General features: G+C 40.0%; 2 protein-coding genes and 1 long non-coding RNA gene across 5 annotated transcripts; all 3 read right to left on the reverse strand.

The window, feature by feature from the left end:
- Positions 1–3,597: 3,597 nt before the first annotated feature.
- On the reverse strand, positions 3,598–7,056 carry ZNF614 (zinc finger protein 614). The gene is made up of 2 exons (XM_082677178.1): positions 6,966–7,056; positions 3,598–6,657 (listed from the first exon to the last, which is right to left on the reverse strand). Exon 2 carries the CDS (start codon positions 6,158–6,160, stop codon positions 5,135–5,137), a length of 1,026 nt encoding a protein of 341 aa, XP_082533304.1. The 5' UTR covers positions 6,161–6,657; positions 6,966–7,056; the 3' UTR covers positions 3,598–5,134.
- Positions 7,057–7,358: 302 nt separating this feature from the next.
- LOC309837273 lies at positions 7,359–24,663 on the reverse strand. Its single transcript, XR_014298244.1, has 3 exons — positions 24,531–24,663; positions 10,877–11,104; positions 7,359–7,463 (listed from the first exon to the last, which is right to left on the reverse strand). It is a non-coding gene; the product is annotated as an uncharacterized lncRNA (long non-coding RNA).
- A 33,462-nt stretch (positions 24,664–58,125) lies between these two features.
- On the reverse strand, positions 58,126–118,009 carry ZNF613 (zinc finger protein 613). Of its 3 annotated transcripts, none has more exons than XM_082676250.1 (6): positions 117,957–118,009; positions 115,446–115,504; positions 70,066–70,266; positions 67,318–67,444; positions 66,946–67,038; positions 58,126–60,066 (listed from the first exon to the last, which is right to left on the reverse strand). In XM_082676250.1, the coding sequence occupies exons 3-6, from the start codon at positions 70,084–70,086 to the stop codon at positions 58,337–58,339; spliced, it is 1,971 nt and encodes a 656-aa protein (XP_082532376.1). In that variant the 5' UTR covers positions 70,087–70,266; positions 115,446–115,504; positions 117,957–118,009; the 3' UTR covers positions 58,126–58,336. The 3 variants fall into 3 exon arrangements, with proteins under 3 accessions (XP_082532376.1, XP_082532375.1, XP_082532377.1); XM_082676249.1 differs by lacking the exons at positions 115,446–115,504; positions 117,957–118,009 and adding exons at positions 71,790–71,903; positions 72,369–72,435; XM_082676251.1 differs by lacking the exons at positions 115,446–115,504; positions 117,957–118,009 and adding an exon at positions 74,746–74,805.
- Between the last annotated feature and the right edge of the window lie 26,170 nt (positions 118,010–144,179).

The following is a 144,179-nucleotide window of genomic DNA, read 5'->3' on the forward strand; positions in this document are numbered from 1 at the left end:
TCCACGGCTGAACTTCGCGGAACTTCGTCCCTTCCCTCATCACCGCGGTACGGTGGCCAACGAGGGTCTGAGACGTTTCTGCCGCAAAAAGACAACTGAATTTCCGACTTCTCTTCAGAGGTAACTTGGCCGCGCCCTCTAGCGTGGCCCAGTGGGCGCGGCCATGTTTGGGCATCGGGCGTCTGAAGAGCGAAGAGCCCCGTTTTAGCGCTCGTCCGCGGGGAAGACTGGGGAGACGGAAGGTCACCGAAACTGTCAATTTGGGGGCACCTGAACCCTTAATAAAAAAGGACATATGCGCATAAGCTCGAGCTTGCAGCAAACAAGAAAGGCATGGGGGTAAATCCCTTTCTGCGAGCTGGCAAGAAAATTTAAATGGCAGTGAGGTTGATCCACTTTGTACGGAAGTTAGGAAACGGCCCAGTGGGGGCAACCATCTTACAGGAAGTGGAGGAATCCGTACAGCACAACTCGCGTTTGGGAAAAGGTGAACCGTCCGGTAGAGGATATCTGGGCCAAGTTTCTAGAGAAATTGGCCTGAAGGGACTTTTGAAAGGCACAGGGCTTGGAGAAGCTCTGACGTTACAGGGATGGCGGCCATAGGTTAGGAAATAAAAACAGCTGGAACGTGCTAAAGCTGTTCGTATGTATGGGGGAAAGGCCACTGAAGGTGGGCCCAATGTGAAGGGCGGTACCTATGACAGAGGGGGGAAGCTTTCCCTTTGGGGTCCAAAGACAAAGGCAGGGCTCAGAAGACCAAGGGTCAAAAATTAGGGAAATATGACTTCAAGGAGAATAAAAGGTTGTGTAAAAAAAAGAGAGTAATCATGTTACACTACGTGAGTCAGTTGCAAATAGCATTACAAAGTCATAGTAATGTAACACCGTAACTGTGGTTCCAAATAAACCCGTTGGAAGAATGGAGGAAAAGGAAAGGAAATGCCGTGTGTGTGTGTGTGTGTGTGTGTGTGTGTGATAGATATGAGTGTATTGAAACAGAAATGTCTAAACTACTCCAGACTCAAGGGATAATTTTACGTTCCCACCATCGATATATGAGATCCACTTTCTCTGATTCCTCACTAGGATTTGTTATAAAGAGGTTTTAAAAGGAATAAGAAAAAGATGACCAACCTAAAATTTTTTTTAACTTTTTTAATATTTTTTAATTTTTGGCTGCGTTGGGTCTTCATTGCTGCGCGCAGGCTTCTACGAGTGGGGGCTGCTCTTCATTGCGGTGCGCTGGCTTCTCATTGCAGTGGCTCCTCTTGTTGCGAATCACAGGCTCTAGGCGTGCGGACTTCAGTAGTTGCCGCGCGTGGGCTTGGTAGCTGTGGCTGGCGGGCTCTAGAGCACAGGCTCAGTAGCTGTGGCGCATGGGCTTATCTGCTCTGCGGCATGTGGGATCTTCCAGGACCAGGGCTTGAACCCATGTTCCCTGCATTGGCAGGAGGATTTTTAACCACTGCGCCACTGGCCTGGGGAAGTCCAGGCCAACCTAAAAATTTTAATAGCTAAATAATATACTGGCCACTTATTTTTAAAAATCGCAATACTTAATTTTTATAATGCCAGTCTTACTAATATTCAAATCCATGAAGAGTGAATGATGAATAATATTCATTCTATTGGATTTCATCTCTCATCTGTACAGTAGATAAGAGGTGTCCACCACATACAGCTTTGAATGAATTGATGTTATTATCAATCTTGTCATAGTTCTAGTTCAAAAAATGCACACCAATAAATTTTAGGTGCTAGACGTTTGGTATGTTTTTAGGGGGGCAGGATTGAGTCTAGAGTATAAAAATTAATAAAATGTTTTTGGAGTACAACTTGCAATTACCCAATTTAAACTTTTGTCTTAGAGCCACCAATCAATTTTAAGAATTGAAATTCAGTCGAAATTATTTTTGTGAGAACAAACATGTACAAGGATATTCATGGCATCAATTTTGACAATTTTAAGGAAATAAATAATCTTGTGATTGTTACAAAAACTTATTATTGCATCTTGCATTCACACTTCTGGATAGTGCTTCTGCACAGTAACTGTGACCAATGTGTCCAATGGGATAATAGCAAGCTTGACACCGAGGATAAAAATAGACTTGCCCACTGAGGCATGTTCTGTTTGTCTCTTGGAGCTCTTCTGACACATTGTAATACAGCCCAGGTTAGCCTTGGGATGAGAGACTATGTGAAAAGTGGCCTCAACCATTCCAGGGGAGGCTCAGATACATCAAAAAAGCCACCTAGATCATGTAGCCCCCAGTCAGGACAGCGCACACCAGACAGTCCAACCATCAACCCACATAACAATTAATATTTATTATAATTAATGTTGGTTGTCTTTAGACATTAAGTTTTAGAGAGGTAGGTTTGTAATGCAGTCAAAGGTAACTAATACCAATATGACTGTACATTAGTAGGTGATGGGTTAAATAAATCATGGGATGTCTCTTCATAAACACTATGGAGACATAAAAAGAGTGAAGATTGTTATTGGTACAGCTACTATGAAAAACAGTATACAGGTTCCTCAAAAAATTAAAAATAGAAGTACCATATGATTCAGCAAGTCTACTCCTGGGTATATATATATCCAGAAAAAAAAGAAAACTCTAATTTTTTTTTGAAAACTCTAATTTTAAAAGATAACGTGCATCCCAAATGTTCACAGCAGCACTATTTACAATAGCCATGACATGGAAAGCCTAAATGTCTATTGACAGATGAATGGATAAAGAAAACGTGGTATTTATGCAATGGAATATTATCCAACCATAAAAAGAAGGAAATCTTGCCATTTGTGACATTGAGGGCATTTTGCTAAGTGAAATACATCAGGCCAAGAAAGACGAATATTGTATGATCTCTCTTATTTGTAGAATCCAGAACCCCCCAAACTTGTAGATAATAAAGAACAGATTGTGGTTGCCAGAGGCTGGAAGGGGGTGGGACGGTGGAAATTGTGAAGGTGGTCAAAAGGTACAAATTTCCAGTTATAAGTAAGTCCAAAAATGATGATGATAATGACAATAACAGGGTTGTTGTCCATGAGGGAAATGCAGGTTAAGCTCAAGATCAGATACGCCCACAAACCTAATAGAATGAGTAATGTAAGATAGGACAATACCAAGTGCTGGCGAGGATGAAGAGCAATTGAATCTTTCATCTATTGCTAGTAGAGTGGCTAAAATAAAACATACTGAAAATACCAAGTGCTGGAGAGGATGTGGAACAAGTGGATTTCATACACTGCTGGTGAGAATGTCGAATGGTATAGCCACTCTGGAAGAGAGTTTGGTAGTTCCTTTTAAAGCTAAACACAACTTACCATATGTCCTAATAAGCACACACCTGAATATTTATTATAGAGGAATGAAAATTTATGTTCACACAAAACCCCAGATGCCAATTTACAGCATCTTTCCCTATAACAGTTGAAACCAGGAAACAAAACAAACTTCTCTGAAGAGTGAATTGATAAACTAATACATCCAGTATGTATACTACTCACTAATAAAAATAAAACAATACAACTCAAATAAGTCTTAATGGCAATTTGCTGAGGGACAAAAAAAAAAAAAAAAAACCAAAAAGCTTACATGTTCCTCATTAATAAGAAATTGTAAATTTGTATAAATAAATATAACTTATTTATATAAAATCCAGTTATAAAAATTATTTTGATAACATTCATAAATGACAAAATTATATTGATGGAAAACAGACAAGTTGTTGCCAGAGGTAGGTTTGGATAGAGGATGTGAGCATAAAAAGGTAGCATGAGGGTGTCTGTGTTGATAAAACAGTTGTACGTCCTGGGGATGACGGTTACAATGAAATCTATATATGTAATAAAGCACCTTAGAATTACAAAAAAATGATTAAAAAATTCATGTAAAATCTAGTGAAATCTAAACTCCAAAGGTTAGGAGTTAACAGTATACTACCAATGTCATTTTTCTGGGTTCAATAATAAAATATGGTTATATAAAATGTTTTTACTGGAAGAAGTTGCAGAAAGGATACTAGGGAATTCTCTGGACTACTTTTGCATTTTCTTATAAGTTAAAATGATTTCAAATCATAAATTTTATAAAAATAACTTTGAAGGTGGTTTTGTAAACTATTTGGTCATATTTATAAACTTAGCTAAGCAAGTGCAAGTACATGTTCATATTCAGTTTCCTTTCAAAGAAGTTCAGTATGCTAAATTTACAATTATGTTTATAGCTGAAGAAAAGTAAGAGCTAATCACATATGAGGGTAGGCATAGAACACTCTTGCATCGTATATAACAATAAAAATCAGTGATGAGAAAAGCAGACTTCTTTTTAAAACTATGGAATTACTGACAAGGCCAGAAAGGATAGTCAGGTGCATTATCTGATATATGATGAGGTTAGATTTGTAACAAAAAGCACTCAAACATTTATCATTTTCACAGAACTTCATTCCTTTTTAAGTCCTCTAATATTTAACTAAAGATGCTCTATCTTTAGCATGTTCATAAAGGTTTTAATTCCTATATGATTTCCTGACAAATGATGAGGCAGAATGTATCACTGAAATCCTGCCATATATACTATCCTCTTAAAAGTTTTTCTCCAGTGTGAACTCTGACACTCATTGAGGTCTTCTTTCTGGGGGAAAGACATTCCCGTGGTCATCATATCTCCTTTTTTTTTTTTTTTTAAATCATATTTCTATGAACAATGAACTCACTGATGATCAATGGAGATCCCTGATAAGAAAGTCTGTCTTCCCACTGAAGACTTTCCTAGTCTCTGCATTCACAGAATTTGTCGGAGAATATAGAGTATATACTTTTCAGACATATAATGAAGTCAGAAAGTTTTGCCCAAGGCATCTCTGCACTGAATGTATCAGAGTTTTTCCAACATGTTTTCATTGACAGAAAATGTGAGGTAAGGATCACTAAAGGCACTACCACATTCACTATATTCACCAGGTTTATCTCCTGCGCAAATTCTTTCATCTCCTCAGGGCACACATCTGATAACAGGCAGTACTGTTCTGCTCTGCTAGAAACACTGGTGTTTAAACAAAGTCTTAGCTGCCACAGAAGGCATTTCCCCAGTCACTGCATTAATGGGGCTCTTGTTCAATCGTAAGTAATGAGCTGTGACTCTCTGTTAAAGGAATTTCCAACTTGACCGAATCTACTCATTTCTCTTATGTGCATTTTCTTATGTTTAACAAGGTTTGACAAGTGGGAGAAGGCTTTCTCACAATCACTGCATCCATATGGTCTTTCTCCTGTGTGAGTTCTTTGATGTACATTGAGTACTGACTTCGTGGTGAAGGCTTTTCCACATTCACTGCACTCATAGGGTTTCTCTCCTGTGTGAATTCTCTGATGGGTAATGAGACCATACTTGTGGGAATAGGATTTTCCACACTCAGTACATACAAAGGGCGTCTTTCCTGTATGACACCTCTCATGTTGTATGAGGCATATCTTCTGGCTGAAGGCTTTACCACACTCATTGCATTCATAGGGTTTCTCTCCCGTGTGAGTTCGCTGATGTATAACAAGAGTGCGCTTTGTGGTGAAGCCTTTCCCGCATTCATTACATAGGTAAGATTTCTCTCCCGTGTGAGTTCGCTGATGTATAATGAGAGTGCGTTTCACAGTGAAGCCTTTCCCACATTCACTGCATATGTAAGATTTCTCCCCTGTATGAGATCGCTGATGTACGATGAGATTACTCTTCACGGTGAAGCCTTTCCCACATTCACTGCACAAATATGGTTTCTCTCCAGTATGAGTTCGCTGGTGTACAACAAGATAGCGCTTCATGGTGAAGCCTTTCGCACACTCACTGCATACATAGGGTTTCTCCCCTGTGTGAGTGCGCTGATGCACAATGAGATTGCTCTTCACAGTGAAGCCTTTTCCACATTCACTGCACACATAAGGTTTCTCTCCACTGTGAGTTCGCTGATGTGCAATCAGATAGCGCCTCACTGTGAAGCCTTTTCCACACTCACTGCACATATAGGATTTCTCTCCTGTTTGGGTTTGCTGATGTACAGTGGGACTGCTCTTCACAGTAGAGACTTTTCTGCATCCACTGGTTAAATGGGGTTTGTCTCGTGTTTGAGGTTTCTGATGTTTAGTGAACATGACATTTCTGGAGAAGGATTTCTCACACAGATCACACTGATGGAGTTTGTCTCCTATATGAATGCTCTCCTGAGAAATAAGCTGAGATTTCCTGATGCATGTTTTCTCACTTCCAACGCAGGCCTGGGATTTCTCTATTTTGTGAGTCCTCTGATGCTTAAGGACTTGGAACTTAGCAATGATGTGTTTTATACTTTCAGGAAATTCAATTCCAGAATACAACTGTTCACGGTCATCATGTAGAAAGAATTTCTTATCTCCATTAAACTCCACAGGGTTCTTTATTTCATATCTTCTCTTCTGGTTAACTAAACATAAGCTTGATTTCCAAGCTTTTTTACATAAGTCAAACGTATGGTTTTGTGTTAGGGCTAAACGAGTTTTGCTCAGATGAACACTCTTTCTAAATGCATTCTGTTCACTGTATTGTTGCAGGCTCTTTGGAAATCTTTGGTCTTGAGAGTGCTCTGGCAGATGACTGTCAACTTTCCTGATTCCTAGGAAAAATGGAATGAAAGTGCTTAAAAGATGATATATAGTGGGGGGATTGGATCTTTATTGTCTACCATATGATCCCAGTACAAAATTATAAAGATGTAAGAGGAAATAAATATCAGATCCAAGAAGAGACAAGGAATATATTTAAAGCTAAATACCCACAAAGAAAGAGTGCTCATCTGGGGAGATGAATATATGGAGCAGCTGTTGTGGGGGCCTCAGTCACCCTCACAGCTGTGACTCCTTCTCTTAATGACTAGAATATGACCTCCCTGACCACTCCCCTTGCTGGTTCTCCCTCACTCACCTGGATGGGTTCTATTCTGGATTTTGTTTTCTATTATACATGGTTCTTTTCCATGTTCCAACTTGGAGAGTGATTCTGGTTTGGTAGCTTGATACCCTGTTCATGAGAAATGATAGAAGACTTAGATACAGGGACTGGGGTACAGTATGTCAAGATGGGAAAATACTGCATTTTAGAGACAAAATTTCTTGTATGCAAAGTAAGAGTTCTCCTTCAGCATACAGGAGATTTATACCCTTTTGTTTGGGGCCAGACAGGGGACTGAATATCTAACTCTTTGGAAGACCACAGTGACTGCAAAGCTTTCATCAGGTGATGGAGAAAAGGCCAGTGACTGGGCACCTCTAAGTGACACAGGGAGCTGTCCTTACCCAGTGACACCAAATTGTTAAAGTTCTCCAACATCACATCCCGGTATAGGTCTTTCTGGGCAGCATCCAGGAGCTGCCACTCCTCCCAGTTAAACTCCACAGCCACATCCTCCAGTGTCAGCAATTCCTGTAATAATAGAGTCCAGTTTAATATGATGGGAATTTTTTTTTATCAATATGGAAGAAGCATGAGAGAAGTTGTTCTAATTTTCACTGTATAGCCTGCATCTATATACTTTTCTCAAATACATTTCAGTAGAAGAAAAATCCTATCTTTCTATCTATATATTTTAGCACCTATTTCCATTTGCATACTAAAAATATGCAAATGATATCAGGACAAATAAAGTGTTCCTACATTACCATGAAACTTCACAGCCAATATGAGAATCAACCATGAACAGCCTCCACATCCAGAATTTACAAGAGTGTTTTTAATAAATGTAAAAAAAAAAAAAACCCAGAAACTATACAAGATACATCCACAGCAAAAAAAAAAAAAAAAAAAAGACCATTAAAGTTGATTAGGAAGATTTGAAAACAAAAACAAAGAGAAAATATAGTAATGGAGAAGCAGTATCCAAAGATCTAAAGGTGAAAATTTCAAGACTGATTAAACACTCTGAACTTCAGACTCAGGAATCCCAACAAATTCCAAGCATGAAGTCTATACATAGGCACATCAGACTAAAACTATAATACACAAAATATGAAGGGAAACTATAAAAGCATCCAGAGACAAAAGACAGATTACCTACAACAGAAACAATAGAACTCAGAAAAAAAAAGGAATATTATCTTCAAAGTTCTGATTTTTGTGCCAGAAAGGTCAGACATGAAGGCCACTTGGTATTGAAACACATGACTCTCATCATGGAGTCCTGGACAGCATTATCTTCTCCCAGCCACATTGTGTGACAGTCCTCAGGAGCACTGCGAATCAAGGAAGCTCGCCTGAACTTCAGTGTCCAGAGATTTTATTGAAGCTTCATTATATATGCATAATTTATTGAATCGCTGACCACACGGCTGAATGCAGGTCCTTCCCCCTTCCTGGAGGCTAGACTGGTTACATATGGCTGAAAGCCACAAGCCCTCTAATCACATGGTTGGTCTTTTTGGCACTGACAGTCCTCATCTTGAGTTATCTCATTAGCACAAATCATCTAGGGCCCACATGAGTCATCTCATAGCATAAACTATAAAGTGTGGTCCCAGCGGTCCAAGATGAAAAACAAAGACACTCTTATCACATGGGTAATTCCAAGGGTTTAGCAGTTACCTCCCAGGAATCAAAGATAAAAGTCAGCCAAATTCCTTATTACATACTAGGTATTCATGCCCCTGTGAGGTACCCTTCCCTTGAGCATGGGCTGAATTGTTTCTAAAAAAAAAAAAGAATAGAGCAAAAGTGATGAGATACCCCTTTTAAATTAGGCTATATATGATTTCCAGCTTGATAACAGAATCTGTCCTTTGATGACTTTGATGAAACAAGATGGCATGTTAGGGGGGCCCACGTGACAAGGAACTCAGTGGTCTTACATGAGCAGACAGGTAGAAACTGAGGATCTCATTTGAGTTCTGGAAATGACTTCTGCCAACAACCATGTAAGTGAGCTTAGAAGTGCATCTTCCCCACTTGAACCTTCAGATCAGACCCCATCCTAGGGCTTACAACTTGATTGCAGCCACACGATAGACTGTGAAACAAAGTACTCAGCAATGATATGATACAGAAATAAACATTTGGTCTTTGTCCCTGGTTCCTGGTACCCTAGCTCCTAAAACACTTAGAATCTCCACACCGATAAGGGTTTTTTGTATGCTAATGACATGACAGGTAGTGGGAGGGCACCCAGACAGCTTCGGGATGGGGGCTGGTTGCTACAGGAACAAACCATGTGATAAAACCTCCAGAGAGGGGAGAAGGGCTGGAGACTGAGTTCAATCACCAATGGCCAATGATTTAATCAATCATGCCTAAGTAATGAAACCTTAAAAAAAAAACCCAAAACTACAAGTTTGGCAAGTTTCCAAGTTGGTGAACACACTGAGGTACTGGAAGGGTGACATACCCCCATACCTTGCTCTATGCGTCTCTTCCATTTGACTGTTCCTGAGTTGTATCATGTAAATGTAAGTAAATAAATCTGTAAATTAAGAAAAGTGGTTTCCTGAGTTCTGTGAGTTTTTGAGCAAATTATCAAACCTGAGGAAGGGATTGTGGCCACTCTGAAGCAATACAGATACAATTTCACAAAAAGCCATTAACAAGAATGTTTAATGTCACATGGTTTGTAATAACAAGAATATTTAAATATTCATCGGCATGTGAATTATTAAATTATCACACATATATAATTTGGTGTTCATTGCATCACGTAAAAAAGAAGTAAGCTGGCCTATAGACACCAAAATGTAAAGAATTCCAGTACACTGAAAACAGGCTGGAGGATGTCATAAAAATGAAATGGTGGCTCACCCTGCAGAGGTGGTTCATATATGAGTGTAATTCATGGTCAAGGAGTATTGATCTGTTACCTGTGAAGCTTGAATTATTTCACACTGAATCTATTTCTTAAACTCAGAGTGAATCTCCACCACTGTTCCCCAAAACATAGGTTTGATTATGTTACTTCATCATTTCAAACGTCAAATATTTGATTTCTATCAAACTCTAATGTTTTTTTGTTCCAGTTTTATTGAGAAATAATTGACATATATCACTGTATAAGTTTTAGATATATAGCATGATGGTGTGATTTACATATATTGCAAAATGACTACCACAATAGGTTCAGCTAACATCCATCTTCTCTCATGTAGATACAATAAAAAGAAAAGAAAAAAAGGAAAAAGATTTTCCCCCTGTGCTGAGAACTCTTAGGATTTACTCTTAACAACTTTCCTATATATCATATAGCAGTGTTAGCTATAGTCACCATGTTGTACATTACATCCCTAGTACTTATTTATCTTGTAACTGGCTTTTTTGAGTATGACTATAAACTCATGGAATTTTATATAGCTATATAGGTGATGTTCTTCAGTCAGCTGCACTCATCTTTCTTTTAGATGCTCAACTGGTTCCAGGCCAGTGGTAGTCTGGCTAGTGGGGAGCCCCTAAGAGTTATCAATGTTGTTAGGAGTATCATACCATTCACCTAAGTGACATAAACCATTGAATCCCTCAAGAAGCTGGTCTGCTTTTTCCTCAGTCAACACATACCACGGAGCTTTTCGTGTTTCTCTGGTTGTGACGTCTGCCAGAGATAATGCAAAGTGACAGCTGATGTAACCCACAGGGCCCACCACAGTCACACATTATCTTCCAATATTAGTCACTTGATGTGACCCCTATGAACGATATATTCCTGAACCCACTTTGTCCTGATTTTGAATTCAGAGTCTAAGTTAATTTCTCCCCAGAACCCCATTATCCCCAATTTATACTTCTTTTAGTTGAACTGATTTTTTTTTCAGGTCACTACAAATCCATTAGACAACAAAAGAAAGATATAACAAACCAAAAATCACCTGGACCTTGATCATCTTCTTCTATGCTCAGGAAATAGTGAGTAACATGGCTTCTGTCTTTTGTTTCTTCTGCATCTGCATCTGCCATGTAATTCTTAGAGACAGAAATCTTGGTGTCCAGTTAAAGATGTCCTCAGAAATGATGATATCCAACTCCAAGAATCTCTTCTTTCTTCCCTCATTCCTTCACTTTATCACTCTTTCTCCTGGGGAGCCAGGACCTGTGTGCTGAAGAGCAAATTGACTTTGAGTGTACATTCCCTCTGGACTCAGATGCTGTCACTTATCCTTAAATAAGGGACCCCAATATTTCCAACTGTTCCTTTATTTGGTGCCCCAGAGGCGTTCATACTCTGGGGCAATAAAACAAGGTTTTGAATGTGTGAAATGTATGCCTTTCTTTTGTGAAGAGGAAATGGCATGACTATTAAAGGGAAGGCGGGAAAGTGGAATCAGCAGAACATGATGCCACGGGTGAAAGATCAAGCAGATCAAGTTTACAGAAGAGGCCACATGGAAGTTTCCAAGGATCTGGACATTGTGCCTTTAAAAAGTATGTGTGCCCAGGTACCAATTCAAAAGTATATGCTCAGTAGGTACACACACCGCAGTTTTTTTTCTTTAAGTATTATATTTAATAAAGTTTTTTATAATGTGGACCATTTTCTTTAAAGTCTTTATTGAATTTTTTACAATATTGTTTCTTCTTTTTTAACTAAATTTATTTATTTATTAATTTTTATCTGTGTTGGGCCTTTGTTGCTGTGCCAGGGCTTTCTCTAGTTGCGGCGAGCAGGGGCTACTCTTCCTTGCAGTGTGCGGGCTTCTCATTGCGGTGGCTCCTCTTGTTGCGGAGCACGGGCTCTGGGAGTGTGGGTTTCAGTAGTTGTGGCTCGCGGGCTCTAGAGCATAGGGTCACTGGTTGTGGCACACAGGCTTAGTTGCTCCGCAGCATGTAGGATCTTCCCAGACCAGGGATCGAACCCTTGTCCCCTGCGTTGGCAGGCAGATTCTTAAACACTGCACTACCGGGGAAACCCCTGCTTCCATTTTTATGTTTTGGTTTTTTGGCCACGAGGCATGTGGGATCCTAGCTCCCCAACCAGGGATCAAACCCGCACCCCCGTCATTGGAAGGTGAAGTCTCAACCACTGGACAGCCAGGGAAGTCCCCATACCTCACTTTGAAGACCACCGTACTAAGCAAATCATTAAGATTGTCTATTTCTCTTTGTATATGAAAAGATTAACCTTGCCCAACAGAGGTTTGGCTTTGCCCTCAGTTCCTGAGAGGGAACATATAAGCCCTTGGAATGCCCCACCCGATAAGAACGGCTTTGCTTACCTGGGAGGCTTGGGCCATACAAGATAGTCTATGCTAATGATGTAATTTATGGTGAGGGCCCTTGGACCACATGGTATCAGCTTGACCTCTAGAGGGGCTGGAGACTAAGTTCAGCCAATCATGTCTATGTTCACTGAGCCCCAGTAAAAACGCTGGACACTAAGAGTTAGGTGAGCTCTCCCTGGTTGGCAATAATGATAAAACAAAAACAAAACCAGCAAGGATATAGCAGACTTGAACAATATAATCAATCAACTTAAGTGACATTTATTTAACACTACACTCAACAGCAACAAAATATATATTTTTTCAAAAGTACATGGAACATTCCCCAGGAAAGACCATATACTAGGGTATAAAACTGTCAATAAATTCAAAATAAAGGTAGGTTACAAGGTATGCGACATGGGGAATATGGTCAATATTTTGTAATAACTGTAAATGGAGTGTAACCTTTAAAAATTGTATAAAATGGTGTGTGTGTGTGTGTGTGTGTGTGTGTGTGTGTGTGTGTATGTATATATGGCTTAGATGAAGTGGACAAATGCCTAGGAAGAAACAAAAATGAAATAAGATTTAAAAAAATTTTTTAATACCTATGTAACAAGTAAAGAAATTGAATTAGTAATTAAAAATCATCACACACAAAAAAAGCCTACTCTCAACTGGCTTCACTGTATAAAGCCAGGATTACTAAGATACCAAAGCAAGACAAAGACATCACAGAAAAAAAAAATCTATAGAGCAATCTTCTTCATGAATATAGGTGAAAAATTGTTAACAATGTATTAGCAAAGCACATGCAGCATAATATAAAAAGGATTATAGACAACAGCTAAGGGGGATTTATCCCAGGAATGCCAGGTTGGTTTATCATGGGAAGATAAAGTAATGTACTACTCCAAATTAATACAATAAAGGACAAAACCCACATGTTCTTCCCAAAGGATACAGAAAAGATATGTGACCACATTTAATACCCACTCATGATTAAAACTTTCAAAAAACTAGAAACAGAAAGGAAGTTACTCAAACTAATAAAGGGCAGCTATGAAAAACCAAAACCAACATCATACTTAATGATAAAATTCTGAATGTTTTTCTCCTAGAATTGAGAACAATGCAAGGATAGCTGCCTTAACCCATTTTATCCATTACTATACTAAAGGTTCCAGCTAGTTCAATAGGTAATAAACAAATAAATACATTTTAAAAACTTAAAGGTATCTGTATTGGAAATACAGAGTGCAACTGTTCTTATTCATAGACAATATGATTTTGTATATAGAAAATCCTAAGAAATACATGCAAAAAAAGTATTAGAACTAGTAAATAGGTTTAGCAAGGTTACAGGATACAGTAACAATATATTAAAGAAAATTGCATATCTCTATACTAGCAATGATCCAGCCAATAAGGAAATTAAGGAAGCAATTCCACACACAATAGCATCAAAAAGAAAAAAAATACTTAAGAATAAATTAAAACTAATGCAAGACTTGTATATTGAAAACTATAAAACACTTCTGAGACAAATTTAAGAGATATAAATAAATGGAGAGACACTCCAAGCCTGTAGATTGGAAGATTCAATATGGTGATGGCAATTCTCCCCAGATTCAGTGCAATCACTGTCAAAGGTACACCAGGAATTTTATAAATATGGAGAAGTTGATACTAAAATTTGCATTAAAAGATAAAGAATGTAGAATAGCTAGACCAATTGTAAAACAGAATTATAAAGTTGGTGAGTGCTTATACTAATCTATTTCAAAGTTTATTTTAAACCCATAGTAATAAAATAGGTACTGTATTGACATAATGATAGATACATAAGTCAGTGCAACAGAATTGAGAATTGAGAAATAAATGCAAGTATGGTCAGCTGATTTTCAACAAAGGTGCAAGACAAAGCAATGAGGAAACAGATGGTCTTTCCAACAAATATACTGGAACAACTGAATATCCATTTCCAATTAAATTAAAATGGCTAATAAATGTAATAGCTAAAAATATAAACTACCTCAAGAAATTGAGAAGACAAGGCACAGGCTGGGAGAAAATAATTGCAAAAGACATATCTGATAAAGGACTGTTATCCAAAATATACAAAGAACTCTTAAAAACTCAACAATAAGGAAACACAACCCAACTGAAAAATGGGCAAGACCTGAACTGACACCTTACCAAAGAAGATATACAGATAGCAAATAAGCAAATGAAAAGATGTGTAATTAGGAAATTACATCATATGTAATTAGGAAATAACAAATTAAAAAAACAATGAGATACCATCACCCACCTATTAGAATAACCAAAATTCAAAGCAATGACTACACCAAACGCTGAAGAGGATATGAAGCAACAGGAATTCTAATTTATTGCTGATGGGAAGGCAAAATGGTACAGCTACTCTGGAAGACAGTTTGGCAGTTTCTTAAAAAACTATATATACTCTTGGGACTTCCCTCGTGGCAGAGCGGTTAAAAATCCACCTGTCAATGCAGCAGACACAGGTTCGGTCCCTGGTCTGGGAAGATCCCTCATGCCATGGAGCAACTAATCTCGTGAGCCACAACTACTGAGCCTGTGCTCTAGAGCCCACTAGCCACAACTACTGAGCTAATGCACCACAACTACTGAAGCCTGTGCATTCTAGGGCCTGTGTACTGCAACAAGAGAAGCCAATGCAATGAGAAGCCTGTGCACCACAATGAAGAGTAGCCCCCGTTTGCTGCAACTAGAGAAAGCCCGCGTGCAGCAATGAAGACCCAACGCAGCCAATAAAAACCCCACCAAAAACTATATATACTCTTCACACATGATCCAAAATCACATTCCTTGCTATTGACCAAAGTCAGTTGAAAATTTATGTCCATACAGAAACCTGATCACAGGTATTTATAGCAGCTCCATCTATCCAGATAATGAATGAATACTATTCAGCACTAAAAAGAAATGAGCTCAGATCAGAAATAAATGAAAAAGAAATGAAGGAAACGATAGCAAAGATCAATAAAACTAAAAGCTGGTTCTTTGAGAAGATAAACAAAATTGATAAACCATTAGCCAGACTCATCAAGAAAAAAAGGGAGAAGACTCAAATCAATAGAATTATAAATGAAAAAGAAGAAGTAACAACTGACACTGCAGAAATACAAAAGATCATGAGAGATTACTACAAGCAACACTGTGCCAATAAAATGGACAACCTGGAAGAAATGGACAAATTCTTAGAAATGCACAACCTGCCAAAACTGAATCAGGAAGAAATAGAAAATATGAACAGACCAATCACAAGCAATGAAATTGAAACTGTGATTTAAAATCTTGCAACAAACAAAAGCCCAGGACCAGATGGCTTCACAGGCGAATTCTATCAAACACTTAGAGAAGAGCTAACACCTATCCTTCTCAAACTCTTCCAAAATATAGCAGAGGGATGAACACTCCCAAACTCATTCTATGAGGCCACCATCACACTGATACCAAAACCAGACAAGGATGTCACAAAGAAAGAAAACTACAGGCCAATATCACTGATGAACATAGATGCAAAAATCCTCAACAAAATACTAGCAAATAGAATCCAACAGCACATGAAAAGGATCATACACCATGACCAAGTGGGGTTTATTCCAGGAATGCAAGGATTCTTCAATATATGCAAATCAATCAACGTGCTACACCATATTAACAAGTTGAAGGAGAAAAACCATATGATCATCTCAACAGATGCAGAGAAAGCTTTCGACAAAATTCAACACCCATTTATGATAAAAACGCTGCAGAAAGTAGGCATAGAGGGAACTTTCCTCAACATAATTAAGGCCATATATGACAAACCCACAGCCAACATTGTCCTGAATGGTGAAAAACTGAAAGTATTTCCACTAAGATCAGGAACAAGACAAGGTTGCCAACTCTCACCACTCTTATTCAACATAGTTTTGGAAGTTTTAGCCACAGCAATCAGAGAAGAAAAGGAAATAAAAGGAATCCAAATCAGAAAACAAGAAGTAAATCTGTCACTGTTTGCAGATGACAGGATACTATACATAGAGAATCCTAAAGATGCTACCAGAAAACTACTAGAGCTAATCAATGAATTTGGTAAAGTAGCAGGATACAAAATTAAAGCACAGAAATCTCTGGCATTCCTATACACTAATGATGAAAAATCTGAAAGTGAAATCAAGAAAACACTCCCATTTACCACCGCAACAAAAAAGAATAAAATATCTAGGAGTAAACTTACCTAGGGAGAAAAAAGACCTGTATGCCAAAAATTATAAAACACTGATGAAAGAAATTAAAGATGATACAAATAGATGGAGAGATATACCATGTTCTTGGATTGGAAGAATCAACATTGTGAAAATGACTCTACTACCCAAAGCAATCTACAGATTCAATGCAATCCCTATCAAACTACCACTGGCATTTTTCACAGAACTAGAACAAAAAATTTCACAATTTGTATGGAAACACAAAAGACCACGAATAACAAAAGCAATCTTGAGAATGAAAAACGGAGCTGGAGGAATCAGGCTTCCTGACTTCAGACTATACTACAAAGCTACAGTAATCAAGACAGTATGGTACTGGCACAAAAACAGAAATATAGATCAATGGAACAGGATAGAAAGCCCAGAGATAAATCCATGTACATACTGTCACCTTATCTTTGATAAAGGAGGCATGAATGTACAGTGGAGAAAGGACAGCCTCTTCAATAAGTGGTGCTGGGAAAACTGGACAGGTACATGTAAAATTATGAGATTAGATCACTCCCTAACACCATACACAAAAATAAGCTCAAAATGGATTAAAGACCTAAATGTAAGGGCAGAAACTATTAAACTCTTAGAGGAAAACATAGGCAGAACACTCTATGACATAAATCACAGCAAGATCCTTTTAGACACACCTCCTACAGAAAGCGAAATAAAAACAAAAATAAACAAATGGGACCTAATGAAACTTCAAAGCTTTTGCACAGCAAAGGAAACCATAAACAAGACCAAAAGACAACCCTCAGAATGGGAGAAAATATTTGAAAATGAAGCAACTGACAAAGGATTAATCTCCAAAATTTATAAGCAGCCCATGCAGCTCAATAACAAAAAAACAAACAACCCAATCCAAAATTGGGCAGAAGACCTAAATAGACATTTCTCCAAAGAAGATATGCAGACTGCTAACAAACACATGAAAGAATGCTCAACATCATTAATCATTAGAGAAATGCAAATCAAAACTACAATGAGATATCATCTCACACCAGTCAGAATGGCAGTCATCAAAAAATCTAGAAACAATAAATGCTGGAGAGGGTGTGGAGAAAAGGGAACCCTCTTGCACTGTTGGTGGGAATGTAAATTGATATAGCCACTGTGGAGAGTATGGAGGTTCCTTAAAAAACTACAAATAGAGCTACCATATGACCCAGCAATCCCACTACTGGGCATATACCCTGAGAAAACCATAATTCAAAAAGAGTCATGTACCAAAATGTTCATTGCAGCTCTATTTACAATAGCCAGGACATGGAAGCAACCTAAGTGTCCATCATCAGATGAATGGATAAAGATGTGGCGCATATATACAATGGAATATTACTCAGCCATAAAAAGAAACGAAATTGAGCTATTTGTAATGAGGTGGATAGACCTAGAGTGTGTCATACAGAGTGAAGTCAGTCAGAAAGAGAAAGACAAATACCGTATGCTAACACATATATATGGAATTTAAGAAAAAAAAAATGTCATGGGCTTCCCTGGTGGCACAGTGGTTGAGAGTCCGCCTGCTGATGCAGGGGACACGGGTTCATGCCCCGGTCTGGGAAGATCCCACATGCCGCGGAGCGGCTGGGCCCGTGAGCCATGGCCGCTGAGCCTGCGCGTCCGGAGCCTGTGCTCCGCAACGGGAGAGGTCACAGCAGTGAAAGGCCTGCGTACTGAAAAAAAAAAAAAAAAAGTCATGAAGAACCTAGGGGTAAGAGAGGGAATAAAGACACAGACCTACTAGAGAATGGACTTGAGGATATGGGGAGGGGGAAGGGTAAGCTGTGACAAAGCGACAGAGAGGCATGGACATATATACACTACCAAACGTAAGGTAGATAGCTAGTGGGAAGCAGCCGCATAGCACAGGGAGATCAGATCGGTGCTTTGTGACTGCCTGGAGGGGTGGGATAGGGAGGGTGGGAGGGAGGGAAACGCAAGAGGGAAGAGATATGGGAACATATGTATATGTGTAACTGATTCACTTTGTTATAATGCAGAAACTAACACACCATTGTAAAGCAATTATACTTCAATAAAGATGTAAAAAAAAAAAAAAGAAATGAGCTATGAAACTATGAAAAGACAAGGAGGAACCTAAAATGCATATTATTAAGTGAAAGAAGCCCATCTAAGAAGACTATATACTATAAAATTCCAACTATATGACATTCTGAAAAAGGCAAAGCTAAGGAGACAGTAAAAGGATCCGAGGTTGCCAGGAGTTGGAGGGAGGGCAAGATGAATAGGCAGAATCCAGAGGATTTTTAGAGCAGTGCAACTGTTCTGTATGATACTAAATGGTGGATATATGTCATTTTTCATTTGTCAAGACCCAAAGAACATACAACACAAGAGTGAACCCTAATGCAAATTATTCACTTTGGTTAATAATGTGTCAATATGTAAACTGACTGTAACAAATTCAGCACTCTGGTGCAGGATGTTGACAGTGGGGAAAGGTTACACATGTCAGGGAACAGGGGTATATGGTATCTCTATGCAGTTCCCACTCAGTGTTGCTGTGAATCTAAAACTGCTTCTAAAAAAAATAAAGTCATATCCTTATCTATCTATATCTATACATGCACACATTATCTTTCAGAAAACATATAAGATATTTCTCATGACCTTGGGTTAGGCAGAGAAGACATATCACCAAACCAGCAAACCATAAAAGAAGAAAACTGGACTTGTATTACATTTTGCACATCAAAAAACACTATAAAGCTAAAGGAAAAGGTAAGCTACAAATTGGGAGAAAAATTTGCAGATCATATATCTGATAAAGTACTTCTATGCAGAATATATAAAGAACTCAAAAAGCTCAATTTGTTAAGAAGACAAAGAACCCATTTAGAAAATGGGAAAAGACTTGAATATCTATAAACACATGAAAAGATGATCAACATTATTTGTCATTAGGGAAATTAAGATGATGGTGAAATTCTAGTATACGGCAACTAGATATAATTAAAAAGACTAATAATTCCAAACGTTGATGAGAATGTGGAGAAACTGGAACTCTCATACAATAATAGTAAACTGGTACATGCACTTTTGAAACTTTGTAAAACACACACTTATCTTAGGAACCAGCCATTCCACTCAGAGGAATTTAACAAACAGAAATGAAAACATGTCCAATTTGCACCTGAATATATGTAGCAACATTATTCATCAAAGTCTCAAACTAGGATTTGACAAACAAAATTCACTATATACATCCAATGGATCATTCAGGAATAGAATTGAAGAGAAGAGAGTATTTCCCAATTCATTCTATGAGGCCATTTAGTTTTAAAAAATAAAATACTATCTATAATACAATTTTAAAAATGTGAAATACTTATGGGAAAAATTACAAAAAAATGTAAAAGACATTCTGAAAACTATATCACTGAGAAATCTGTAAAGACTTTAATAAATGGAGAGATGTAGCTTGTTAGAAAAAGAATTATTTTCTGAAATAAACCAAACAGACCAGTCTCCACAATTAGTCTATAGAGTCATAAAATCTCACTCATAATCCCAGGAAAGTTTTTCTGTAGCGACTTGATAGCCTGATCCTTAAATTCAGATAGCAATGCAAAAGGTCTAGAATAGCCAAAACAAATGTGGAAAAGAACAAAGTTGGTGGGTTGACACTACCTGATTCCAAGAATTTATATCAAGCTACAGTAATCAAGACAGAGTGGTATTCATGTCAACATAAACAAATTAATGGAACAGAATAGAGTCCAGAATAAGATTAAGACCCACATATACATACATATAGCCAACTGACATTTTACAAAGGCGCAAAGGCAATAGAGTGGAGAAAAGAAAGCCTTTTCAACAAATGTTGCTGGAACAAGTAGATATGAATATCAAAAGAAAAAAGAATTAAAACAAGAACTTGGATCCACACATTGCACCATATACATAATTCAAGTTGGATAATAAACCTAAATGAAAAACCTAAAAAGAAAAAATCTGAAACTTCTAGAAGAAAAAATTGGCAAAAATCCTCTGATCTTGTAGTTAGGCAAAGATTCTTAGGTACAACACCAAAAGGATTATTTGTTTAAAGAAAGTTCATACACTGGACTTCATAAAAACTAAATCCTTCTGCTCTTCAAAACATATTCTTAAGAGAATGTTGAAAGGCAAGTCAAAGACTGGGAGAAAATCTTTGTAAAGCATGTAACTGGTAAAGGAAGGGTTTGTAGCTAGAACATAAAACGAATTCTCAAAAATCAACAAGAAAACACAACAGAAAACTGCAAAAGACTTGAACAGATACTTCACCAAGGAAGATATATGGATGGCAACTAAGCACGTGAAAAGATGCTCAATATCATTAATCATCATTAGGTAAATACAAATTAAAACCGCAAGATACTGCTCCACACCTATTAGAATGCCTACAATTAAAAAGAAAGACGAGGGGCTTCCCTGGAGGTGCAGTGGTTGAGAGTCCGCCTGCTGATGCAGGGGACACAGGTTCATGCCCAGGTCCGGGAAGATCCCACATGCCGCGGAGCGGCTGGACCCGTGAGCCATGGCCACTGGGCCTGCGCTCCGCAACGGGAGAGGCCACAACAGTGAGAGGCCCGTGTACCACAAAAAAAAAAAAAAAAAAAAGAAAGACGAGGGCTTCCCTGGTGGCACAGTGGTTAAGAATCCGCCTGCCAATGCTGGGGACATGGGTTCGAGCCCTGGTCCAGGAAGATCCCACATGCCGCTGAGCAACTAAGCCCATGTGCCACAAATACTGACGCCCGCAGGCCTAGAGCCCATGCTCTGCAACAAGAGAAGCCACCGCAATGAGAAGCCCACGCATCGCAGTGAAGAGTGGCCCCCACTCAGCACAACTAGAGAAAGCCCGCGAGTAGCAATGAAGACACAACATAGCCATAAATAAATAAATTAATTAATTAATTAAAAAAGAAAGACGATACAAAATGTGGAGCCACCCAACAGCCATCCATCTGCTTCTCCTAGATATAAAGTACAACCACTTTGGAGAACAGTTTAGCAGTTTCTTTAAAAGTTAAACATACACCTACCACATGATTTAGCCATTCAAATACTGGTGATTTACACAGGAGAAAGAAAAACACATGTAACTGGAACATGAATGTTCACAGAAGCTTTATTCGTAAGAGCTAAAAACTGGAAACACAACTACCCACCAAGAGGTGAATTAGAGACTTCCCTGGTGGTCCAGTGGTTGAGATTCTGCACTCCCATTGCAGGAGGCCTGGGTCTGATCCCTGGTTGGGGAACTAGATCCCACATGCCGCAATTAAATACCTCGTATGCTGCAACAAAGATCCCGCATACGGCAACAAAGATACCGCATGCCACAACTAAGACCCGGCGCAGCCAAATAAATAAATAAATGATTTTTTTAAAAGGTGAATTGATAAACTCTATAGAATGAACTAATGTTCCTACAATGGAACACAAAGCAATAAAAAGAAACTATGGATACACAGAAGGATGAATCTCAAAATATTAATGTTGAGTGAAACAAGTCAGAATAAAAATGAGTGTACACTGTATGATTCCATTCACATAAAACTTTTAAAAACTATAAACCAACCTATAGTAATGAAAAAAAGATTTGTGGTTGCTTGGGGAGGTGTGGGGAATATAAGAAGGATGGATTAAAAAGGGACACAAAGAAACTTCTTAGGTGATGGGTATGTTCACTATCTTCATTGTGGTGATAGTTTCATGAGTATGTATGTCAAACTTACTAATCTGTACAATTTAAATATGTGCAGCTTATTGTCTATCAATTTTGTCTCAATAGATCACTTGGGGGAAAAAAAGGAAAACTTACTGATACTTATAATATATATAGACCTCAAATACATTATGTTAAATGAAAAAAAGACAGCCCAAGAAGACTACATATTTTATGATTCTGTTTCTATGAAATGTCCAGAAATTGCAAATCAATAGAGGCAGGAAGATGATCAGTGGTTGTGTGTGGCTCCGGGTAGGGGTGGAAACTGAGTGCACAGAGGAACAAGACAACTTTCTGGGGTGATGGAAATGTTTTAAAGTTGTATTGCGCTGACGGTTGCACAACCCTAGAAACTCAGTTAAAATTACTGAAATGTATGCTTATACTTGGTGAATTTTATAGTAAATAAAAATACAACAAAAAAGACTTCCTTTTCTGGACCTCCCTGGTGGCGCAGTGATTGGGGGTCAGCCTGCCAATGCAGGGGACATGGGTTCGAGCCCTGGTCCGGGAAGATCCCACATGTCGAGGAGCAACTAAGTCTGCGAGCCACAACTACTGAAGCCCACGCGCCTAGAGCCCGTGCTCTGCAACAGGAGAAGCCACCACAAGGAGAAGCCGGCGCACCTCAATGAAGAGTGGCCCCCACTCGCCACAACTAGAGAAAGCCCACGTGCAGCAACAAAGATCCAACACAGCCATAAATAAATAAATAAATAAAAATATTTCCTTTTCTACAGTACGAAAAAACAAAACAAAAAACCCCACCAACTGAAATTGCAAAAAAAAGGTCAAGCAAAAGAGTTTACCAAGAAATAAAGGTAGCCAGAAATCTCTGGGACAAAACAAAAAACGTACCATAAATTTTTAAGTGGAGTGGTAGAATCAGAAAGTAATCAGAAAGTCAAAATGGGTTACTGAAATTATAACTGAATACTTTTAAATACTGTATGTCAATACTACTTACATTAATGAATACATTTGATTCCAGACACCATACCACTGGTTCACCAACCTGTGTTGATACTATTGATACAATTTTTTTAAATTAATTAATTAATTAATTAATTTTTGGCTGTATTGGGTTTTCGTTGCAGCGCGGGCTCTCTCTAGTTGCAGCGAGCGGGGTGTGGTGCAAGGGCTTCTCATTGCAATGGTTCTCTTGTTGCAGAGTACGGGCTCTAGGCACCAGGGCTTCAGTAGTTGTGGCACGCAGGCTCAGTAGTTGCAGCTCTCTGGCTCTAGAGCACAGGCTCAGTAGTTGTGGCGCAGGGGGTTAGTTTCTCCGCGGCATATGGGATCTTCCCAGACCAGGGCTTGAACCCATGTTCCCTGCGTTGGCAGGCGGATTCTTAACCACTGCGCCACCAGGGAAGTCCCTGAAACTATTTTTAAAAAGTATAAATATCTCAAATGCAAATATGTTGAGATCGGAGAAATTAAGTGATACAATTAACTGTCCTTATGTTTATACAGATTATCCCAAATGTAAAAAAAACCCTAGCATTAAAAAAAAAGTTCTCACTGCGGAACATAATATAGGGTCAAGGAAATGCTTTTATTTGAGTAAGAATGACCCTAAATGCAAATATCCAAAAGAAGTATAGTAAACTTGGAGATAAGAAGAACGAAAACTACATTAAATTTCATTAAAAATAGTAAACTTAGCACTAGATCACTCCGAACCACATTGAATTTTGTGAGGACAGCGAGAAGAGTGGTGATGGGGGGAGACAAAGTTGTTAGTAAGGTCCGTGAGGATAGACTAGAAGGAGTGAACTGTGCTTGGATTAACTGGGGAAATGCAGCCTTCATGTCTGTTTCTGGCGTTCAAGGTTTGACCCTGAACGTCCTCAAATACTGAGAGCCCCCACCAGGCGTCTCTATGACTGAGTCCTATATTAAATATCAGTCTAAACTCCAAACATGCCCAAGAAACCAACAGGGACATCTCCCTAACCCGGGCCTCTCTAACACTGAGTCCCAGGTTAAATCGCGAACCCAGACGAGACACCGCGTTCACCGATACAAACTTTCCACCACAGCTCTCAACCCCTGAGTCCCACAAGCAGAGTGATCCAAGTGGACTCCAAACTCTGACAGAGTCGGACTTTCGGTCGATGATTTCTTCAGACCCTTAATCACTGACTGCCAAAAGCCCCATCACTAACGTCCAGACGTCTCTGGGAATGATTCTAAATAAAATCCCAACTAAGGTCCTTCACACGCGCTCACGTTTCACAGTCCCAAGAGGCCGTGAATCCAAGCCCACAACCCGACTCACCTGATCCCAAACCCCTCCAGACACCACTGGCAGCGACAAAAGGCTGAGCCCACCTGCTATTCGGATGCCCTCCTGAGCGGTCCCTAGGGACGCAGACCGGCTAGGACCAGGCAATCTGGCGAGGACCTTGGAGCGCTGCGGGATTTCCGAATTCCGGCCGCGCGCTCCGCTCTATGACGTAACATGGCCCCGCCCACCTCGGCGTTTCCATGGGGCGGGGGCCATAAAGGCTGTAGGAAGACATCGAAATCATTCCTGGCCCCCTCAATGCTTTTATCAATCCCTGCCGGTTGCGAGGGATGGTCAACAATGCTGTGCTAACTGCGTAAGATTTCAGAGACCGATGCCTATCCAAGGCCAACATGGCGCGTTCAGCCGGCTGAGGAACAAAGAAAGATGGCGGCGCCCTTCATGCACTTTAGAGCTGATTCGTTACTCTGGAGCGCCATGGGCGCGGCCATCTTAGAAGAAGGCAGGTGTCCCTATGACCGAAAAGGGCTTAGATCCGCGGTTGCTTGGGAAGATTAAAAAAGGTTGAAGTTGGGGCTTCCCTGGTGGCGCAGTGGTTGAGAGTCCGCTTGCCGATGCAGGGGACACGGGTTCGTGCCCCGGTCCGGGAAGATCCCACATGCCGCGGAGAAGCTAAGGCCCGTGAGCCATGGCCGTCGAGCCTGCGCGTCCGGAGCCTGTGCTCCGCAACGGGAGAGGCGAAAACAGTGAGGGGCCCGCGTACCGCAAAAAAAAAAAAAAAAAAAAAAAAAAGGTAGAAGTCGAGACATCGCTGGAGAGGCGGGGGCCACGGAATTGACAAAAGCAGTCGTCACTTAATATCTTAGGCTTGTGGAGAGAGCGGTTGTGTGTGGAGTGGGTAAGGCCTTTGTAGTTTAGAAGAAATAAAGACAGCCTTTGTATAGGCGTAGCCAATAAGGCAGAGTTCGATTAAAAATGCTGATACCTGCGTGGGATCGATACATAGCAACCTCTAGTGGGTAAGGGGATGAAGTGAAGGTGGAAATGAGTGAACTACATGTTTCCTTCCAAAAATAAATGGTGACAGTGGGACATTTGAGAATATAGAATTATGAGGTAATCAATTATCATACTTGGCATAGCTCACAAATTTAAAAAAAGAGCACACTTTAAAATGTTGTTTTTATGCAGGTGTGGGAGGTTTAATTGTAGAGGATTTAAGTTAAAGAGGACTATTAGAAGGCAACCTGGATCCAATTTAAATTTTTCATTCTATTTGACCCAGCAATTATATTCCACCCATTTATTTGGTGAAAGTTTTCTTAATATTAACCACAGAGGCTTTTGTAATAAAAAAGAAAAACCTAAATGTACAATGATAGATGAATACTTTGGTAAATTATGGAACATCCACTCAACATAACAGTATATAACAATGAAAGATTGTCAGTATAAATAAGGAAAGGTAAATATTCTTCAGAGGATAAGACGCATCTGCAGGATAGTACATATATTATGATCCTTTTATGGGAACAAACCATAAGTGTCTTTTTGAAAATTGCGATTAGTTAAATAAAATATTTAGCTTGGATTACTTTAGGGTTTTTACTTATGGGTAGAGCACATCAGAAGTTTTCACATTCCCAATTTTTGCAATTCTCCATTGTTAACATATCTTTGTATAATAATTATGTATTACTTTAGTATTATAAAAATATCGATTTTAGAAGAATACTAAATGATGTAGATGTTCATAATATAGTAACTATAAAGAGACTAGTCTCATTTTTCTTTTGTAAAAATATACTTACATGCATTTGAAATTTGGAGAATATATTGTTAACAGTATTTGGCTCTTAGGTACAATATGGGTGATTTAAAATTTCTGTATTGTTTATATATGTTTTCTAATTTCTATACATTAAGAATTGTTTTCATAATTTCTTAATAATATTACATTCCCTTCAGGGATTAAATTTTAGCCACATTCACCTGATATGTCAAGCTCTGAAAGTAGAGTTACACATGTGGTCCAGAAAACTCAGGGCAGCCTGGGCAGCCCATTCTGGGATCCTGACTGATCAGTTTCAGGAATGAGCTGCTCTGACCTTGCCATGGTAGCATATGTAGGTTCACAGAAGGACAAGATACTAGCATCTGAGGGCCTGGTTGCTGGGGCCCTCATGTCTAATTCTTTGCTGTAGAATATCTGCCCAGAATCCATCCTGTGACAGTGTGGGGTGGGGGTGGGAGCACTAACCCAGGAATTAGGGCAGAGATGTTCAAATTTAAATATAGATCAAGTAAATAAATAAATATAGATCAGAAAGCTCACTTTATAAACCCAGAGCCCTGGGTCCCAGTTCCACAGGTTCTGGCTTAGGTCGTGGTGTGAGGCAGGAAGCCCAGAGAAAACACTTGGAAACAGGTCTGGAGTGTTCTTGGCTCATAAATATTATGCTGGCTGGCTCCCCTCAGTACACTTAGGTATTGTTTCAAATTACATTTGTGCAGAATAGCCTTCCTTGGAAACCCTTTCTAAAATAGCTCCTCCATTACAGCCTATATACTAGGCTTAATATTTCTCCACAGCATTTAACAGAACTGAAATTCTGATGTGTATTTATTTTACTCAGTCGCTTTCACTAGACTGTATGTTCCATGAAGGCCATGGCTTTGCCTGTTTTGTTCACTGATGTGTCTCCAGTGACAAAAACAGTTCCTGGCACAGTCTAGATGCTCAAAAAATATTTTTAAAGGAATGAATTACTCAACATAGAATTGGTATAGTATTCAACATAGATTGAATACTGCCACAGTACTGTCTGACAGATGTCCTTTTTCTCCCCCCTCCCCAAAAGCAGGACTCACCATTTGTAAACTGAACTAAATATCCTTATTATATCAAAGAAATGACTCTGGATAGAGACAAGAGAAGAAGAGCCCTACTGCTAGGAAAACTAAGAATTTGTTGCCAGTAGACCTTCTCAAAAAGAATTGATAAAGGAGACTCTGACAAAAAAGAAATAACAGAAGGAAACATATGAAACATAAGACATCAGGAATGAAGAAAAAGGAATGGAAAGGGTGAATATATCATCAAATATAATAGGCTATTCTCCTTTTGAGTTTTAAAAATTATGTTGGATGGTTGAAAGCAAACACGACAAGTTTACCTGATATGGTTCTCAATTTGTATATAAGTGTCGAATATCATTTGCTGTTAGGGAATTGTAAAGTAAGCCCATCATTATATACTACCACATCCCTGATAGGATGGCTGGAATCAAATATGACTGTGCCAAGTGCTAGAAAAGACATGAAACAGCCAGAGCATTCATACACTGCTGGTGGGAATGTAAATTAGTACAGCCACTCTGGAAAAGTTGGCAGGTTCTTACAAAGTTAAACACAAGCGTAACATATACATATGACTCCCGGGTATTTATCCCAAGAAACAAATTCTTATGTTCACATAAAATTGGGTACACAGATGTTCATAGATATTTATTCAAAACAGTGAAACACCGGAAACAACCCAGACATCCGTCAACAGCGAACAGATAAACAAACCCATGGTACACCCATACAAAAGATTTCTAGTCAGTAACAAAAAGTAAAACTATTTATACACCCAACAAATTGGATGGATCTTAAGGACAATTTGCTGAGGGAAATAAAGCCTATATGAAAGGATACACACTGTATGATTCCACTTTAATAGCATTCTTAAAATAGCAAAGTTGGAGTGTTGGAGTGTGATCAGTGGTCAGCATGGGTCAGGGTTGGGGGAGAGTGTAGCAGGAGGATGTTGTGTTGGCACAATGCCACATCCCAATTGTGGTGGTGTTTACAGAAATCTATATCTGAGATAAAATTTCTTAGAACTCTATATATCAAAAAACAAAACAAAACAAAACTCATAAAAATTAGTGCATGCAAAAACTATTGAAATCCAAATAAGGTCTATAGTTTACTTAACAGTATTGTACCAATGTCATTTTATTGGTCTTGATGATGTATTATGGTTATGTAAGATAATATCACTGAAGAAGCTGAGTAAGGGTATTCTGGAACTTTGTATATTTTGCAATTTCTTGTAAGTCTAAAACTATTTCAAAACAAATTTTAGAAAAATCATTTTGAGGTGTTTTTGTAAACTACTTAATGCTACTTATAAACTTGGATAAATACATCCAAACATGTTGAATTACATATATGAATATATTCCTTTTCCTTTTGAAATACACAGACTGAAAGAGATGAATTTAGAGCCTAAGAAATGCAAGAGCGAATCATATAATGATATGAGGTGGGCACAGAACACTCCTGCATTGTATATAACATTAAAATTTAATGTATATAACATTAAAACCCTAAACACAAGGTGGGCTTGTGTTCAGAAGAGCCCACTTTAAAATTATGGAATTATTGATAATATGGTTCAAGGTATTGTGTCCCAAAATGGACATCAGGTGTACAATAAGTTTAGATTTCTGAGGGAAAACTCAAATATACGTCATTTTCATGAGGCTTTTTTCCTTCAGTATTCTCTGATATTTTGCTAAAGTTACTCCACATTTAGTGGGTTCATAAACTATTCTATTTCTGTATGAATTCATGAGAAGCGATGAGGCAGAATGTATCACCGAAATCCTGCCATGTTCATTGTCATCTGAAAATTTTTCTCCAGCATGCATATGAGGCAACTATTGAGGTTTTATTTCTACGATCATCATATTGCTACTATGAATGAGTTCACTGGTGATCTGTTATGATCACTGATGAGATAGGGTTTTTATTCCCACAGAAGGCTTTCCTAGTCTCTCCATTCATAAGATTTATCTTAGTATATACTTTTCAGACATATAATTACTTAGAAATGTTTCCTGAAGCCTTTTCTGCATTGTATGTATCAGAGCTTTTTCCTACATGTTAATTTAGACATATAGTGTGAGGTAACTTATCACTGAAGGCACTAGCACATTCTCTGCATTCATTAAATTTCACTCCTATGCAAATTCCATAGTTTCCCAAGGGTGAAATCTAGCAACAGTCTAATCTACACTGACCACAGTCAAGTAGAGCACACTGATGTTTAATGAGTTCACTGAACTATCATGGTTTGTACCCTGAACAAGTACACTTATATATAATGAGTTCAGAGTCACTGCAAAGGATTATGTACCTTGACCTATACGTTTCTCGTGTGTATTAACAAGGCTTAACAAATGAGAGAAAGGTTACCCCCAATTGCTGAATCCACAGAGTCTCTCTCTTTTATGAGCTCTCTGATGTACAATGGGTGCTGAATTTGTGTTGAAGGCTTTCTCACATTAATTGCATACATACAATTTGTCTCCTGTGTAAATTTTCTGGTGGGTAATGAGACCAATACCAATTATGAATAGGATTTTCCACAGTCAGTACATATAAAGGTAGTTTATCCTGCGTGAAACACTCTGATGTTGGACAAGGCATATTTTCTTCCTGTAGGTGTGACTATATTCATTGCTTTGTTAAGATTTGTTTCCATTATGAGTTCTCTGATGTACAATGAGATTCCTCTTTGAGGAGAAGCCTTTTCCACATTCACTGCATACAAAAGGTTTCTCTCCTGTATGAGTTCGCTGATGAACGACTAGACGGCTTTTCACAGTGAAGCCTCTGCCACATTCATTGCAGGCATAAGGTTTCTCTCCAGTATGAATTTGCTGATGTAAAATGAGTTCTGTTTCCATGACAAAACCTTTTCCACATTCACTGCATATATAGGACTTCTCTCCCATATGAATTTGCTGGTGTATGATGAGATAGCGTTTCATTGTGAAGGCTTTTCCACACTCATTGCATGTAAAGGGTTTCTCTCCAGTATGAGTTCGCTGATGTACCACAAGATTACTCTTAAAGGCAAACCCTTTTCCACATTTATTGCATATATAGGGTTTCTCTCCAGTGTGAGTTCGCTGATGTAACATCAGTCCGCTATTCACGATGAAGCCTTTCCCACATTCGCTGCATCTATAAGGTTTCTCACCCGTATGCGTTCGCTGATGCACAACAAGCCGACTCTTCAATGGGAAGCCTTTCCCACATTCACTGCAGATGTATGGTTTCTCTCCAGTGTGAGTTCGTTGATGTATGATGAGCATGCTCTTCACGGTGAAGCCTTTTCCACATTCACCACATACGTAGGATTTCTCTACTGTATGATTTCTCTGATGTACAATCAGATTATTCTTCCTGGGAAAGCCTTTTCCACATTCATTGCACACATATGGCTTTTCTCCTGTATGAGTTCGCTGATGTTCAATCAGACGACTCTTCATGGTGAAACCTTTCCCACATTCATTGCATATGTAGGGTTTCTCTCCTGTATGGTTTCGTTGGTGTATGATGACATAGTGCTTTGTGGTAAAGCCTTTCCCACATTCACTGCAGATGTAGGGTTTCTCTCCTGTATGAGTTCGCTGGTGTATAGTAAGCATGCTCTTCCCAGTGAAGCCTTTTCCGCATTCATTACATATGTAGCATTTCTCTCCAGTATGATTTCGCTGATGTACAATGAGGTTACGCTTCCCTGGGAAGCCTTTTCCACAGTCACTGCATATGTAAGGTTTCTCTCCAGTGTGAGTTCGCTGGTGTTCGATCAGACGGCTCTTCATGGTGAAGACTTTTCCACAATCACCGCATATAAAGGATTTCTCTCTCTTGTGAATTCTCTGATGTTCATTGAGCCTGGACTTTCGGGAGAATACTTTTGCACACATACTGCATCCATAAGGTTTCTCCCCTGTATGAACTCTCTGATGGTCAGTGAGCTGAGATTTCTTAACAAAGGCTTTCCCACATTCACTGCATATGTGGGCTTTCTCTGCATTGTGAGTTCCTTGGTGCTTAATGACTTGGGACTTACTACTGATGGATTTTGCACTTACAGGGCATTGAACTGGAGAATGAAATTCTTCAGGCTTACCATGCAGAAATGATTTCCCATCTCCATTACATTTAGTAGAGTTCTTAATTTCATAGCTTTGGCCCTGGCTGACTAAACTTAAATGTGATTTCAAAGTTTTTATATAGAACTCAAACATATCATGATTTTGCCTGAAAGAGAAATGACTTTTGCTTTGAGGAACAGGATTTCCAAATGCATTATGTTCCTGGTATTGTTCTATACCTTTCAGCATTCTTTGATTTTCCCAGTCACCCTGAAGATGATTACCAACGTTGCCAGTTTCTAGGAAAGAAGAGAACAATGAGCCCTTTTTATTATTGTTTGGAATAAAATTGTTTTAAAAATTCCTTGGTTTTTTAAAAAAATGGCACTTTAGTGGCAACCCTATGATAACAGTATAAAAGAAACACCATGTATAAATGTTCCTTATTTCTTACACATGGTAAAAACACAGTAATATAAACGAACCAAAAGGAAAAAAACAGTTAATGTACCAATAAGGTTAGGCAGTTGACAATCTATGTAGACTTGGCTGCTCTCTAAATAAGAAATTGCAAAACATGCAGAGGTAGTAAAATACATGCAAGTCTTTTTTGTTGTTGTTGTTTTTTGTTTGTTTGTTTGTTTTTTGGCCTCACTGTGTGGCTTGCAGGATCTTGGCTCCCTGAGTAGGGATTGAACCCAGGCCCACAGCAGTGAAAGCATGGAGTCTTAACCACTGGACCACCAGGGAACTGCCGAGCAAGTCACGGTTAGCGCAAACGAGAGGGTATGAAGGAACAGAACTTGAAAAGACACAAGACCACAGAGGTGCAAGAGACAACTGATCCAAAATGATGAGGCTTGCATTTGTTCACTCCAAAACTATTTGGAGTGAACAAAGGCACTGTGTTGGTGTTTGGGATATATAAAATACGCCTTACTTACTTTCACTTCTCATAATTCCTGTTAGGGAAATCCAAATGAAAAAGAAGAAAAGAAAAAAAGTAGGGAGTTGGAGATTGCTAAATGTGGTTTGAAGGAGCAAAGGAGATGGTGGCAAGCGGAGGAAATGAGGATATTTTGAATACTTGCATAAAGAAAAGGCAAGGTTGGGGCTTCCCCGACGGTCCAGTGGTTAAGACTCCAGACTTCCAGTGCTTCCACTGCAGGTGGTGTGGATTCCATCCCTGGTAGGGGAACTAAGATCCTGCATGGCACACAGCCAGAAAAAATTTTTAAATGTTAAAAAAAAGAAAGAAAGAAAAAGCAAGGTTAACTGATGGGGTCAGTGCAGAGAGTGGTCTTTGAAAGTGAGGAACCCAGGATTACTCTACTAACTGTATGGCTTGAGCCAATGGTTTGGTAAAAGCATCTCCAATTGTGATGAGGAAGATTACTGAAATCCACATGTAGGAAAAAAAAGTGTGCATTGTGGAACCTAAACTTTGAGATGATATTAGATGTGTAGTACAGAAATCAAGAAGCCAACTGGAAGTATAAGTGGAGGAAACAATGTGGAAATAATATGTGCATACTATTCAAGAAAAGAGGACTGGATGTGTTGGGAGGACATGTAGAATGAAAGATGATGATGGTACAGAACCAACGTCTTAAGACATTCCAACACTCAGGAGTTTGGGGATTCTTTAAGCCCACTTAGAGGATCCAAATTCTGACTACAGAAATCAGGGAACTATGCATACTAAGGTGTATAGAATAAACGTATTTGTAACCTGGCAATAACTGTAAAGGACTGTAAACTGAAATAATCTCTTGCATTGTAATCCTGTTCCTAAATTTGCTTCTGTAGACCACCATCAAACTAACTTTCCAAAAACATCAAACATATTAGTGGATAACTTGTATAATCAAAACTCTAACCTTTAGTCTATCTGTGTCACGTTATCCTATGTTCCATTCATAGTGAAACAGGGCAACAATGACTGTTAGGAAATTTTGTAACTGGCCGTGTACCATGTAGTCATCTTTGGAAGCTAATGGAATATGGAAACTGTCGCCTTTTTCAATCACTTTCTGCATTCAGTAGAGAGGTCGTATCCAAATTTTTCCCATGTCAACGTCCCTAATAAACTCTTCACTTGCCACCAGCAGCATCTATTTCAGTAATTCTACATTTGCATCTAGGTTGGCAACAGGTTGTACTAAAGGACCAACTTCCTCCTTTAAGACCAGGTTGTGTCAGCTTTACCTTCAGGTTTTTTTTAAGAACATCTGACTGTTCCTTATTATTGCTATCCTACTGCCACCCAGGTAAAAGGTAAGACAGGCTAGAGCTATAAAAATACAAAACCTACCAACCCTCCACTATGCTACCTCAATTACTCACATAGCAAATCCAAACAGTCATCCTGGCAAGAAAAGTGTACATCACCGTGAATATTCCATGTTTCCACTCCACTCCTCCTCCTGAAGAGACCTTCTAACACTGGCTTTCATTTGCCTGACTTCAGGCCACTCTTTTGATAGTCAATCCCATGGGCTTGCACATTTCTTATTTCATGCCTTCATTCCTAACTCATGGCATCATCTTCCTAATTCAAAATGTAGATAAACCTTGTACATATCATGCTGTCATTCCCACTCTGACTGTATTACTATAAGCTCTATTTCCTCTGTTTTTCTAAAGGAATCCCTTTATTGTTCATTTGTACAGTTACCTTCAGTGAAGACTGAACCTCACTCAAAGAGAGGTCTGGCCCTTGCCCTTGGCTACTGGGAGGTGATCTCTAGGCCCCTGGAATGTCCTGCCTGATAGGAGTGTCTTTGTTTGCCTGGTGGCTTTGGCCACCAGACACTCTAACAATGTGATTTATGACATGGGCTTTGGGCCACACCATATCAGTTACAACCTTTGGAGGAAATGGAGACTATAGGTATTAGCCTGACTTCTGGAGGGGCGAAAGACATATTTCCATGTGCGAAATGTGTGATTGAATCCCAATGAAAACTCTGGATACCAAAGGCTGAGCCTTTGGTTGGCAATACTCTGTGTATTATCACACATCATGGCTGGGAGGACATAATGCCGACCATGAGTCTGGAAGCACCACATATGGACCCTTCCAAGAGTCCATATGACCTAAGAATTCCACTCCTAGATATATACCAAAGAAAAATGAAAACATATGTTCACAAAAAAGTTGTACATGAATGTTCATAGCAGCATAATTCAAAAAAGCCAAAAAGTGGATACCACCCAAATGTCCATCAATAGATAAATGAGTAAATAAAATGTGGTATATCCATACAATGGAATATTATTTGGCAATAAAAAGGAATGAATTACAGATACATGTTAGAACTTCTATGGAAGAATTTCAAAAACATTATGATAAATGAAAGAAGTCTTTCACAATAGACCACATAGTTTATGACTCTATTTATATTAAATATGCAGAACAGGCAAATCTACAGAGATAGAAAGTAGATTAGTGCTCGCCTAGGGCTGAAGGCTTAGGAGGAAACTTTTATAAAGTGATGAAAATCTTCCAAAGTTGCTGTTGGTAATGGTTACATAACTCTCTTAATATACTACAAAACAATGAATTGTATGCTTTAAGTTGGCAAATTGTAGCATATGTGAATTATCTCAGTAAAGCTGTTAAAAAAAAACAAGAATATAATGGGAAAAACAAATGATTTAGGGAAATGAATACAGTGCTAACACCTAAGATGAGCCAAAGGAAAATCAGAAATAGCAAATGTATGAAGGAAGTAAACTGAAGGAGACATAAGCTGCGACTTAGGCAGAACTGATGTAGATGTAAAACAGTCTTTTCTAGTTAAAACAGTCAACAGCAGAGACCTCTAAGATGAGAACTCCATAGGCAGAGAATAACATTCAAGATAATACCAGCATGGACAGGGTAAGATATGCAATATTAAGAGAGAATCTAACATTAAAATAGGATGGTGGAAAGGGCTTTTTTTGTGGAGAGAAGATGATTCCTATGCCTCATACAGGAACTCAGAAATCTTAGGCCAGTAAAAGATCTAGAACATCTAGAACTCAAAGTATAGACAATATAGACAATAGTAAGGGAGATAGCAATTTGGAGTCTCAGCCAGAAAACAGATAGAGCTTAATTCATGAGACTGAAGGAAAATTTTGAGAAAATGGAAAGCAATACCTTTGAAGAACCTCAGAATGGTGGTGGGGGGCAGTGTGGTGGAGAAACTAAGGAGCTGGCTTGATGCACAGTCATAGACTAGGTTACTGTGAGGGCGCAAAATACAAGGTGCAGTTGGATGTCAGGAAGGGAAGTCTGTCTTTCTCAGTGGGGCAGGAGAGTGCGGTAGTCAGAAAACAGTGATGAATTCAAAGATCTCTCCTTGGAGCGAGTCCTGGAATTTCATAGCCAGGGAGGTGGAAGGGATTTGTGACAGGGTTCAAAGGAGAGGGTTACAGAATCCAAGGAAGACGAAAACGAGGCAAACAAACAAAAATCAAGATGTAAAATAAAATCAGCAAGGAACAGATCTCAGAAGAGAAAAAGGGGTATACTTACCTCTCAAGACCTAAAAGTTCTTTTATGGGGAAAGAGATACATGGAGGCACAGTATCCTCAGACACCCTCCCAGGCTTCTCGCACTGACTGACTATGATGTCTGCAGTTACCCAGCTGATCCTCACTCACCTGGACAGGTTTGACTGTGGATTTCATCTTCTATTGTCCACGGTTCTTCCCCTCGTTCCAACTTGGACATTGCATCTGGTTTGCTGACCCGATACCCTGTTCATGGGAAACGATAGAAGACTGAGACTCACTGAACTGGGCTGGGGTCTGTGGGGACGGGAGAATGTTACATCTGAGGGACCGTTTTTCACATCTGCCAAGCGGAGGTTTTTCACTCAGGAGAGACTCATGGGATATTGTGATATAATAATATATATTTGGTCTCCGCCCCCAGTTCCTGGCACAGAGCTTCTAAAGTCCTTGTGGGGACTTCCCTGGTGGTCCAGTGGTTAAGACTCTGTGCTTCCACTGCAGGGGGCGTGGGTTTGATCCCTGGTCAGGGAACTGAGATGGCACGTGGCACAACCAAAAAATAAAAATAGGGACTTCCCTGGTGGCACAGTGGTTAAGAATCCACCTGCCAATGCAGGGGACACAGGTTCGAGCCCTGGTCCTGGAAGATCTCACATGCTGTTGAGCAACTAAGCCCATGTGCCACAACTACTGAGCCTGCCCTCTAGAGTCCATGAACCACAACCACTGAGCTTGCAAACCACAACTACTGAAGCCCATGTGACCTAGAGCCCACGTGCAACTACTAAGCCTGCGTGCCTAGAGCCCGTGCTCCAAAACAAGAGAAGCCACCGCAATGAGAAACCCAGGCACCGCAACGAAGAGTAGCCCCCGCTTGCCGCAACTAGAGAAAAGCCCGCATGCAAAAACAAAGACCCAGCACAAACAAAAATAAATAAAATTTTAAAATAAATAAATAATAAAAATAAAATAAAGCGCTTGTAATTTCCTATGTGACGGGCTGGCAGGAACCTCTTCTGTTACAGCATTTGGTTTAAGTTCCAGTTCCTGACACAAGAACTTCTAGCACCTTTGGTGTCCAGAGTGATGGGTGTCTTCTGTGTGCTAATGAGATGACTGGTGGCTGGGGGTCCCTAGAGAGCTTCAGGGTGGAGGCTGGCTGCCAGAAAGACCAAGACATGAGTAGAAGGTTGGAAATTTCAGCTCTAACTCCCTAACCCCTCCATGGGGAGGGAAGGGGCTAGAGATTGAGTTAATCCCCCATGGCAAATGAATTGAGAAATCACACTTACACAATGAAATCGCCACAAAAACTCCTAAAAAACCAGGTTGGGGGAGCTCCCGGGTTGGTGATCACATCAAAGGTGACACATTGGAGCGGGCATGGAAGGCCCACACTCCTTCCCCCATACCTCACCCTGGGCATCTCTTCCATTTGGCTATTATCCTTTATAATAAACTGGCAATGGTAAGTAAAGTGCTTTCCTGAGTTCTGTGAGCCGTTCTAGCAAATTACCAAGCCTGAGGGATGGAGAGTGGGAATGCCCGATTTAAGGTCGAGTCGGACAGAAGTGTGGGTACCCTGGGTACCCAATCCGTTCGCCTAGTGTCTGAAGTGAGGGCAGTCCTGCGGGACTGAGTCCATAAGCCTGTGAGATCTGAGGCTGACTCTGGGTGGTTAGTGTCAGAAAAGGATTGAGTTTCGGGACACCCAGTCCATACCTGGAGAGTAGGAGAATTGGTTTTGGGGATAGAAAAAAACCCACACATTTGGTGTCAGCTGTGTTGGTAGTAAAAACAACTCATGGCACATTGTATACAACCTTTTATCAGGAGCCAGAGGAGGGACTGAGAATCTGCCATTAGGGCACTGCAGTGACTTCCAAGTGTAAGCAGCTGAGGAAGGAAAGGCCACTGACTGGAGACCCACTGAGGGACCCAGGGGAGCCGTCCTCACCCACGGACAGCAGGTTGCTATAGTTCTCCAGCATCACGTCCCGGTACAGGTCCTTCTGAGGAGGGGCCAGGAGCTGCCACTCCTCCCACGTGAAGTCCACGGCCACATCCTTGAATGACAGGGTTTCCTGTAATAACAGAGTCCTGTTTAATGCGAGTGTTTCTCTTTGACTGACTCATAAGGAACATAAAGGAAGCTGTCCTGCTCATATTTCTATGATTTTGACACCAATTCCGATGTGTTTCTTTAAACACATCGCCAAGCAATTCTCTGACACCAGCTGTGTGTCCTACAATTTAATTCTGACATGATCGACCTGAAGAGAGCATCACATGCCACAGGGTAAGAGCCCAGTTCCACGAGACCTCACCACCACCCCACTCCAGATGCCAAATGCAAGTCCAGGATGCCACCTGTGCTCCTGACTAACCAGCTATAGATTGGAGGTTCCAGTGAACCTCCAATGCTCCTTGGGTTTGATTAACTTGCTGGAGCAGCCCAGAGAGCTCGGGAAAAGAGTTTACTTACTGTTCACCAGTTTATTATAAAAGCATATGATAAAGGATAGAGATTTCATCCAGATGCAAGAGCTGCTCAAGGCAAGGTATGTGGAAAGGAGCTTGGAGCTTCCGTGCCCTCTCCTGGTGCCCCTCCAGCACCTCCATGTGTTCGCCAGCCCAGAAGCTCTCTAAACCCCATACCTTTGGGATTTTTATGGAGGCTTCATCACGTAGGCATGATTGATCATTAACTCTATTTCTAGCCCCTCCCTCTTCTGTGGATAATGGGGAATGAGATGGAAGGTTCCAAGCTTCTGATCATGGCTTGGTCTTTCTGGTAAACAGGTCCCATTCAGGAGCCCCTCAAGTGTTGCCTCATTAGAAAGAAAGGCACTTCTATCACCCAGGAAATTCCAAGGGATTTAGGAACTCTGTATCAGAAACCAGGATCAAAGACCAAATTTTACAACAAAATATGCTCTTAGTACTCTTTTTAAAAAAATTTTATTGAAATATAGTTGATTTACAATGTCATGTTAATTTCTGCTGTACAGCAAAGTAATTCAGTTATATATATATTCTTTTGCATATTCTTTTCCATTATGGTTTATCACAGGATACTGAATATAGTTCCCTGTGCTACACAGTAGGACCTTGTTGTTTATCCATTCTAAATAGAATAGTTTTCATCTGCTAATCCCACACTCCTACTCCATCCCTCCATCACCCCCAGTCCCCCTTGGAAACCATAAGTCTGTTCTCTATGTCTGTGATTCTGTTTCTGTTTTGTAGAGAAGTTCACTTGTGTCATATTTTAGATCCCACATATAAGTGAAGTTGTATGGGAGCTCATAGTACTCTTATTATTTAGGAAATTACAAGGATTTTAGGGACTCTGTGCTAGGAATTGGGGTCAAAGACCAGAAGTTTCTCAGAGCACCTCTATTTATAAGGGTTTTAGGAGCTCTATGTCAGGAACTAGGGGCAGAGACCAATGTGTATATTTCTTATTATTTCACAAAAGGCTAACATCATATTAGATACACTGAAAATATAACGAGTGAACTGGAATATGCACTTGAAAAAATAACTAAAGATGAAGCAGATGCAGAAAGAGACAGAAAATATAAAGGAGAGTTTACTACATATGGAGAATACACTGAGGTCTAACATAGGCCTCTACGTAGTTTTTGAAAGAGATTATAGAGAAACAGAGAAGCGATATGAAGATCTCAGGAATTAAGAAAACTTTAGAACTGATTAAACATCCTGTAACTCAGACTTAGCCAGCCAGCAAAGCCAAGCAGGAAATCTGCTTCTAGATGAGTGAGACTGAAACTATAGAACATCATTTGCAAAAGTCAGATTCGGAAACCAACTAGAAAGAAAAGACTCGGGCTTCCCTGGTGGCGCAGTGGTTAAGAATCCGCCTGCCAATGCAGGGGACACGGGTTCAAACCCCGGTCCAGGAAGATCCCACATGCTGTGGAGCAACTAAGCCCGTGTGCCACAACTACTGATCCTGCACGATAGAGCCCGCGAGCCACAACTACTGAGCCCACGTGCTACACCTACTGAAGCCTGCACGCCTAGAGCCTGTGCTCCACAACAAGAGAAGCCACTGCAATGAGAAGCCCGCATGCCGCAATGAAGAGTAGCCCCCACTCGCCGCAACTAGAGAAAGCCCGCATGCAGCAACAAAGACCTGATGCAACCAAAAATAAATAAATTTAAAAAAAAGAAATGATGAGGAAAGGATTAAAAAAAGAAAGAAAAAGAAAAGAAAAGACTCATTACCATCAAAAGAAAGACAAAATTGACGAAATGAAAACAACAGAAGCCAGAAAAATGTTGTGATGAATATATATTTGGTCTTTGCCCCTGGTTCCTGGAACACAGTTCCAAAAAACCGTGGGCTCTCTAGGGTGATAAGAGTATCTTTTGTGTGCTCATGAGATGACTGGTTCCTGGTCCCCAGAAAGACCCCCAGCCTCCAGGGAGGGAACTGGCATTGGGGGTTGAGATCAGTCCCCAATAGCCAGTGATTTAATCAGTTTGTGCCTACATCAGAAAACCACCATAAAAACCCCTAAAACATCAGGTTCAGAGAGCTTCCGGGTTGGTGAACACATAGAGGTGCTGGCAGGGTTGTGCTCCCAGGGAGAAACTTCCGCGCCCCTTCCCCCATACCTCGTGCTATGCATCTCTTCCATCTGGCTATTCCTGAGTTGTAGCCTTTAGAATAAACCAGTGAATGTACGTAAAGAGCTTTCCTGAGTTCTGTGAGTCATTCTAGTGAATTACCAAACCTCAGCAGGGGGTTGTGGGTACCCCCGGATTTAGAGCTCGTCATCAGAAGCTTAGGTAACAGCCTGGGACTCTTGACAGGCACCTAAAGTGGGGGCAGTCTTGTGGGACTGAGCTCTTACCTTGTGGGATCTGACGCTAACTCCAGGTAGTTAGTGGCAGGATTGAGTTGAATTGTAGGACACCCAGTTGGTGTCTGGAGAGTCACAGAATTAGGAGGTGTGAGGAAAATACCCCCACATTTGGTGTTAGAAGTGTTCTGGATAACTACAGTTCAGCAGTGTGGAATGTCTTCAATGTCCTGATCCTGTGGCCATACAGCCGAGGCCCAAATGCCACCAGGGAATGAAATGAGACCTACTTGTCAACCAAGCTGCCAGATGAGGGGAAATCTGATGGGATAATCTATCTCTGTGTTCTTGCAGAGATTACATCATAGAGAAAAGAGTTACTTGGTTGAGCAAATTCTTTTCTTTTTCTTTTTTAAAAGAGGCGGCAAACTCTTAACACTGCTGATCTTACCACCTTCTGAATTTTTTCACGTGAGATGTAGATCCATTTGGAAAAACAAAACCTTAGGTTCCTACCTAATTTCACACTCAAAAATAGTTTGTCTCCTGTTTAGATTCCTAGCCATAAAACAAAAGAATCTGTGAAAGAAATAGAGACAAATATGAATTATGTTCATGTCACAAACCAAAAACCATAAAAGAAAATAAGTAGCAAACTTTATAAGAGGAAAAATTAAAATGTCTGCATTGAAAAGTTACCGTGGATAAAGCTGAAAGAAAAGTGACAAGCTGGGAAAATATTTTTTATAAACAAAAGAAAGAATCAATATGTAATGGAGAGGCATGACTCCTATTAATCAGTCAGAAAAAAAATCATTTTGTTAATGTAAAAATGATAAGGACAGGCATATCACAAGAGAAAAAGAGTCCAACTGGCCAATAAATATACAACATGGATTTCAATCTTACCTATGATGAGGTAAATGCAAAATAAGGTAAAAGAATAAACACTGGACCATCCAGATTGATGAAATTATACAATTTGATAATGTCCTATTATTAAGTACTGGCGAAGATTTAAGGCATGGACGATCTCACACATCACTTACTATGTAGCAGGCATGAAAAGGAGCAGGACCCTAGGGGGCCTCCCCAGGAGAGATAGATACACACACACGCACACACACACCACACACCACCATGTCCTCAGCCTGCCTTTTGACTGCAGAAAAACTTTAAAGAATAAATTTAATCAGAGAAGTGAGAAAATGCAGACACAAAGGAAAACAGTCCAACAAGACCAAATAATAATAGCTTAGTCATTAAACAAAGTCAAGGACCTTTAGTTCCTCTTCCAGGGCTATAGATAATATTCTAAGCCATATCCTTTGAGCTGTTTTGTAGATACTGAAACCCTCACCAGCTGGAAGAAGTTAACTACATGACGACCAGACTGTAACCATGACATAAGCTGTCAAAATTCTAAGAACTGGCTTCAAGGAATGGGAACAAACCAACCGTGGAACTAAAGATGAACTGTACTCACCACAATCAAGATGACGCTGATCAGACCATGGCATGACCGATTTCAAGATGGCGGCCAGAGTTGACTATGCTGTTTCTGCATGTAGCCCCCTCCCTCTGCCTATACAGCCCTGAAACTCCCCTTTAAAAGTTCTGGCCCACTGACTGGCAGTGGGGAGCTGGCCTCTGGACACAAGTACACCCTCTTCCCCCAGTTGCCAGCCTCTGGAATAAAACAAACTTTCCTTTCCACCAACCTTGCCTCTCGAGTTATTGGCTTTCAAGCAGCAAGCAGCCAGACCTGACTTTTGGTAACAGACACTCATCTAAATGCTTTGCATAGTTTGACTCATTTCTTTGAGTACAATTGTAGACGAATGGAATTTTGTACAGCTAATATTCACAAAACAGTTGCAGTCATTATTCTATTAGATGCTTAAATTATACTATCTCAGGCCAAAGGGATGTTCTTTAGAGTATAATTCCACAGATGCACAAAACATAACAGACGTATTTATGTACACAGATATGTACATGAACCCACATGCATTTATAAATAGGCACGGCGCACACACAGAGTCAGTAACAGTTACACATTATGTTCCAACACTAGTCATTTACTAGGAATCATATAAACACTATGTTCTTGATCCTACTTTGCCATGGCTTTGGAGTTTATCTACAAAATTTATTTCTCTCTAGATACTGAACTGATTTTTTTTTTTTTTTACAGGCCTCTACAAATCCATTCAGGAATAAAGGAGAGAATAAAACAAGACATGAGTCACCTGGGCCTGGATCATTTTCTTCTGTTCTCTGAAAATAGCTGGCAATGCAGAGGCTCTGTCTTTGGCTCTTCTGGATATACCAAAATTTCTAGTTAGAAATAACCGTCGCCAAAGTATCCCTAGAAATAACAATATCTAGGTCCTGGAAACTCCTCTTTCTTCATTCATATCTTGTCTCTTGTTAGCACCTGTGGGCTGAAAAGCAAAATTACTTCTGGAATTGTATTCCTTCTTCCTGTGCACTCACCTTAACACGTGGTCCCCAATATTTCTGTCTCTTCATTTGATTCCCCAGATAATTTCACACCTTGGGCCAATGAAACCTAACTCTCTGAATATATGGAAGTAGCATGAATTTGAAAGGGAAAGTGGCAAAGGAGAATAAGCACAGTACTATATTTCAGTGGCAGGTAATTTTCAGACAATTATAGAAATGAGGCCATCTAGGCAGTGAGAAACTGTAAATTTTTCCTTTAAACTTTGATGCCCTCAGCCTCTTTAAAAGTCTTCATATAGGGACTTCCCTGGTGGCGCAGTGGTTGAGAGTCCGCCTGCCGATGCAGGGGACACGGGTTCGTGCCCCGGTCCGGGAAGATCCCACATGCCGCGGAGCGGCTGGGCCCCTGAGCCATGGCCGCTGAGCCTGCGCGTCCGGAGCCTGTGCTCCGCAGCCGGAGAGGCCACAACAGTGAGAGACCCGCGTACCACAAAAAAAAAAAAAAAAAAAAAAAAAAGTCTTCATATCCCCTGTTTACATACACATTTTAATATGAGGGACAATGAACACATCAAAAAAAGAAGAGAGAGAAAAGGAATATAAGCCATAAATACAAATTTAAAAAACAATTCAAAAATATAAATACTGGGAAAGGAGCAGCCTTTAAATATTCACATATAGAACCTGAAAAGAAATATGCAGTCAACCTGCAGGAGGAGTGCTAAAAACAAAACTTAAATTAAAAGATTACTAAATTGAAATATGCTGAATTGTTCTTCCCCCAAATTTTCATTTCTTTGGGTTCAAAAGGAAGGGGTGCTGTAGGGAGCCAAAAGGGATTAGAAAATTTGTGGTGGGGCAGGGACTTGGACCTGAAGCTTTCAGGGAACGTTAACTAACGTTCACCAAGTCTGTCCCAGCAGCCAAAGTCTGGGCTCAACACACGCACCTACCAGGGCTCCTGAGCCTCTGAGCCTTCTGCTGTCACACATCCCTGCACGAAAGACAGTGACCATTACCCCACCGGATTAATACCAAACCAGGTCAGATAAACACGTACACTGACCTCCATTAACGGTTCCTCGACCTTTGAGCTCCAAATTATCCGGGAACCCGAATAAGTCTCCGCATTCATTGACGAACCCCACGCCACCAGTTGTCAATCACCCCCGAAGACCTTAAACCTTGACCTCAGGACTCTCGGTAGTTGATCTTTTCAGACCTTTAATCGCTGATGACCAGAGCCCCCCATGATTGACCCCAAAGACACCCCGATCATAGACATTGTACTGACTCTTCCACGCTCCCTTCAAAAACAAAACCAAACCACCATCCACCCTTGCGCCACCTTCCCAGACTCAAAGGAGCCACAGCCCACCTAAAGGCCGACAGACCGCCCCCATCCCCGCCTTTTCTACAGCCAGACCCACATACCCACCTGGTTCTCTCCTGAACCTGCAGCGACCTCTTCAGGGCCTAACTTTATTCCCCGAACTCCTTTTACTTCTGGTCCCCTCGCCCAGCCCCCTCTCCCGAGACCAACCGACGAGGGTCAGCGGCGTTTCTACCGCGTTTCTATGGTGAACGGATTGGGGGTTTCCGGCTTTTCCTTATGAGGTAATACGTACGCGCCGCCACCACAGACTCGGCGCCCTGGGGTCACCATCTTTGCGCACCTGACGTACAGAAGGCGTGGCGGCCGCTGAGAGACCACGGCTGAAAACTCTCCTATTTCCTGGTACCTCAGCCCCCTTAAAGGAAAATGGGGAGATTTTAAGAGGCTCGAGCTCATACAAAGCAAACATGACGTGGGGGTAAATTCATCTGAATGGACAGGGCCCGCTTGTGGACCGTGAACGGCGCAAATTTTTCAAAGGCCGGAGCCCATCAAGACCGAAAGGGCGCTGTACATTCTGAGCGGCTGTGACGTCTCGGCTGCGTGGGAAGTTAAAATTGCTTCTGGACACCTCGATAACTGGTTTAATTGCGAAAAGATTTAGAGGCCGTATGAAAACTTAAGCGTGCTTGGCAAAAAAAACCCTGGCGGCGCGCTGTAGCCGTTTCGGGTTTGAGTCGTTGGGCAGGAGCACCGTGGACGCCGCCCTCTTAGAGGAGATTCGGTGTCCGTACTGCGGGGCAAATGCTGTCTGCGGAGCTCGGCGTGGAACTGGCAGATGGAAGTGTTTGGGGAAGACCAAGGTTTGGAAAAGTGACAGTACGGGGGATGCAGCGATCACAAAGTGAGCGGAAACGGTGGACGTTGTGAGCCTCTTCCCAACCGTGCTCCTTACCCAGCCCATCCTGGGCAGCACTGGGCCGCCTTCTGTCACTACAGATTAGTCTGCGTTATTTTCATAAAATTAGTAGTGTCTGTGCTGGCTTCTTTCACATAGCACGACTGTTTTGAAATTCATCATTTTTAAAAAATATATTTATTTATTTGGTTGTGGCTCACAGGTTCCTTAGTTGCGGCAGGCGGGCTCCTTAGTTGTGGCATGTGAACTTTTAGTTGTGACATGCATGTGGGATCTAGTTCCCTGACCAGGGATGGAACGCGGGCCCCTTGTATTGGGAGGGCGGATTCTTATCCACTGTGCCACTAGGGAAGTCCTGAAATTCATCATTTTAAAATTATCAATAGTTCGTTTCTTTTTTGCTGCTTTAGTATTCATTGTTGGATATTCCAAAATTTAATCATTCACCAGTTGGTGGACCTTTGTATTGTTTCCAGTTTTTTGGATACTGCCAATGGAACTTCTACGAACATTTGTGTGCAAAAAATAAAATGACCTCAAAGAACTGGTTTTCCCACAGTCCTATGCATCTTCATCAGGTCACCAAGAAGTTTTTGCCAGCCATTTACAGGCCTGCTACCCATTTCTAGCCCTGCTCCAGCTCATATTCTCTTCCTCCTCTCACCCCAGCCCTGAGCTAGAACGCTCATTCACCCTGGGGAAACAGATCTTGAGAACCCAGGCTGTGGCACAGATGCAAAGTTCACCTACTTTCTTCAATTACGTTCAACTCCATAGGACCTTGTAAGTCTCAGAAAGCACCTGATAAAAGTCATATAATGAAAGGTCAAAGCAGGAAGTCAGTTTCATTTTCTCTCACTGGACCGTCATTACCATGCTGGTCCAACCTCTCACCTGAGATACTAGAATTGTCCCTGCTTATATCCTTGACCCATATGATCTCATCTTCATAGAACAGGCAAGGCGAACCTTGTAAAATGCAAATCAATCATGAAATTTTCCTGTTCTCAGTTATCTAATGACTACATTACAGGATTGAATAAATATTAGATGGCCAAGATTAGGTGTTTAAAAATATTATGTTGGAGTAAATTTACCCGATAATCCAAGGGTTTGTGATAGAAATGTAGGACAGCTACTGCATAGCAAATTTCCATTTCTTGTTCTTTAAGCAGGACTCAAGATTTTTTAGCAGGATATGTTTAATAGATCAAGGGAAAGACTCTGGATAAGAAGAGGGGATAAGAGCTCCGCTCATAAGAGTAAGAAGGAATGAAAAAGATAAGGAAAATCACATGTCTAATTGAACAGGTCACAGAGGGGATGGAATCTTTTTTGGGGGGGGGATGGAATCTTTGAAGTGATGGTAACTCTCAAAGGTGATAGGCCTGTGAACAAATAAATACAAGGTTTCTTCTCGAGTACATCCCAAGGGGATCTTACCACTTTTCATCTCCTATACTTTGTTCCAATGTACAATGAAACTGACCTTCGGGATGAAACCATTTCCACAATCTACATATAGAGGGTTTCTCTCCAGTCTGAGTTTTCTGAGGTAAAATGATACGTGATTCAATGAGGAAGGCTTGGCCACATTTAGCATATACGTAAGGTTTCTCTCCTGTATGGATTTTCTGGTGTTCGGTGAGCCTGGACTTTGTGGTATGTGCTTTCCCACGTATGCTGCATCCATGGGGGTCTCTCTCCCAGGTGAATTCTCTGATGTTTAATGAGCCGAGACTTCCTGATGAAGGATTTCCCATATTCACTGCATACATGGGATTTCTCAACTCTGCGATCTCTCTGATGCTTAATGAACAGAGCCTTAGTGCTGCTGAGTTTTCCAATTTCAGGCAGTTTTAGTATGAATTTGCTCATCCTTTATAAAGAGAGGATTTCCCATCTCTATTACACCCCACAGGGTTCTTTATTTCATAGCTTCTGTTCTGATTTTACTACATTTAAATTTGCAGAATTTCCATGATTTTGTCTTAAAGGAAAATGCTTTTGGGCTGGATGAACAGTATTTTCAAAGGCATGATGTTCGTGGCATTGTTCCATCCGCTTTAGGCATCATTGGTTATGCAAGTGTTCCTGCAGTTGATCATCAACTTGCTTGACTTGTAGAAAAGATGAGAACGTGAATGCTTAGGTGTGGATCAAATCTTTAGTGTTGGTTGCATGATCTCAGTACAAAAGAATCTTTAATAATGTTCCTTATAATACTATGATAAGCCATAATGTAAAAGAATATGAAAAAGAATGCATATATATGTATAACTGAATCACTTTGCTGTACAGCAGAAATTAACACAACATTGTAAATCAACTATATTTCAATAAAATAAAAAAAATGTTCCTTGTTTCTTAGACATTGGGAAAACCACAATACACAAAAATCAAGTCGCAAAAGCAGAAAGTGTACAAACAAGGTGAGGTAATTCACAACGAATAAATATAGATCTGGCTGCTTTCTAAATACTGCCTTGCAAAATGTGCAAAGGTACTAAAAAAAAAACAAGAAAGTCACTGTTAGAAGAGAAAATAGAGGCGGTAGGAAAACCTGATCCAAAATTACAAGGGCTGGGACTTCCCTGTTGGTCCAGTAATTAAGACACTGCGCTCCCAATGCAGGGGGCCAAGGTTGGATCCCTGGTCAGGGAACTACATCCTGTATGCCGTAACTAAGAGCCCGCATACTGCAACTAAAAGATTGCGCACTTGGTAATGAAGATCCCATGTGCCACAACTAAGACCCGGCACAGCCAAATAAATAAATATTTTAAAATAAAAAATTACAGGGGCTGCTTTCTTTCATTCAGTAAATCCTTATTAAATGCCTATTATGTACTGGCCATAGTGCTGGTGTTGGGGACACACGAACATATTCTTTCTTCTCACCTGTGTTGACATCCTGGTTAGCAAAAATGAAATAATAATAAATAAATAATAAATGGATGGACCTATAGATTATCATATTAAGTGAAGCAAGTCAGAGGCAGATATCATATCACTTATATGAGGAATCTAAAAAAATGATACAAATGAACTTATTTACAAAACACAAATAGACTCACAGACATAGAAAACAAACTTATGGTTACCAAAGGGAAAAGCCAGGGGAGGGATAAATTAGAAGTTTCAGGTTAACATATACACACTACTACATATAAAATAAGCAACAAGGACCTACCGTACAGCACAGAGAATTATACTCAGCATCTTGTAATAACCTATAATGGAAAAGAACCTGAAAAAGAAATATATATATATATATATATATATATAACTGAATCACTTTGCTGAACACTTGAAAGTAACACAACACTGTAAATTAACTATACTTCCATAAATAAATTAATTTAAAAAACAATCAAGCAAAGAAAAAAAGGAAGAAGCTACAAACTATGAGAAGTGGTCTGAAGGAGCAAAGGTGATGGAGAGAGGTGGAGGAAATGAGGATATATGATAGAGTGAGACACGGCTTCCTGATGAGTTCAAATTGTGGGAGAGGGAATAAAGAAAGCAGAACCTCTGGAGAATTCCAGACTGGGGCAAAGAGAAGTCTTAGTCCATTCGAGCTGCTATAAAAAATACCATAGATTGGGTGGCTTATAAAGGACAGAAATTTACTTCTCATGGTTTCAGAGGCTAAGAAGTCCATGATCAAGACGCTAGTAGATTTGGTGCCTGGTGAGGGCCTGCTTCCTCATAGACAGAGCCTTCTAGCCCCCACCTCACATGGGATAAGGGACAAGAGCTCTCTCTGGGTCCTCATGACCTAATCACCTCTCAAAGATCCCATCTCCTAATACCATCACCTTGTGGTTAGGGTTTCAACACATGATTGGGGGGACCCCAACATTTAATCTATAGCAAGAAGCTAAGAAACCATATAAACACACAGAGATCAGGTTATGATGTGGGTAAAGCATTTAACGTGGGGTTAAATGTCAGGAAGGGAAATCACTATTTCCCAACGAAGCAGGAAGATGCACTAGTTAGAAGACTGCTGAATTCAAAGATCATTTTTCTTTTTTTAAAAAAATAAATTTATTTATTTTTGGCTGCAGTGGGTCTTCATTGCTGTGTGCAGGCTTTCTCTAGTTGCGGCGAGCAAGGGTTACTCTTCATTGCGGTGCACAGGCCTTTCATTGTGGTGCCTTCTCTTGTTGCTGAGCACGGGTTCTAGGTGCACAGGCTTCAGTAGTTGTGGCCGTGGGCTCAGCAGTTGTGGCACATGGGCTTAGTTGCTTTGTGGCATGTGGGATCTTCCTGGACCAGGGCTCGAACCCGTGTCCCCTGCACTGGCAGGAGGATTCTTAACCACTGCGCCACCAGGGAGGTCCCTTCAAAGATCTTTGGAGTAAGAGCAGGAAGGTAGAATCTTGTAGCAAGGCAGGTGGAAGAAATAGGCAGAGATGCTGTGACAGAGGACAAGAAAGGAGAAGATGTAAGAAACCTAAGAAGAAAAGTAGGTAAACAACAAAGAAAATCAAGATGTATGTAAAATAAACAGGGACCACTGGGATCAGATCTTAGAGGAAGAAATGGGGGTCTATTTCCCTTTAAACACCTGTGAAGAAAAAGCTCTCATATGGGAAGATAGATACAAGATGCAGTTGTTTAGACATCCTCAAACACTCTCACAGCCATGGGACTTTCTCTTACTGACTAGAATATGACTTCCCTGGCCACCCACCTTGTTGGTTATCAGCTACACACCTGAACAGGTTCAACTGCGGTTTTCATCTTCTATTGGCCACGGTTCTTCCCCTCGTTCCAACTTGGAGGATGCATCTGGTCTGCAGGCTTGACACCCTGTCCACGGGAAATGACAGAAGACTTAGACACATCAAATTGGGCTGGGATGTCAAGATGGGAGAAAGCTACCTTTGAGGGAAGTTTTCACATCTGAAAATGAGAGGCTTTTCTCTCAGGAGAGGGAACATTATACACTTGTCTGGAGCAGAGAAGGATCTGAGAATCTACTCCTTGAGAGCATTGTAGATACTGAAGCATTAAGCAGCTGAGAAAAATGGCCACTGACTGAAGATTCTCTGAGGGACACAGGAGACACGTCCTCACCCACAAGACACCAGGTTGCTATGGTTCTTCAGCATCACATCTGGGTACGGGTCCTTCTGATTGGGGTCCAGGAGCTGCCACTCCTCCCACGTGAACTTCATAGCCATGTCGTCATATGTCGGGGTTTCCTGTCACAACACGGTCCCGTTTAATATAAAGTGTTTCCCTTCTATTGATGTAAGGAAGAAGGCATGTAAAGGAAGTTATTCTGTTATTTTCACCAAATAGGCTGCATTAATACAAGTAGTTTTTTAAAAACACACCTTGTAGTAGAAGGAAAACACTATTGGGATATTCTGCAATTATACATTCATAATTCTATTTATTCAACAAATGAGAAATTTGTATAATGCGTAGCCATTATATCCTCTTGCTAACCAAGAACTATATATACATAACTCTACATATATGTACTTATTTGCCAAACACTATACACATATGGGTGATATCAAGATTAATAAAACATATTATTACATTCATCAAGGGCCTTCCCTGACTTGGTGGATCAGAATTCACCATGTAGAGACAAGAGATGCCAGAATTACAAGAGATGACATGTTTAATAAATGTGTTTAAAATGTTATAAAGAATAAAGTATTTTAGGGAATTCCCTGGCGGTCCAGTGGTTAGAACGCTGCGTTCTCACTGCAGAGGGCCCAGGTTCTATCCTTGGTTGGGGAACTAAGATCCTGCAAGTTGCACAGCACAGCCAAAAAAAAAAAAAAAGTCTACAGAACAGGAAACTATAGGGGGCCTTAAGCCCTACACACATAAATGCTTTTAAACCTCATTTTCTTCATTTATAAAATAGAGATTAAAATGATCCTTCCCTTGAAAAATAAGAATTAAATAAGAAACCTCTAAATCCCATAGAAATGTTGACTGCATATTCATTCAAAAGTATTTATGGAGCATCCACTGTGTGCCAAGCACTATTCTTGGCCCAGAGACACAACAGTTAATAATAAAGTTAAAATCCTTTTTTTTTTTTAATGTGAACCATTATTAAAGTCTTCCTTGAACTTGTTATAATATTGCTTCTGTTCTTTTATGTTTTGGTTTTTCGGCCCCTAGGCATGTGGGATCTTAGCACCCTGACCAGGGATTGAACTTGTACCCCTGCATTGGAAGGCGAAGTCTTAACCACTGGACCGCCAGGGAAGTCCCAATAATAAAGTCAAAATCCTTGGAAAAAAAAAAAAGAACAGGAAAATATAAAGAGAAAATTGGTCAGATTTGAGAAAAAAAGTAAAGAAACATACGCCTGTGGCATGTGTCCACACGAGTTAAAAGCTTATGTATAGGCCTTGAAGGGATAATTAGTGAGCTAGAAATTACCCAAAAGGCAGCACAGAGCTACTGCAGTTAGGGACAATATTCCATAAGACCACAATAATTTGCAAGAGGGGCTCAGAACTCACTGAAAGCTGTTCTGCTGAAAGTGAGGGTTCATTACAGTTAAGGGATACAGATTAACATCAGCCAAGGGAAGAGGCTTGAAGGGCAGAGCCCAGGGAAATTGCAAACATGGAACTTCCAGCTGCCCTCCCACAATGGAGTCATGGGCAGTGTGACTTTTTTTTCCCCCTTTACTGATTTTTTAATTGAAGTATAGTTGATTTACAATGTTGTCATAGTTTCAGGTGTACAGCAAAGTGATTCAGTTATACATTCATATACATATATTTATATATATATTCTTTTTCAGATTCTTTTCCCTTATAGCTTATTACAAAATATTAAGTATAGTTCCCTGTGCTTTACCATAGGCCCTTGTTGGGTTATTTATTTTATATATAGTAGTGAGCATTACTTTCTTGGCATAAATGTGTGACAGCAGGCAGGGAGTACCACCAACCAGGGGAGCTCCCTGAGCCCCGATGTCCAGAGGCTTAACTGGGGCTGGGTCACATCAGCCTGGTAGGACACCCACGTGCTTGACTTCAGTCTCCAGTCCCTGCAGAGGTCCACTGACACCATGGGATCCACAGCCTCCACCTTAAATCACATTGTGGGTGTGGCTTTTCCTTTTTCCCTTGCTGATTTTAGTCTCTATCCTTTCTATAATAAATGTAACCTGGAGGATAACAAGATTTCTGAGTTCTGTGAGTTCTTCTAGCAAATTATCAAACCTGAGGGGGGTCTTGGGGAACCCCCAAACAAAAGGGAACTTCCTCGTTTGATAAATATATATATATATATATATATATAAAATTAAATATATTATTAAAAATATACTGCCTTTACTTTTTAAAAAAAGACCCACTTGACTCATGGATACATTTTATAGATAAATGACTATATATATATATATATATAATTTAAATGAATAATTGATTATTAACTCAATCTCTAGTCCCGCTCCCTTCCCCATAGTATAAGGGATGGGGTGGAGAGTTCCACGCTTCTAATCATGATTTGGCCTTTCTTGTGACCAGCCCCATTCAGGAGCCTACCCAGGGTCACTTTATTAGAACAAAAGACACTCTTATCACCCAGGAAATTCCAAGGGATTTAACAGCTCTGTGTCAGATGCTCCTATCACCCCCATCACTCAGGAAATTACAAGGATTTCATGACCTCTGTGTCAGGAACCAGAGGCAGTGACCAAATATATATATTTCTCATTAAGGCTTTGGGATTAAATATCTCGCTCAGGAACATACTCTATGTGTTAGAACTACAATCTGCACCCAGGTCTGCCTTTCTCCAAGCACATGACCTTAACAATGGTTGTATTCCCTTACCAGATACCCTCAGAATAAAACTTACCTCTCCTTATTACTTCCTTAAAGGAGTTTACTACCCAGAGCTCCCTTGGAGGATGGCCACGTAGTCACAGACGCAAAACCTGAACTTCTGAAATCATCCCTTAAAACACTGTGGTACATGAAACCACTTTCTTCCACAAAGATAGAAACACACACAAATTGGTTCAGCCACTGCGGAAAACAGTATGGAGATTTCTCAAAAAACTAAAAACAGCAGGGAGAGAGGAAGGAATAAATTAGGAGTTTGGGATTAACAGATACACACTACTACATATAAAACAGAAAAACAACAAGGACGTACTGTATAGCACAGGGAACTATATTCAATATCTTGTAATAACCTATAATGGAAAAGTTCCTATATGGAACTGAATCACTTTGCTGTACATCTGAAACTAACACAACATTGTAAATCAACTATACTTCAATTAAAAAAAAAAGAAACTAATAATAGAACTACCATATGACACAGCAATTTCATTCCTGGGTATACATCTAAAAAATGAACTCACTAATTCAAAAGGATACATGTACCCCTATGTTCACAGCAGCATTATTTATAATAGCCAAGATATGGAAGGAAACTAAGTGTCCATCAACAGATGAATGAATAAAGAAGATCTGGTGTATATATATATATGATAGAATACTACTCAACCATAAAAAAGAATGAAAATTTGCCATTTGCAAAAACATGGATGGACTTTGAGGGTGTTATGCTAAGTGAAATAAGTCAGAGAAAGACAAATACTGTATATCACTTATATGTGGAATCTAAGAAATAAAACTAGCGAATATAACAAAAAAGCAGCAGATTCACAGATACAGAGACTAAACTAGTGGTTACCAGTGGGGAGAGGGAAGTGGGGAGGGGCAAGATAGGGGTAGGAGATTAAGAGGTACAAACTACTACGTATAAAATAAATAAGCTACAAGGATATATTGTATAACACAGGGAATAGAGCCAATATTTTATAATAACAATAAATGGAGTTGACCTTTAAAAATTGTGAATCACTATGTTGCACATTTGAAACTTACATAATACTGTTCATCAAATATATCTCAATTTAAAAAACTTTTTTAAAGATAGAAACACACAAACCTCAGGCTCCATGATTGCCCCAAGAGCAGCAGATCTGAGGCTAGCACTTCCACAGCTTTCTACAGCCCAAACCCTGGAGCCTGGGTGAAAGATTTCTGGGGTAAGTCACCAACTTCCTGGATCATCTTGATCTCATCTTCCACCAAACGTGGCCACAAATTATTCTCTGATGATGAGCTTCTGTGACTTTCCTGCATCCTCCAAGCTCACAGGGCCCCTCACCTCCCATCCTGTATCTCAAATATCAGGACTTGAGGTTGAGGCCCCAGGACCTTCATATCTGACTCTTTGCAACACCATTAAAGGAAAATGTGCACAGCCCAAATGCAGTGCTACTCAGGGGCAGAAATGAGTGAATGAAGCTTCTTAGAGGCATCCAGGGTATATTCCTTCAAAAGTCAACTCTTCCAACGAGCATCCATCGTCCTCCACTGAGGAAGGAACAGCTGAAGAGCTTCTACTTCATTTTTCAGCCTAAAGCACTTTCCATAAACGGAAACTCTCCTCTTGCCTATAGTGGCTATTTCTTATCTTTGTCCCCAAGGGAGCAACTACTTTTACAGAAAATACATGTGTTTTATAGTGTCTGTGTATGTATATATGTATTTCCCTAAAGAGGGACTCACTTGAAGGACTGAAGATAAAGTAACATTCATTGTCTGTCCCAGTGGCCCAGGGATCCAAATCTCCAGCTTCTCAACACAGACACACATGGGCCTCCCCAGATACTGACCATATGACCCTTTGTTAACTGTCAAACCTGGAAAAGACACTACCATTTACTGACGATGAGACAGATCCATCAGTTAGCCCAATATAAACTTGAATGGCATTCACTGACAAATACCACTGTTACGGGCTTAACTGTGTTCCCCCCAAATCCATATGTTAAAGTCATAACCTCCAGTACCTCAGAATGTGACTATATTCGAAGATAAGGTCTTCAAAGAGGTAATTAAGTTTAAGTGAAGTTATTACAGTGGGTCCTAATCCAATATAACTGGTATAATGTGAAGACATGGGGAGAAGATGGCCATCTACAAGCCGAGGAGAGACCTTGGAAGAAATCAACCCTGCTGACACTGTGATCTCAGACTTCCAGCCTCCAGAACTGCGAGAAAAAAAATGTCTGTGGTACTTTATTATGACAGCCCCAGCCAACTAACACAACCACCACCGACCCCAGTTCTCCATCACTGAGACACACAAGGTAGAGCAACCCACTAAGCCTCCAAACCCTGATGTTGGAACTCTCATTTGACAGACACGTACAACTGCGTACAGTAGGTGGTTACCTGTACTAAGGAGAAAGGAATTAGCCTTCAAACGTATACAAATGTTTGCCTAAAATACACAAAGATGGAGCATTGGAGAGTGCTAAATAAATGATATGGTGACTGTTTGGCAAACAGCACACTTAATAACTGTTAGCTATAGTTTTTATGAATGCGAGGGGTAGAGGAGTAGAGGATAGACGCTGGTATGGCTTTCTTAAAGAGGGCGACCAGGAATTCCCTATCCCATTAACGTTTTCATTTACCTGGAATGCCAACCTCTGAAAGGTGAGTTCAGCACCTGGTCCTCAGGGCAGGCTTGGGCAGCCCATTCGGGAACCCAGACAGACGATTTCACTGGGAAAGACGCCGTGACTGCCATGATAGGACGTGCAATTCACAAGAAGTGGAAGGGAGCTGCACTCCGAGTTGAAGAAGAATCCATTTCTGATGCTTTACTGAGGAGCATCTGTCCTGAATCCATCCTGTGAAAAGGCCACTACTTTGCATGTTTTGTTCACCAGCATATCCTGTGTCTACAACAGTGCCAATGCTCAGAAATATATTTGTTGTAGTGAGTTACTCACACACCCAGAGTTTGGAAATTCAATTATGGGACAGACACTCCATGGCAAATTTCCACTTTTTTTTTTCTTCCTTGTAAGCAGGACTGTTTTTAAGCTGTATACATCATTATTGGATCAAGGGAAAGAACCCTAGGACTAGAAATAGAGGACAAGGGCCCCAGTCCCAGGAGAGAATGAATGATGAGGCTAAATCACGTCTCAATTCGTTGAGCTACAGAGGAGCTTAGATCTTTGAAATGGCGGCAACTCTAAAAGGTGATAAGCCTGTGGACAAATGTAAGGTTTGTTCTCCAAAACAGTCAAAGGGCTCTCACCATCACCTGTCTCATGTACCAACCTCCATTTTAATTAATTTTATTTTTTGGCTGTGCCGCATGGCTTATGGGACTTAGTTCCCCGACCAGGGGTCAAACCTGGGCCACCACAGTTGAAACTGCCAATTCCTAAACACTGGGACCGCCAGGGAACTCCCCAGTCCTCCATTTTTAGTGACGTTATTTTCTTCCATTAATTGGACTTATTCTGTGAATCCTAGTCCTTCTTTGATCTGCCCTTTTTATAGTCTGACAGGAGTCTCTATTCAAGAAACAAATGTTTCTTGGAATAATAGTGAGCCTGAGAATTGCTTGCCAGTAGCTCCTTTCCTTCAGTGACAAAAATAAATTTGATTAGTTAGTCCATGAGGTCATTCATTCGCCTTCATTCATTTTTCAAATCTACGTATAATTCATTTCCTATTTTGCTATGTGCTGGGGAATATACAATTATCTATATACTGTCAAGGAATTTATAGTCCAGGTGGATGTGAAAAATTTTAAAAAGTATCCATACCTTTTTCTATGTAAAATTAAGTAAATCCTTTCCTTTTCCCCCTCTGATATGTCCCTTAAACAGGAAATTATCAGGATACTTTGTTCCTTATACTATATGTCCTTTTCAACAAATGTAGGTGTACACATCCTTTGATTATCTTTGCCAGAGGGTAAAATTGCTATAGACATGAAACCTAGCTTTAAAAAAATTTCCAGCTCAAAGGCGGCAAGGACTTTCTGTTAAGTTCATCACTGACATCATTCTGTTAAGTTCATCATCTATAGCCCTAGGACAGGACCAGGTCAAGGAAACAGTTGTTAAAGTTTTTCTGAGTGGTGTGTGTACAGGATGGGAACTATCTTCTACGGCAAGAGCTTGGCTAATAGGTTATTCATGAATTTTGAGCTTTGTTCTTCCAGGTGAGATTTATAAAGTTAAGCATATCCAAACATGCTATGTTACATTATCAGATTAAATGTATTCAGTTTCCTTCTGAAGGACTTTTGGTAGACTGAAATAACAAACTGAATAAATTTAGAACTGAAGAAATCCAAGAGTTAACCATATAATGATCCTGGGTGGGAAAAGAAGACCCATGTCCCCCAAACGAGGGGGGTGAACTGCATTATAACTTTAATCAATTATGTGCAACACAGACACCCTCCTTTGATTTAAAGCATTACTGACGTATCAATTAGGCATTTGATTCAAGGTATACTGTCCTAAAATGTACACTATGTATATAATCTTATATATGATTATGTTAGGATTGTGACAGAAATCTCTAAAAGATTCACTTTCACAGGGCTTATTTGCTTCATGAATTTTCTGATATTTTGCCAAAGACATTCCATAGTTGGTGTGTTCAGAGTTTTATTTCTATATGATTTCCCCTGCCAACCAATGAGGCAGAATGTACCACTGACAACCCTGCCACAGTTACTGCCTTCAGAGGTCCAACAATTTCTCTCCTGTGTAAACTCTCTGATACCAACTGAAGTCTTATTTCTGGGGAAGGATTTTTCCATGGTCATTACATTTCTACCAACTATGTCCTCACTGACAGTATGTGACTTATGAAGCCCTGATAGGGTCTATCTTTCCACAAAAGGCTTTCCCAGTCTCTGTGTTTATACTGTTTGTCTCAGTATACACTCGCCAGCCACAGGATGATCTAAAAGGTTTTATTCAAGGGTTTTCCACCTTCACTGTATCACAGTTTATTTCTGTGTGTTTTCTGTGATGTAAAATATGACATAATTGATCACTGAAGGTGCTACCACACTCACTGCATTCATTAGGTTTTTCTTCTGTGCAAATGCTATTATCTGCTGACACTGCACCTGTGGCACCTGGCTGTCCCACAAGGGCTACTACATTCCTATCTGCTAGGAACCCATCACTGTGGAATGGAGTCTCAGCTGCCACAGAAGGTGTGTGCACGCTCACCACATTAACAGGGTTTTTCCCCTGTACAATATCACTCGAACGTGATGAGCTGGGACTCTCTGAGAAAGAATTTTCCAACTTGACTGAATCTCCACGTTTCTCTCTTGCATGCAGCATCCCTTTGTGGTACACGAGGCATGACAAGTGGGAGAAGGCTTTCCCACAGTCAGTGCATCCATAGGGTCTCTCTCCTGTATGAGTTCTCCGATGTCTATTGAGGCACGACTTATCCCTGAAGGCTTTCCCACAGTCACTGCATGCGTAGGGTTTCTCTCCTGTGTGAATTCTCTGATGGTTAATGAGGCCAGACTTGTGTGAACACGATTTTCCACATTCGGTACATACAAAGGGAGTCTTTCCAGTGTGAAATCTCTGATGTGAGATGAGGCATGTTTTCTGGCTGAAGCCTTTCCCACATTCAGTGCATACATAGGGTTTCTCTCCAGTGTGAGTTCGTTGATGTATGAGGAGATTGCCCTTCTGGATGAAGCCTTTTCCACATTCATTGCACATATAGGGTTTCTCTCCAGTGTGAGTTCGCTGATGTACAATGAGATTGCCCTTCTGAATGAAGCCTTTTCCACAATCACTGCATATATATGATTTCTCTCCTGTATGAGTTTTCTGGTGTGCATTAAGCTGTGATTTCCAGCGGAAGGCTTTGTCACATTCAGTGCATTCATATGGTTTTTCTCCCGTATGAGTTCTCTGATGTTCAATGAGCCGGGACTTCCTGGAGAATGCTTTGTCGCATAGACTGCACCCATGAGGTTTCTCTCCTGTATGAACTCTCTGATGATTAATGAGCCGAGACTTCTTGATGAAGCCTTTTCCACATTCCTCGCATACGTAGGGTTTTTCTCCTGTATGAGTTTTCTGATGAATAAGCAGCTGTGATTTCTTGGGGAAGGCTTTGTCACATTCAGTGCATGTATACCGTTTCTCTCCTATATGGGTTTTCTGGTGTTCAGTGAGCCTGGACTTTCTGGAGAAGGCTTTCCCACATATACTGCATCCATGAGGTTTTTCTCCTGTGTGCACTCTCTGATGATCGATGAGGCGGGACTTCTTGATGAAAGCTTTCCCACATTCAGTGCATAAGTGGGGTTTATTTATCTTCTGAGTTCCTTGTTGCTTAATGAACTGTGAATTTGTGTTCATAGAACTTCCGCATTCAGTAAATTTCATTTCACTGTGAAATTGCTCATGCTTTGCATGGAGGAAGGATTCTCCATCTCCAAGAGGGTTCTTTACTCCATAGCTTCTGTTCTGGTTGACTAAACTTAAATTTGATTTCAGTGTTTTCCCATGAAAGTCCAACATATCATGATTTTGCCTTAAAGGAAAGTTACTTTTGCTCTGATGAACAATGTTTCCAAGTGCATTATGTTCGTGACATTGTTCCATTCTTTTTGGACATCTTTGATTTTGCAAGTCCTCCTGCAGAAGACAGTCATCTTTCCTCATTTCTAGGAAAGAAGAGAAGAATGAATCTTCCCATAGCTTGGTATAGAGTGAAACTACTTAACAAACGCCTTTGTGTAGGCTGGCCCTTTATGGACAACACTATGACTTCAGTTTAAAGAAACTCCAAGGCTTCCCCGGTGGCGCAGTGGTTAAGAATCTGCCTGCCAATGCAGGGGACACAGGTTCGAGCACTGGTCCGGGAAGATCCCACATACCGCGGAGCAACTAAGCCCGTGTGCCACAACTACTGATCCTGCACTCTAGAGCCCGTAAGCCACAACTACTGAGCCTGTGCTCTAGAGCCCGTGAGCCACAACTACTGAACCCATGTGCCACAACTACTGAGCCTGCGCTCTAGAGCCCATGCTCCACAACAAGAGAAGCCACTGCAAGGAGAAGCCCGCGCACCCCAACGAAGAGTATCCCCTGCTCATCACAACTAGAGAAAGCCCGTGTGAAGCAACAAAGACCCAGTGCAGCCAGAAATAAATAAATAAAATAAATTAATTTAAAAATTAGAAAAGCATTAAAAAAATATATCTAAAGAAACTCCAAGTAGAAAAGGGAACGCTCCTACACCATTGGTGGGAATGTAAATTGGTGCAGCCACCCTGGAAAACAGTATGGAGGCTCCTTAAAATAGAGTTGCCATATGATCCAGCAATCCCACTCCCAGGCATATATCCAGACAAAACTATAATTCAAAAAGATATATGCACTCTGTGTTCATAGCAGCACTGCTCAGAATAGCCAAGACATGGAAACAACCTAAATGTCCATTGACAGATGAATGAATAAACAAGATGTGGTACATGTATACAATGGAATACTACTCAGCCATAAAAAAGAATGAAATAATGCTATTTGCAGCAACATGGATGGACCCAGAGATTATCATACTAAGTGAAATAAGTCAGAAAGAGAAAGATAAATACCATATGATATAACTTACATGTGGAATCTAAAATATGACACAAATGAACTTATCTATGAAACAGAAACAGACTCACAGACATAGAGAACAGACTTGTGGTTGCCAAAAGGGAGGTGAGTGGCGGAGGGATGGATTGGGAGTTTGGGATTAACTGATGCAAACTATTATATATAGGATGGATAAAAAACAAGGTCCTATTGTATAGCACAGGAAAGTATATTCAATATGCTGTTATAAACCATAATAGAAAACAATATGAAAAAGAACGTGTGTGTGTGTGTATATATATATATATATATATATATATATATATATATATATATATATATATATATATATATATCTGAATCACTTTGCTGTACAGCAGAAATTAACACAACAGTATAAATCAACTATACTTCAACTAAAAAAAAAAAAAAGAAACTCCAATATATGTTTGTTATCACTTGGACAAGGGTAAAATACAATAATGTAAACAAAGAAAATAAAAGGTAAAAACAGGGCATAAACGAGGTTAGAGCATTCAAAATGAGCAAATAGAGATTTGGCTGCTTTGTAATTGTAACCTTATAAATTATGCTGATAGTAAAATAAAATCAAGTTATTATGAGTACTAGACCACAGAAGACAGAGGGATATTTTTTTCCAAATGCTGTGGGACACATTCATACATGCATAAATCCTTAAATGCAAGGAATCAAGTATTATTCCTAATTATGTGACCTAGGCCACTGGATATGTGAGTAGTGGTTTTTAATGAGATGGGGACTATTATTGAGGTTCACAATGTGGGGAAATCAAGTGTGCATTTCAAAGCATATCAACCTCCAGGTGGGTTTTGGATATCCAAAACAGACATGAAGAATTCAATTGGCTATGAAGATCCTGAGAAATGTCTTAACCATGTGGGAAAGGAGATAACAATGTGGGAATCATTTGTATATAAATATTATATATATAAGGATAGAGGACAGGATGGAAAATGTGTAGACTGAAAGTATCAATAGATGAAGGCGTGTGACCAAGTTTACAATTATTATAACATTAAGACTTTGGGTTTTAAAAAGCCCATGGAGGAGCACCAAACATTGACTATACCAATACTAATAAAGGAAATAAGTGATCCTATACTCAGGAAACTACAAGACTTTTCGGAGCTCTATGCCAGAAACCAGGCCAAAGACCAAGTACATATATATCTTATATTACAATATCATACTAGGGAACTGGCATCTTTTTCATTCACCCTTTGTACTTGTATATATGGAACATTTAAATTGTTCCCATTTCATTGTAGTGATCCCTAAACCCACATCCTGCCATTAATAGCATTTTCTTTCAAAAGTCTGCATACCCATCTTGGTTTCTACCATTTAAGGGGTCCTAAAGGATCACACTTCTGATCCTGGACCAAGACTCTTGACAGTTTTGCCTGCCATTTGTCTTAGAACTACTGGATGTACTTAACTATAGCTCACACTGCTGCCACCCAGTTCAAAAGAAAGACTACGTATCCAAGGATAATACAGATCAAATTCACAATGCCACCACTATACCTCAATTCCAGGTGACGGTTGAACAAGGCGGGGGATAGGGGTACAGACCCTCCATGTGGTCAAAAATCCAGGTATAACTTTATAGTCGGCCCCCTGTATCCAAGGTTGTGCATCTGAGGATTCAACCAACCTTGGATTGTGTAATACTACAGTATGTAGTCACTGAAAAAAATCCACATGTAAGTGGACCCATGCAGTTCAAACTCATGCTGTTCAAGGGTCAACTATACTAACAAAGTCCAGAACAGCCTGGAAATAAAAGTTACATTACCAACTTTTACTCCATTTATCCATGTCCACACTCTACTCATTCCTCTACAAATACCTTCTAAAACTGGCCTTCAAGTGGCTTCAGGCCAATCTTTTGACCAAGTTCCTCAAGGCCTTGCACATTTCCAAATTCACACCTTCATTACTTGCCCTTCCTCATCTTTACTCAAATCCCAGATATGCCTCCTATATATCACGCTATCATTCTATGTCACTGTAAGCTCTGTTTCCCCTACATTTCTAAAGTAGTCCCCATCTTTACTGTTCATTTAGACAATTTAGTTCACATAACCCTGAACTATAGCAAAGAGACTGCATTCAGAAGAGGAACTTCCACATATTACCTGCAGATTTATCCTCTGTTACTAAAATCTTACTCCTAGAATGTACTGATTTATTTCTCACTAATCTCCTCTGGCACACATTAAGGCTGTGGTTCACCAACTAGGTTCAAGAGGGCCTGCTTACAACATTATGTATAGACTAGTCCAGGCCGTCCACCCCAAATCTACCAAAAATACACACTCTGAAAATAAGAGGTCCTAGTACATGTATTAGGAAACCATGCATTTCACAAATCCTCATCTTCCGGACTGCTAGTGGTCCAAGGCTCTTTTTTTTTTTTTTTAATTCTACCTTGCACGTATGTAATCTCTACTCAAAAGAATCTTTCTTCCTTTTTTTTTTTCAAATCAAGGTATAATTGACATACGACATTATATTAGTTTCAGGTGTACAACATAATGATTTGATACTTGTATACATATAGCAAGTTTTTTCAATTCTACTATCTGTTTTTATTTTTCAATTTTAATTTTTTATTATTTTTATATTGAACTATAGTTGATTTCCAACATTGTGCTAGTTTCAGGAGTACAGCAAAGGGATTCAGTTTTATATATATATATATATAAATCCTTAGTATAGGATTTCTATAAATATATTTATTTATATATTTATATAAATTTACTTCTATAAATATATTTATATAAATTTATTTCTATAAATATATTTATTTACATATTTATATAATTTCTATAAATATATTTATTTATATATTTATATAAGTTCATTTCTGTAAATATATTTAGTTACATATTTAGTTATATTTACATAAATTTACTTATATAAATATATTTATCTATATGAATCCTCCTTATTTTTATATATATACATATTCTTTTTCAGATTATTTTCCCTTATAGGTTATTACAAAACATTGAGTATAGTGCCCACAATTTTTTTTTTAATCCAAGTCTCTTCTTAATCTGTACACATCCCATAGGAGATCTCAATCTGTCCACATTTCTAACTCTAGTCCTAAACTCTCCCTGAATTCCTTGGGTAGATCCAAATGCAACAGAGCATTTGCATCCAAGGTGATGTGAACAAACACGTCTAAATTACAATGTCCAAAACAAAACTCCTGATTTCTCAACCCACATCTCCTTCTCCATACACCTTCTTCATCTCAGAAATGGCGACTCCACTCTTCCCCAGACTCATGCCAAGAACCTTAGCATCATCCTTCAGTTGTATTTTTCTTTCAACCCATTATCTACTTCAATAGGAAACGCCTTCTCTCCTTTATAAATATATTTCCAAGCTCACTAACCCTCACCCCCTCTACCCAGGTTGAAGACAAGCATTCTGTCTCATACTACAGCAATGGGCTACACTGACTGGATTTCAGGCTTCAACTTCCCTTCTACAAAGTAGTCAAAGTGATCATTTTATTTTATTTTTTAAATTTTTTATTTTATATTGTGGGTATAGTTGATTTACAATGTTGTGTTAGTTTCAGGTGTACAGCAAAGTGATTCAGTTATATAGATATATATATGTATCTCTATTCTCTTTCAGATTCTTTTCCCATATCGAAGTGATCATTTTTTTTTTTTTTGGCCGCACCACGCAGCACGTGGGATCTTAGTTCCCCGACCAAGGATCGAACCTGTACCCCCTGCAGTGGAAGTATGGAGTCTTAACCACTGGACCACCAGGGAAGTCCCACAAAGTGATCATTTAAAATATAAATTATATTATGCCCTACTGTTTTCTCATCTGATTGTTTTTAAAAAATGAAGTCCTTGGGAGTTCCCTGGTGGCCTGCTGGTTAGGATTCGGGGCTCTCACTGCTGTGGCCCAGGTTCAATCCCTGGTTGGGGAACTGAGATCTTGCAAGCTGCACGGTGCAGCCAAAAAAATTAATTAATTAAAAAAAAAATCATGGAGTTCCCTGGCAGTCCAGTTCTTTAAGACTTCGCCTTCCAATGCAGGGCGTGTGGATTCAATCCCTGGTCGGTGAGCTAACATCACAGATGCCTCGCGGCCAAAAAACCAAAACATGAAACAGGAGCGATATTGTAACAAATTCAATAACGACTCTAAAAATGACCCACATCAAAAAAATCTTTAAAAAACAAACAAAAAAATCAAGTCCTTGAAGTGGCCCTGAAAGGTCCTACATGACCTGTCTACTCCAAACTCCACCTACTGCCTTACTGCCGTCATCTCCGTATTTTCTCCATCCACTGTCCCTCTCGCTCACTCCACTGTACTCATACAGGCTTCCTCCAGATTCCTAAAACATGCTCCTACCTCAGGCTTCTGACCTTGCTATTTTGTCTTCATGGAATGCGATTCACCCAAGGGACCTACCCACATCGCTGATATAGCTGCTTTAAGGCATCTTACCAGAGACATTCCCTTTCCTAAAGGATGTAAGATGAGGAGGCCTAAGCTAAATTCCTAGCTGTCAAGAGCACAACGTAGCCCCCACACGTAACCCCCCTTCCTGCTGGAAGGGCTGGAAATGAAGTTAATGATCAGTCATGCCCAGGGCGATAAGGTCTCCTTTAAAAATTACGGGGTTCAGAGAACCTACAGGTGGCTGAACAGAAGGAGGTGTTGGGAGAGCATCACACCCAGAGAGGCCATGGAAGCTCCACGCTCCTTCCCCGTACCCTGTGCATCTCTTCCACCTGGCTGTTCCTGACTTAAATCCTTTCATAACAAACTGGTGATCTAGTAAGTAAAATGTTTCTCTGAGTTCTGTGTGCCACTCTAGCAAATGAATTGAACCTGAGGAGGAGGGAGTCTTGGGAAGCTCCGGTCTACAGCCAGTTGGTCAGAAGCACAGGTAACAACCTGGACTTGTGTTTGGCATCTGAAGTGGAGGTCAGGGAAGTCTTGTGTGATGGAGCCCTTAACCTGTGGGATCTCATGCTTTCTCCAGGCAGACAGTGTCAGAATTTAGTTAAACTGTAGGACACTTAGCTGGTGTCACAGAGAATTGCTGGTGTCAGAAGTGCCGTGAGTGTGGCAGTGGTGTGAGAACAAAGAAGAAACACAAGAGGAAGACTGAGGTTTCTCGAGCACAGCCAGGATATATGAAGAAAGAAACAGAAGGTACTAGAGACTGAACGTTTATGTTCCCCCCACAATTTATACGTTGAAATCCTAACCTCCAATCAAAGATGGCATGAACGTTAGGAATGGAAATCAATTATTATCCAAAGGGGCAGGAAGCTGCAATTGCCAGAAGACAGCACTGAAATCAAAACATCTCTCTTGGGGCTTTCCTGGTGGCGCAGTGGTTGAGAGTCCGCCTGCCGATGCAGGGGACACGGGTTCGTGCCCCGGTCCGGGAAGATCCCACATGCCACGGAGCGGCTGGGCCCGTGAGCCATGGCCGCTGAGCCTGCGCGTCCGGAGCCTGTGCTCCGCAACGGAAGAGGCCAGAACAGTGAGAGGCCCACGTACCGCAAAAACAACAACAACAACAACAACAACAAAATCTCTCTTTAGAGAGAGGTGTGGAAGGTTGAATGTCATAGCAAGACAAGTAGAAGGAACACGTAGTGATACAGTGCTGGGGGAAGAAGGATGGGAAGATTTGAGAATTCTAAGAAGAAACTTAGAGGAAAAAAAAATCAAGACCCAGGTGAAATAAATAGGGATCATATCCAAGAAGAGATATGTTCCTCGACACCACTAAAAGAAAAAGAGCTCTTTGGTGGAGGCTATGCTTCCATGTCCTCAGACATACACAGCTGTGACATCTCTGAATGATTAGAATATGACTCCCTTGGCCGCTCAATGCTGGTTCTCTTACTCACCTGGACAGATTCGACTGTGGATTTCATCTTCTACTGGCCACGGTTCTCCTCGTTCCAATCTGGAGAGAGCATCCGTCTTGCTGGCTTGATACCCTGTTCGTGGGAAACGACAGAGAGACAGACTCTTGAATTGGGCTGTGGTCTGCCAACATGGAAGAATGTTACATTTTACGAACTACGCAATTTGCGGCTCAGCAAAGGAAAGGCTCATCTCTCAGGAGAGGGCACGTTATACTCTAGTCTGGGACCAGAGAAGGAACTGAGACTCATCTACCACTTCAGGGCACCATGGACACTGCAAAACTTTCAGAAGCTGAAGAAAGAGCGGCCACTGACTGGGGACACTGAGGGACCAAGGGGAGCTGTTCTCACCAACGGACAGCAGGTTGCTATAGTTCTCCAGCATCACATCCCGGTACAGGTCCTTCTGAGCAGGGGCCAGGAGCTGCCACTCCTCCCACGTGAAGTCCACGGCCACATCCTCCAGTGTCAGCGATCCCTGTAACAATACGGTCCTGTTTAATATGAGTGTTTCTCTCGTTACTGAAATGGAAGGCAAGTGAAGGAAGTTGTTCTGCTCTTTTTCACCATTTAGGCTACATCTATATACGGAGGTGCTTTGATTTTTATTTATTTTAATTTTTTAATTTTTTAAAAAATTTGGCTGTGCTGCCAGGCTTGGGGGATCTTAGTTCCCTGATCAGGGGTTGAACCCAGGTGCCTGGCAGTGAAAGTGCCAAGTCCTAACCACTGGACCACCAGGGAATGCCCCTGATTTTTTAAAACTACATTGTCATAGAAGCAAAATCTATCCATGTTCTAACTTATGTATTGCAAAATATTCTGTAATTATACAGTCAACCATCATTCAGCAAATCAGAAGTTTCTGTGATAGTCATTAATCCTCTTGCTAAACTAGAAACATATATGATATATATTTAAAACATTTGCTGTGTATACAATATATATTTAAAACATTTGCTGCGTGTATATATATATATATATATATATATATATATTTTTTTTTTGTAGCGAGTACGTATTTGCCAGGTATTAAGTATATTCTAATGACATCAGGACAAACAAAACATATTCCTACATTCACCAGGAATCTTCATGACCATTAGCAGAATCAACCATGAAGAAACTCCAGACGCTATAATTAAAAGATACAACGGGGGGCTTCCCTGGTGGCGCAGTGGTTGAGAGTCCGCCTGCCGATGCAGGGGACACAGGTTCGTGCCCCGGTCCGGGAAGATCCCACATGCCGCGGAGCGGCTGGGCCTGTGAGCCATAGCCGCTGAGCCTGCGCGTCCGGAGCCTGTGCTCCGCAATGAGAGAGGCCACAACAGTGAGAGGCCCCGCATACGGCAGAAAAGGAAAAAAAAATAAGATACAACATATTAAGTATGTTTTATATGTTAGGAAGAATAAAAACACCTTTCTAAAACATATTAAAAGAATGAGAGACTAGTAAAGAACATTATTCAAAGTAAGAAAATAAATAGCATCCTTCAACAAACACACAAGTACATATATACATAGGTACATTATTTATATTTACATTTCTAGTCAGGTTCACAACATATCAGATACATTGAAGAGATAATAAACAGGAAGGTAGATATGAAGAAATTACTCAAAATGCAGCACAAGGACAAAATGATGGAAAATATAAAAGAGAGAATAATAAATATAGAGGATAAAGTGAGGTCTCACATTCCCCAGCTCAGTTTATGAAAAAGTAAATACAGTAATGGAAAGGCACTACCCAAAGACCTAAGAGCTGAGTTAGATCCACCCGCAAACATCCATACAGACACAGATGTACACACAGCTCAGTGACTGGAAGTACACACTCCTGCACATTTTTTAAGGGACACCAGGGGATTAGGAAAGAAACGTATGAAGAGGACTCTTACTTTTTCACTAGATGTACTTTGTCATCACTGGAGTTTTACAAATGTATTCACGCATATTTGTATTACGAAATTTTTTAAAGGTAATGAAAGATGAGGCAGTAGGACTTGGCTTTGAACACAGGGAGGGGAAGTGGACTACCTTCAATAGCTGGAAATTCTTTTTTTTTTTTTTTTAATTTAAGTATCATTGATTTACAATGTCTCAGATGTACAGCAAAGTGATTCAGTTATACATATACATATTGAATATGTCTATTCTTTTGCAGATTCTTTTCCATTATGTTATTATAAGATATTGAATATAGTTCCCTGTGCTACAGAGTGGGTCCTTATTGTTCATGTATTTTATATATAGTAGTGTGTATCTGTTAATCCCAAATTCCTAGTTTATCTCCCCTTGCCCCTTTCCTCTTTGGTAACCATAAGTTTGTTTTCTATGTTTAACAGCAGGAAGTTCTAAAGCAAACCCTGAGATCGCAACAACTTTACCAGACACAGATACTTTCAACACCCTCCTGCCAAATCTGTACTCAAACACCTGTTCGATCACCTGTTCATACGGGACCTTGGAAAGTCATGCAACCCTTCCATTTTCTTATGTCATCTAGGTTTTACTCCCAAGCTAACACTGACCACTACAAGGCTGGGTCCATGGGTCACCTTGCTATGGTCCCATGAAGCACTGTGCCCGCTGAGTTTCCTTGGTTTATTTCCAAAGGGGTCTCTGGAGAACCAGATTTTCATTTATGAGAAGGTTGTAGTTAAGGACACTGTCTGCCATATCACCTCTAGGACGAACCATGTGAAAAGTCCCAAGACCTGAGTGCCATGAAATATACAATGACATCCTCTGAGGAACTGGTCAGCTTTCTCCTCAGAGTCAATGCCTATCCCATCATCATCAGGAGTCTCTGGCTGTGATGACCGTCAGAGCTATTAGACATGAGTCGACAGTGCATGTAACCCACTGGATACTCCAATCACAGAAGATATTCCAACATTAGTCATTTAGTGTAGGTCCCACAAACAATATATTTCTGATGCTACTTTGCCTTGATGTTGAATTTAAATCTAAATTTATTTCTGCAAAAATTCTAGTTTTCCAGTTTGTTATTTCTATTGAATTCAATTGCATTTTAAAATCCCCCCAGAAATCAATCACAGAATGAAGGAAAGAATAAGACAAACCAAAAATCACCTGGTCCTTGATCATTTTCATCTGTTATTGGGAAAGAGCCAAAGCTAGGATGTCTCCTGAGCCTCTTCTTGAACTGCCCTAAATTTCTGGTTAGAAATCTTAGTCTCCAGGCAGTGATGTCCCCACAAATGATGATATCTAGGTCGTGAAACCTTCTCACATCACGTGATGTATCTTGCTCCAGGAACCACGACCTGTGAGCTGAAAAATAAATTCACTTTGAGTGTAAATTTCCTCTGGGCCCAGATGTTGTCACTGCCACTGTCACCCACCTGATTTCAAAGCCATCTGTTCCTTTATTTGGGGTCCCAGAGGCTATTACACCCTGGAGCAATAAAATAGAAGATTGTGAATGTGTGGGTACTATTTCTTCCTTCTGTGAAGGGGAAGTGGGGTGACTGTGAAAGGGGAGATGGGAAAGGAGAACCAGCACAACACGATGCTCCCGCAGCAGGGGAATTATCACAGACCAGTTTTTGGAAAGAGAACATATAAAAGGTGAGGACCTGGACAGCTATTCCTTGGAAACCATGTGTGCTCATGGACCTGTTTAAAGTCATTGAACCATCTTCACTAATCGTCATTATGTGAAAGAAACAAACAAAGGAAAACCAAGAGAAAAAATTAAAGCATATACAACAAAGATTACTATTTGTCGATATATACACATTTAGTAAAAGTATAAAAACATGCATTATATAAAACGAGTTCAAGGAATGTGATTACAATAAAAAACCACTGAATTGTATGTTTAAGTGGATGAATTGTACGGTGTATGAATAAAAAAAGCTGTTATTAGAAAAAAGCTATGAGTAGAACTCTAATTATATGCTTACTAAAATATTTACAGGAAATGTATAAATATCTGCAACTTACAATAAAACATACCCTCAAAAATGTAAAAAGGTGGATTGATGATGATTAGAGGAGTGATATACGGATACATACATGATAAAGGAAACTCAATAAAATCATGATGATAAAATCCACGTGGCAAGCAGGCAGGAACTCAAATGTATAGTTCTTTAAACCTTGCTATATGTTTGAAATTTTTCATAATAAAATCATGGGAGGTGGGAAAGCTTGTAATAATGAGATCAGTAGGGTGAGCAGAAACAAATCTTTTCAATGTAATTACTCTTCTGTGTAATAGTAAATTAAAAGTGAATAAAAAGATCGAAAGTAGAAAGACACCATTCACAATGGCAAAAAAATTAAAAATCATGGTGGAGATGAGGGACAGGGAACCACACCCTTATGTAAATGCAGAATCATAACCTGTTCTCAGAAGTGATAAATGAATATTTAAAAATTTAAATTCTATCTAAATTAATGCACATATTGAGTGATTCCAGTCATTAATGGAACAGGTTTTTCTCTTGGTATCTGTAGAAATTCTTAAAAAACAACTCTTACAGAAAAAAAATTTATGATATATTTATTAGTAATGTTTATGATAGGAAATTAAATGATGAGGCAAATTATACTAAAATTTCGGCAGTTTATTGGAATTGTGAAAGTCAAGCATAGAAAAACGAAGACTAAAAGGAACTATATGGAAAATTTAACAAACGTTATCGTTGGAGAACAGAATTGGGGTAATAGAGATGTTATTTTACTTGTGCTAGAACAACTCTGAAAGGAAATATTTACAAGTGTGTGTATGCACACACGCAGTAAACTTGCAGGAAGGGCAAACTCCTCATCTTTAGTAGAAACCTTACCACTTTACGTGTGCTTAATCCTCGATCTCCAACAACGCTTTCATTTCTACGGGGTCGAGAGAAGATGTGGAAAGCCAAAGGTGATTGGCAAACGAGGCCCTTGGACTTGAGGAACTGAAGGAGAATGTCACGTTTGAAAACACCCACCCACCCACCAGCTTCGGCTCTCACAAACTTCTCAACGACTGACACACCTGGACCACCCACGGCAACCACTGGTCACATATACTCGGAATAATCTCAAAATCTGGACTAGATGCCCAGGTTCACTGATCATGAGACCCCCACTCCTGTCATTGAGCCCGCTACTAAATCCCGACTCCAAACCAGACACCGCTTTCATTGACAAAAATCATTCCCTACCGCAGTCCTCAATCACAGAGCACTGCAGACAGACACAAAACTCTGATTACGGACACTTCAATCCTAGATTTCGACTGGCCTGTAATCACTAACACCAGAATCCTTCAGGACTGACTCCGTCACCCCAATCATAAATACCCCAGTCACCGACTCCCACTTGCTTCCTCTCCCTCTACGGACCCCACGGCTCCTCCCCACCCAGACGCCCACAGACACCTCGTTTCCCTCATCCTATTCCACGCAGAGATCCACACACGGTCCCGCTTTTCTCCTGATCCCACCGCTGCCTCCTAGAATCCGCACTTCCGTGAATTCTTTTACTGTTGCACCTTCGCCCAGCCTCCGCGCCGGACTACGGCGGCCGACGAGGGCCATACAGCGTTTGTACGGAGCAGGCACGGAGATAATGTCTGCGCCCATCTCGCCACGGATCCCGGGGCCGCCACCTTTCAGGACTGGCCGTACAGAAAGCGAAGTGGCAGTTTTGGTCCAAGTAGCCATGGAAGGCACGGAACGGATAAAAGCCATCCAAAGTACTCCCACTTAAACCCTGCGCCGCAAACTGCACAGATTTTCAGAAACTCGAGCTCACACAAGGGAAACAGGGTAGGATACGTCCGCCTTAGCGGGGGGGGGGGAAAGTAATCCACTTTGCACGAAGATTGGGAAACGACACAGTGGGCACAGCCATCTTAGAAGTTAGGTGTCCGTACAAAAACCAACAAACAGCCAAAGGAAAAGGAGAAAACATATAAGACGAAAGGCAAACACCCCGAGGACGCTTCTGGCTCAGTGTGGACGATGATAGGATGGCTTTGAGGACAGAAAAGAGTCTGGAGAAGCACTCGCGGTAACGGGGACAGCATAACGCCGTCAAAGAAAGTAAAAAAAAAAAAACAGCAACTGGCAGAAACCTAGTATACATTTGGGGGTGGAACATGGTTACCGCCCAGTGAAGGGGAGGAGAGTAGTCATGAGCCAATGGGAAGAGGGAATCCAGGGGTGGGGTGAGTTTTTCACACGTGACACCCCGCTTCCCTTCTGCCAGCAGTGGAGCCAATAACAAGTGCGGAGCTTTCTGAGAACCAAAAGGCCAGAAATTCTGTAAGGAGTAAATAAGACAACTCCAGGGAGAAAAAAAAGTTGTACAAGAAAGGAAAAGTAATCATAGTATACTAGTGGCTGAACTCTATGTAGTATTTACATAGTCATCATAATGTAAACACTAAGTCTGAACCAACCATAACTAAGATATAACTCTATTGGAAGAATGGGAAAAAGGAAATGCTTGTGTGAAAAGGGTTGTTTCTGTTTGTAGGGAGAGGTGTTTGAAGCATCCTGCAGGACACCACGGACGGTACCCCCAAATGAAAACTCCATTATCATCACGTGAAAATTAATAAACAGAAACCTCATTTAAAATGGAGTTGGTAGGATGAACTCCACCAAACTTTTGTTGTGAGAAGTACCCTAGGGTAGAAGAAACAGTTTTCCTTTAGTTGGTATTCCTTTTGTGCAGGTACTTTGGAAAACAGTCTTACAGTTCCCCAAACAGTAAACATATTTACCATATGATCCAGCAATTTCACTCCAGGTTTATATCCAAGAGAAATAAAAGCACATGTCCACACAGAAACTTGTACACAAATGTTTACAGCAGCATTATTTATAATAGCCAAAAGTGGAAACAACTCAAATATCCATCAACCGATGAAGGGAAAAATAAAATGTGCTGCATCCATACAACAGAATATTATTCAGATATAAAAAGGAATGAAGTACAGAAACATGCTACAACATGGATGAACCTTGAAAGCATTATGCTAAGTGAAAGAAGCCAGTTACAGAGACTAAATATTATATGACTGAACTTATGTCCAGAATAGGTAAATCTATAGAGACAGAAAGTAAATTAGTGGTTGCTTAGACATGGGGAGAATGGAAGTTGAATTGATAGTTATAAATATCTGCAATATGATTAAGAAAAAGATAACCAACCTAAAACAGAAAAAAATAATACCAGTAAATAAACAATTAATAAAATAAAATAATATTTTTAGTCGCCCTTAGGTTGGGCAAAATTAAAACGTTGATGAGGTGGTTAGAAAATAGGCACTCTGATAGAATTAGCCCTTTTCCCCATATATAAAATGAAGGTAATATTTATGTCCACCATCAATGGCTTTCAGAATGTTAAGCAAGATAATGCAATTATTATGCATGAATATGTCCCCTATTCAAAAAAAATGTGTATACACTTAATAAAAACTAGCTATTACTTTTCAGTTGGAGTTCTTGGAAGAAGCTGGATAGCAGCCAGTAAAGTGTATTCACTAACAAAACATGTTTGGACAACAATCTGGAAAAATCTATCCAATTAAAAATTGTCCTTCTCTTTGACTCAACAATTCCAATTCTATTAATTTCTTCATGAGAAAAATTATATGAAAACATTTGAATTGACAGAAAGCCTGCACAGAAATTTCTACCAACAATTTCTGGTCTTCCACCAGAAATTTCACCACCTTCCACCTCAGTCAGAAACATAACCCCTCCCTCACTATTAGCTCCACCCTCTCTACAGCCCTCTCACCTTTCACTCTGGAGGTGTCACCAAACTTCCACCACCAATTTTGGCTGAAGAAGATCTTTTCCTTCAACTAAATTTGTTTACTCTGTGCCCACAGTGAGGCATGCTACCTTCCTCTACCACCTTGGCTTCTCCAGACCCTAAACCTTTCTTCAGAAGCATTCCTGCAAGTCGCTCAACCTGCTCCCAACTCCCTAAAGGAAGACGCCTTTTCCCTTACGGATTTGAGCACCTTTTTCAGCATGGCTGCGCCCGCTCTGATGTTATGTAGCTTCGTAGGGTACCAGTTGCAAAGCGGAGGCAGACATCTTTGGGCTTGGGGCACCTTACCGGGAAGAGACCTGAATCCGGTGGAGATGAGCTAGAGCATGCGTATTACCCTTTGCGACTCTAGCGATTGACATAACGCAGGCAAGCTTTGTGGGGCAGGAAAAGTGGTTGTACGGCTGGTTTTCCAAGATGGCGGGTCCCACATAAATCAGCTAACAGGGCGCCGCCATACTCTGTCATAGTGTCTTTGTCTAAAAGAGGCGAAAGTTAAACGGCCTCTTGGCCGGTGGAAGGACGCCCCGGAGTGGTGGTTGGCAGCCTGCAGATCCGGGTGCTACAGAGGATAAACTTGACCTGCGAGGTGGAACAGCCGGGTTTGTGAATCTGAAGAAAGTAATGGACTGACCCTATTTGTACCCACCCAGCTGGCGCGCGAAGGATCTCTTAAGGGGTCTCAGTTTCGCGTTCTGGGAGCAGAATCAGGTTGAGCTTTGCGGAGGTAGGGGAGGGATACGGGGAGTCTGTGGGAGGAGCAAGACCTTGTAGGGCAGGGGATGCATTCCGTTATTGAGGGAGTAGGATGGTAGGAAATGGGGCAGCCCTGGGGATGCTCAGGGTATTGGAGTAGCATGCAGAAAGATTGGGATGGCTTGGGGTTAGCATGTATAGGAGAGGTCAGTGACTGGGCGGTCTTGGAGGCAAATCAGTGTTTGGCATGATTTAGGGTGTGGGCTAGTGATTAGGATGCATTTAGGGGACAAGTCTGTGATTGGCGCATCTTTCGGGGAAAGGTTGATTGGGGGTGAATGACTGGTCAGTGATCGGGTATCCCTTGAAGGAAGTCAGGATTGGGGTGTCTTTGAGGGTGTGTCAGATCCTGAAAAGGTCTTCTGGGGGAAGATCAGTTCTTAGGACAGCCTTAGAGGGATGTCAGCGATTGGAGCATCCCAGGAGGGTCAGTGACTGGGGAATCCTTGGTACATAAGTCAGTGATTGGGACGTCTTTGGGAAGGTTCACTAATGGGAGTGTCCATGAAGGGAGGTCAGTGATTGAGACATACTTGGTTGGCAGTTCAACGTGTTTGATGTCCTTTGCTTAGTGAGTGTTGTGATGTACTTAGGGGAGGGGGTCGGTGATTGGGGTATCCTTCCCCAAATCACCCCAAGACCAGTGAATGGGGTGGCCTTTTGGGGAGGTTAGTGCTTGGGGCAGCTTTGTTTCTTGTCTTTGAGGGTCTCCAGTGGTCACTGAGAGTCATGGGGATCTGGGTGTTTGGGTCTGGATAGGCTAATGATAATCTGTTAGAAGTCATGAACTGTGAAGTAGCCATGTGGCCCATATTTTGGGTATGATGTAGTTAGGCATTGTTACCTGAGAGATTTATGGGAGTTGGAGCTTGAGCAGTCTCTGCATTTTAGACGGCTTTGGGGGTTTTAAAGCCCATTGACTTCTCATAGACTACATTAGTGCCTTCTTTAAAACCTGCTTTCCAACATCCTCTGTCCCCTAAATCAAGCGTCTCCAACCCCCGGGGCCGCACAGCAGGAGATGAGCGGCGGGCAAGCAAGTGAAGCTTCATCGGCCGCTCCCCATCGCTCACATTACCGCCTGAACCACACCCTCCTTCCGTGGAAAAATTGTCTTCCAGGAAACCGGTCCCTCGTGCCAAAAAGGTTGGGGACCGCTGCTCTAAATCACCTCCTCCTCTCACTGTCTCCACGGTGCTTTGTAATGACCAAGATCTAAATAAAATCTAAGGTAAAATGCTTTTACGAAAGATGTGGTATCTGGCCCTCTAGTTTTCAAATTTACCGCATATGTCTCTGGGATCCTCCCTTTTTGGACCTTCTGATGCATGAGAGGACATTCCCACATCCAAAATCTTGATAGCCAGAAATACACGTTGTTAAAATTTTGATATGTTTCCTTTTCCAAACTTTTTTGTTACTCATTTTATTACAAAGATGTGATAACACTGCATAAATGGCTTATAACTTGTCTTTTTGAAGAAACTTAACCTTCAAAAAAGAAAGTTAACCTTATACGATAAAATTGTTCCAGATTACTGACTTTTGGTACAAAGTCTTATTGATAGCTGCACAGCATTCTATAATGTGGATCTCGTTGCAATACTGACTGAAGTTATATTAAATCTTTGCAATAATTTGGATAGACGTGACTTTAAAATATTCATATAGATCTGGACATTGCTCGTTAAGTTTATTCCTAGATCTTATCTATATTTGCTGCCGTTACAAATAGCTTCTCTTTCCCTTTAACTTTTTTTTTTTTAATATTTATTTATTTACTTGGCTGTGCCAGGTCTTAGCTGCGGCGTGCGGGATCTTCATTTTGGCATGCGGGATCTTTTTAAGTTGCGGCATGCAGGCTCTTAGTTGCAGCATGCAGAATCTAGTTCCCTCACCAGAGATTGAACCCGGTCCCCCTGCATTGGGAGCGCGGAGTCTTAACCGCTGGATCACCAGGCAAGTCGCTTCCTTGAACTTTGAATTACTTTTATTTTATAGGTATAAAAGTAGATGATTAAAACAATTTTTTTTCATTTCCTTACTGAACTCTTATTATTACTAATGTGTTTAAAGTGATTCTTGTAGGTTTTCCAGGTAAGCAGTCAGCTGCAGTTAAGTTTAACTCCGAGAAAAGAATAGGGACTTTGGATTTCGGCAGACCTAGGTTTTTCTCCATATTCTGCCACTTACTATGTGAACTTGGGCATTTCTCAACCTGTGATTCTTTTCCCATTTGCTTAAAAAAAATCTCAGTACTAACTACTCATATAGTTAGAGTACCTAGCACATAGTAAGTACCCAAGACACGTTTTAGCAAGCAGTATTCCAGTATATATATACCATTTCTCTGGATTTTAGGCTTTTAAATTTTTCTTCTTTTTTTAAATTTCTTTATATAATGGTCCTTCTCTAAATGTAGATCTAGTTTTGAATAATTTTAGCACAATTACATAATTTAATGAAGATAGCTTTGTTGTTGATGTTTCTTTATTATAAAATAGTTGTTTGTTGTAAAATAAACCATCAAGTAATACATGTTACTTTTTTTCTTTATCACATTAACCAACCACCTGAAGAAAACATAATTAAATTTTAGATTTTTATATGTGTGTATATCTAAAATACATACACACATACAAACAAGGACGCACACAACTCAGAAAAATATTATGCTCCCAGTTATAGTTTATTACAGCAGTGAATTTCTGTAATCCCCCAGGTCTTGGCTTCCTGGGATGAAGTAGTTCCAATGAAGGAAGGAACTGAAGGTACCAAGATCAACATTACATCCTTTGCCAGAGACTCTGTACTGGAGCTTCAGGGAAGAAACCAAAATCAACAATAGAGCAGGTATTAGAGTTGCTGGTTGTTCCTAAGGGCTCCAGAAAATGTCCAAGTCCCAGGTGAGTTGGGTTTTTTTGTATATTTATTTTCCATTTGGCTTTCTAGTGGATTTTAGGAGGTTAAATACATATATTTAAAATACATGTTTATTCAATATTTACGAAGACTACACTATACCAGATCAGCATGAAAAGATAAGTGTCAGAATTCAGGAAAAAGGACTGAGACAAAAGATCAACTTCACAGTAAGGACACAATGAGAATATGTAAGTCGTATGTTTATACAAATTGTTTAAAGTTAACACATAGATTATAGCCTGTGAGCTCTAAATATTTAATAAAATTAAGCACAAACTTGTCTCTAGTATCCCCTGTTCCAGTTATCTATTGCTGCCTAACAAGCCACCCCAAAGTCTAGTGGTAAACGTTTATTTTGATCATCCTCATGGATTCAGTGGGTCAGAAAGTGAGACAGGACCCTATGGTGATGGCTTTATGTTTTTGGGTTACAAAGACCATCCTCAGGTTCAGTGATTTACAAGAAGAACTCAACAGTACTCAGCAATGCAGTTATAATCACAGTTATGGATTATTACAACAAAAGGATACAGATTAAAATCAGCAAAAGAGGAAGATGCACAAGGCCAGGTCCAGGAGACACCAGGCAGAAGCTTCCAGTTGTTCCCTCTCAGATGGAGTCATGTGGACATTGTTTTATTTTCCCAGCAATGATTTGTAACAACACATATTGGGTATTGCTAATTAGTGTCTAGGCTTTTTATATGAGGTTGATTACATAGGCAATGGCTGACCTTAGTGTCCAGCCCTTTCAGAAGTCAAGTTGCTACAGTGTGGCCCAAGGCCTCCACCATAAATCACATTGATAGCAATAGACTATTTGGTGTGGCCCAATGCTCCTGTGTAAACAAAGATATTTCAAGGGCTTAGAGGTTACTTCCCATAAACTGGCAAGAGCCAGACCTTTCTTTGGCATGTGCAGGATATGGACAATACAGACTTTCTGTGCTAATCCTTTACTGTACAGCTTGTCTTACACACCATGGTGTCTGGAACTTCAGCTGGGAAGACTCAAATAGTTGGAGACTGGAATCATCTGGAGGCTTCTTCATTCCCATGTCTGTTTTTCAGGATCACTTGACTCAAAAGCTAGGCTTAGCTGAGGTTTTTGACCAGAGCACTTATGCATGGCCTCTCCATGTAGCTTGGACTTCTCACGGTATGATGCTGTATCCTGCGAGAAACAGACTGAAGCTACACTGCCTTTTCTGCCTTACCCTTGGAAGTTAGCGTTTTCATTTTGTTACACTCTATTGGTTAAGAGCAAGTCACTAAGACCAGCTAGATTCAAGGGGAAGGGAATAGGGTCCACCTCTTGATGGGGAGTGGAAGACGGTTTGCAGAAGGTTTTTTGGAATGGGAGATAAACTATTGTGGTCTTCTTTGGGAAATATAATTTACCACATGGTCATAATGAAAAAATTGTTGGTGATTTTTTTGCCTTAAGGAGAAATCTCTTCTAGGAAAGTGAAATAGTTCATGTCCCTTAAGTAGGAAGAAATTTCTTTGATGGGTTATTATTTTGATAATATGGTGCTCAGTGCCTTCAGTGCAAGCCACTGATAAAGTGGTAAGTTTCGTTTGGTTATTTCTCAGCAGTCCTCAGATAAGCCAGTGGTGTCCTGCCAAAGCCAAAATCAGAGTGATCAGAGTGCTTCAGGGTTTCAAAACAGAGTAGCCCAAATCCATGGCCTCCTGGTGGCCTGGGGTGAAACCTAGATTATCAAGAAGAATGGATGGATTCTGTGACTATCAAATGGTCTTCCACTAACAGTCCTCAAAATTCAGTTTTTTATTTAAATCAGTGGTTCCCATCTGGGGATAATTTTGTCCCCCCAGGGCACATTTGAGAATATCTGGAGACATTTTTTGATTGTCATGACTGCGGAGGGATATTAATGGGATCTAGTAGATAGAGGCCAGGGACACTGCTAAACATCCTACAATGCACAAAGCCTCCAAAAAAAAAAAAAGTCTCCATAACAGAGAATTATCCAACCCCTAAATGTCAATACTGCCAAGGTTAAGAAATCCCAGTCTATATTAATTAACAAACAGTTCCAAGTTACCTTTACTAGCAAAGTCTTAGAATATTCCCATCATGATCTCTTCACACCCAAAAATGTAGTGTAAACTCTCAGTTCATAGTTAATACTTAACCTCTTTCTTTTAAAAATATCCAATATTAGTGAAGCTTAAAATATTCTCAGTGTCAAAGTTTCAAATAGTCTAGAAGTTTGTAGAGCTAAACCCTTATGTCTTCCATCAGTCCTTTTTCTCTACCACCAAGATAAATAATCCAAAAACGTTTATGTGTATTATTCTGACTTCCCATGTCACTAGTTACATATGTAAATGTGAATTCATATGAATTTGAGTTGAGGTTCCTGGCTCACCCTCAAGCTCAATGATTCTCTAGAAGAACTCACTGGACTCAAGAAAGCAGTTATACTCACAGTTATGGATTATTAAAGTGAAAAGATGCAAATTAAAATCAGCCAAGGCAAAAGATACACAGAGGCAGGAGCTTCCAGGTTTGGAATTTTTAAAAAACGATACAAATGAACTTACTTACAAAACAGAAAGACTCACAGACATAGAAAACAAATTTAGTGTTACCAAAGGGGAAAAGGCGGGGGGCAGGGATAAATTAGGAGTTTGGGGTTAAAATATACACACTACTATATAGAAAATAGATAACCAACAAGGACCTACTGTATACCACAGAGAACTATATTCAATATCTTGTAATAACCTATAATGGAAAAGAATCTAAAAAAGAATATATATATGTATATATGTACACACATACATATATATATTTTTTGTTTTGTTTTGTTTTGTTTTGTTTTTTGCTGTACACGGGCCTCTCACTGTTGTGGCCTCTCCCGTTGTGGAGCACAGGCTCTGGACGTGCAGGCTCAGCGGCCATGGCTTACGGGCCCAGCTGCTCCGCGGCATGTGGGATCTTCCCGGACCGGGGCATGAACCCATATCCCCTGCATCGGCAGGCGGACTCTCAACCACTGCGCCACCAGGGAAGCCCTACATATATATTTTTAACTGACTTACTTTGCTGTACACCTGAAACTGACACAACACTGTAAATCAACTATATATCAAAACACAAAAAACAAAGAACACTGATATAGTGTAGCCCAAGACCTCAGGAATATAAAAACATTCATCAGGCTGGATATTTCAGGGGTTCAAAGTTATCTCCCAGGAGCAAATCAAGGACAGGCCTTTCTTTGGAATGTACAGGGTTTGGGCAACCCAGGTCTGCTTTACTACAGAGTACCTAAATATACACATTGTCATAATTAATGTTAGAGTTTATATACTTTCTTTTAACATATATACACTTAACCACTTATTTGGAAGTCTCTCCATTATCAGTGTATAACTAACAAATAATAATAAGTGAAAATGTTTTGAGTACACCACCTGCTCAAATTCAGTCATTTAATTTCACAACTGAGGAGGAAATGTATTTTCAGTGTTTTGAATGCTCATGGTTTCACTGTGCTATCATTCATATTACTTCTTTCTGGAATGCCATGCCACCTCTTCCCTCTGCAATTCACCATAAAACATAGACTTGATCTCATAAGAATTAGTTCCAGATTCACCTCTGTGAAGTTTACCCTTTACAATTTTTCTCCTCCCCATTGATGCCCACAGGGTATATATTTATATATACTTACTTGACATGTATAAATCTATTGTTCTCTTGTGCACTTACATCTCTCTCTTTGCAAGCTAGTGTGTTCCTTCAGGGTAGAAGTGAGACTTATTTACAAAGGAATGCTTGATATATTGTCTGACATATAGGTGCATACACACAGGTTGTGTGGGTTCCTAGATTAAAGGACTTAAGCATGTTCTCTATTCTACTCCTTTTTTTGTGAATGGATGAACATGTGAGTCAGTGAATGATTGGATGGAAGCACAAAGATAGGATATTTTAAGTAAAAAAAATTGGTTTTCCTACAAAGTATAATGCAAAACTAGTTACATAGAAAGAAGTCAAATAGCTTACCATGGGAAAAGTAATAAGAATTTCCTATTTATCTTCCTAGTATGAACCAATGATGATCCCTTTAGGATGAATAGGAATGTTCTATTACAGGGCTCACTATCATTCAAGGATGTGGCTGTGGTTTTCACCTGGGAGGAGTGGCAGCTACTGGACCATGTTCAGAAGAACCTGTATCAAGATGTGATGTTGGAAAATTATATCAACTTGGTATCAGTGGGTAAGAAGAGCGTTCCCTGGGTAATATAGGCAACGGATTGCCTTTTCTTTCTCAGGGATGAAAGGGGTGGAGGCTTACAACTGCCTTACTTTTTTAGAATTGAGTTTCATACATCATAGATTTCAGTACCCTGTGGCCTCTAACAGTATTTTTCTCTCACTTCCAAAGCAAAAGTCCTTTACTTGGCTGAGGTGCAATTTGTTCAGCCCCTTAAATGTAACCTTTTCTGGTTTACAGAGGGCTTGTATTTGGGTCCATGGGTCCTCTGTAATTCCCCTTGAGTAGGGTATCAAGTTACCAAAACAGATGCATTCTACCGGTTGGAACAAGAAACACCATGGATAATAGAGGAAGAAAGCCAGAGTCAGATTCACCCAGGTGAGTGAAAAAATAGCTCTGTGGGATAAAAGGAAGTTAAAATCCTAGTTGGCCAGAAAGAGGGATGTACCTCTGAAATGTCTGGAGAAATATTGAAATTTTTAAGCTTTGAATGTGACTCAGAACAGCTGGCGTGAGCTCCCATATACATTAATATTGACTCCACTTTTTTTTTTTTTTTTTTTGGCTGCACTGTGCAGCTTACGGGATCTTGGTTCCCTGACCAGAGATCAAACCCAGGCCCTCGGCAGTGAAAACGCCATGACTCCATTTTCTAATCTCTCTGTATTAGGTCTCTTTTGCCTGGTTTTAAAAAGCACATTTCCTTATTTTAGATATTTTGATCAGATCCCTCTCTAGTCCATCTTGGAACTTGCTCTCCTAAATAATCTTTCTCCTTGTTATCCTCAGTTTACCTGCCTTCTCCTTGCCTCTACCTCCCTAATCCATGGTTATAGCTCTCTTTTCTTATACACTCAAGCATTCATAAATTCTCCCTTCTTCCCATTCTGTGTATCTCTCATGCCTCTTGTAGTTTATTCCTTCTTTTTTTTTTTCTTTTTCATTTTCTTTATCTCCTTTCACTTATAAATGTCACAGACTTTAGGTATATACCCACAGTCTCCTTTCCTCTTCTCTCTTTGGCCTTTGCTGAGATTCTACTCCTTCTATTACATGGTCATTATGGATTCATTGGTCTGTTTCTAGAAGACACATGGCAAGTTGATAATCATAGAGACTGGCACAAAGGAAGCCATGGCAACCTGGAAACTATGGAGAGTTACCACAAAGATAATGCATTTGGAAAAATATCTTCTCTGAGCTTAAACCTTGATATCTCCTTAGCACAAAGATCTCATACACTTGACATACTTGGGAAACATCTGAAACCTAATCTAGAGTGTATTAGTCAGAATAAAAGCTATGCAAGAAATGAAGTTGAATTTATTCAATATGACAAATTATTTCTTTACACTAAGCATGAGAAAATTCATACTGGACAAAAATACAATGAATATAATCAACATATGAAAGTTTTCAGCCATAAGTCACAGCTTATTAAATACTGGAAAACTCAAACAGCAAAGAAACACTATAACTGCAGTGACTGTGGGAAAGCCTTTTCTCAGAAGTCGGACCTCATTAAGCATCAAAGAACACACACAGGAGAGAAATCCTTTGGATGCAGTAGATGTCAGAAAGCCTTCAGGCGGAAGTCCCATCTCATTTTACACCAGAGAACCCATACAGGAGAGAAACCCTATGAGTGCAACAAATGCGGGAAAGCCTTTACTGATAAGTCATGCCTTAATAAACATCAGAGAACTCACACAAGAGAGAAATGGTTTGAGTGTCATGTATGTCAGAAAGGCTTCAGCGATAAGTCACAACTCACTTTACATCAAAGAACTCACACAGAAGAGAAACCCTACAGATGTGAAGAATGTCAGAAAAGCTTCAGCAATAAGTCACAGCTCATTATTCATCAGCGATCTCACACAGGAGAGAAACCTTATGGTTGCAGTGAGTGTGGGAAAACATTTCCCCTTAAGTTTAGCCTCATTTTACATCAAAAAACACATACAGGGGAAAAACCTTATGGATGCAGTGAATGTGGGAAAGCCTTCATCCAGAGATCTGAGCTCATTAGACATCAGAGAACTCACACAGGAGAGAAACCATATAATTGCAGTGACTGTGGAAAAGGCTTTAGTGTAAAGTCACTCCTCAATACTCACTTGAGAACTCACACAGGAGAGAAGCCCTACGGATGCAGTGAATGTGGAAAAACATTCTCCATCAAATTTAGTCTCATCCTACACCAAAGAACTCATACAGGTGAGAAACCCTATGAATGCAGTCAGTGTCAGAAAGCTTTCACCCAAAAGTCACATCTCACTATTCATCAGAGGTCTCACACCGGAGAGAAACCTTATGAGTGCAGTGAATGCCACAAAGCTTTCAGCCGGAAGTCATATCTCCTTATTCATCAGAGAATTCACTCAGGAGAGAAACCTTATGAATGCCATGAATGTGGGAAAGCTTTCTGTCACAAGTTTAGCCTCATCATTCATAAGAGAATCCATACAGGAGAGAAACCCTATGGATGCAGTGAATGTGGGAAAACTTTCCCTATCAAGTTTAGCCTCGTTTTACATCAGAAAACACATACAGGAGAAAAACTTCACGAATGCAGCGAATGTCAGAAATCTTTTGCCCAGAGGTCACATCTTATTATACATCAAAGAACTCACATGGGTGAGAAACCTTATGGATGCAGTGAGTGTTGGAAAACTTTCTCCCACAAGTTCAGCCTCATTTTACATCAGAAAACTCATAGAGAGAAATTGTGAAGAAATATCCAAACGATATCCAGAAGTTGTCATTGAAAGGAAATAGCTCCTTACACTCCAGAGTTTACATAGGAGTGAAACCTTAAGACTGCAGCAGATGTGGACCTGTTTTCTTTTCAGAATCACAACTTATTACTTATCAGAGAGCGGTACTGCATAGAATGCCAGACAGGAGGAAATACCTTTCCCGATGAATGTCAATTGAATGTAGCCCAGAGAGAATAAATAGGAACTTCTGCATATGTTTTAATCGTGGGGATGTTGTTGCTATGAAATTCAGCTACATTGGTATCAGAGAATTGACATTCAGGGGGAAAGTCTATGCTTTAAAGAATCTTGGAATCATGCTTTCATGGGTATCATTTTATGAGGGAATTAATTTTCTGTAACTGTGACATAATAAACAGCACTATAGAAAGTATTAAATATGTAAATAAATACAGTAGTCAGAAAACAAAGCAAAAGTTATATCAGAACCATGTGAGAATATGTGTTTTGTACCTATTTTTATTATAAAATGATTGTTTGTATTTGGGAATTGCGTGTGTTAGCCTAACAGTTGTGACTTCCTAGTCCATGTGCTTAAATGTCATAAAACTTTACCATAGAATATCTGCACTGAGTCTTTGTATCATTACAATGCTACATAAATTGTAACTGAATGACATGGTTCATTATTTTAGTAAAAACTCTTAAGGGCTTCCCTGGTGGTGCAGTGGTTAAGAATCCACCTGCCAATGCAAGGGACAGGGGTTCAAGCCCTGGGGCGGGAAGATCCCACATGCCGTGGAGCAACTAAGCCTGTGCGCCACAACTCCTGAGCCTGAGCTCTAGAGCCCACAAGCCAGAACTACTGAGCCCATGTGCCACAACTACTGAAGCCTGCGCACCTAGAGCCCGTGCTCCTCAACAAGAGAACCACTGTAATGAGAAGCCTGCGCACCTCAACGGCCCCTGCTCGCCCCAACTAGAGAAAGCCTGCATGCAGCAACAAAGCCCCAACTCAGCCAAAAAAAAAAAAAAAAAATCTTAACACTGAATATCTCATCTCCTCTACCATGCCCCACTGTATGCTGGTATTAGTAAGTGGGCCTGGAAATTTTTGAGTCTCTCTTGAGTGAAACTTTCTTTCATCGATTCTAAGATGCAAAATTTTTCCCACGTTTTCATAACTCTGAAGTTAAAATACAGCATACAGTTGATGGCTTGACATATTTATTTATTGGAAGTTAACAACATTTTTAATTTTACTGCTGCTTTTTCTATTATAAACTACATCAAGGTGTGAATAGGGCTGAGGCCGCAACATTAATTTTTTTTTTTTTACAATTACATTATTTTATTTAGGTTTCTTTAAGGAATTTTTGTATATTTTACACATCTTAAATTTTATAGCATATATATAGGAACATATTTATAGAAATATATAGAAATAGAAAATACTTAACCTGGAGGGACAATTCTGAAACACCAGATCCTAAATGATACAAGGCCATTTGTGGACAAAAGTCTCACCTGCTATTTTTCTGGTTACCAATTCTGATGTGTTGCAGAGTGGGAGGAGGTTTCCCTATGCCACTAAGAAATTCTTAGACCCTGGCTGTCCTACAATTCAAATCAATTCTGACCTATCTACCCAGAGATAGCATAAGATTCCATAGGTTAAGGGTTCAGTCTTATATGGCTGTCTTCCTCTCCACTTCAGAGGATAGCAAGTCCAGATTGTCCCCTGTGCTCCTCACCAACAGGCTACAAATTGGAGGTTCCGATGACTCCCTCCACAGATTCAATAATTTGCTAGAGAGGCTCACAGAACCCACAGAAACATTTTACTTACTGGATTACTGGTCTATTATAAAAGGGTATAACTCAGGAACAGCCAGATACAAGAGAGGCATAGGACAAAGTATGGGGAAAGGGTGCAGAGCTTCCATGCTCTGCCTAAAATGTGACTCTTCCTGAACCTCCACATGATCACCAAACCAGAAGCTCTCCAAATCCCATTCATTTGGAGGCTTTGTTACATAGGCATGATTGATTAAATCATTGGCCATTGGCTATTTTTTTTTTACAGTGTGATATCAACATGTTTATCTGAAAAATAAATAAGTGTACATATAATATATAAATTCATACAATCTGAGTAACTACTGCAGAATATTTTTGTCATTGTAGTTGAACCATCAGAAGATACTGCTATGAAAAACTTTAACTCCAAACCATATTTTTGACAGTGTAATTATCCACAGTTTTGTACATTTTAAAGTTCACTATGTTTGATGGCAACTAAGCTGAAAAAATATGCTAATTTTTCCTTCTTATCACCATCATGTGCAAATTACACATATTCTTGATGAACGCAGGTGTTACTAAATTCTGCATGTAAATGATATTTAAGTTTTGATGGTTTCACTGATTCTTTTGCCAGTATACCTCCACAAATTACATACCGCATACCCAGAACCCACAAAATTCAAAATTTCTAGAATCCAATAAAGATTATCAAGCCTACAAAAAACAGGAAACTATGATCTAAACTGAGGAGAAAAATCTATCAGAGTTGACACAAATGTTAGCATTAGTAGACAAGGACATTAAAAGAGTTATAACTGTAATCCATAAATTTTAAAAGTTAAGTAGAAACATAGAAGATATTTTTAAAAACCCAAACTGAATTTCTTTTTTTTTCTCCACAACTCACACACACACACACACTGTATTTTATTTTTACAAGAGATAAATAAACTGACACCAAGCATTGTAAATGGATGACCACAACAAAAGCAACAATGATTGCAATTACCAAACACGAAACACACTCATACTATGTCATAATATTGACATTCAGTCCAGTAATCCTCCACTGTAACAGCCCCTCTACTTTGCAGTGAAAATTGATTTGTATATTTTTTCCCTCTGAGTCTTTGTGGGATTTTTTTTTTATTCAAACAGAAAGTCACGAAAATTATAATCACCTTCATCAGTTCACTCAGTCCCATGTAATTAATTATTTTTCATCTTGATCTTTTGTTAGCATTTTTATGAATTCATCAGTTTTCCATTAGAGTTCTGAAAATGCTTATTCATTCAGTTCAGCAGTATAGTCAGTTACCAGAAACCTGTACTTGTCAGAGTCTTTTCCATGAATTCCTTGAAGATGAAACCCCTTTATAGGAACATTTTTGTGAAAGCATCAGAGTACACCCAGAACTGTTTGTAAATGACAAAAGACTTAAAAATGACCATGGTTAAAGATTTGATGAAGGACTTCCCTGGTGGCGCAGTGGTTAAGAGTCCACCTGACGATGCAGGGGATGCGGGTTCGTGCCCCAGTCCAGGAAGATCCCACATGCCGCGGAGTGGCTGGGCCCGTGAGCCATGGCCACTGAGCCTGCGCGTCCTCCACAATGGGAGAGGCCACAACAGTGAGAGGCCTCGCACCACAAAAAAAAAAAAAAAAGATTTGATGAAAGTTCATGGTCATGCAACTGACAAGGAAATTTAGTTATTTCTGAGATATACATTTTAAAGTAATAACTAGAATTGTGACTTATAACATTATACCAGAACATATAAGATTTTTAGAAATTTCATGTAATGTCTGAAACATTTATATTAACATATTTCCACGCAAATAACTCAAAGAAAGTTTAGTGTTAGTTGTTTTTCTTTTTTGTTTGTTTGTTATTTTATACTGCAGATTCTTATTAGTCATCAATTTTATACACATCAGTACATACATGGGCTTGACATATTTAAATGGAGAACTTGAACTTGGTACATAAAATAGTAGTGTATCATACAACCGAAGTTATCTTAGATTGGATGAAATACAGCAGAAGTCAACATCTTTATAATTTTCTTTCTTCTAAACCAGCCACATATTTAGGGTTTGAAGATGATGACTGTTCACAGGTTTTATACCCCATTTGAGTTCTAAACAGTTTGAGCGAAAGTCCCCGGTATCAGAAGATAAAATTAAATATTAGCTTGAGTCCTGGTATTGCTTGATTGGATAATGTGTTTTGTTCCTATGGTCAAATAAAATGGTCTCCTATTTCCCCCATATTGCACAAGATGTACTTCCTTTTGAAAGAGCATAAGCCAAACTTTAGATATGTTTTTATTAATCCCTTTCTAGAATGTAACTGCAAAGTCTCAAATTCTTTTCTGAAATGGGGATTAAACTCAAGTTACAATGAGCTTGACTTTAACTTTACAAGATTTGGTTTCCTTTTCAAGCATAACATTTTACTTTAAAATAAAACACAGACATCAACAACAGTAAGAGCAAGCTGCAGACTGGAAGCATATATCGCAACACTTAACTGAAAAAGACGAAAACTTAGACTGTAAAAAGAGCTCTTATGAATCTGGGGATGCAGAAGAATTAGGATCACTAAGACAAAGTCTCAACATCCAGTTTGACAAGGGTTAAGTTGTAATCCACTGCAGTTGCTGATCAACAGTGCACTCTGAGAGGAATTTAAATAGAAAACAGAATGAGGCACTCTGGGCTTAGAATGTACATGAATAGGCAAGCCCCATAGGTAGTTAGATGAATATCTCAGGAAGAATTTTAATGACACTGGATTCTCACATCTTCCCATACAGAGATAAGCCCTAAAAAGATTAACTTGAGCCATGTTTTTCTTTATGATTAGCAATAAATCTTTTACCAAGATGTATGCCTGACTGCATGTAGTTCCTAGCCAAAACTCATATATAGAAGGGCTTCTCCCCTACCTCTTCAGAGCGATTTCCTCAGAGCTAATGTCACCACAAAACTGGGTTCATCTCTTGGTGACTGCCGAGCCAACAGGTACAACCAAGCCAAAGATGGGGAGAAGGAAGGATTTATTACTTGTAGTAAGTAAGAAGAACATCATGGATATTTTCCAAAGCAGTGTCTCCCCGGAACAGCAAAACTGGGGAAGTTCTAAGCTAAGGGTACATGCATATTCAAGAAGGGGCTTGAGCAGAGGAGAATTCAGCATAAAACTGGGGCAAAAGTTGACAGTGTCCAAACTTTAGTTGACTGAAGTCAGAAGAGTCAAGATCATCATTCTCTCCTCTACCTAAGTGAGGGCCTTAGTTCCTGTGCAACTCAAAGATACATTATTATGTATATCCCTTGAGGAGGAACTAGAACTCTGCTTTATCACTTCACTATTGTTTGACTGCCTTTCCTCTGTTCCAGCATTCCTTTGTTCCCTTAAGATCATTGATTATTGAGACCTGTTCAAGGGCAAGAATTATGGCTAGGCTTAGATGACAAAATGGCTTAGGCCAAAATGGGTCCTCTCATGTCAAGAAAGCCATTCCTGGTTCTCTGTCTCCAAGGACCCCCTAACCTATATGCTATACGAACTGAGTGGCTGCCTCCCAGGCTATGATCCTCAGTAAGAACCTGAATAAAACTTACAACTCACAACTCTTACGTTGTGTGTCTTTAAGTCAACAAATCAATAAGAAAATGACAACAGAGTAAAAATCAATAGGCAAATATCCATGGAAGAGGTGATTCTGAATAGCCAATTAACAGGAAAAGACACTAAACTTCACTTTTAACTGGAAGCAGGCCAATTTGTGGAGGGTCAGTTCTCAGATTTTATTTCTTTCAACTTAAAAAAAAAATTATAGCAAGTCTTACCTGATAGGATAGTTTTAATAGCTTTGGGGGACATATCTGTAAAGTTACCGTTGATCGACTTATATGTCTTAAAAGTTTGTAAGGAATACTTGATTTGTCTCTGCCTTAGTGAAACAGGAAGGAAGGGGGCAGGGCACAGCCATTGAAAGAATGACATAGCCATTGACGATATGATATAAACTGGTTAGAACTTGCTAGGCCCAAGATTTGACTTCCCATAGACCTTGAACCTCATTATACACTCACTGTAATACATTAACATGCTAAATGACACACCCACCAGTGCCATGACAGTTCCAAGCCTGAACAAGAAGGACCAAAAAGTGGGTGGTGGCCCAATTCCTGAAAATTCCTGCCCTTTCCCCCAAACAGCTGCAATAATCCTCCCACTTGTTAGCCTATGAAGTTACTCGGGCAGCTCTCACCTTCTGCCTATGGAATGTGTACTTCTCCGTATAAGCTAGCTTTCACTTTATTATTGCTCGCTCTTGAATTCTTTCCTGCAAGAAGCCAAGGAGTCTCTTGAGACCTGGGATGTGACCATTCTCTTGCTCCCCCCTTCTCCGGCAACAATAGCTCACTGCTGCTATAGCTGGAAGGATCTTGGACTAAGATGCAGAGATAGCGTAAGGGGTGAACAGAGAGAAGGGGCTGGACATAAAAAAGTGACAAAGCAGAACACAGATGCTCCAGAATCGTCTCTCAATAATCTCAGATACAAGCAGAGGTGCTAAGACCTTGATGACATAGTCCCAGAAAGAATGGTTGTGTGTAATTTTGAAACCTAGCAGAACTCTGTGGGTCCTCCCGGGTATAAAAGCCTTTCTGTGTCCCCCCTTTCTTGTTCGTAGGAAAAAGTCTTCAGCCTCCTAGACATTCCATGAGTTCCAAAGGGCACATTCAAATAGCTTCTAATTAGGGAAGTAAGGAACGCAGTAACAAAGGAAAAACAGTCAAGAAACAATAGTGCCGCGGTAAAGCAGAGTTCTGGTTCCTCCTCAAGGGATACACATAACAATATACCTTTGAGTTCTGTAGCAACTAAGGCCCCCACCCAAGCAGAGGATGGTAACTTCAGGCTGAGCAAGATTCCTGGACACCGCCCTATTACCTCACCACCAATCAGAAGAAAGTCACATATCCTGCAGCCCTCACCCAAAATTTTACCTTTAAAAACTCTTCCCCCCAAACCATCAGGGAGCTCGGGTTTTTTAAGCACGAGCCACGTATTCTCCGTTCTTGGCCCTGCAATAAACCTCTCTCTGCTCCAAAGTCCAACATTTGGGTTTGCTTAGCACACGAATTTGTGTTCAACAGCAATTTCTTCAAAAAATATTGGCACTGCATTGCTGATGCTCTGACAGCATCACAGTAGCTTTTGTATCCACTTAATTCATAGACCACAATTTCAAATTTCAACACTTGGTGTTTTCCGAACTGGCCTGAAACAAAAGACAACCTCGACAATGAATTCACACTTTGACCCGCACTCACCTGCTAAGTCTAACCTCACAAGCTGAGATGCAGGGACTTGTCATGGGCCCTTCTATTACCCAAGCTTGGCGGGCCATCCTCCTGTTCACTTTGGGGGGAGAGGGGGCGTGTTCTCCGCTGTACGGACACCTGAAATTCCTCTGACATGGCCGCGCTCATTGGGCGTTTCTTTCTTGACCGCTGAAGTGGACGGCGCCCGCGCCATGTTTGCTTTGTATAAGCTCGAGCCTTTGAAACTATGTAGCTTGTGCAGTGTTGTTCGCAACTCTTCCAGCCTCGCCACACAGGGGATGAAGTATCAGGTGAGGGAACAGTTCAGGGGCCTTTTACTGGTCTCGAGCCATACGGATTAGTGGCGCAGAAACAGCTATCTCTGTTCTGAATGATAAATACTCAAAGATGGCTGCCCCCAGGGAGGCGAGGCGCAGAGGGCGCAGACACATTACCCTCTAAGAAGCAGCCGGAAGTCCAATTGTCCGTGCTGCGTAGGAAAGTTTCAGTCCCTCATCGGCCGCCGTAGTCCGGTGCCGAAGCTGGCTTTAGAGAACCCGAAATGAGAGGATTCACAAGTGTAGCCGCTAGGAGATCGGAGTGGGATCAAGAGGAAATCAGGTCAGTGTGTGACTCTCTCTGTGGGATAGGTTAAGGGGTGAGAGAGGATCTGTGGGCGTCCGTGTAGGTAGGAGCCGCAGAGTCCGCGGGGAGAGCTGGTGGTCTGGCACCATGGGTCTGAAGTTGGGTTGCCTTTGCTGTCGGGCATGGGGGAGCTCTCGTGGTCGTGCATTAAAGGTCCATAGAAATCAAGGACTCAGAGTCCTGAGGTCAGAGTTTGGGGTCTTTGCAGTTCACTTTGTTAGTAGGGCTCAGTCATTGGGAACGGGAGGGGGGTTGGTATTTGTCAATGTAAGTGGTGTTTGAATTAATTTGGCGCTCAGTGACGGAGTAGCCAGGGGTGAGATAGACCAGATGAACGCTACAATTCCCTTCAGTCCTTGAAGCCCACTTTCCTCTCTAAGGACTGCTTTGGAAGTCTCCTTAGGGTGCTACATCACCTTCTCCTTTCGTCCCCACGGATACGAAATTTAGGGAGATCAAGCATTAAGCAAATCTAAAGTGGTAAACTTTCTAAGATGAGGTTTCTTTCCTCCTTACTGAGAGTTTACTTGAATATTTCTTTTCAGATTCTTTTTTTTTTTTTTTTTTTTTTGCGGTACGCGGGCCCATCACTGCTGTGACCTCTCCCGTTGCGGAGCACAGGCCCAGTGGCCATGGCTCACGGGCCCAGCCGCTCCGCGGCATGTGGGATCTTCCCGGACCGGGGCACGAACCCGTGTCCCCTGCATCGGCAGGTGGACCCTCAACCACTGCGCCACCAGGGAAGCCCTTCAGATTCTTTTTGACACCAGTAAAATAACCCTTCTGGTCCGTCAAATTCTGTTTCCCAACTTTTATTCAAATGTTAGTATATTTCAATTTTTGTCTTGTTATTTTCTCTTAATTTTCATAATTCAGATAAACTATGGAAACAGGTGTAATTTGCCTCTTTTTAAAAAGTTAATTTCATATTTTAAACATTTCCATAATACAAATTCTCTTAGTTATTACTTTTAGGATTACATTAGGATTTGGTATTTACCCGAGGGTTTGTTTCCCTGACCCACATCTCCTTCTTGGTTTTTTGCCTTTGTTGCAATTGAAATTAGGGTCTTTTTTTTTTCTTCTAATTTTTATCTCCTTTCAGTTTCTTTAACATAGTAAAACAATTTAAAAATATATTATTAAATACTTTCTTTTTTGGTTACTACACTGAAATTTTATGATTACTAATAGCTTTTTCCAACTCAACAGTTCATTATGAAATTAAGAACTTAACATTTTATTATGAAAAATTCCAAACATAGCAAAGTTGAATGAATTTTACAGTGCACATGTACTATACCCACCACTTAGATTGTACCATTAACATTTTACTATATTTGCTCTGTCAGTTATCTATCCATCCCTCCATTCATTAATTCATCTTGTTTTTCTTTTTTTTTTGATTACTTTTATTTATTTATTTTTCTGGCCTCGCCGGGCGGCATGCGGGATCTTAGTTCCCGGACCAGGGATGGAACCTGTGCCCCCTTCAGTGGAAGCTCGAAGTCTTCCCCACTGGACCACCAGGGAAGTCCCTCTTTCTTTTTTAAAAAAAATTTTGGTGCATTTCAAAGTAAACTGCAGACATCAGTATACTTTCCCCTAAATACTTAAGCATTTCTATCAACTACAGTTCTTCCAATAGCTTAATTAATTCCTTTATATTTTCCAAGTGAATGATGATCTGAGCATTTCCAAATAATATTGTCCCAGTGACAAATGTATGGATTTGCGAATGAAATGAATCTGGCTTTTAAAAATCTGGATTCTTGCTCTTACTGATGACTTGGGTGAATAACTGTGATAGTGTGATTTTCAATAAGAAATATTTCGTCTTGGTCCCGTTTCTGGCACAGAGCTCCTAAAACCTTTGGACTTTTCAAAGTTTTGAGAGTGATTTTGGTGTCTCTTGTTATGTTAATGGAGTGACTTTTGGAATGCACCTAAGGATGGGGCTAGTTGTCTGTACTGCCAACCATGTGATTAGAGGGTCGGAACTTTCAGTCCCACTCCCTGACTTCTTGGGAGGAGAAACGGCTGGAGATTGAATCAACCACCAATGGCCAGCCAGTTACTCAATCATGCCTATATAATGAAGCCTCTTTAAAAACCTAAAAGGAAGGGATTCAGAGAGCTTCCGGTTGGTGAACTCGTGGGGGTACTGGGAGAGTGGCTTTCCTGGAGAGGGCATGGAAACTCCATACCCTTTCCTCATGCCTTCCCCACTGCATCTCTTCCATCCTGTTGTTCCTGAGTTATATTCTTTTATAATAAACCAGTAATCTAGTATGTAAAATATTTGAGTTCTTGAGCCACTCTAGAAAATTAATTGAACCTGAGAAGATCTTGGGAACCTGTGATTTATAGCCAGTTGGTCAGAAGTACAGGTAATAATCTGGACTTGAGAATGGCATCTTATGTGATGGTGGGTGGGTGAAGGGGGGGTGGGAGGGCAGTCTTGTGTGACTGAACCCTTAACCTGTGGGATCTGATGCTGTCTCTGGGCAGATAGTGTCAGAACTGAACTGAAGTAGGATGCCCAGCTGGTGTCAGGAGAATTGCTTCGTTGTATGGGGGGGACCCCCTTCCCTCCACCACAATTTGGAATCAGGTCCAGAACACTTATTTAGTTACTGAACCTGAGTCTTGTTCTTCATTTGTGCAAATAAAAGTTTAGTCCCTCTCTCAAGTTTGCTGAGAATTAAGGGAATTAAAATATATAAAATTGTGACGGTTAGTGGCACATATATGGTAGAAATAAACAGCTGCTATTTTTCTGTGTTTGTACTTTCATACTTTGTAAAATTTATCACTCATGTCATTTACTCATTTTTTTGTAATGAAAACTTAAAAGACGATAAACTTACAGTAATAATTAGGCAACAATAATTTTATATTCTATTACACATATTTTACATACTTGTGAAAAGATAATTAAGAAAATAAAATGACCTATCTAATAATATCTAGGTATAATCACATTAACTTTTTGGTATCGGTATTTTTTGGTATGTCTGTATAAATATATGCACACAAAAATGTCACCTGCCAGTAAACAAGGAATGTTGCCCGCCATCAGCCACTGCATCAGCACGCCCCCACCCCAACGCACCCAGAGGGGAATTCAGGATGGGGAAAAACAGGATACTGGCCCTAGATTGTTAAGATGCATATCTAAGGAATAATTTCAACGAGCCCAGACTCTTGCATCTTCCCATACATAGAAAACCACTAAAATCATTAACTTGAGATACGGTTTTTTTGTGATTAGCAGTTATCTTTTCACATTCAGCTACATATTTCTTTTTCAGCAAAAACTTATGTATATGTCCTGGGTCCTCCTTACCTTACCTCAGCAGTTCCTCAGCTACTGAGAGGTTGCCTCCCAGGCTGTAGTCCCCGTAAGGTCTTTGAATAACACATAACTCTCAACTTTTAGGTTGTGCGTTTTTCTTCAGACATGTTTTACACATTTTGTATTATGGCAGAAAAACATTTATGCTACATATAACTTTGAGTTACATATTTTTTCACTACATATAGAATGTTTTAAATAGCTGCACAGTATTCCATTGAAAGTTTATACTAATCAGTTAATCCTCTATCACTGCATCTATATAATACTTTATGTATACATAAAGTATTTATGTATAAATATATAAATATATTATGTATACATTTATGTATATATATACACACATTTATAGGAATATGTATCTTTGCATGCTTATGCCATTATTTCCTTTGCAGAAATTTCTAGAAGTAAAAGTTTTCATTACCAATGATAACTATTTTGAAATTTTCAGTATACAGTGTTAAAATATTCCACTAAAATGTTCCGCCATGTAACAGACATCAATTTTCTTTTATATAATTCTATCAATTTCTTTTTGTGGTAAAACACACTTAACATAAGATTTATCATTTTAACCATTTTAAAGTGTATAATTCAGTGACATTAAGTACAGTCACAACATTGTACAAACATCATCACTATCTAGTTGTAGAACTGTTTTATCATCCCAGATGGAAACTATGCATCCATTAAGTACTCACTTCCCATTCCTGTCTCCCCCGCCAGTTCCTGGCAAGCACTAAATGCCTTTTTGTCTCTATAGATTTGCCTATTCTGGACATTTCATATTAATGGAATCATATAATATGTCGCCTGTTACTTCTGACTTCTTTCATGTAACATACTGTTTTCAAGGTTCATGTTGTAGCTCCTTTGAGTACTTTATTCCTTTTTATGGCTAATATTTCACTTTATGGATTTTGTTTATTCATTCATCTGTCGATAGACACCCCATTTTGTTTATTCATTCATCTGTTGATAGACATTTGGGTTGTTTCCACCTTTTGGCTATCATGAGTAGAGCAGCTCCGAAATTTGAGTACAAGTTTTAATACCTGTTTTCAGTTCTACTGGGCATATACCTAAGAGCAGAATTGCTAAGTCAATAGTAATTCTGTATTTAACTTTTTGGGTAACTGCCAAACCGTACTCCACAGAGGCTGCACCACTTTACATTGCCTCCAGCAATGTATGAGGAATCTAATTCTCCATATCCTTGCTAACACTTATTATTTTATTTATTTTTATGGCCATGCTTTTGGTTATGAAGTGGTAAAGTGGTATCTCATTGTGGTTTTGATTTCTATTTCCCTAATGACAAATGATGTGCCATCTTTATACGTTCTTTGGAGAAATGTCTATTCAAGTCTCTTTGTCCACTGTTTAAATTGTCTTTTTGTTATTGAATTGTAATTGTTCTTTATATATTCTGCTCACTAGACCCTTAATCAGTTATATTATTTGCAAATATTTTCTCCCATTCTGTGGGTTTCCTTTTCACTCTCTTGGTAGCATCTTATACAGACTACTTTTAAATTTTGATGAAGTCTAGGTGCTTCCCTGGTGGTGCAGTGGTTAAGAATCCGCCTGCCAATGCAGGGGACATGGGTTTCAGCCCTGGTCTGGGAAGATCCCATATGCCGCGGAGCAACTAAGCCCGTGTGCCACAACTACTGAGCCTGCGCTCTAAGGCTGCGAGCCACAACTACTGAAGCCTGCGCACCTAGAGCCCGTGCTCCCCAACAAGAGAAGCCACCGCAGTGAGAAGCCTGTGCACCAAAACAGAGTATCCCCCACTCGCCACAACTAGAGAAAGCCCACACGCAGCAACGAAGACCCAATGCAGCCAAAAATAAATAAATAAAATAAATTTAAAAAGATTTTTTGACGAAGTCTTATTTTGTTTTGTTCTTTGTATTTTTTGGTGTCATATCTAAGGCTCTGTTGCCCAAATTTGAGGTCAGGTCGATTTATGCCTAGGTTTTCATCTAAGAGTTTAATAGTTTTACCTCCTACGTTTTTCTTTTGGCACTTTGACTTAAGAAGGCGCTGCCTTTTTTTTTCTTTCTTTTCTTTTTATCAATTTATTTATTTATTTTTGGCTTTCTCTAGTTGGGGCGAGAGGAGGCTACTCTTCATTGCAGTGTGTGGGCTTCTCATTGCAGTGGCTTCTCTTGTTGTGGAACACAGGCTCTAGGTGCGTGGGCTTCAGTAGTTGTGGCATGCAGGCTCAGTAGTTGTGGCATGTGGGCTCTAGACGGCAGGCTCAGTAGTTGTGGTGCGTGGGCTTAGTTGCTCTGTGGCATGTGGGATCTTCCCGGACCAGGGCTCAAACCTGTGTCCCCTGCATTGACAAGTGGATTCTTAACCACTGCACCACCAGGGAAGTCCCAGGAACGCACTGCCTTCTGATCTCTGTGGTTTCTGATAGAAATCAGCTGTTCATCTTATTTCATATCCATTGCATATGACAGTTGGTTCTTGCTGCTTTGAAGATTCTCTATCTTTGGCTTTTGACAGTTTGAACTTTATGTGTCTCACTGTAGAACTCTTTGAGTTTAAAAAAGAAAAGAAAGTGATTTTAAGTTCTTTGCATATTGGCTCCGTTTGGGGCAATCCTTCAAACTTAGCCAGGCCATTTATAACAGTGCCTTAGGCTTCTTTTCCTGCTTCTGCTGAGCCTGAGTACCAGACAGAGGTGAAAGCTCATGTTCTTCTCCGTGTGTCTGTTGTATGCAGGCCTCTTGTGTCAGTCCTTTAGGGAACCCACAAATAGGTCAAAACAAACAATTCCTTGGGGACAAGATTTACTTTGCTCCCTACAGGTCCAGGTATCCATCCACACCACAAATACAGGCTGCCGCTCTGCCACAATGGCTGTGGGGGCAAGGCTAATTTAGAATGCCATAAAAAGTCTCCTGTTTTAGAGACCTTTCTCCTGGTCAGGTGTTCACTTTGTTTCTGTAAACCATTGACTGTCTTCCAGAGTTCCAGTAAGGTTGATTCTGACAGTTTTTGTCAGTTTTTTTAGTGCTCCTGAGGAATCCCCTGGAGGTATCTACTCCACCATTTTTGCTAATGTCACTCTACGAAGTTGTCAATTTTTACATATAGATTGTATAACTGGTCAGTTAACTTAATACTCTTATTTTTGGTGTTCACTAAAGTTGACCTCCATCTTTTGTTAGTAACTTTTTTTTTTAATGTTAGTAATTCTTACTTGATTCTTTTATCAGACTGCATTGGGAGTGTTTCCAGAACAGTGGTGAAAAATAATGGTATTGTTGCACTAGCACGTGCGTGCATGCGCAAACACACGCACACACACACACACAAACCCACCCGTCTTTTTAATGAGTGCTTTTATCTCTGGCTTTCAGCTGGACATATGTGGGATTTATTCAGTTTTGTTTTTTTATTATGGTTCTTTTTCTTTTTGAAAGATATACAGATACAACTTAAGTCATATCATCTTCTATTTCTCCCCTTCTCTTCCCATGGATAACTGCTATCTTGTTATATATTATGCATATTTTCATACTTTTACTAGATGTGTATGTATCCACAAACAACACATACTCTTGTTTTGTGTTTTAGAAACAGATGGAGATGGTAGTATATATTTAAAAAAAAAACTTATAGGTCGTGTTTTGTTTTTTCATGCTAAGGCAGTAATGAATTCCTGACATACCCAGGGCTCATATTTGAAATAGATGTTGGATTTTTTTTTTTTTTTGCTGTACATGGGCCTCTCACTCTTGTGGCCTCTCCCGTTGTGCAGCACAGGCTCCGGACGCACAGGCTCAGCGGCCATGGCTCACGGACCTAGCCGCTCCATGGCATGTGGGATCCTCCCGGACTGGGGCATGAACCCATGTCCCCTGCATTGGCAGGTGGACTCTCAAGCACTGTGCCACCAGGGAAGCCCTAGATGTTGGATTTTTATGAAATATTTTTCTCAGCATCGATTTTGGCAATCATGTGACTTTTCTAATCTATTAATATATTGTAGCAGACACCCTCGGTTCCTTGCTGTGCAGAATTGACGTAGCTGACCTGAGACTGTTCTCCTTGGAGAGGCCTGCTGACAAGATGCCTTCCGCTGGCATCTGGGAACTTAGATTTTGGGAGGGTTCCCACTCTTCCCTATCGAGAGGGGCTCACTGTGCCAAGACTCTTCTTTCAAACAATATGGTTTGTCTTGAACACGTGTTTTCCTCTGGGATTCTGGAATTTTGGTATGTACTAGGATATGTACTAGGAATAGCCCCCCATAAAAGCCATGGGCACTGAGTCTCTAATAGGCTAACACATTTCACATGAGTTATTACAACTTGTTGCTGGGGAAGTGAGCATATCCTCTGTGACTTCATGGAGACAGGACTCTTGGAAACTTGTGCCTCGTTTTCCCCCAGACTTTGCCACACCTTTTCCCTTTGCTGATTTTGCCTTGTATACTTTCATGGTAATAAATCAGTTATGTGCTAAATCTTGGGAGTCCTAAGGAATCACTGAATCTGGGCGTCATCTTAGGGACCTCCAGCACACCTGCGAAACGTCCATTCACTTCCTTCTCCTTTTCTGCCAGATTCTCCAGACATTCCTTGGCTTGTGGCAGCATAACTGATGTCTGCCTCTGTCTTCACATGGTCTCATCTTCCCTGTGTGTTTCTTCTCAGTGTGTCTGGTATAAGGACACTCATTGGATTTTAGGGCCTACCTGGATAATCCTGGATGTTCTCATCTTGAGATCCCTATAATTACATCTGCAAAGACCGTTTTACCAAATCAGATCACATTCACATGTTCATGGGGTTACGATGTGAACATATCTTTGGGGGGGTGGTGGCACCATTCAACCCACTACAAAGGAGTATGTGGACACGTGATTTTAAGGGGAAAAAATGTCCAGAGCCTCACTTCTATATGTCTTCTTTCCCAAAACTGATCTGTGTGGGAAGTCTTCTGCCATTCTTCTGCCAGGCTTTGTGCTGTGCTGGTTTTCCTTTTCCATATTCCCTTTCTCATTCATGCTACTTATACTTCACAGAAGGCATACCTCTCTCCATTTAGATTGTTATGTTTTACTGCCTCAGGGGCATCAAATAAAGGGACAGTTAGAAGCACTGGCCTTGACTTAAGGTGGGTGAACAACAGCAGTGACAGCATCTGGGCCCAGAGGGAATATATCACCCAAATGAACTTACTCTTCACTCCACAGGTCCTGGCTTCGAGGAGCAAGAGAAATCAAGTAAAGGATGAGGAGGAGGTTCCTGGAGTTGCATATGGTCATTTCGTGGGACATCCGTTACCTGAGACTGAGATTTTGGAACAGAAACTTAGGGCAGATCCAGAAGAGACTAAAAACAACATCCTAGTTACTTGGCATTTCCCAAAACAAGAAAATGATGAAGGCTCAGGTGACTTTTGGTTTGTTTTATTCTTGATTCCCTCATGGATTTCCAGAAGGCTGGGGAAAAAAAGCAGTCCAATTAAATGAAAAGTATTAATTGGGAAAAAATGGGTTCTGGGGAGAAATAAACTACCTTCAAAATCATGATGAAGTAGAATCAGGTATATATTGTTCATAGATTTCGTACTACATGACCAATGTTGGTATATAATGTATGACTCTGCAGGTCCCTCCTGGTTACATAAACCATCAACTTGCATGTAATCTGTCAGCCACTGCAACCAGAGAATCATGATAAGTTATTTGATATGCATTGAATCTGAGGAGAAGGCAGATAATTTCCTCAGGAGATGTCACTATTTCATGGTACTTAAGTCTTGGGAAATTTCTTTGATGGTTTCTTTCTAGAGGTGATAACATTCATTGTGTTCATAGCATTCTTCTAATATTGATAGATATACAAGCAGGTTGTGTATGGCTGTTTCTTATATGATTATTCTGAGTCCTCTGCTGGACTAGACCAAGTAGAATTCAGTGCACACAGTTTTTCAAAAGACCACAGCTTGGTGACTTATATACCCACACTTGTTTTGGGCTGGTTTTATCCTTGAATAAAACCTAAAGTGCCCAGGAAAATGTAAGGTTTGCACAGTTATCAAAGGACATCTGTGAACAGGTTGTAGAATGGGTGTTTCAGTACAGATTTGGCCACAGGGAGTTATAAATTCTTGTTTGGTAATGGCTTGGGTTTTTGAGATCCACAGTTTGCTTTAGAACTTTACCTTATCTCAGAAAATACAGTGCCCTTCCATGTGTTCAAAATCTAGTTATTACTGTACTTTTCATGCCCAAAAAAGTTAAATATTTTGTGTAGATAGGAAAGAGCTAGATGTTGTTATATTTAATTGGAATAAAATTAGTGAACTATATTGAAAAGAAGAACTCATCTAAATATTGAAACTAGCAAAATAATAATCATCAAATTGATGTTTGGTCAGTTTAAAGCAATTACATCTAATCGTGGTACTGCTACTGTGCCATTCAACGAGGTACCAGTATTTTTGTGTGTGATGACGGTTATTATGTATTGACACTAAATTTAAATTCCCAAGTTGATAGAGCTATTAAAAATGAAATAATTGATCAAGTAATAAGGAAAATTTAACCAGAAAAAGTTCAATTGCTTATAAAATTTTGATAAATGAAAGAGAATACGCCCCCAAGAATCTAGTTGTTACCTCCCACCTCCTTATTGCCTTTATTTTATTTATTTATTTAATTGCCTTTATTTTAATTAAACAAATGACTCATTGTGGTATAATTTTATATATATAGTCTTTGTCTCTGGTTCCTGCCACAGAGTTCCTAAAACCTTTGGAATTTCCTCAGAGATAGGAGTGTCTTTTTTTATCCATAACAAGCCCCTTTGAGCCATATGTGTGCTAATTAGGTGACTCAGGATGGACCCCTAGAGAGCTTCAGGGTGGGAGCTGATCCCCAGAAAGACCAAGCCTTGATTGGAACTTCTGGCTCTACCCTCTGATCTCAGTAGACAGGAGAGGGGCTGGAGATTGAGCTCTATCACTTGTAGGCAGTGGTTTAATCAGTCATGCCTATGTAATGGAACGTCCATAAAAATCCCAATGGGGTTCAGAGAGCTTCCAAGTAGGCAAACAGTCCACTTTCTGGGATGGTGACTTACCCCAACTCAACAGGGACAGAGGCCCTTGCACTCAGGACCATTTTAGATTTGGCTCTATGAGCCTCTTCATGTGACCATTCATTTGTGTCCTTCATAATAAACTATAAGAGTAAGCATAATAATTTCCTGAGTTCTGTGAGTGGTTCTAACAAATTATCAAACCTTAGCAGGGAATTTATGAGAACCCCCGAATTTGTAGCTAAGTTGGACACAAGTGCAGGGAACCTGGAATCTGGGACTTTGGACTGGTGGCTGAAGTGAAGGCAGTCTTGTGGGACTGAGCTCTTTAGCCTGTGGGGCCTGATGGTAACTCTGAGTTGTTAGTGTCAGATTAGGATTGAATTCAAAGACCAAATGTTAGGACAAAAGATGCTCCTAGTGCTTTTATCACCTAGGAGACTACAAGGGTTTTAGGAGTGCTAAGCCGGCAACCAGGGACATAGAACATTATATATATTTTCTATTATTTCACACCTTCCATTTCAATAATGAGAGAAACACTCTTATCACATGGACTGTGTTGTTACAGGGCACATGGACTGTGTTGTTACAGGGATCGCTGACACTGAAGGATGTGGCCGTGGACTTCACATGGGAGGAGTGGCAGCTCCTGGACCCTGATCAGAAGGACCTGTACAGGGACGTGATGCTGGAGAACTATAGCAACCTGGTGTCCGTAGGTGAGGACGGCTCCCCTGTGTCCCTTGGACGGTGACTTTTCTTTCTTCACCTTCTGAAAGAGTTGTTGTGTCTGTGGTGCTCTGAAGTGGAAGATTTTCAGTCTCTTCCCCCCCGGTCCCAGATGAGAAGGTATAATCTCTCCGCGTTTTAGAGACAAGCCTTTAATTTCCAAACATGCAGATCGTGCAGTCCCTAAAGTGTACCATTCTCATAGCATCACAGATCCCTAGTGCCATTTGATGAGCCTAAGTCTTCTGTTATTTCCCACGAACAGGGTATCAAGTTAACAAACCTGATATACTCTCCAAGTTGGAACAAGGAGAACCACCATGGACCTTAGAAGATGAAGTTCACAGTCACCCCCATCCAGGTAAGTGAGACAGAACCAGCAAGAGGGGGAAGGCTGTGGAAATCACTTTCTAGTCCTTTAGAGAAGGCATCCCAGTGGTGAGGGTGTCTGAGGATACAGAAACAGCCTCCATGTATCCCTTTCCTCATATGAGAGCTCTTTTTCTGTGCAAGAACTTAGAGGAAAGTATACCACTTTATCTCATCTTGGAATGAATCCCTGTTTATTTCTTCTTAGATGTCAACTTTCCCCCTCCTAGGATTATTCTTGCTTGGTTTTTCAAATCCTCCCATTCTTCACTTGTTAGAGTATGATTTTATGTTCCTTTCACATCTCTTGGTATGAAATTCCTCCTTCCGTGTCTCTCTTCTCAGACAAAACTTTGAATTCATCATTGTCTTCTGACTCATACACCTTTCTGCTCCATTGTGAAATATTTATTTCCCTTTACGACATCCAACTGCACCTCAGGTGCCTTACTCTTGTAGTAATGTGGTCTCTTAATGTGTATTCATCTGCTTGCTTGACTTTTCTTTTTACCCCCTCTGAGATTCTTCAAAGGTTCTGTTGTCATCCCTCTGCTCTGTCTCATAGGCTATAAAACCTTACTTTATTCAAATGTGTTAAGCTTTTTGTGGAGACTTGCAATTGACATGTCCCTTAACACTGTCTAATATACCTGCTGGTACCATATATTTTAACCTGTCTCCATGGCAATTCCCAATGAGTTCACTCTTTTTGTGTGAGAAACTAGAACCATCTTCCCTCCCAGAAAATCCCTTTCCAACATCCTTTTTAAAATTGAGATTCTCTTGTACTTCTGTACATCTTAAATCCTGGCATTACCTTGAATCTTCTCTACCCTCTGGGCTCCTGTATTTAATGCCTCTGCTGTTCCTGTTCTTTGTGTAATTAGGAAAGACGTTTCTAAAATTTCTCATTCTCATTTCCTAGCCTAAACGAAATCATAAAACCTCATGCCCACCTTACTGTAGTTCCTTTTTATATTTGTTAATTAATCATTCTCTTAGTTAAACTTTAGATGTTGCTGGATTCTTTTCCCTAAAGCTATCTTTTTCCTCCTCATAGTCTGATGGCATTAAGTCCCAGTTGACCATATTACTATGACATAGAAATTTCTCTTCTATCAAACACCTAAGTCCCCACTCTCAAAGAGGAGGCAGAAATTTAACAAAAAGAGAGTTTCAGTTTTATAAGATGAAAAGATTTAATGGAGAGAGATAGTGGTGATGGTTATACACCACTGTGAATGCATTTTAATACACTGAACTGTACACTCAGAAATGATTAAGATGGTAAATTTTGTGTTATGTGTAATTTATCACAATAAAAATAAATGGGAAAAAATTCACAGATACTATGTCTGGTGGTGAAAACGACTGTAAACACCAAACCATCAGCATGGAAAATGACTAGAGATGAGGTCAATGGGGTCATAACTGGGGGTTTGCAATAGGTCATTTGGTCACATAGGGCCTTGTCATCCATTTCAAACACTTGATTTTCCTCCTAATGAGAAAACCTTTAGAAGGATTAGGGTATAGCAGTGATGGGATATAATTTATGTTTTAGAGGTATCACCTTGGCTATCAGTAGAAAATAGACTGGAATAGGCAGGTGTTGAAGCAGAAAACCAGATGTGAGACCTGGTTGTTGGTGACTTCAACCCAGCTTGAGGATGGTATGAGAAGATTCTGGAACAATAAAGACTGAATTTGCCACTTAAGTAGGTATGGGGTATGTTTGTTTCCTAGGTAACAAATTACCACAAACTGTGTGACTTGAAACAACAGAAATGTATTCTCACGGTTTTAGATGCTAGAATTTGAAAATCAAGGTATTGGTAGAGCCATGCTCCCTTTCAAAGATCTAGGAATGAATCCTTTCTTGTCTATTCCTCGCTTCTGGTAGTGGCCAGAAATCTTTGATGTTCCTTAGATTGTAGACACATCATTCCAGTCTTTGCCTCTGTTATTACATGACCTTCTCCCTGTATGTCTCTGTGTCTGTAGCCAAATCTCTGTCTCCTTAGAAGGACCCCAGTCATTGGATTAGGGTTCACTCCAATCCATTTTGACCTGGTCTTAACTTGATTACATATGCAAAGACGCTGATTCCAAACAGGGTCACATTCATAGCTACTAGGGGTTAGGGTTTAAACATGTCTTTGGGGGACATATTCAACCCACAATATGGAGTGTGAGAGGGGAAAAAAACAGACGGAAGATGATGCTAAGTATCTTTGATAGAAGAGACTAAATTTAGTGGGAAACAAAGAAATGTCTTTCAGAGCAAAGATTTTATGAGCAAAGCTAGGACAAATCTTCATGTAATATTTACAAATTAAGCTTTTTAACATGTGAAATGTTTCTGCTATCATTGAAGGCTGTACAAAATTCAAGTAAATGGTAAATATAGAGACTATTTCAGAAATTTAGAAGAAAAGTAGCCTAAAGTGGTATAGAGAGAATGAAGAGTGATAGTATCATAAAGTATCTTAGGTGAGAGAAATAGCTCAGTTTTGAATTAAGATGACAAGGAAACATGGCAAGAAACTGGAAATGTGCAAGGCCATGTGGGGACTGTCAAAAGATTGGCCTGAAACCAGCCATGTGGAGACCAATGTTTGAAAGTATTTGTTGGGGAGCTAGTGGAGTGGAAACTTAGATAAACTGGGTACATCATGGTAATGTAAACTTTTATCACCAGGCTTACTGTTGTGACTTTTATGTGTTAATAATAAAGGAGGCATGGTGGAGGTTAGGTTTTGTATATTCTAACTCTAGATAGTCTTATTTTTAACCTCAGTGGCAGCATTATAGAAATAATAAGGTATAGCCAGATGTTCTAAGAAAAACTAAAGATAAAATTGTCACATCTTGATTCAGGAGGAAGGTGGTCCTATAAGACCCTTTAATTAATGCCAGCAGAGACATTACTGTATGATTAAGGAAGAAGACGCTATTGTTGGCAAGTTGAGAGATTAGTATATCAGGGACAATGAAATGGGAAAAATTCCACCATGACATCCATACAGGTACAGAATAGTGAAGAAGGTGAGCATTCCCATGTCTGGTGCAGCAGATCTGCTTCTAAAAAAGGCTGTGCCCCATTAGCCTGTTGTGAAAGTCCATCAGGATCATCATGTCCCTTTCTGTGGGAACGTATGAGAATGTGTCACAGCTCCATGCAAGGTTAGAATGTGAGATTGTGCTTTGGGAAAGTGAATTTGATGATGGTCTACCTAATGAAGAAGAATGGCAAGTTTTATCAACAGGATGAGCACCCAAGAGTCTGTTAGAATTTTCTTGAAATCATGACCTCTATGTCCAACATTCTGAGTTGCCTCTTTGATGTATATGTTCTAACACCCACGTCTTCTTCTTTCTCTACCAGCATGGTTATGTTAGGGTCTCTTCAGAGGGCTCTAGGAATCCCAAAACTCTATGTTGACTGACTAAAGCTTTCGTCTGTGCCTTCATCTTTTTTCAGTCTTCATGTTTCTCAGAAAGTGATCTCATACAATACTCTGACCTTAAATAATATATATTTCTTTGTTTTGGGTTTTTTTTTTTTTTTTTGGCTGCGCCGTGCAGCTTGCAGGATCTTAATTCCCCAACCAGGATTGAACCTGGGCCCATGGCAGTGAAAGTGCCGAGTCCTAATCACTGGACTGCCAGGGAAGTCCCCTTAAATAATATTTACATACTGATGTTTCCACATTGCTATTTTCAGTCAAGACCTTACTCAAGTCTTATCATCTGACTGGCTTTTCCATGTCTGTGCTTGGATATTATCTCAAAAATGATATGTTTCAAAATGTACTTGGTTTCCCTCACATTCTGAACTTGGTTTCCCTCACATTCTGAAGTTCGGTGATATTCCTCATCTTGTTAAAAGGCACTACCCAACTACCCAATGGGTCAAGCCAAATACTCAGGCGTGCACTTTGATTCCCTCTTTTGTTACCTCTCCTCACATCAAATCCATTAGTGAGTCTTGTTTATCCTTCCTTCCAAATAAATCCTGATATCTTCCACTTCTTATTTCCTTTGCTTCTTCAAACAACTGTCACACTTGGAACTGCCTACTTTATTCCTTATCTTATTTGTTTATTGTTTCCCTTTCCACCCATAGAATATGGCTTCAGTGAAAGTAAAGAATTTTTACCCTGACGGCTGTTATCTTTTGGGTTGTTTGGTGTTTTATATTACTGTGTTTTTAACAATTTCCAAGAGACAGGAGTTAGTGTTTAATGGATACAGAGTTTTTCAGTTGGGGAAGATGAAAAAGAACTAGAGATGAATGGTCGTGATGGTTGTACAACAATGTGATGGTACTTAATGCCACATAAATATACACTTAAAATGGTAAAATTTATCTTATATATATTTAACAACAATTGTGAAAAGTTTTTTTTTTTAAAAAAGATAAGGTACTTTTATACTTGGAATTTCTTTTATATTTGATATCATAGGTTTTCCATTAAAGAGCCAGCTCACTCCAAGGTATTTTTTTTAAGTGTTTATTGAATTTGTTGCAATATTGCTTCTGTTTTATGTTTTGGTTTTATGGCCATGAGGCATGCGGGATCCCAGCTCCCCAACAAGGCACCGAACCTGCACCCTCTGCATTGGAAGGTGAAGTCTTAACCACTGGACCACCAGGGAAGTCCCCCAAGGTATTTTTGAAGCAGTTTTATTCCATATGATACTCATGGAAGGGTTAATTGTTCTCTTTCCTAGAAATTGATAAAGTGGATGATCATATGCAGCCACACTGGCAAAACCAAAGTATACTGAAGATGTTGGAACAGTGTTATGAACAGAATGCATTTGAGAATATTATTTATCAGAGCAAAAGTTGTTTTCCTTTGAGGCCAAATCATGATGTATTTGATTTACATGGGAAAACTATGAAATCATATTTAGATGTAATCAACCTGAGTACAAGCTGCAAAAAAATAGAGTCTGCTGAGTTTAATGGAGATGGGAGATCCTTTCTCCATGTTGATCATGAGCAAACTCATACTGAAATTAAACATCGGGACATACACAAAATAGAGAACACCCACGAATGTACTGAATGTGGGAAAGCCTTCCTCAAGAAGTCTCGGCTCAATGAACATAAGAGAATTCATACAGGAAAGAAACCCCACAGATGTAGTGTCTGTGGGAAAACCTTCTCCAAGAAGTTCAAGCTCACTGAACATCAGCGAACTCACAAAGGAGAGAAACCCCATGAGTGCCGTGAATGTGGAAAAGCCTTCCTCAGGAAATTTCAGCTTACTGAACATCAGAAGACTCATACAGGAAATAAACCCCATGTATGCAGTGTATGTGCGAAAGCATTCTACAGAAAGTTCAAGCTAACTGAACACCAGAGAACTCATACAGGAGAGAAACCCTATGAATGTCCTGAATGTGGCAAAGCCTTCTTTAGGAAGGCAGAGCTCGTTATACATCAGAGAAACAAAAGAGGAGAAAAACCCCATGTATGCAATGAGTGTGGGAAAGGTTTCTCCAGAAAATCACAGCTCATTCTGCACCAGAAAATTCATACAGGAGAGAAATCTTATATATGCAGTGAATGTGGAAAAGGTTTCATACAGAAGGGCAATCTTATTATACATCAACGAACTCACACTGGAGAGAAACCCTATGGATGCACTGAATGTGGTAAGGCCTTCAGCCAGAAGGCATGCCTCATAGCACATCAGCGATTTCATACAGGAAAGACTCCCTTTGTATGTACTGACTGTGGAAAATCTTGTTCACAGAAATCAGGACTCATTAAACATCAGAGAATTCACACAGGAGAGAAACCCTATGCATGCAGTGACTGTGGGAAAGCCTTCACTACAAAGACAATGCTCATTGTCCATCAAAGAACTCACACGGGAGAGAGGCCCTATGGATGCAATGAGTGTGGGAAAGCTTTCTCCCACATGTCATGCTTGGTTAAACATAAGAGGACACACACAAGAGAGAAACAAGTAGATTCAGTGAAGGTGGAATATCCTTCCACAAAGGGTCACAGCTTATTAGATACTAGTGAACTCATGCAGGGGGAAAACACTGTTAATATGGTGACTGTGCAGATGCCTTCTGCAACCCCTCAGACATCATTAAACATCAGTGGGCTCCTAGCAGATAGGAATGTAGTCCTTATGGAACAGCCAGAGGCCAGAGGTGCACCCTCAGGAGATAACAGAGAGTTTGTGCAGGAGAGAAACTTCATGAATGCAATGAATGTGGTTATGCCTTCAGTGGTCAATTATATCTTATTTTATGTCACAAAAAACACATAGGAAAAAACTGGTACATTCTATTTGGAAAAGCCTTGAGCAATAATGTATAGCTGATTATATGGTTATGTATAAAAAGCAAACCTATGAAGGCAGAGGTTAGGAAAGCTGTGTTTTGGAAGACAGATCCTATTATCAGTGATTACCAAGGTCATCAGTGAGCTTATAGTGTGTAAAAATATGAGAGTGGTAAAGTCCTTCCCTCAATAGGTGTCATTACATACTGGAGAGAAATTTGGAAGGCAGTGAATGTGGCAGGGTTTTCTGCCCCATCCATTAGCTGATGAAATCATATACAAATAAAACACTGTGAACACACTAATTGTGGAATATCTTACTAAAGTTCTTGTGAAGCAAAGCCTGTGAAAATGAGAAACATTCGAGAGCTTTATGTACCAATTCCCACTTCATAATACATTACACAATATACCTGATGTATATTTTTGGACAGGAAACCTTAAACAATATTCCTAGTTACTATGCTTATGATTCCATAATTTTAAGGAGAAAGACAGTCTACCCCACATCACTGGTTAAGGTTATCATGTTATACTCATTTCTCCTAATTGTGGATTCTTTTTCTTTTTAAAAAAAAAAAAAAATCTTCAACGCCCACCCAATATATGATTAGCTGCTGCATTTCTTAGGCTCTAAATTTATTTAAATATTATTTCAGACAACTGAATTCCCTCACAACAGAAATGAATATTAAATTCATAAATATAACTTAATGTCCTTGAATGAGCTTAAGTTCAATTTATAAATAAGACTAAGCATTATACCATAAAGGTCACTATAAATGTGATTTTTAAAATTTTCTGGACTTGAAAAGGTAGTGAAATCAGGTTTGCAAAATGAACTGAAAGCCCAAGGACAATTAGTAATTTAAACCTATAAATTAACTAACAAAATACATTCCAACATAACTCTTGGTAGTTTTCCTGAAAACATGAAAATAAAATGGGCAATTTGAACACAAATTAAGATGACTCTTCTTGCTTCCATCCTAGCTCTCTCTTCTCTGACTATCCAAATTATTCTCAGAATCCTGGGAATATGAAAATCTAAACTGGATAACTATTCAGCTGCATTCTTCCCTCTGGAGATAGCTCCCTGCCCAACCCTTCCCTTTGCCTCATTGATGGAATGGATATAGATGTCAGGAAGAATGTTGGGGTGGTTCCATTTCCTCTCAACTAAGGGACTCTCGAGTCTTACATGTTTGAGTGTCACATGAGGAAGAGAAAAGTAGATCATAATAGAATCAACTGTGGCCTGGTATCATACTTCACAGAGCTGGATCGACTGAATCAGATTGGGAATAGGTCAAGGAGCTCTGGAAGTGTGGGCTCAATCTGGTTCTAGACTGGAATACTATAGGCCTTTAACCAATCTGGCAAATACTTTCAGAATCTCTATAATTACTGAGCTGTAGCCAGGAGTAATGTCAGTAGGGACTGGCATAAAACTGATGTAGCATTAAGGTTCAGACCAAGTCTACTGCTGGAAAACTGGGATTTGAGGAAGAGCATGAGGTCAGGTCCCTTAGGGAGAAGCTAGGAGTGGAGGCATGTAAGTAGATGAGGTATCTTAATGGCATTGTAAATGATTTTTAAAAAACACATGATGTAAAAACTTAGAATTACTTGAAGAGAACATCTCAATTGTTTTCTTAAGGATTTTAATGTGGAATATATGAGGATCTTAGATCATGTATAAACATTGCTATATCAGTTTCAATACAAAGCAGAAACATAACAAATATCAAATATCATCTTCCTGAGTTTGTGCTCAAATATAAGGTCTTGAATGTAAGTTATAGTCTGTAAAATTTACACTGTAAGCTTCATGAAGAAGTAACAAGTACTTCTACTGTTTAGGGACCTTCTGTTAACCCCTATATTACCAGATGTCTAGAATGTCTGACAGAGTAGGCACTCATTGTTAATTGGCTGAGTCTCATCCAATAAGCAATCTGGTCTTGCTCAACTGAGATCTAAAGTAGGATCAGAAAGGACCAAACTGTTTCCAAGTACCTTTAATGTATCTCAAAACAAACCTCAAGAATATTTATAGGAGTGCAAACACATTAATTAACAATGTTTTTCATCCAACCAAAAATTACCAAGCATGCATAAAAGCCAGAAAGTGTGACCAATATTGAGAAAAACCAACCAGAAGTGACCGGAAACTGACAATGCTAGATTGAGCAAACAAGGACAGTATGATAACTGTATAAAAATTTATAACTGTATTCCATTGGATCAAAAAGTCAGAGAAGTGATTAACATGTTAATTATAACAATATGTAATGGGGTTTAAAAATATTTTATATGTTACATGTTCATATTTTATAAGCCCTCCCATAATATTGTTTCTTCATTCACTATCTTGAAAAGAGAGTGGAGGGCAGTTTGAGAGATTTCCACCTGGTGTTCCTCACAATGATACCTCTTACCCCATTGGCTGAGAACTCAAGGCTTTTCTCTTTTTAAAAAAAGCTTTTATTAACTTTTGTTCTCTTTGTACGTGAGTTTCTTTTGCCTTGTCATCAACTTCACTGGTCTTTTCTTTTGCATACCCTAATAGGTTAAAAAACTGCTCATGCTTTTTAAGACCCCCCCAGCACAGCCCCTTGTATCATTTTGGATAGTTTCTATTGCTGTGTCTTCAAGTTAACTAATCTTTTCTTATGCCATGTCTAATTGCCATTAATTCCATCAGTGTATGTTTTCTTTCAAATTGTAGTTTTTAATCTCTAGAAATTTGACTTGGGACTTTCTTTTTATATCTTTCACATCTCTATTTAACATGGTTTACTTTTAACCTATTCGTCACTTAATATTTAAAGTGGTTTTCTAGAAGGTAACATATAGTTAGGCCTTGCTTTTTTATCAAGTTGACAATATGTCTTTTTATTGGGGTGTTTAAATCATTTATGTTTAATGTGAGAATGTAGTTAGGTTGAGACTAAAAATGTACAATTTGCTATTCATCCCACCTATTTTTTTTTTAATTTATATTTTTGGCTTGTGCTGGGTCTTCGTTGCTGTGTGTGGGCTTCCTCTAGTTGCAGCAAGCGGGGGCTACTCTTTGTTGTGGTGCACGGGCTTCTCATTATGGTGGCCTCTCCTGTTGCAGAGCACAGGCTCCTGGCACACAGCCCTCAGTAGTTGTGAAACGCAGGCTCAGTAGCTGTGGTGCACGGGCTTAGTTGCTCCGCAGCATGTGGGATCTTCCTGGGCCAGGGCTCAAACCCGTGTACTCTGCATTGGCAGGCAGATTCTTAACCACTGTGCTACCAGGGAAGCCCCCATCTATTCTTTGCTCCCCTTTTCCTACCATCTTTTGGAGTAACTGATTATGTCTTATGATTATTTATCTTCTTTGTTGGCTTATTTTATTTATTTATTTATTTATTTATCTATTTATTTATTTACTTATGGCTGCACCATGCACGGCTTGTGGGATCTTAGTTTCCCGACCAGAGATTGAACCCTGGGCCCCCAGCAGTGGAAGCACGGAGTCTAACTGCTAGACCACCAGGGAATTCCCCATAATTTTGTTATTTAAGTGGTTCCTTTAGTTTACAGCATGTATCATTAACTTGTCAGTATGAGTATTATTATATATACCTCTTCGTGTATAGTGACAGAATCTTATAATAGTATACTTCCATTTTCTGTAGCCAGATTAGCTTCATTGAAGAGACTGTCTTCTGGATGCTTCTGGGTTATGTATTTAGGGGATGGGTAAGCTGGTTTTACATGATAAATCTACATTAGCAGTCCTAACTCCATATACTTTTGGATACTTTACAGAATATGGAACAAGGAATTTCTGGCATTTAAACTTTAATGTAGTTCACCTTTAAGTCAAGTTTCAGTCAACCAACCAAGCAAACTGTTAGAGCCATTCTCACTGAGCTCACACATAAAAGCCAGAATCAATTCATAGTAAGCCCATATTAAATTTGCTTGATCCAAAATCATATTCCTTCCACCATGACCCCACAAATGTTTCCCAGGTTTCTACTGAACACATTAAGCAACATTTTAAAAAGATAAATACTTCATGACTACATTGGGTTTATCCAAAGAATGCAAAGTCGGTTAAAAGTTGTCTAATTTTATAAACAATGTAATTCACCACTGTATTAGACTGCTCTTGTTGCCATAACAAAATACCAGAGTAGGTGGCTTAAACAACAGAAATTAATTTTCTCATAGTTCCAGAGGCTAGAAGTCCAAGATCTAGGTTCCGGCAGATATAGTTTCTGGTGAGACACTGCTTTCTGGTTTCTCTTCTTATAAATAAGGACACTAAACTTCCTGGAGCCCCACACTTACAACCTCATTTAACCTTAATTACTTACCTTAGGAGCCCCATCTCTGATTAAAGCCACACTGGGTCTTAGGGCTTCAATATGTGAATCTGAGGAGACACAAACATTCAGTCCATAATATTCCTCCACTGGCCCTGTCCCCTCCATTTCATGTCCCTCTTGCATGCAAAATACATACATTCCATCCCAACAGCCCCAAAAGTCTTAACTCATTCCAACGTTAACTCTAAAATCTATATCCAGGCCTTCTCTGGTGGCGCAGTGGTCGAAATCTGCCTGCCAGTGCAGGGGACATGGGTTCGATCCCTGGGATGGGAAGATCCCACATGCCGTGGAGCAACTAAGCCCATCAGCACAACTACTGAAGCCGTGCGCCTAGAGCCCATGCTCTGCAACAAGAGAAACCACAGCAATGAGAAACCCATGCACTGCAACAAAAAGTAGCCCCCAGTCGCCGCAACTAGAGAAAGCCCACACAGCAACGAAAACCCAATGCAGCCAAAATAAAATAAAATACAATGTTAGAAAAAAAAAAGTCTATATCCGAAGTCTCATCTAAGTCAGATATGTGTAAGACTTGAGGTACAATTCACCGTGAGGCAAAACTCCTCTCCAGCTTTGGACCCCTGAAAACAGGTAAGTTATGTGCTTCCAAAATACAATGGTGGGACAGAGGTGGGATAGATATTCCCATTCTAAGAGAGATAAATAGTAAGGAAAAAAGGGGTGACATGTCCCACGCAAATCCAAAACCTAGAGAAAAAATTCCATTAGATCTTAAGGCTTCAGACTAAAGTCTTTTGTTCAATGCTCTACCCTCCAGGAATTTTAGGTCACAGTTGTAGGTGGGAATCATAACACTCGCTACAATGAGGAAATAAAACCAAGTAACTTTACTTTTCCATTCTGCACACCAGTAGTGAGACAGGCTGGAATCTGGGACACTTTGCTGCAGTGCTTGCACCTGGACAAAAGTCTCCTCCCGCAACAGAATACAATGAAACTACAATAGAAGGGACTAAAAATAACTGCTGTGTATGCACAGTTGGGGCCAATTATGAACAAGATACAAGACCAAAATCCAACTGCCACTTCTGAGGTACTGAGAGCAAAAGCCAGGGTCCTGTGCTTAATCCCTGCACACAGCCCTACAGGGGATGGGCAGACTACCTAAACCACCCTCCTGCCCCACCCCTAGACCTGCGCCCTACCCTCATCCCATTTAAGGGACCAACTCCCCACCCCCCTACCCCCAGCAAGAAAGGGAACCTGTTACTTGTTTTCTCTCCCTCCTGCTGCAGCACCAGTCACAATAAAGCCTTGCCTGAGTTTCTTATCTGGCCTGTTACCAATTTCTATTGATTAAAGAGTCCAAGAACCCTGGTCTGTAACAGTACAATGTACAGCTCCACGAAAAAAAAGTGTTATTTTTGTCTGCTTTTATACCTTTCATATTTCCAGCACCCAGACCTCTGTTTGCCACACAGTACGCATTTTATAAACATCTGCTGGGTCAATAAATGAATGATTAACCTCTTTACTTCGAAGGTTCTCTGAGCCAGGTTGTACAATTATAGGGAGTGGGGTTTAATCAGTTGGGCTGCAATACTTAACAGAATCACTTCCCTTTGTCAGAGCTTTTTTTTTAAAAAAATAAATTTATTTATTTAATTTTATTTTTGGCTGCATTGGATCTTCGTTGCTGCGCGCAGGTTTTTTCTAATTGCGGCGGGGGGGGGGGTACTATTCGTTGCGGTGCGGGGGCTTCTCTTGCTGCAAAGCACGGGCTCTAGGTGCCCAGGCTTCAGTAGTTGTGCCACACGGGCTCAGCAGTTGTGGCTGCCGGGCGCAGGCTCAGTAGTTGTGGCACACTGGCTTAGCTGCTCTGCGGCATGTGGGTTCTTCCTGGACCAGGGCTCGAACCGGTGTCCCCTGCATTGGCAGGTGGATTCTTAACCACTGCGCCACCAGGGAAGTCCCTTTCTCAGAGCTTTTGCTTTAAAGTATTTCCCATCTTTGTGGAAGCCCTGGCTCTTCCCACCGTGGTTGGGGGAACCACGCTTCTTCGCAGCCTCAGCCCCTTTTGCCAGCCCCTGATGCCGTGTTCCCCATTTCCCTCCACACCAGTCAGAACAAGAGCTGTATAATCCTGCGCTTTGCCCACTCTCAGACCAATGCCCTCCTCAGCGGTTCCCTAAACCCTACAATGGCCTTAAATGCAGCTTCCTCCAACACCCCCTCCACCCAGCATTCCACTAGCCGGTTCTCCTTCAATTGTTGCTAGGCTTGGCTTGGGTCCCTCCCCCCGCCCCTAAATTTCTTTGAGATGGTTGCGCTTGTTAGCTTCTCTTTATCCTTTAAATCAAAGTGCCTTCATGTCCGCGACCATCTCTGCGCTCCCTGCAGAGATCCGGGCAGGCTTGACTTTCTGAGAAGCTAAGCTTTTGTGCAGCGCCCCTGGCGAATGCTGCAAAGTCGGGGCCCAACGGATCAAGTGACCTGGAAAGGGGGTGAAATAGGTCGTTTTCAACTGCTTCTCACCGTTTTTGACCTTCCCGCGGAATGCAGGAAAAGGAAGACCTCCCCCGTCGTTCGGCAGTACGTGAGAAAATGGCGGCTCCCGGTAAAGACCCTCGAAACCGGCGCGGAAATATTGCGTCATAGAAGGACCAGGAGGAGCCAGATTCCGGGGGTCTCTGGAACTGCGGTTTTTGGACCTCGTCAGCCACCATCCTTTCAGCTTCAGAGGGTCGTGTCCGCCGCGTGGGTTGGTCGCCGGGCTGAAGACATTGAGGCAAAGTGTTTAGAACAGCGGTATCGTGATTTGCCTCCAACGGTGAAGACGGGGTTCATCCATCAGGTCAGTGTCCGGTTCTGGGCGTGTCTCGGGGCCAGGGAGAGCGCGTTGGGGTGTTTTGCTGTTTTTGTTCCAAACGACGTAGAGGTCGGTCTTGGGGGGAAGCGAGTGGTGATCCTCGCTGGGGTGTTGTGTGTTAGCGGATCAGTCGGGGAATCCGTGTTGAGAGTTCCCCATAGAAAGGGAGGTCACGGGGTTCCGTGTTGAGACGAGAACTTAGGAGGTTCTTTGGAGAGTAGCGTTTGGGGTGGCTGAGGTTGGGGGGATTGGGAGTCGTATCTGTGTTGGGGACAGCGTTTGGGGAGCTTATCGCATATTTAATTTAGAAATGGGGTTTCTGGTCTTCTTGCGTCCATGTTTACTGTATATTCCTATTGAAAATAGGTTTTCGGGTTCATCCCGACCCAAGTAATGACATTCTCATCCTCCTAAATACGCCTCCAGAAAACAACTCTTGTTTAAATTTAGTATATCTCATTTTTAGCGTTGGGATCAGGTGTGTAGGTATTGGTATAATTTTATATATTTTTATCTAACTTCCTGTCATAACCATTTCCATATTACAAACTCTTTGGACGTTTTCTTCTTTCTTTTCTTTTGAAAAAACTGTTCCAGGGCTTCCCTGGTGGAGCAGTGGTTGAGAGTCCGCCTGCCGATTCAGGGGACACGGGTTCGTGCCCCGGTCCGGGAGGATCCCACGTGCTCACGAGCGGCTGGGCTCTTGAGCCATGGCCGCTGAGCCTGCGCGTCCGGAGCTTGTGCTCCGCAACGGGAGAGGCCACAACAGTGAGAGGCCCACGTACCGCAAAAACAAAACCAAAAACTGTTCCAGTTATGTTCCATCACCTGGGTGTTTTGGTTGAGGTAGAACTGATGTAGATCTAGGTACTACCCTTTCAGGAACACGTGATGGATTTCCTCTAACTCAAGTTTTTTTGTTTTTTCTTTGACCAGCTGTGATTTTTTTTGTATGTGTCTTGGACATGTTTTATTATGTTTATTTGTAAGTAGTTTACACTTTTGTTGTAACTGTAAATGGTGTCATTTTTTCCCCATATGACCCCGCTCCCTCTTTTTTGTTTCTTTTATGTAATCTACAAAAAATTAAAAAGATATGCTGATTTTGTCACCTCATTCCACTCATGTTATTACTGATAGCTTCAAATTGATTACTTCATCTTTTCTAGTTGAGCATTTTTGTCATCTGCAAATAATGTTGTCCAGGTAGAAAGTGATGGGACTGGAGTAAGAAGAACCTGCTTCTGCCTCTGACCTGGGTAGGTTAATCACTGAGTTAAGCTTCATCTGTTGTGAAGAAAGTTGTCATGGTTCCCACTTCATAGCTGTTAGAAAGATTAAATGAGCAAAAGTTCTTTAAGTACAAAGTGTAGTGCCTGGCACATGGTATAGTCTGGATACATAAATGGTACCTGCACTTTATCAAGTTATTATTCTTTCTCCAGGGCTTCCCCACCCCCAGCTTTATTGAGATGTAATTGACATAAAACATTCTATAAGTTTAAAGGTGTACAACGTGTTGATTTGATACACTTATATATTGCAAAACAAACCACCATAAGTTAGCTAACATCTGCATCATGTCACATAATTAGCATTTCTTTTTCGTGGTGAGAACATTAAGGATCTACTTTTTTTAAAAACAACTTTCAAGTATATAATACAGTATTATTAACTGTAATCACTATGCTGTATATTAGATTCTCCTCAAAGGCTTTTTAATTTTATTTTCATTCATAATTTCTTTCTCTTTAAAATTTTCTTTGATTTATGTTGCTAGATTTCCCAATATCTTATATTCCTAGAAGAAACCATACTTGTTCATAATGATTTGTTTTTTTAACATGGGGCTGGATTCTATTTGTTAATATTTTATTTAATATTTTTGCATCTAGAAATAAAAAGGTGTTTTGGATTTGCTTCAAAAATAATGTGTGTGGTGGGAAATAATCTAGTGGTTGTGGGGAAGTGAGTGGTGGTGTAGATAAAAAGAATTAGATTTGAGTTGATAATTATTGAAGTCACATGATGGATGTGTGGAGTTTGATTATACTGTTCTTTGTTGGGTTTTTTTTTTTTTGTACATGACGTTTAATTATACTGTTCCATCTTTTGCTTGAAATTTAAAAAAAATTTTGTGAAAATTTATAGGTGAAACTGATCTGTACTTTCCTTTAAAAGTTTTTTTCAAGTATAATGAGAAAAATTAAAGAATAGAATATTACAGCACCTTAGAAGCCCCCACCTCATCCTTATCTCCTCCCTCCTCTCCAGAGGCAATTATTATCCTAAAAACATCATATTAAATAGCCTGATTGTTAACTTTATATGAGTAGAATCATACAGTACATGTTCTTTTGTGTCTGGCTTCCTTTGTTCAGTATTTTGTTGTGAAATTCATCTAAGTTATTGCATATAGCAGTAGATTGTTTCTTTCTATTGCTGTATAGTATTCCGTTCTATGACTATACCCCAGTTTATTTATCCATTCTGCTATTCATAGACATTTGGCTTGTTACTGGCTCATGGCTATTATGAATAATGCTTATGTGAACATTTTTGTACATGTATTTTGGTGCTGTTGGATATGTACTTAGTAGAATTCCTGAAGTATAAGGTATGCTAGATACAAGGAGAAATGACAAATGCTCAGTCGTAACAGGTACATATTAATATACCTGTCTCAGTAACAGAGACCAAGGAGACAAAAATCCAGAAGGCTATAGATTAATGGGCCAGCAAACTTTTTCTGTAAGACAGTAAATATTTTAAGCTCTACAAGCCCAGTGATCTCTGTCTGTACCTATGCAACTCCGCCACCATAACATGAAAGGAGCTTTTGAGAATACATAAAAAAATGAGTGTGCCTGTGTTCTAAGAAAACATTATTTACAAAAACAGGTCACCAGCCCACCAGTGTTGACCCCTAAAAGATTAGAATAACGTGATTAAAAAACTGACCAATATAAAACTCTCCACTCAACAGTTTTTCTCAAACGCACATAGAACATTTCTAAAAAGTTACTGTATGGTGGGCCATAAAGCAAGTCTAAACAAATTTCAAAGGATTGAAATCATACAGAATATTTTCTTTAACTGCAGTGGAATTAAGCTCTAAAGCAATACCAAAACAACACCTAGAATTTCCCCATTTGTTTGGCAAGTATGCCATAACCCATCTAAATCATCCACGAATCAAAAATAATTACAGTGGAAATGTCTGAAATTGCATTTTTAAAATTGAGATATAGTTGAGTGAATTGCATTTTAATAATAATCCTACATGTCAGTTCTTGTTGAATTCAACTAAAGGAGTCAGTGGAGGGAATTTATAGCCTCAAATACATATGTTAGAAAAGAAGGAAGGATGAAAATCAATGAATAAACATCTATCTCTATAGGTCTCTTTCTTCTAATCTATCAATTAGTATTTTGAAATGCCTGCTTCATACAATTAGTTGAGAAACTTTTCATCGTTTTCTGTGATGTGTGAGAGTTTACATAATATTGGCATCATGTGTACTGTACAGATTAGGTAGAACTCATAAAGCCCTAATGACTTTTTTCTTCTTTTTTTCATGGAAACTCACAGTAGAGAGAATAGTATAATATGTACCCATCACTCGGCTTCAGCGTGGCCAATCATGCTCATCTGTGCCGCCACCACTTTTGTTTTTCCTTTGGAGCGTTTCATAGCAAATCCAAGGTTTCATGTCCTTAAACTTGTAAATCTTCCAGTATGCATCTCTAACTTGTAAGGTCATTAAAAAATTTTATAACCAGAAGGTTGTTTTCAAATGTATCAAAGTTAATAACAATTCTTTTATTTCATCCAATATCCAGTCCATATTCAGTGTTTTTATGATCATCTCAAAGTTGTCATTTAACATTGGATTATTTGCATCATGATCCAAGTAATGTACGTGTGTTACGTTTGCTTCTTATATCTCTTAGGTCCCTTTTATTTTATCTTATTTTATTTTAAACTTACCTTATTGAAGTATAGTTGATTTACAACGTTGTGTTAATTTCTGCTGTCTAGCAAAGTGATTCAGTTATATGTATATATATTCTTTTTCATGTTCCTTTCCATTATGTTTTATTACAGGATATTGAATACAGTTCCCTGTGCTATACAGTAGGAGCTTGTTGTTTATCCATTAGATCCCTTTTATTCTATAACAGTCCCTCTTCCATTTTTTATTTTGTCCTCATGTCTCAATATGTTGTGCTAAGAAGCATACAGCATCATTAATGAAGGATTCTTGCCTAAAAAGTTAAATATAGAAATAATCAAACCTCTAATTTAACTACCCAGTTTATAGGAAAAATTGAGAGTAGGGGAGGTGAGGAAGGATAAGGAAGCAATCAGCCAAATCCAGAGGGTAGTATATCCTATGGGACAAATGACTTGTTCCCTTCTGCCTTCCCTCCATTCCTTCCAAAGCATATATGGTTATTGATTTATAATGACTTGGCAACATCTTTACTTTTATTTCAAGTGGGGATGTTTTTAATTTAAAATTTTTAAATTTAAATTTTTTATTTCAATTTAAAATATTTTGTGCTCATTGAAAAAGATGTAAAATTCACATCCTAATCTATTGGACCAACCATAATAATTTTTTATATAATTTTTAAAATTTTATTTATTTATTTTTGACTGCATTGGGTCTTTGTTGCTGCGCGCGGGCTTTCTCTAGTTGTGGCGAACGGGAGCTACTCTTCATTGCGGTGCGCAGGCTTCTCGTTTGATGGCTTCTCTTGTTGTGGAGCATGGGCTCTAGGCTTGTGGGCTTCAGAAGTTGTGGTGCACGGGCTCAGTAGTCGTAGCATGCGGGCTCTAGAGCACAGGCTCAGTAGTTGTGGCACACGGGCTTAGTTGCTCCGTGGCATGTGGGATCTTCCCGGACCAGGGATCAAACCCATGTCCCCTGCATTGGCAGGCGGATTCTTAACCACTGAGCCACCAGGGCAGCCCCTACCATAATAATTTTAACATTATTATATTTCCTTTTGTGAAATACAGAATCATATGATACATAATGGGTAGAAATGTGCTTTGTTCACTGAGTTATATATTATGGACATTTTTAATTTCGGGAAGTATGTTAAAATTTTAAATTATTACAGAGTTTTCCATTAGTTGGATTGTAACTATTCATTCAATTAATCGTCTCTCAGTGGACCTTACATATGTTTTGCGAACCTTACATATATGTTTGCTCACTTTGCCACTGTTTTCTTTGCATAAATTCCCCAAAACTGAATGTTGGATCAGAAGCGATTTTATTTTGAAAATGTTCAGTATATAATGTGGGAATATCCCCCAGTAATATTCTATCATATAATACTTACAGTATTTATCTAAAGGAGTGTTATCATTTTTCATGTCAGTTTCAAGCACTAACTAAACTCTTATTTTTTATTACTGTCCATTTCAATTACTTGGGTTTTCTGGGTCTATAGTAATATTGTGCAGAAGGTTATTTAACTCTTTTTTTCTACTATTAACAATTGCTATTTGATTCTTTTTTCTAATTGCATTTGGAAGCATGGTCGGACCAGTGATGAATGAAAACAGTGATTCTTGCACCCCCTCTGAGGAATGCTTACAAAGTGTCACTGGCTCTCAGTTGAGCATATAAAGTGTTTAATGTTTGCTTTGTTTTTGTTTTGCTTTAAATCTTTTCCCTTTTTTCTTCTTTAAGTTTGGAAAGAAATAAAGCGTTACATGTACAATTAAAATGTCAACTACAGGTCCCAACTCCATTCCTTTCTCTTCCTCCCTAGATGTAACCACTAACTTGGAATTTTACATTATGATTATTTTTGGACTTTTAAGTGTGTGTGTACAAACAATATATAATATTTTTGTGTGTTTTACAAGTTTACATAAGTTATGTTATACTTTATATATCCTTTTACCAGAGATTTTGTTCATTATTGTTTTTTTTATCAGTGAGTTTTTTTTTTTTTCACAGTGTTACTGACACCAAATGTGCCTGACTTTTCCCCCACACCGGCCAGTTCTCCAACTCCCTGGATGTCCTACTGGGTGTCCTACAGTTCACCTCAGTTCTGGCACTACCAGGATTCAGCAGAGACCTCCTCCGCCACAGGTTAAGGGTTCAGTTCCACACAACCGCCCCCACTTCAGATGTCAGTTGCAAGTCCCAGGGTGCCACCAGTAATTCTGGCCAGCTGGCTATAAGTTGGAGGTTTCCATGCCTCCCGCTCCAGTTCAGTAATTTACCAGAACAGCTCACAGAACTCAGGAAGACACTTTACTATTACCAGTTAAGGATATTACCAGATAAAGGATACAGAAGAACAGCCAGATGAAGAGGTACACAGGGCAAGGTCCAGATGAGTCCTGATCATAGGAGCTTCTGGCTCCATGGACTTGGGTTGACCACCCTCCAGGCACCTCAGAATGTTCAGCACCGCAGAAGCTCTCCAAACCCTGTGGTTTAAGAATTTTAATGGAGGTTCCATTACATAGGCGTGCTTGATTAAATCATTGGCCATTGATGGTTAGGCTCGATCTCCAGTCCCTCTCCCTTCCCCAGAGGGCCAGTGATGGGGCTCAATATTTCAACCCTTTAATCATGCCTTGGTCGTTCTGGGCGCCAGCCACTATAATCTCATTAGCATACAAAAGATACTCTTGTAACTGCAGAGATTCCAAGGGTTTTAGGACCTGTGTGCCAGGAACCCAGGACAAAGGCCGGCTATCTATTTCCCCAGGCTATCTATTGGACCCCAGCGAGTCTAAGGAAAGTAGCCACTCCATTCCAAGCCTATTATGGGTTTGTAGCAAAAGCAGTACCAAATTTAATGAACTGTTTTTTCAATACCATTTAGACTTCTTCCCCCTAACGTATTATTTATTGGCTACTCTTGGCTGCCAACCTGACATCCCTGCCCTCTTTGTTAAGAAAATGCCTATTTTATTTCAGTAACCATCCACCTGGGAACTTGACCTTAACCTCAGTTTGGTAGGAAATGCAGATTAGTCTTACCAATGGGGGTAGTTCCATTGCTATTCTCAGTTTCACTGATGTGTTCCAGGCATGAGCATTTGGTGCAGCTCTGATCTGCTGGGTGTGAGGGAAAGTCAGGCAAGGAGCTTCTGGGAATCGTTGGGTCCTTCATCCTCCCACAGTAGAGATCTCAGTTCCAACCCATTCCAGCCTAACCACCTCTTCCTACCTCTCTCCTATCCATAAGGAGTTCTGCACTTGAGATGTGTACCATCTCTTTTTGGGCTGCACTGCAGGGACGCTAGACTGAAGGGCTGGGGCTGGGACAGAGTGGTCTCAGGATTGGAGATGGGGGTGGTGTGCATGTTCACCAGTATGTTTACCAGCAATTGGTCAGAGAATGGGCAGAGACGTGCTCTCTGGATGTGGAGGATTCAGGAGAGCTCAAGAGAGTCTTTAAGAATAATTTGCTGCCTCATGGGATGGAAGCAAAATTCAAATTGACCTTATGGTGTTCGTGTCCTCAGAGTGTGAGTTTCTTTTGTTTTCTTTCTTTTTTTTTTTTTCCTGCATGTGGGACTTAGTTCCCCAACCAAGGATTGAACCAGAGGCACGGATGGGGCTTCCTTTGCATTCCTTGTGTGGAGGGAGCTGTCTGGATGTGCACAGGGAATATGACAAGAGCTGATTCCAAAGGTCCTGTTTTTGCAACTGTGACTGTATGGCCCCCTCACAGTATGATACACCAGGGAAGTTTAGTTCTTAAAGTGCCTGAGAAAGAGAACAAGTTTGTATTGTGAGGCTGTTGGAAGAGGGAAGTGTCATAATGGAGAAGCACAGATATGAATGCAGATTCCCACATTGCTCCTGAGGAAGGGTGTTAACTTGGGCAACACGCTTCACCCGACCAAGCTTCAACTTACTGGTGTTTAAAATTGGAGATAATAATGAAGACCTTACAGAACAGTGTTGAGGATTACATAAGATATGGCTTGTGATCTGTTAAGTACATTGATCTTTAAACTGGGATAATTGCCTCAGTACAGTAAACAGAAAATTTAGATGTATGTGGGCTCAGGTGGTTTTAAGTCAGTTTCCAGAGCCACCTTTTTTTTAAATTTTTTTTTGAAGTATAGTTGTTTTACAATATTGTGTTAATTTCAGCTGTACAGCAAAGTGATCCAGCCATACATATATATACATTCCATTTTTTTTGTATTCTTTTCCAGTATGGTTTATCATAGGATATTGAATATATTTCCCTGTGCTATACAGTAGGACCTTGTTGTTTATAGAGCCACCATTTTTGTACTTTATCTTTTCTGAAATGGACCTATGTGACAAGACCATGAGCTGGTTTTTGTTTCCCATCTCCTCTTCCACATTCACTCTCTTCCAACTTTACAAAAATAAAAGGCATTCCTCTCGCCCATTCCATATCTTCCTGTGAGGCACAGCCCCATGATGTAAAAGCTTTCAGAAGGTTAAAGAGACATGAAATATTGGGGCCTTCTCTTAGTGTGAGTCCACATAGCAAGGGAGAGAGAGCTGTGGTCCCAGGCTCAATCATTGAATTTGCTCTTGAGTTCACAGGTTCTAGTAATAGAAGAAGAAGAAGGAATATTTCACTAATAGAAGAAGAAGGTTCCAGGCTTGGGAGATCATCATTTCTGGCAGCAGCCTGACCTGAGATCTCTGACCACAACTTCCAGGCAGGCCCACAGAGACAGAAGACAGAACACCAGAACACACCCTAGAGTTACATGCCTTTTTTTTTTTTTTTTTTTTTTTTTTTTTTTGGCCGAGCCGCTCGGCTTGTGGGATCTTAGTTCCCCGACAAGGGATTGAACTCACACCCTCGGCAGTGAAAGCGCAAGAGTCCTAACCCCTGGACTGCCAGGGAATTCCCGACACACCCTTTCTTAAGAACTGGAGAAGATGATCAATGTCCAGGTGAGGTTTGTTTTATTGATTTTTATCCTTTGTTTCCCGGTGGACTTGTGGATGCTTCTAAAAAAGTCTGGTGAAATGAGGAACAGTATATGTTGATAAAAATCAGGATCTGTTGGAAAATAAATTTAGCCTGTAATCTTAAAATCAAGGCAAGTTCAGAAGCAAGATATGAGGGCTCTAGGTTCGTACAAAGTCCTTAATGTTGGAGCATAGGTAGGTGACTGTGTAAGACCCTCGGGTTGCCTTAGTTTTGAACTTGAGTCTACTTTTTTTGGCAGCCATTATAACAAGAAAAATGTGAAACATTACATGATTTGCATTGTCTGTGAGGAGAAGGCACACCAGTTCTTTAGGGGAGGTACACATTTCACCACTCTTCAATCTTTTTTTTTTTAATAAATAAATTTATTTATTTATTTATTTTTGGCTGCATTGGGTCTTTGTTGCTACGCACAGGCTTTCTCCAGTTGCAGCGAGCGGGGTCTACTCTTCATTGTGGTGCGTGGGCTTCTCATTGTGGTGGCCTCTCTTGTTGCAGAGCACGGGCTCTAGGTATGTGGGTTTCAGTAGTTGTGGCATGTGAGCTCAGTAGTTGTGGCTCACGTGCTATAGAGTGCAGGCTCAGTAGTTGTGATGCACAGGCTTATTTGCTCCATGGCATGTGGGATCTTCCCGGACCAGGGATCAAACCTGTGTCCCCTGCATTGACAGACGGATTCTTAACCACTGCACCACCAGCGAAGTCCTCTCTTCAATCTTAAGAAATTTCTTTTGCTAGCTCTTCAGAGACGTTTTGTGATAGACAGAATTCTCGTTATCAGTTTTGTAATAAAGGCCCAAGATGTTTCCTTTGGCTTTTTCTTAATCGTGCTCCTCGGACTAGGCATTCCAGAGCAGAATTGAATTGGACAAAATTCTTCTAAAGCAATGTGCCTTGACAATAGAGCCTTCTAATAGTCTGACTTTACCCAGGAATAAAGCTTGGATTATCCAATAGAATTAATGGGCTGCTTGACCTTTGAGTTGTCCTCCATGAAGAAGAATTCTCTCAACCAGATTTTTGTTATTGATTTGGCAGGAGACAGCTGACAGTTCCATTCTTTGCGAGCAGCTTGGTGTAACAGATATTGACGAAAATTCTCCCTTTATTTCTTCTTAACCCTAGGTTCAAAAAATGAAGTCAGAGTCAATTATTCTTGGTTTGGTCTTTGTATTTTAATTATTCAAATGATACATGGCTACATTTGCATGCAAGAGATTCAAGCACACAGAGGTATCTGCACCAAAAGAGAATATCCCGTTTTACCTTTTCTTGCCAAACTCCCAACCCAAAGGTTAACAAATATTAATAGTTTGGGTCTCCCACCAGTGTCTTTCTATAATTGATGTGTGGTAAAATATATCTATATTTACATTTACATTAATAGAAGAAGAAGAAGGAACATTTCAGTAATAGAAAAAGGTTCCAGGCTTGGGAGATCATCATTTCTGGCAGCAGCCTGAAATGTGTCCTTATACATATATAGCTGAATATATTATTAAGATTTTTCACATGTCTGGGATCATACTGTATATACTATTTGGGGACTTGATTTTTTTCATTGAAGGTCATTGATACCAGTATATTTAAAACTACCTCATTGAGGACTTACCTGGTGGCACAGTGGTTAAGAATCCACCTGCCAGTGGAGGGGAGACGGGTTCGATCCCTGGTCCGGGAAGATCCCACATGCTGCAGAGCAGCTAAGCCCGTGCGCCACAACTACTGAAGCCTGCATGCCTACAGCCCGTGCTCCACAACAAGAGAAGCAACTGCAGTGTGAAGCACGTGCACCACAGCGAAGAGTAGCCCCCACTCACCACAACTAGAGAAAGCCCGCATGCAGCAACGAAGGCACAACAAGCCAAAAATGAATAAATTGAGTAAATAAATTAAAAAATAAAAATGAAAAATAAGTCTACCTCATTGATTTTAATGTTTGCATAGTATTTCATAGCATGGAGGTATAGCGTACCCTGTCTGCCTCTGATGGATATCTAAATTATTGGTAGATTTTTCATACTTATAAACAAAGACATTCTTACTGCACAGTGTTTTTTATTTCTATGAAAATATTATTTTAGTACTTTTTTAGGCTGGAAAGGACTAACTTGTAGAATTCCATGGGGCAGTGGTTTGAATGTTTGTGTTCCCCCCAAAATCATATGTTGAAATCTTAAACCCCCAAAGATGATGGTATTAGGAGGTGGCACCTTTGGGAGGTGTGTAGGTTATGAGGGTGAGGCCTTCACGAATGGGATTAGTGTCCTTATAAGAGAGAATGCACAGAGATCCCTCACCCTTCCATGTGAGAACACAGTGAGAAGGTGCCCACTACAAACCAGGAAGCAGGCCCTCACCAGAATGCAGCCATGCATTCACCTTGATCTAGAACTTCCCAGCCTCCATAACTGTGAGAAATATATATTTTTTAATATTTATTTATTATTTATTTGGCTGAGCTGGGTCTTAGTTGCGGCATGTGGGATCCTCGTTGCCATGTGCAGGATCTTCAGCACGGCCTGCGGGAGCTGTAGTTGCAGCATGCAGGATCTTTAGGTGTGGCATGCGGGCTCTTAGTTGAGGCATGCGGGATCTAGTTCCCTGACCATGAATCAAACCCAGGCCCCCTGCATTGGGAGCGTGGAGTCTCAACCACTGGACTACCAGGGAAGTCCCAATAAATTTGCTTTTATAAGCTACCCAGTCTGTGGTATTTTGTTATAGCAGCTCAGGCGGACTAAGACACATGGTCTATGGTATGTGAAATAGTCACAGTCACAGTGCACATAATTTATCATGGGGAAGATGAGCAGAACGTGTTCCTGTCCCTATTTTCCACGTCATATTATTCCACCTCGGATTGCACTGGAATTTGTTATTACAGGCATCTTTGTCATTTGAGGACGTGGCTGTGCATTTCACCTGGGAAGAGTGGCAGTTACTGGACCCATCTCAGAAGGACCTGTACAGAAATGTCATGTGGGAGAACTACTGCAACCTAGTGTCAGTAGGTAAGGGCAGTGTATGGTCAGGCCGCCCAAGATGGCTGTTCTCTTGCTCTCTGTCCATCCCCTGCTTGACCTGAACTCACGTGACTGACCTTCATGCATCCTTGCTCCAGGCCCCAGCTACTGATCTCTCTAGCTTTAGATCAGAACATCTCTACTCTGATAGGCTATCATAGGGGTGGTGAGGAACCTGCCCTTCTGCTGGTTTCCCAGGTAACCAATGAGCCAACCTGACGTCAATTTCCCCTATAGCTGGTAACACCCCCCCACCCCCCACCCCCAGCGAAGACTGCCGCCACGTCCTGCCCGCCATCTACCGCACACGGTGGGGTGTCACTCCAGGACCTTGCTTCAGACACATAAGCTCCCCCATCCATGAAACCATCGATGTCTCTGTCGCTGACTCCAGGCTCTTTCTTCAGTTTTGAAGCTGGGCAAGTACGGTCTTGTAGGCCTGCAGGGTGCAGCCCAACAGGCAGCATCATAGTCAGTTGCCTTTTCTTTCTCATTTAGTGAAATCTGTAGGGTTCCTGGAATATTTCATGGTTTGGACTAAAGCATCATATGTTCTAGAGTGTATTCTTTCCCTTTCCGAGTTAAAGGTTTTTACTTTACCAAAGTATGAAGGGTGCGGTCCTTGAAATAGAACTGTCTCCAGTTTTCGTAGTTTCCCCAGGCTCAAATGCTCGGTGCCAAGCGTTCCGTGATTTCCTATTTACAGGATATCAGACTCCCAAACCAGATTCACTCTTCCAGTTGGAACAAGGAGAACCCCCATGGACGGTAGAGGGAGCAGGCCAGAGCCAAACCTGTCCAGGTGAGTGAGTGGCAACCAAGAAGATGGGGAGAAACGACATGGAAATTCCAGTTGGTCAATGAAGGGTTGATACTTCTGAAGTGCTGTCTAGAGAACTTTCCTTACACCAGTTGGTGGCCCATAAGCCTAACACCTTTCTGCATGTTCTTTTTTTATTTGGCCATGCTGCACAGCATGTGGGATCTTAGTTCCCCTCCCAGGGTTCTAGCCCGTGCCCCCTGCAGTGGAAGCTTGGAGTCTCAACCACTGGAACGCCAGGGAAGTCCTGCATGTTCTTTGTCAGGGCTGTTCTTCTTTGCCTGCCACTAAAGGATGATGTCTTCTTTTTTTTCAGCTTTCTGGATCTGACTGCAGTTTGTCTCATCCAGGACCTTGAGGTCTTAACCTGATTCCATTCCTCCCAGCATGCCTCCTCATGCCGCCTCCTTTTCTTTGTCTGCAGGGGCCTCACTTCCTGTTCTTCACCTTGCCTGCTATGAGATACATCTCACCACCTGTTCACATTGCTTTGCACTTAGCGCTGCTCCCTACCTCTGCAATATCCCCATCCCTTTTGAAAAGGCTGATTAATATCCTTCCGTGACAATCCACCTCAGCTTCATTCATCTGAAAACCACACACCCCTCGTATCCCAGGGCACCTCTGTCTACTCATTCAGCCTCTGCTTCCCAAGTTTTCAGATTCTGTTTTTTTTAGGTTTTTTTTAATCTTCTGTTAAAAGTTTAATTCATTCTTAAGGCCTAAGATTTCTGTTCTCTGCTGGAGAGTCCCACATTGACTCCTGCTAATATATGACCTGCACTCTAATCATCTGTGTGTTGCCAGGCACCAGGGCCTCTGCCCTATGATGTTCTACTTCCTGTATGTGAAACCAGAACCCTCCTTTCTCCCAGATAATGTCTTCACCATCAGAGTGTGTATTCGTATATACGGAAGATTTAACCTCTCTGCACTCTAACAGGTATTCCCACCTCTCTTTCTATAGTCTGATCTTCCCTCTCATTCTATATTTTGCCTGCCCCCAAGATATCCGTCCTGTGAAATCCTTTTTCCTTCACCTTCAGGAATGAGATCATTTTTCCTCCTGGTGAATCCTTTTCCTCCATGTGCATTTTATTTAGGTTCTCCCGTACTGCTCTACACCCTGGTGCCCGGTCACCTTTGAGTTGCCTTGAGTCTTTCCTATTTACTCTGCTCTATGTTTCGGAAGGTCTCCGCTGTTCCTATTGAATTTTGTTTTCAAAATGCATTTTGGAAATTCCACCCTCTCAGGTCCCCTGATGGCCATGATGATATAGACTTGCTTTGTTCCAATTCCTACATATATAGGTTGACTTCAGTTTTTCTTTTAGCTCCCTTTGAGGTTCTGGTTGTATTTCTCTGTGGATAGGGGGCATGAAAGCAGTGGGACTTGATGAGAAAACATGAAGAGTGAGAGTTGGTTGAGAAAACAAGAGGTCCACATTTATTTTTTAAAGTTGAGAAGATAAAAACCCAGCCAAATAAAAAGAAAAGCATTGGGCTGTGGTAGAAACAGGGTCAGAAGATGTCCTGGAAACAAGTGACAAAATTACTCCAAAGAGGAGGAAGTGATCTATTTTACTGAATGCCACAGATTATGTCAAATAACCCGAAGACTGGCATCTATGCGTTTGATTATATTGCATTTTTACATCCAGATGCCGCCTTCTTTCACTCTGAGTTCTCTTTTTCTGTCCGTGAAGTTCAAGTGCACACTCAAAACTCCGTCTTTCCTGACTTCCTATATGTTTTCATATCTACACCGCACTAACTCAGTCCTGATCGTATATTTTATTGTATTGTTTTACTGGTTGGTATGAGGCTTTTTCCATATAGAGGAAAGGGTCTGTATCTTATTCTTCCTTACTTAGCGTAACCACAGAATAATTCACTGACAGTATCACTTGCATCCATTTATCACATCTTTCATGAAAGCAGGTTTGGTGGTCCCCCACCCTGCCCCTGGGTGCATGGCTTGCCGGATCTTAGGTCCCCAACCAAGGGTTGAACCTGCACCCTGGGCAGTGAAAGCGTGGAGTCCTAACCACTGGACCACCAGGGAATCCCCAAAACAGGTTTGGTTTTGTTGCATTTTGGTTTTAATTTTGCTTTTCATCAGGGATGTGTGTGAACTATGTGGGAGCCTTTTCCAACTACAGGCTCTGTCTCTTGAGATTCGGCTTCTGGTTTGCTAGGTGTGGGGAGTGACCAGAGCCTATGAGGTATTTGAAAGGCTTGCCAGGCAATTCTGCTTTGATCCCTGTCATTGAAGAACCACAATTCTAATGTGCTCTGAGGGAGATGCAGATGAAATAAAAGACAAGTGTAAAAATCTGTTGGAAAGGGTTGATGTAGGTGCATAAAATTCTAAAATTTTTAGCATTTTATTATGAGGTATAGACAAGGATTGATTTACAAAATCAGAGAAAACTGAGCTTTGATAAAGTGTTGTTGAGAGGATAAAGTGTGCTTCTTTTTGAAAGCATAATAAAATAATTTCTGCAAGAAAGAGAGCTGGGTTTTAAGTAAAAATGTTGACAGAAGGCCTTGTCGGTCAGTAATAATGTAAAAAGAAGACTTTGGAGATGGAAATGAGGAAAGCAGTGTGGGAGATTCTTAATAGATTGGCCTATAGGAGACTGTCTGCAAAGAAATGGCTGATTACTCTGGGTTTTATGTTAATATTTGGCTTAGAAAGTGTGATTTTGGTTTTGTCTTGTCTTTTTTGGCTAGTTCTAGAGAGTCTTTCTTGATAGCTGGGTGGTAAAATTGTAACAATGGGAAAATATAGCTTGGAGTTCTAGGATGAGTGGAAGGTAAGGACGATGAATATTTTCTTCATCCTGGATGGGAATGATTCTTCAGAATCTCTTCATTGGCGGGTGTCAGAGATGATGTAGGAACAGAGATCAAGGAAGAATCTGGCATTAGTGGAAAGTAGAAAATTTGGAGATGAGTATATTAAACATATTATAATGGCAAATATAGGATATGATGGTCTATACCTGTGCTGTCCAGTGTGTTGGGCACTGGCCACATGTGGGCTACTTAAATTTAACATTTAATTAAATTTAATTAACATTCAGTAAAATTACAAATTTATTTCTGTAGTCAACTCTAGCCACATTCAAATGCTCAACAGCCATACATGGCTAGTGGCTACCATATTGGAAAACACAGATACAGAATATTTCCATCACTGCAGAAATTTTTATGGGGCAGCTCTATATACAGTTACATTATGATTGAAGAAGGTGGTATTTCCACCAGTCAGTACATGGGATGTGGGTAGATGGCCCAAGGACTTATTTTCAAATTTCAGATGGTTATATGTGTGTCTGGATATATTAGATCATGTGAGGTTGTATCATACCTAATAGAAAATTGGAGTATTATCTACAATATTCCTATTAAATAAGTGATTGGTGTCTTAGAAAAGTTTCATTTTGGTGTGCAGTCAGAATGAGAGGGGAACGATTTAGTAACAAGGCGATTATTGAATATTTTACCTCAGTACTCTTGGAATCACACTCTGTAGGTCCTACATTCTGATTTTTCAGTTGTAACCCTTTGTTACTAAAACCCATGTTGCTTATTTGTTTGATCAGCATAGATACGGTTTGATGTCTCTGGATGGACTTTTCATGTTCTCTGTGTATTCCTCTCCCCAAACTCTAAAACTAGGAATGCCCTTGTCCTGGGCCCTCCCCTTTCTCTACTCATTCTTCTTAAATTATCTCATTTAGTATCATGCAGTCCAGATATTTAAATAATATTTGTATACTCATGACTTAAAATTCTTATCTTAAGTCTAAAACTTTCTACACACTCATAGATCCAGCCAAGTACATCATATTTTCTCTTGAGTGTGTATTAGTCATCTCAAACCTGATGTGTACCTCAAAATGGAGCACTTGATATCCCACAGATGCCTAACCTATGTCTTTATTCTTCCTCGTCTTATTAAATGGCACCAGCTCCTAAACAGATGCTTCAGCCGCATCTTGAGGCCCTGTCCTTGATTCTTCCCTTTTCTACCTCCAGAGTTCATTGTGATGGTGAGTCTTAGCTTTCCTTCCTCTATACTTATCTTTTCCTCTTCCATCATGCATAATTTGTTTTTGTACATTTTTTCATCTCCTTGATAGTCATCCATGCTGAGGCTACTGTTATCTCTTGCTGGAACTCTACCATAGCCTCCTGTGTGTTTTCTCAACAATTTTATTTCTCCAATTCATTCTTCCTATGAGTCATGTGACCTTTTGGAAATATCAATTCAAAACCTGTTGTACTTCTGTCAAAAATTTTTTGGTTGCTTCCTGCTATTGTTTTTAGCATAAAATCCAATTTTTAACAGTTTACAAGATCTATACACTCTCAATTCTACAGACCTTTCCAAACTTATCTATTTCTACTTCCCTCAAGCTCAGAATAGTCCAAGTATGCCAGCCTCCCTTATGTTTCTCTATCATGCCTAAGTTTTTTTTGCCTTTGAGTTTTTGCATTGCCTGTTTCCTCTTGGAATAGTCTTCATGTAGTTATTTGCATAACATTGCTCATTCTAGTCCTGTGATGTCAGCTTAACTTTTTTTTCTCTCGAGGATGACTACTTTGTCTAAGATTGACCTTCCACTACTCTATCACCTCCTTCATACCATTTTTCATGTTCTATAATTTTCTTACTACTTTGATTACCTCTTGATTCTTGCTCTCTTTCTCTTTTGTTAGTAGAATGACAGCTCCATGGAGACAGAATATATTAGTCAAATTGTAGTAACATACTAATTCTAATATTCTAATATATTATTCTAATATTCTAGTATATTCCCAAACACCAACCCATTCAGTGTTTGTTGGATGGATGGCTCCGTCCCTTCCATCTTCTTTTTTTGTATTCCAGTCACAGTGTGGTTCTATTTCTACTTCTGTCCCCATTTTGCGAGGTTCTATTTGGAAAGCAGCCCACATTATATTTATTCATTGTAGATTGCCCAACTTTGTTTCTAAAATAGCTGTTTTTCCTTTTACTGTGTTATAATATTGTCTCTTTTTTAAAAATATTTATTTATGGGCTTCCCTGGTGGCGCAGTGGTTGAGAGTCCGCCTGCTGATGCAGGGGACACAGGTTCATGCTCTGGTCCAGGAAGATCCCACATGCCACAGAGCGGCTGGGCCCGTGAACCATGGCCGCTGAGCCTGTGCGTCCAGAGCCTGTGTTCCACAACGGGAGAGCCCACAACAGTGAGAGGCCCACAGACCACACACACACACACACACACACTATATATATATATATATATATATATATATATATATATATATATGTTTATTTATTTATTTACGCCAGATCTTAGATGCAACAGGCGGGTTCCTTACTTGCAGCTCACCAGCTCCTTAGTTGCAGCATGCAATATTGTCATTTTTCACAGAGCATAGGATACATTTCCATAGTGGACATTTCTCTTAGACTGGGATCTTATCAGAGCTAGCCCAAACCGTGGCATTTTTGTACCTTTTTTTACCCCCTAAAATTATCATGGATGTTTTCATTGTTCTTTTTCCTAGAAGAAGTATGGGAGATTCACCCTATACAATGGCACACAGAAAACCAAAACGGGATTAAAACTTTGGAAAGATGTCAGCAAAGTTATGCACTTGGAAATAATTTCGATTTATGCAAAAGTCTTGTTCCTTTAACACAAAGTTACAATAATTTTGGCCCACGTTATAAAAGTTCGAAATCACCTTTAGGTTTTGTTATTGAGAATAGAAGATATGCAGGAAAGGATTCTGATGAGTTCAGTGGATATGGGAAATCATCTCTCTACCTCCAGCATAATAGAACTCTTACCAGAATTAAATACCATGGCTGTGTGAAACCCAGTAGCACTAAGTCACAGCTCGATGACCATCAAAAAATTTATCCAGGAAAGAAACCACATATATGCAGTGAGTGCGGGAAAGCCTTCTCCAGGAAGGCAGAGCTCGTTAGACATCAGAGAACTGAAAGAGGAGAGAAACCCCATGGATGCAATGAATGTGGGAAAAAATTCTTGAGGAAGATTCAGCTCACTGAACATCAGAGAACTCATACAGGAGAGAAACCCCATGAATGTAATGAATGTGAGAAAGCCTTTTCCAGGAAGTCACAGCTCATGGTCCATCAGCGAACTCATACAGGAGAGAAACCCTACGGATGCAGTGAATGTGGAAAAGCCTTCAGCCGGAAGTGCCGGCTCAACAGACATCAGCGCTCTCATACTGGAGAGAAATTATACGGTTGCAATGTGTGTGGTAAAGCCTTTTCCCAGAAGTCATACGCCATTGCACATCAGAGACTTCACACAGGAGAGAAGCCTTACGAATGCAGGGAATGTGGAAAAACGTTCTTTTTTAAGTCAGACCTTACCAAGCATCAGAGAATTCATACAGGAGAGAAACCATATGAATGCAGTGATTGTGGAAAAGCCTTCAGAAGCAAGTCAGAGCTCATTCAGCACCAGCGGACTCACACCGGAGAGAGACCATATGCCTGCAGTGAATGTGGCAAAGCCTTTGCCCACATGTCAGTCCTCACCAAACATAAGAAAACTCATAAAAGAAAGAAAGCTGTGGATTCCCCAAAGCTGGAGAAATCTTCCTCAGTGAGTCATAGCTCTTTATTCATAAGTGAACTCATACAGGAGCAAAACCCTATGAATGCAGTGCCTGTGGAAATGTCTTTTACGGGAACCCAGCCCTTATTAAACATCAGCGAGTTCCTAGGGGACAGAAATGTAGTGATTGTGGACCAGCCTTTTTCAAGAAGTCAAGCCTCAGTAGAAAATCGGGAATTTACACAGGGATTAAGCCTTGCAAATACAGTGAATGTGACAACCCCTTCAGTAATAAATTATGTCTTATATGTTACAGATATTGTGTAGGAAAAAAAAAATCCTCAGATACCTGAGATGGGAAAAAGTCTTGAGCAAGAATCCTCCCCACATTCATTATGTGTCAGAGCTTGCTTAGGACAGAAATGCTGTGGATGGGGTGGTTGTGGAGAACACCTCTGTGAGAAGTTAGGCTTAGTAAATATCAGTGAGATCACATTGGGCAGAAATGCAGCTCTTGTGGGGAAGTCTTTTCCTAGAGGTGATATTGCAGTTGATATCAAAGAATTCCCACAGGACCAAAACCTTAGAGTGTGATGGTTTTTTATGATAAATTGTACCTTATCACTTGTCAGAGGAGCATAGAAAGACAACTCTAGAGGCACTGAAGGTGGAAGACATGTTTAGTAAAATGTGGGAGCACTCATAGAGAAGAAAAATCCCCCAAAGGCAATAAAAAATGGAAATTCTATCACCAAACTAAGTCATGTGTCACAGTTTTACCTTGGAAAGTGGGAAAGACTTTTGTAAATAAAGGAAATCTTCTTGAACACCAGGAATTGCATTGTGCAGTGAAAACCTAAGAATATAATGAATGTAGAAGGACAGCTATATTAGTTTCTTATGGCTGCTGTAACCAGTTGTCACAAACTCAGCGTCTCATAACAGCACAATTTATTATCCTGGAGCTCTGAAGTCCAGAATGCATCTCTGGGCCAAAAGCAAGGTTGTTCACAGGGTTGCATTTCTTCTTGGAGGCTCTAGAGGAGAATCTGTTTCTTTGCTTTTCCAGCTTCTAGAAGCTGCCCAAATTCCATGGCTTGCGGCCCCTTTCCTTCCTCAGAGCCAGCAATGGCTTGTCAACTCTTTCATCCCTCCAACACTCATTCTTCTGTCTCCTCCTTCCACGTTTAAGGATGCTTGTGATTACATTGGGCCCACCCAGATAATCCAGGATAATCTCCTATCTTAAAGTCAGCTAATTAGCAGCTTTAACTCCATCTACTACCTTGTGTCCCCTTTGCCTTATAATATAACATGTTCACAGGTCCTAGACATAAGGATGTAGACATCTTTGGGAGGCCATCATTCTACCTACCAGAGGCCACCCTTTGGTGCCCAGTGATTCGTGTCTATCCTGCATGCAAATGGATTCATCCTATCCCAGCATCTCCAGATGTCTCAGCCCATTACAGGACCAACCCAGAATCCAAAACCTAACCTAAAACTGATCAGCTCAGGAGTGCCAAATTTCATCTTCTAAATCTAGTGTTGATAGGCTCTGGGTACAATCCATTCTGAGGTTTCTCTATGTGAACCTTTAAAACTCTAGAAACAATTTATATGGTCCTAAAATAACTTAATTCCATCTTCTACCTTAATTCCCCTTTACCATGCAATGTAACATATTTACAGTTTCTAGGAATTAGGACATGAACACCTGTGGGATTTACCATTATTTTGCCTACCACAAAAACATTAGATTTCAGAGAATTTACACTTTGATAAATTCCTACCTAGCCCTTAAGTAAATTTGGAAAAACATGTTTCCAGAGAAATAATTATCTGAAGTAATTATGATCTAAGTACATTAACATTTTTTCTTTAATCATAGAATCTTACACTGATTGTTAGATGTGAACACCGTGGAATGCTCTTGAAATGTATAAATCAAATTCTCAGCACTGGAAAAGAACTCTTAAATGTCCTAAAGGAATATGAGATTTATGCTGCTAGAAATACTACCAAACATACGTTTGTATCTATTCTGAAATTGCACAAATTAATATATCCACATATATCATAGTGAACCTAAATCCTGACCAGTATTTTTCACAGCCAACTCCAACAACACCTTTTTCTTCAACAGTATGATGTATATATCGTCCCACCTTAAATAACAAGAAAAGACAAAATACGTGAATGGACTTCTTCAGATGTTGGATAATAGGGAGCTCAGAACAGCTATCTCTGAGAGAAAGAAAACAAATGAAGTAAGCCTTATGATTGCCCCCCAGCCTACTGCCTGGAGAGAGTTTCCATTCTACAGCATAGGGAGGAGGAGCCCCAAAAGATCTCAGTCTCCTTGAATTGAGACAGAGTTTAGAGTTAGTGGAATTCAGTGTGGCTGAAATCAATCCATGGGGCAGATGACAGGAGAGGAGAGAGCTGTGCCCAAAGAGTGAGAGAGTTCCAGAGTTCTAGCAGTCCTACAAGAGATACTGTGAAAGCTATAATAATTATATATGCTAAAGGCACTTGGTAATTATGAATTTAGTCATAGTCTAATGAGTCAAAATCATTTGTTTTAAACTAAATACCATATTCAGTTCATTCTAGTCCTTTTTTTTTTTTTTTTTTTTTGTGGTACACGGGCCTCTCACTGTTGTGGACTCTCCCGTTGTGGACCACAGGCTCCGGACGCGCAGGCTCAGCAGCTATGGCTCACGGGCCCAGCCGCTCCATGGCATGTGGGATCTTCCCAGACTGGGGCACAAGCCCATGTCCCCTGCATCGGCAGGCGGACTCTCAACCACTGCACCATCAGGGAAGCCCTCGTTCTAGTCCTTTTTGAGTTTGTTCATAGGCCAGGCTAATTGCCAATAATGAGATTAGAAGCACGGCTATGGTGAGTATTGTTTTTAGGTTATTTGTTTGAGTAGCTCAGGGGAGGGGCAGTAGGAGGGCAATTTCTAGGTCAGAATTCTAGAGTTCCTCCACAAGTTTTTAAGTTGTAATCGGCATATATATGTGAAGAAACTCCCTAGGCTGGAGAAAGAACCACTGGAAATGAACAGGCCAAACCATCCTTGGAGCTTGCACAAAGTTGGGAATAATTTGTGTTTCCACCAACTGGAATGGAAACACCTCCTTAACATTTGGAGACTCACAGTGGAACTTCAGAAGAGCATTATCTCAGTGGGTGGCTCAAATTGGATCTAGAGTAAAGGCTCCTCTGAACTCTCTTACCAAAGCATAATGCAAACCACTAAAAAAATAAACTGTTTCTAAGTAATTTACTGCTTCTCAGGACAAAGCCCAATAGTATTCAAAAGGAATAGGAAGCAGTCCATCAACCAGTAATGTAAAATTCACAAAGTCTGAAATCTAATTAGAACCTACCCTGGTATGCCAAGAAGCAGGAAAATAGCACCCACAAACCTGAAGGAAAGTTGATAGAAAGAGACCCAGAAAAAAGAAAAAAATTTAAAGAAAAAAACCAAAAAATTTAAAACCAATAAAAAATGAAAAAATAAAAAAAATTTAAAAAGAGGAATAAAGTATAAATAAGAAACAAATAAATGAGACCCAGAAATGACACGGGTGATAGAATTAGCAGAAAATGATGTTAAAACAGCTATTATAAATATTACATATGCTCAAGAAGGTTGCATCAAGTGGATTATAGAAATTATAATTCACTGTGGGATTCTGCAGGTCTTTTGGTAGTGAATTCTCTCAGATTTTGTTTATTTTAAAATGTCTTTATTTCACAGTCATTTTTAGATAATATTTTCCCTGGAGATAGAATTCTAAATTGACAATGCTTCTCTATCATTTAAAAAGTGTGAATCTAGTATCTTCTGGCCTCCCAGAATTGTTTCTGGTTAGAAGTCAACAATCATTCATATTACTCTTTCCTTGTATCTAATGTGTCTTTTTTTCTCTAGCTGTTTTCAAGATTTACTTTTTATCTTTGGTTTTCAGCAGTTTCACTATGATGTGTGTAAATATGCTTTGTCATTAAAAAATAGAAACCAAGTTGTCCTTGTAATGCCTTTAGGAATTGTAGTGTTGATTAGTTTTTCATCACTTTGTTTTAATTTGTCTTCTCTCTTTTTTCTTAATCAGTCTTGCTATGGATGTACCAAATTTAGTAACCTTATATAGCAGTTTAAGTTTTTTTATTCTACTTAAGGTTCAAGCTGTTTTTTTCCCCCAGCCTTGTAAAGTGAGAATTAGATTATTGATTTTACACCTTTCCCTTTTTTCTAATACGAGCAGTTAAAGTGATAAAGTTTGCCTACACCAGTGGTAGGCTACATTTATGTTACATAAGATCTTACCAGTATAACTGACAAGCACACACAGAATGATGTTTTTAAAGTGGACCATGGTTGCAAGAATTGGTAAAGATCTGTCTTGCCCGCTAATAACCAAATATTGTCAATATTTCCCTGCCTAGTTAGTGTTTTTTGCATCTTGTTTATGAAATCTTTGCATATCTCATGATAGTCATGTAAATTTTCCCCTAGAAATTTAAATATTTTACTATTTATATTTAGATCTGTGATCCATTTTGAATTTATTTTTCCCTGTGTGTGAGGCATGGGATGAAAATTCCTTCTTTTTCTCTCCATATTGTTATCCAGTTGAACTAGTATAGTTTATTGAAAAGACTGTTTTTTATTCCCACTGAATTACGTTGGCATTGTGTCATAAACTAGATGGTAGTGTATACTGAATCTTTTTCCAGGATCTTTGTATTTTGTTCCATTGTTGTATTTACTATCCTTGTACTAATAATACAACACTAATTACAGTAGGTTTTTACTGAAATAAGTCCCTGAAATCTGGTAGTGTTATGCCCTCCGGTTTTTTTCTTCTTCAAGGTTGCCCTGGCTATTCAAGTCTTTTGTACATCCATTTAAATTTTAGAACTCACCTCCATTATTTCTCACCCTCTCTTTCATATACTTCATCTCTTTGCATTCTTTATTCGAGTATACTAATTCTTCAGCCGTATCTATATGGTTATTAGTTTGTCAATTGGTCTCTAATTTTAGTTACCGTATCCAGTTGATTCTTGTTATTCACTGTACTTACATTCTATAAAATCACTGTGAACACTGAATTAGCAAATATTGAACATTGCTCCTAGGGGGATTATGGACTAGGTTTCTGCAAGCCGCTGGTTACATTTGTGTCAGTCAATCAATTGATAACCTTGTTTTATGTGTGTTTCTGCTTAAAGACACCTTATTTAATATGTATCATTCATTTATTGACATTAAACTCACTATAACTCTTGCCTGAACAAAGCTTATCTAACATATATATTTGCTCAGTAAGGTACATCACTGCCTTCTTGCACTTAAAAACACTAGACAGTACTTGAGCACTGTGCTCGGGGGCCATTTTAAACAACAAAATTACCAAAAAAAAAAGTTTAAAAATGTGAAAAACGTGACACTAAGTAGACAACGAAAAGGACACTTGTTTACAATAGCAGAGCTGAAATAAGAAGGCAGAACATCATTTTGTTCAGACTTAAATGGGAACATACACATTGGGCAACTCAAATTATTCATTGCTCAAACTATTCTATGCATGTCTGCAAATGTTCATGAAAGTGCCATGATTATTGATTTTGAGTCAGAAAGAAATTTTAGCAGGTAGGTGAATTCACAATAAATCCACGAATAATGAGGATCAACTGTATTTTATTTTTAAATTTTTCTGCTGGTTTACATATATCTAAATGGTCATTTTAATAATATCTTATTCCTTCCCCATATTTTAGATATCTTATTTCTCAATATATTAAAGCTTTATATTAAACATTCATGGGCTTCCCTGGTGGCGCAGTGGTTGAGAGTCTGCCTGCTGATGCAGGGGACACGGGTTTGTGCCCCAGTCTGGGAGGATCCCACGTGCCGCGGAACGGCTGGGCCCGTGAGCCATGGCCGCTGAGCCTGTGCGTCCGGAGCCTGTGCTCCGCAGCAGGAGAGGCCACAACAGTGAGAGGCCCGTGTACCGCTAAATAAATAAATAAATAAATAAATAAATAAATAAATAAATAAATATTCATAATATTCTGAGCTGATAATTCCTGCATGTGTAGTCATTTCATATTTGATTCTATTGTTCTATCTGTTGAAAAGTGTTCAGGATAAAAGCTCCTTGAGGACAGATTTTTGCTGTGTTTATATGAGCACTTAGTTCTTCTCCACCTTTTAAATATATGTTAAAAATATTTTACAGAGATTACTGTTTTAGGGATATTTTACCTGCAGGATATAGTGAATATGCCTTTCAAAAACTTCTGATTTACTGGATTAGTTGATAATTAAGTGTTCAATTGCAAGATAGATAAAATGGCATTTTACTTCTTTCCATAATGACTGGTGAGAACTATGACACAGAGATATAGCCTTTGTAACTTACGGTGAAAACAGCCAGAACATA

Source organism: Grampus griseus, assembly GCF_964374135.1.
Source record: "Grampus griseus genome assembly, chromosome: 19".
Lineage (NCBI taxonomy): Eukaryota > Metazoa > Chordata > Mammalia > Artiodactyla > Delphinidae > Grampus > Grampus griseus.

Excerpts from the sequence above, each read along its gene's own strand:
- ZNF614 (XM_082677178.1), bottom strand. The coding sequence starts at position 6,160 with ATGTTCACTAAACATCAGAAACCTCAAACACGAGACAAACCCCATTTA.
- ZNF613 (XM_082676250.1), bottom strand. The coding sequence starts at position 70,086 with ATGAAAATGATCAAGGACCAG. Across the intron at positions 67,445-70,065 it reads TGAAAATGATCAAGGACCAG|GGATCGCTGACACTGGAGGA; the intron begins GTGATTTTTGGT and ends GTATTGTTACAG. Across the intron at positions 60,067-66,945 it reads CCACAGTCGAATCTGTCCAG|AAATGAGGAAAGATGACTGT; the intron begins GTGAGTAAGAGA and ends CTTCTTTCCTAG.